This window comes from Oncorhynchus nerka, linkage group LG24 (genome assembly GCF_034236695.1).
Source record: "Oncorhynchus nerka isolate Pitt River linkage group LG24, Oner_Uvic_2.0, whole genome shotgun sequence".
In the NCBI taxonomy this organism is placed as follows: Eukaryota; Metazoa; Chordata; class Actinopteri; order Salmoniformes; family Salmonidae; genus Oncorhynchus; species Oncorhynchus nerka.
Window position 1 is genome coordinate 95,511,272 of NC_088419.1, and position 144,179 is coordinate 95,655,450.

The following is a 144,179-nucleotide window of genomic DNA, read 5'->3' on the forward strand; positions in this document are numbered from 1 at the left end:
CCAACTATACTATAACTATACTATAACTACACTATAACTACATTCCCAACTATAATATAACTATACTATAACTACACTATAACTACATCCCCAACTATACTATAACTATACTATAACTACATCCCCATCTATACTATAACTATACTATAACTACATCCCCATCTATAATATAACAATACTATAACTATACTATAACTACATCCCCAACTATAATATAACTATACTATAACTACACTATAACTACATCCCCAACTATACTATAACTATACTATAACTACACAATACCTGCACTATGACTATACTATAACTATACTATACCTGTACTATAACTACACTGTAACTATACTATACCTACACTATAACTGTACTATAACTACACTATAACTATACTATAACTACACTATAACTACACTATAACTACACAATACCTGCACTATAACTATACTATAACTATACTATACCTGTACTATATCTACACCTTAACTATACTATACCTGTACTATAACTGTACTGTAACTACACTATAGCTATACTATAACTACACTATAACTACACAATACCTGCACTATAACTATACTATAACTATACTATAGCTACACTATAACTATACTATAACTACACTATAACTATACTATAACTACACTAACTATACTATACCTGTACTATAACTATACTATAACTACACTATAACTATACTAATATAACTATACTGTAACTATACTGTAACTACACTATAACTACACTATAACTGTACTATACCTGCATCCCCAACTGTACTATAACTATACTGTAACTATACTATAGCTACACTATAACTATACTATAACTATACTATAACTACACAAACTACACTATAACTACACTATTACTACACTATAACTACACTATTACTACACTATAACTATACTATAACTATACTATAGCTATACTATAACTATACTATAACTACACTATTACTACACTAACTACACTATAACTACACTATTACTACGCTATAACTACACTATTACTACACTATAACTACACTATAACTATACTATAACTACACTGTAACTATACTATAGCTACACTATAACTATACTGTAACTACATCCCCCATACTATAACTATACTGTAACTATACTATAACTACATCCCCAGCTATACTATAACTATAATCTATACTATAACTACATCCCCCTAATCTATAACTATAATATAACTATACTATAACTATAATATAACTACATCCCCAACTATACTATAACTATACTATAACTACATCCCCATCTATACTATAACTATACTATAACTACATCCCCAACTATACTATAACTACACTATAACTACATCCCCAACTATAATATAACTATACTATAACTACATCCCCATCTATAATATAACTATACTATAACTACATCCCCAACTATACTATGACTATACTATAACTACATCCCCAACTATAATATAACTATACTATAACTACACTATAACTACATCCCCAACTATACTATAACTATACTATAACTACACTATAACTACATCCCCAACTATAATATAACTATACTATAACTACACTATAACTACATCCCCAACTATACTATAACTATACTATAACTACATCCCCATCTATACTATAACTATACTATAACTACATCCCCATCTATAATATAACAATACTATAACTACATCCCCAACTATACTATAACTACACTATAACTACATCCCCAACTATACTATAACTATAATATAACTACATCCCCAACTATACTATAACTATACTATAACTACACAATACCTGCACTATGACTATACTATAACTATACATGTACTATAACTACACTGTAACTATACTATACCTACACTATAACTGTACTATAACTATACTATAACTACACTATAACTACACTATAACTACACAATACCTGCACTATATCTACACTATAACTACACCTTAACTATACTATACCTGTACTATAACTGTACTATAACTACACTATAGCTATACTATAACTACACTATAACTACACTATAACTACACAATACCTGCACAATACCTGCACTATAACTATACTATAGCTACACTATAACTATACTATAACTATACTATAACTACACTATAACTATACTATAACTACACTAACTATACTATACCTGTACTATAACTATACTATAGCTACACTACAACTATACTATAACTACACTATAACTATACTACTATAACTATACTGTAACTACACTATAACTATACTGTAACTACACTATAACTATACTATAGCTGTACTATAACTATACTATAGCTACACTATAACTATACTATAACTATACTATAACTACACAAACTACACTATAACTACACTATTACTACACTATAACTACACTATTACTACACTATAACTACACTATTACTACGCTATAACTACACTATTACTACGCTATAACTACACTATTACTACACTATAACTACACTATTACTAAGCTATAACTACACTATTACTACGCTATAACTACACTATTACTATACTATAACTACACTGTAACTATACTATAGCTACACTATAACTATACTGTAACTACATCCCCAGCTATACTATAACTATACTGTAACTATACTGTAACTACATCCCCAGCTATACTATAACTATACTATAACTACACTATTACTACACTATAACTACACTATTACTAAGCTATAACTACACTATTACTACGCTATAACTACACTATTACTATACTATAACTACACTGTAACTATACTATAGCTACACTATAACTATACTGTAACTACATCCCCAGCTATACTATAACTATACTGTAACTATCCTATAACTACATCCCCAACTATACTATGACTATACTATAACTACATCCCCAACTATAATATAACTATACTATAACTACATCCCCAACTATACTATAACTATACTATAACTACATCCCCAGCTATACTATAACTATAATATAACTATACTATAACTATAATATAACTACATCCCCAACTATAATATAACTATACTATAACTATACTATAACTACATCCCCATCTATAATATAACTATACTATAACTACTATAACTACATCCCCAGCTATACTATAACTATAATATAACTATACTATAACTATAATATAACTACATCCCCAACTATAATATAACTATACTATAACTATAATATAACTACATCCCCAACTATACTATAACTATACTATAACTACTATAACTACATCCCCAACTATACTATAACTATACTATAACTACATCCCCATCTATATTATAACTATACTATAACTACATACCCAACTATACTATAACTACACTATAACTACATCACCAACTATAATATAACTATACTATAACTACATCCCCATCTATAATATAACAATACTATAACTATACTATAACTACATCCCCAACTATAATATAACTATACTATAACTACACTATAACTACATCCCCAACTATACTATAACTATAATATAACTACATCCCCAACTATACTATAACTATACTATAACTACACTATAACTACATCCCCAACTATAATATAACTATACTATAACTACACTATAACTACATCCCCAACTATACTATAACTATACTATAACTACATCCCCATCTATACTATAACTATACTATAACTACATCCCCATCTATAATATAACAATACTATAACTATACTATAACTACATCCCCAACTATAATATAACTATACTATAAGTACACTATAACTACATCCCCAACTATACTATAACTATAATATAACTACATCCCCAACTATACTATAACTATACTATAACTACACAATACCTGCACTATGACTATACTATAACTATACTATACCTGTACTATAACTACACTGTAACTATACTATACCTACACTATAACTGTACTATAACTACACTATAACTATACTATAACTACACTATAACTACACTATAACTACACAATACCTGCACTATAACTATACTATAACTATACTATACCTGTACTATATCTACACTATAACTACACCTTAACTATACTATACCTGTACTATAACTGTACTATAACTACACTATAGCTATACTATAACTACACTATAACTACACAATACCTGCACTATAACTATACTATAACTATACTATAGCTACACTATAACTATACTATAACTACACTATAACTACACTAACTATACTATACCTGTACTATAACTATACTATAACTACACTATAACTATACTACTATAACTATACTGTAACTACACTATAACTATACTGTAACTACACTATAACTACACTATAACTGTACTATACCTGCATCCCCAACTGTACTATAACTATACTGTAACTATACTATAGCTACACTATAACTATACTATAACTATACTATAACTACACAAACTACACTATAACTACACTATTACTACACTATAACTACACTATTACTACACTATAACTACACTATAACTATACTATAACTATACTATAGCTATACTATAACTATACTATAACTACACTATAACTACACTATAACTACACTAACTACACTATAACTACACTATTACTACGCTATAACTACACTATTACTACACTATAACTACACTATAACTATACTATAACTACACTGTAACTATACTATAGCTACACTATAACTATACTGTAACTACATCCCCAGCTATACTATAACTATACTGTAACTATACTGTAACTACATCCCCAGCTATACTATAACTATACTGTAACTATACTGTAACTACATCCCCAGCTATACTATAACTATACTGTATCTATACTGTAACTACATCCCCAGCTAATCTATAACTATAATATAACTATACTATAACTATAATATAACTACATCCCCAACTATACTATAACTATACTATAACTACATCCCCATCTATACTATAACTATACTATAACTACATCCCCAACTATACTATAACTATACTATAACTACATCCCCAACTATACTATAACTATACTATAACTACATCCCCATCTATAATATAACTATACTATAACTACATCCCCAACTATACTATAACTACTATAACTACATCCCCAACTATACTATAACTATACTATAACTACATCCCCATCTATAATATAACTATACTATAACTACATCCCCAACTATACTATAACTACACTATAACTACATCCCCAACTATAATATAACTATACTATAACTACATCCCCATCTATAATATAACTATACTATAACTACATCCCCAACTATACTATGACTATACTATAACTACATCCCCAACTATAATATAACTATACTATAACTACACTATAACTACATCCCCAACTATACTATAACTATACTATAACTACACTATAACTACATCCCCAACTATAATATAACTATACTATAACTACACTATAACTACATCCCCAACTATACTATAACTATACTATAACTACATCCCCATCTATACTATAACTATACTATAACTACATCCCCATCTATAATATAACAATACTATAACTACATCCCCAACTATACTATAACTACACTATAACTACATCCCCAACTATACTATAACTATAATATAACTACATCCCCAACTATACTATAACTATACTATAACTACACAATACCTGCACTATGACTATACTATAACTATACCTGTACTATAACTACACTGTAACTATACTATACCTACACTATAACTGTACTATAACTATACAATAACTACACTATAACTACACTATAACTACACAATACCTGCACTATATCTACACTATAACTACACCTTAACTATACTATACCTGTACTATAACTGTACTATAACTACACTATAGCTATACTATAACTACACTATAACTACACAATAACTACACAATACCTGCACAATACCTGCACTATAACTATAATATAGCTACACTATAACTATACTATAACTATACTATAACTACACTATAACTATACTATAACTACACTAACTATACTATACCTGTACTATAACTATACTATAGCTACACTATAACTATACTATAACTACACTATAACTATACTACTATAACTATACTGTAACTACACTATAACTATACTGTAACTACACTATAACTGTACTATACCTGCATCCCCAACTGTACTATAACTATACTGTAACTATACTATAACTATACTATAACTATACTATAGCTGTACTATAACTATACTATAGCTACACGATAACTATACTATAACTATACTATAACTACACAAACTACACTATAACTACACTATTACTACACTATAACTACACTATTACTACACTATAACTACACTATTACTACGCTATAACTACACTATTACTACGCTATAACTACACTATTACTACACTATAACTACACTATTACTAAGCTATAACTACACTATTACTACGCTATAACTACACTATTACTATACTATAACTACACTGTAACTATACTATAGCTACACTATAACTATACTGTAACTACATCCCCAGCTATACTATAACTATACTGTAACTATACTGTAACTACATCCCCAGCTATACTATAACTATACTATAACTACACTATTACTACACTATAACTACACTATTACTACGTTATAACGACACTATTACTACACTATAACTACACTATAACTATACTATAACTACACTGTAACTATACTATAGCTACACTATAACTATACTGTAACTACATCACCAGCTATACTATAACTATACTGTAACTATACTGTAACTACATCCCCAGCTATACTATAACTATACTTTAGCTATACTGTAACTACATCCCCAGCTATACTATAACTATACTGTAACTATACTGTAACTACATCCCCAGCTATACTATAACTATACTATAACTATACTGTAACTATACTGTAACTACATCCCCAGCTATACTATAACTATACTTTAACTATACTGTAACTACATCCCCAGCTATACTATAACTATACTGTAACTATACTGTAACTACATCCCCAGCTATACTATAACTATACTTTAACGATACTGTAACTACATCCCCAGCTATACTATAACTATACTTTAACTATACTGTAACTACATCCCCAGCTATACTATAACTATACTTTAACTATACTGTAACTACATCCCCAGCTATACTATAACTATACTGTAACTATACTGTAACTACATCCCCAGCTATACTATAACTATACTATAACTACATCCCCATCTATAATATAACTATACTATAACTATACTATAACTACATCCCCATCTATAATATAACTATACTATAACTATACTATAACTACATCTCCATCTATAATATAACTATACTATAACTATACTATAACTACATCCCCAGCTATACTATAACTATACTATAACTACATCCCCATCTATAATATAACTATACTATAACTATACTATAACTACATCCCCATCTATAATATAACTATACTATAACTATACTGTAACTACATTCCCAACTATACTATACATGCATCCCCAATGATACTATAACTACACCCCCAACTATACTATACATATACTATAACTATACTATGCCTACATCCCCAACTATACTGTAAATCTACTACAACTATACTATACCTTCATCCCCAGCTATGCTATACCTATTTCCCCAACTATGATATAACTATACTATACTATACCTACATCCCCAACTATGCTATAACTATGCTTTAACTATACTATAAATATACTACAACTATACTATAACTACTATACTTACATCCCCAACTATACTTGTCAGGCGGTGGAGAGCAGGAGAGCAGAAATGAGTGTACAAGGTATTTAATTCCACGACAGCACCAGTATACTCAAAGTGTGGAGAAATACCGGTCACTCAAAAATAACGGGCTTAAATACATAACCCGGCAAACATAACCAGCCGGCAAACATAACCAGCCGGCAAACATAACCAGCCGGCAAGTACCGCCATGAACAATCAATAAACACGCACACTAACATGTGGGAAACAGAGTGTTGAATAATGAACAGAAACCAGGTGTGTAGAAAACAAAGACAAAGCAAATGGAAAATGAAAAGTGGATCGCCCGAACAAGGAGAGGGACGGACTTCGGTGGAAGTCTTGACAACTATACTATAACCACACCATAACACACTATAACCACTATACTACAGCTATACTACAACTATAATATGACTATACTGTGACTATACTGTAACTATACTATACCTACACTGTAACTATACTAAGTCTTGACAACTATACTATAACTATCTAATCCCCAATTATACTATAACTACATCCACAGCTACATACTATGACCAGACTAACTATACTATAATGATACTATAACGATACTATAACTATACTCTAGCTATACTGTACCAATAATACAATAATACAACAATACTGTAACTATACTATAACTTTACAATAGCTATACTGTAACTATACTATAACTTTACAATAGCTATACTGTAACTATACTATAACTTTACAATAGCTATACCTTAACTTTACTATAACTATGACCATACTATAACTATACTATAACTACACTATACCTATATAACTATACTATAACTATACTATAACTATGCTGTAAATATACTATAACTATACTATAACTATACTATAACTATGCTGTAACCATACTATAACTATAATATAACTATACTGTAACTACATCCCCGGCAATACTATAACTATACTATAACTACACTATACCTATATAACTATACTATAACTATAACTATAACTATGCTGTAACTATACTATAACTATACTATAACTAACTACTATAACTGTACACTATAACTATACTATAACTATACTATAACTATACTATAACTACACTATAACTATACTATACTATACTATACCTTTACTATAACTATACTATATAACTATAATACACTATATAATAACTATACTAATAACTATACTAGGACTATACCATAACTATATTATAACTACACTATACCTATATAACTACACTATAACTATACCATAACTATACTAGGACTATACCATAACTATATTATAACTACACTATACCTATATAACTACACTATAACTATACCATAACTATACTAGGACTATACTAGGACTATACCATAACTATACTATAACTATACTATACCTATATAACTACACTATAACTATACCATAACTATACTAGGACTATACCATAACTATATTATAACTATAATATAACTACACTATAACTATACTATAACTATACTAGGACTATACCATAACTATATTATAACTATAATATAACTACACTATAACTATACTAGAACTATACTATAACTATATAACTATGCCATAACTATACCATAACTATACTAGGACTATACCATAACTATATTATAACTATAATATAACTACACTATAACTATACTAGGACTATACTATAACTATATTATAACTATAATATAACTACACTATAACTATACTATAACCACACCATAACCACACTATAACTACAACTATAATATGACTATACTATAACTATACTGTAACTATACTATACCTACACTATAACTATACTATAACTATACTATAGTTGAAGAGAGACAGCTGATAGTCGATTCACTCCAGCCAGAGTAAACCGTTTCACTAGGTGATGTTTATACCCCTCGGGGACAGACAGACCAACACAGACAGAGAAGATGAGACTGAACAAGATGAGATAAACCCCAATTAAAAGACTCAACAAAAAGGGTATAAATGTCAAAGCTTATCCATTGGCCCCCGACTAGACAGTACCATCATTCAGTTCAGGGCTTGCATCCCAAATGGCACCCTATTCCTTATATAGTGCACTACTTTTGACCAGAGTCCTATGGGCCCTGACCAAACGTAGTGCAGTAACAGTAGTGCACTAGATAGGACAGGGTGCCATTTGGGATATTAACATGTCGATGCACGAGGCCCAAAGAAGAGAGCGAGACAATATGCCTAACACACAGCTGGGATCTCAGTGTATGAAAGAAATACCCCCCCCCCCCCCCTCTTCCAAGTTTCTCCACATCTGTCTGGCTAATTATTTTTGGTTCTCCCCCCAAATGGAAGATGCCCCTGTTCTCCTCTTCCACCGCTCTCCCGCCCTCCTCTTGTTTTTCAACTCATCCCTCGCTCTTTCCAGGGAGCATAGGGGGCCCTCTCTCTGTCTCTCTCTGTCTCTCTTTCCCTTTCTTTCCTTCTCTCTCTCTCTCTCTCTCTCTCTCTCTCTCCCTCTCCCCTCCTCTCCCCCTCTCCCTCTCCCTCTCTCCCCCTCTCTCCCTCTCTCCCCTCTCTCTCTCCCTCTCCCCCTCCTCCCTCTCTCTCTCTCTCCCCCTCTCCCCTCCTCCCCCTCTCTCCCTCTCTCCTCTCTCCCCCTCTCTCCCTCTTCCCCTCTCCCTCTCTCCCCTCCTCCCCCTCTCTCCCTCTCTCCCCCTCCTCCCCTCTCTCCTTCTCTCCCCCTCTCCCCTCCTCCCCCTCTCTCCCTCTCTCCCCTCTCCTCTCTCCCTCTCCCCCTCCTCCCTCTCCCCTCCTCCCTCTCCTCTCTCTCTCTGTCTTTTAGAACTCCAGACAGAAGATCCCTACAAAGGATCATCTCTAAGACTTTAGTCATAAACTGCTCAATTAACAGTCCATCTTCTATCTATTGATAGGATGGGAGGAGGGGAGGGAGGGAGGGAGGGGAGGGAGGGAGGGAGGAGGGGAGGGAGGGAGGAGGGGAGGGAGGAGGGGAATGTGGAGTTCTTCATCCTAAAGACATTGGCTGCCTCCCAAATAGCACCCTATTTTCTATATAGTGCCTTCCTTTTGTGTCATTTGGGACCAGTGGTGTACACCAGTACTAGGCTTGGTTTAGCGGTTACCATGGTTCCCCACCCGGCCACTCATTGCAACCAAGGCACGCCATTCTTTTCTCTGTGCTGAACAGAGCCTGCCGATACTCCCCCTGACTCGGCCTATTGTTGGGCGTACAAGTGGCCCTCAGAGCAGAGGGGATGGGGAAGAAAGGGTGGGGTCAGGGTTCATATCAAAGCCTCCCCATTGGGACTCAGAATTTTTGTTATCACATTATGTTGAGACACAAAAAGAGCCACAGTCTCAGAGAGAGAGAGAGAGAGAGAGAGAGAGAGAGAAAGAGAGAGCATCCTGGAGAGAGAGATAGAAAAGAGGGTGATAAGGCAACATTCCTAACCTCCTGTCAGTGAGAGAGAGCAGCACAGAGGACAGCAGAGGAGCCTCCCAACCAACCCAGGTCCTCCACAGTCCCTCCTAGCCTTCACTTTGTTCCACATCCAGAAGAGGACCCGTTACACTGTGCTGTGCTACCTCTCCTGTGAATCCTACCCTACTGCTCGTTGCCATGCTCTCCTGTGAATCCTACCCGTACAGCTCTTTGCCGTGCTCTCCTGTGAATCCTACCCGTACTGCTCGTTGCCGTGCTCTCCTGTGAATCCTACCCGTACTGCTCGTTGCCGTGCTCTCCTGTGAATCCTACCCTACTGCTCGTTGCGGTGCTCTCCTGTGAATCCTACCCTACTGCTCGTTGCCGTGCTCTCCTGTGAATCCTACCCGTACTGCTCGTTGCCGTGCTCTCCTGTGAATCCTACCCGTACTGCTCGTTGCCGTGCTCTCCTGTGAATCCTACCCGTACTGCTCGTTGCAGTACCACTTCCTCCTCACTGCACTGGGCAGCCACACCACTTCCTCCTCACTGCACTGGGCAGCCACACCACTTCCTCCTCACTGCACTTCCCATCAAGCAGTACACGCTGTCTGAGAAGAACACTGGTGGGTAAGTCTGATCTCTCTCTGGTTTTATTGAAGAATTTACCATTTCTGTATTTGAGTTTAAGTTTTTTTTTTGCAGAAAATGTCGCATGACAATGTCAATATTGGGAATTTTGGCATTTACTACTTTTAGCCCAAAGAAACGTATGAAAAATTAGTAAAAAATAAAAAAAGCAATTAAAAAGGTTTCTGTCCTGTATCTAGGAGATATAAGAAAGCTCAGGAAATATGTATATCTTTACACATATTTAACCCCTTTTGGGGGTTGGCACAACACTACAATACTTTTATATTCATTCCAGAAATGGTTTAAATTGTTTTAAACGTTACTTGTTACCTCCAGACGAGTCCCGTGACCCTTGTGGGGGTCGTAGAGCAAAATCGAGAACACCATCGTGTTCGTGAGAGTCTCATCTTTCCGCATAGTTGTCATATTAGTTCAGACCGATTTTTTGGGATGCTTCCTGGTCTGACAAACACCGCTGTAGCTCTGCCACCTTCCACCGCCGATGCGGATGAGTTGGATTGAGACGCAGCACACACAAAAAAAACATATTTCTCTTAAACGGACAGATTTTAATGGGGGATTTAATTATATTGACTCATTATTAACTGAAGCATTTGAGATGTTTGTGGTGTTCTGATCTGTGACTACGCTAAGGATTTTTCTTTTTACCATGGTCTTATTTGTAGAGTTTTAGTTTGGGAGGATAAGACTTGTTCAAGTTCTCAAGGTCACCGGAGATAACAGGTCCATTGTAACTCAATAGATATCGTACCTATAGCTCCGTTCACAGAGCCAAATAAACCCAGCGAATTTATCAGCACACAGGTCTGGCTTCCTGCTGTGTGTTTTCAGTTGGAGTTAGATTTAACTTCCTGTTTTCAGACGGTGAGTCAGTGAATCCCATCAGGTAACTTCCTGTTTTCAGACGGTGGGTCAGTGAATCTCATCAGGTAACTTCCTGTTTTCAGACGGTGGGTCAGTGAATCCCATCAGGTAACATCCTGTTTTCAGACGGTGAGTCAGTGAATCTCATCAGGTAACTTCCTGTTTTCAGACGGTGAGTCAGTGAATCTCATCAGGTAACTTCCTGTTTTCAGACGGTGAGTCAGTGAATCTCATCAGGTAACTTCCTGTTTTCAGACGGTGAGTCAGTGAATCTCATCAGCTAACTTCCTGTTTTCAGACGGTGAGTCAGTGAATCCCATCAGGTAACTTCCTGTTTTCAGACGGTGAGTCAGTGAATCTCATCAGGTAACTTCCTGTTTTCAGACGGTGGGTCAGTGAATCTCATCAGGTAACTTCCTGTTTTCAGACGGTGAGTCAGTGAATCTCATCAGGTAACTTCCTGTTTTCAGACAGTGAGTCAGTGAATCTCATCAGGTAACTTCCTGTTTTCAGACGGTGGGTCAGTGAATCTCATCAGGTAACTTCTTTAACTCAGTAGAGATTTAGGGAAATTTGCCACTGTATTTTGTAGCCTTCAATTTGTGCTTTCAGGATTTTCTGTGGGGATCAACTCTTAACAGGGGTCACATTTGCTCATGTTAACCTCAGTGACAAGGTCATGTTAACCCATGGGACAGGCTCATGTTTACCCTAGTGACAGGCTCATGTTAACCCTAGTGACAGGTTCCTGTTAACCCCAGTGACAGGCTCATGTTAACCCCAGTGACAGGCTCATGTTAACCCTAGTGACAGGTTCCTGTTAACCCCAGTGACAGGTTCCTGTTAACCCTAGGGACAGGTTACTGTTAACCCCAGTGACAGGTTCCTGTTAACCCTAGGGACAGGTTCCTGTTAACCCCAGTGACAGGTTCCTGTTAACCCCAGTGACAGGTTCCTGTTAACCCTAGTGACAGGTTCCTGTTAACCCCAGTGACAGGTTCCTGTTAACCCCAGTGACAGGTTCCTGTTAACCCTAGTGACAGGTTCCTGTTAACCCCAGTGACAGGTTCCTGTTAACCCCAGTGACAGGTTCCTGTTAACCCCAGTGACAGGTTCCTGTTAACCCTAGTGACAGGTTCCTGTTAACCCCAGTGACAGGTTCCTGTTAACCCCAGTGACAGGTTCCTGTTAACCCTAGTGACAGGTTCCTGTTAACCCCAGTGACAGGTTCCTGTTAACCCCAGTGACAGGTTCCTGTTAACCCCAGTGACAGGTTCCTGTTAACCCCAGTGACAGGTTCCTGTTAACCCCAGTGACAGGTTCCTGTTAACCCCAGTGACAGGTTCCTGTTAACCCCAGTGACAGGTTCCTGTTAACCCCAGTGACAGGTTCCTGTTAACCCCAGTGACAGGTTCCTGTTAACCCCAGTGCCAGGTTCCTGTTAACCCCAGTGACAGGTTCCTGTTAACCCCAGTGACAGGTTCCTGTTAACCCCAGTGACAGGTTCCTGTTAACCCCAGTGACAGGTTCCTGTTAACCCCAGTGACAGGTTCCTGTTAACCCTAGTGACAGGTTCCTGTTAACCCCAGTGACAGGTTCATGTTAACCCCAGTGACAGGTTCCTGTTAACCCCAGTGACAGGTTCCTGTTAACCCCAGTGACAGGTTCCTGTTAACCCCAGTGACAGGCTCCTGTTAACCCTAGTGACAGGTTCCTGTTAACCCCAGTGACAGGTTCCTGTTAACCCCAGTGACAGGTTCCTGTTAACCCCAGTGACAGGTTCCTGTTAACCCCAGTGACAGGTTCCTGTTAACCCCAGTGACAGGTTCCTGTGGAATGTGTAATATGTCTAGAGAGAAGGCTGTGCTGTCCGCTGCAGAACCGACAGCGATCCCATTCCCCCTCACAAATGAAGGCTTTTCATGTGTCCCAAATGGCACCCTATTCCCTATATATTGTGCACTACTTTTGACTATCTTCCCTGGTCAAAAGCAGTGCACTTGAATAGAGATTAGGGTGCCCATTTGGGACACAGCCCTAGTCTGATCCAAAGAATCCCCCCTTTCCTCTCTTGACTGCTGGGCTGGTGCGAACACTCCCACACATTTACACCATCAGACCATTGTGATAGAGGCTTGTTCTGGGGGTTTATCTCCCTGTAGGGGGTTGTCACACACAGTAATAAATCAGTGGAGCGTGATTCCCCCCCACCCCCATAGGGCTCTGGTCTAAAGTAGTGCACTATATATAGGGAATATGGTTCCATAGGGCTCTGGTCTAAAGTAGTGCACTATATATAGGGAATATGGTTCCATAGGGCTCTGGTCTAAAGTAGTGCACTATATATAGGGAATAGGGTTCCATAGGGCTCTGGTCAAAACTAGGGCACCATGTATAAAAAATAATGCAATTTGGGACGCCCCTACACAATGTAGAGGCAGAAGTTTGCTTTGGAAATGCCGTCCCCTCGTAGTCCCACAGCTCCCCTGGACACTGTTTCACACCACGAGGATCAGACAGGGAAGAGATCTGTCCTGGACACTGTTTCACACCACGAGGATCAGCCAGGGAAGAGATCCGTCCTGAACACTGTCTCACACCACGAGGATCAGACAGGGAAGAGATCCGTCCTGAACACTGTCTCACACCACGAGGATCAGACAGGGAAGAGATCTGTCCTGGACACTGTCTCACACCACGAGGATCAGACAGGGAAGAGATCTGTCCTGAACACTGTCTCACACCACGAGGATCAGACAGGGAAGAGATCTGTCCTGCCAGTGGTACTATATCTAACTAAGTCCTTATGTGACCTCTGGCTCTCTGAGTCTGTGTCCCAAATGGTCATGTATTCCCTATATAGTGCACTACTGTTGACGAGGAACCGTAAGACTCTGGTGAAAAGTAGTGTACTTTCTGTAGATAGGGAATAGTGCGTTTCTCAGTTGGTAGAGCACGGTGCTTGTAACGGGTAGTTGGCTTTGATACCCAGGACCACCCATACATAAACTGTAAGTCGCTTTGGATAAAAGTGTCAGCTAAATGGCATATAGTACAGATGTAGGATCTTAATTTGAGCCAGATTGCTATTGAGGGAAAATAATCCTGCAGCAACAGGAAATGTGAGTTTTTTTTCCGTAGATGTTGGTACATATTACGTTAGGTCAAATCAAGTCTACAGTTTTGAATATAATACAAGGTTACATTTCCTGCCGTGCAGGAAAATGATCATCAACAAAAGAGTGATCAAATTAAGATGGTACATCTGTATAATAGGGAGCCATTTGGGAGTCACTCTGGCTCTCCGGTCAGCATGTATAGGAGAGACAGCTGCTGAGGTTGAAGTTTTGAAAACGAACAAAGGAGGGTGTTGAGCCTCCTCTCGCTAAGGAATGTCTTCACAGTTCCCAGGCAGTCCAGGACAAGCCTAGTTTTAGTGGGGAGTCTCACAACTACGTCATATGACTTTTCATCAATGAGTTATTCTGTATTTTGTGAGGGGTTTATGTGTGTGTATCCCACTGACACACTCCCCTCTGGTCCAACATCTGCGGGATAGTAAGAACTATCCGCGGTACACACCTCTTTTGTGCCTTTCACGGAGGCTCTGATAATATTGATGTTTGGCCTCATGGCTAACTGCTTACAGCTGTCCTGTTCGGCAGGCAGGGGAGTGGTGATTGGATAATTAAAAGTGATGTCGGAGGTCATGACAGAGAACGGTGAATGTTCTCATTTAGTAGGAGATTTAAACCACATTGAAGGACTTAAAAAATATATTTTTTTACAAAATTAAAAAGGGAAATAAAATAGATTGTGCATTTTAGATTCAATGGGTGTTCAATGTTTAAAAAAAAACCCATCTTCATCTCTTCTTCAGCCAATAGACAGTTACAGTTGCATCTGTTGGGACTGGAATATTTACAGAAGAAGTGCTATTAGACTGTCGGCTGAAAGTAACGACAGAAACATCACTTCTAAACCACCTCAAACGGTGAGGCCATTTCACCGGTGGAAGAGCCACTCGGTCATTACTTATAATGGGACAAATCAGACAACTGGGTCAGACCAGGGGGTAATGGGACAAATCAGACAACTGGGTCAGACCAGGGGGTAATGTGACAAATCAGACAACTGGGCCAGACCAAGGGGTAATGGGACAAATCAGACAACTGGTTCAGACCAGGGGGTAATGTGACAAATCAGACAACTGGGTCAGACCATGGGGTAATGGGACAAATTAGACAACTGGGCCAGACCAGGGGGTAATGTGACAAATCAGACAACTGGTTCAGACCAGGGGGTAATGTGACAAATCAGACAACTGGGTCAGACCATAGGGTAATGGGACAAATCAGACAACTGGGTCAGACCATAGGGTAATGGGACAAATCAGACAACTGGGCCAGACCAGGGGGTAATGGGACAAATCAGACAACTGGGCCAGACCAGGGGGTAATGGGACAAATCAGACAACTGGGCCAGACCAGGGGTAATGGGACAAATCAGACAACTGGGCCAGACCAGGGGGTAATGGGACAAATCAGACAACTGGGCCAGACCAGGGGGTAATGGGACAAATCAGACAACTGGGCCAGACCAGGGGGTAATGGGACAAATCAGACAACTGGGCCAGACCAGGGGGTAATGGGACAAATCAGACAACTGGGCCAGACCAGGGGGTAATGTGACAAATTAGACAACTGGGCCAGACCAGGGGGTAATGTGACAAATCAGACAACTGGGCCAGACCAGGGGGTAATGTGACAAATTAGACAACTGGGCCAGACCAGGGGGTAATGGGACAAATCAGACAACTGGGCCAGACCAGGGGTAATGGGACAAATCAGACAACTGGGCCAACTGGGACAAATCAGACAACTGGGCCAGACCAGGGGGTAATGGGACAAATCAGACAACTGGGCCAGACCAGGGGGTAATGGGACAAATCAGACAACTGGGCCAGACCAGGGGGTAATGTGACAAATCAGACAACTGGGCCAGACCAGGGGGTAATGGGACAAATCAGACAACTGGGCCAGACCAGGGGGTAATGGGACAAATCAGACAACTGGGCCAGACCAGGGGGTAATGTGACAAATCAGACAACTGGGCCAGACCAGGGGGTAATGTGACAAATCAGACAACTGGGTCAGACCAGGGGGTAATGTGACAAATCAGACAACTGGGCCAGACCAGGGGGTAATGGGACAAATCAGACAACTGGGTCAGACCAGGGGGTAATGGGACAAATCAGACAACTGGGCCAGACCAGGGGGTAATGTGACAAATCAGACAACTGGGCCAGACCAGGGGGTAATGGGACAAATCAGACAACTGGGCCAGACCAGGGGGTAATGTGACAAATCAGACAACTGGGCCAGACCAGGGGTAATGTGACAAATCAGACAACTGGGCCAGACCAGGGGTAATGTGACAAATCAGACAACTGGGTCAGACCAGGGGTAATGTGACAAATCAGACAACTGGGCCAGACCAGGGGTAATGGGACAAATCAGACAACTGGGTCAGACCAGGGGTAATGGGACAAATCAGACAACTGGGCCAGACCAGGGGTAATGTGACAAATCAGACAACTGGGCCAGACCAGGGGTAATGGGACAAATCAGACAACTGGGCCAGACCAGGGGTAATGGGACAAATCAGACAACTGGGCCAGACCAGGGGGTAATGGGACAAATCAGACAACTGGGTCAGACCAGGGGTAATGTGACAAATCAGACAACTAGTTCAGACCAGGGGTAATGTGACAAATCAGACAACTGGGCCAGACCAGGGGTAATGGGACAAATCAGACAACTGGGCCAGACCAGGGGGTAATGGGACAAATCAGACAACTGGGTCAGACCAGGGGTAATGGTACAAATCAGACAACTGGGCCAGACCAGGGGTAATGGGACAAATCAGACAACTGGGCCAGACCAGGGGTAATGGGACAAATCAGACAACTGGGCCAGACCAGGGGGTAATGTGACAAATCAGACAACTGGGCCAGACCAGGGGTAATGGGACAAATCAGACAACTGGGCCAGACCAGGGGGTAATGTGACAAATCAGACAACTGGGCCAGACCAGGGGGTAATGGGACAAATCAGACAACTGGGCCAGACCATAGGGTAATGGGACAAATCAGACAACTGGGTCAGACCAGGGGTAATGGGACAAATCAGACAACTGGGCCAGACCAGGGGGGGACAAATCAGACAACTGGGCCAGACCAGGGGTAATGGGACAAATCAGACAACTGGGCCAGACCAGGGGTAATGGGACAAATCAGACAACTGGGCCAGACCAGGGGGTAATGGGACAAATCAGACAACTGGGCCAGACCAGGGGGTAATGGGACAAATCAGACAACTGGGGACCAGGGGTAATGGGACAAATCAGACAACTGGGCCAGACCAGGGGTAATGGGACAAATCAGACAACTGGGCCAGACCAGGGGGTAATGGGACAAATCAGACAACTGGGCCAGACCAGGGGTAATGGGACAAATCAGACAACTGGGTCAGACCAGGGGTAATGGGACAAATCAGACAACTGGGCCAGACCAGGGGGTAATGGGACAAATCAGACAACTGGGTCAGACCAGGGGGTAATGGGACAAATCAGACAACTGGGTCAGACCAGGGGGTAATGGGACAAATCAGACAACTGGGCCAGACCAGGGGTAATGGGACAAATCAGACAACTGGGCCAGACCAGGGGTAATGGGACAAATCAGACAACTGGGCCAGACCAGGGGGTAATGTGACAAATCAGACAACTGGGCCAGACCAGGGGTAATGGGACAAATCAGACAACTGGGCCAGACCAGGGGTAATGGGACAAATCAGACAACTGGGCCAGACCAGGGGGTAATGTGACAAATCAGACAACTGGGCCAGACCAGGGGGTAATGTGACAAATCAGACAACTGGGTCAGACCAGGGGTAATGTGACAAATCAGACAACTGGGCCAGACCAGGGGTAATGGGACAAATCAGACAACTGGGTCAGACCAGGGGTAATGGGACAAATCAGACAACTGGGCCAGACCAGGGGTAATGTGACAAATCAGACAACTGGGCCAGACCAGGGGTAATGGGACAAATCAGACAACTGGGCCAGACCAGGGGTAATGGGACAAATCAGACAACTGGGTCAGACCAGGGGGGGTAATGGGACAAATCAGACAACTGGGCCAGACCAGGGGGTAATGGGACAAATCAGACAACTGGGTCAGACCAGGGGGTAATGGGACAAATCAGACAACTGGGCCAGACCAGGGGGTAATGGGACAAATCAGACAACTGGGCCAGACCAGGGGGTAATGGGACAAATCAGACAACTGGGTCAGACCAGGGGGTAATGGGACAAATCAGACAACTGGGTCAGACCAGGGGGTAATGTGACAAATCAGACAACTGGGCCAGACCAGGGGGTAATGGGACAAATCAGACAACTGGGCCAGACCAGGGGGTAATGGGACAAATCAGACAACTGGGCCAGACCAGGGGGTAATGTGACAAATCAGACAACTGGGCCAGACCAGGGGGTAATGGGACAAATCAGACAACTGGGTCAGACCAGGGGTAATGGGACAAATCAGACAACTGGGCCAGACCAGGGGTAATGTGACAAATCAGACAACTGGGCCAGACCAGGGGTAATGGGACAAATCAGACAACTGGGCCAGACCAGGGGGTAATGGGACAAATCAGACAACTGGGTCAGACCAGGGGGTAATGGGACAAATCAGACAACTGGGCCAGACCAGGGGGTAATGGGACAAATCAGACAACTGGGTCAGACCAGGGGGTAATGGGACAAATCAGACAACTGGGCCAGACCAGGGGGTAATGGGACAAATCAGACAACTGGGCCAGACCATGGGGTAATGGGACAAATCAGACAACTGGGTCAGACCAGGGGGTAATGGGACAAATCAGACAACTGGGTCAGACCAGGGGGTAATGTGACAAATCAGACAACTGGGCCAGACCAGGGGGTAATGGGACAAATCAGACAACTGGGCCAGACCAGGGGGTAATGGGACAAATCAGACAACTGGGTCAGACCAGGGGTAATGGGACAAATCAGACAACTGGGTCAGACCAGGGGTAATGGGACAAATCAGACAACTGGGTCAGACCAGGGGTAATGTGACAAATCAGACAACTGGGCCAGACCAGGGGGTAATGGGACAAATCAGACAACTGGGCCAGACCAGGGGGTAATGTGACAAATCAGACAACTGGGTCAGACCAGGGGGTAATGGGACAAATCAGACAACTGGGTCAGACCAGGGGGTAATGTGACAAATCAGACAACTGGGTCAGACCAGGGGGTAATGTGACAAATCAGACAACTGGGCCAGACCAGGGGGTAATGGGACAAATCAGACAACTGGGCCAGACCAGGGGGTAATGTGACAAATCAGACAACTGGGTCAGACCAGGGGGTAATGGGACAAATCAGACAACTGGGCCAGACCAGGGGGTAATGGGACAAATCAGACAACTGGGTCAGACCAGGGGGTAATGTGACAAATCAGACAACTGGGCCAGACCAGGGGGTAATGTGACAAATCAGACAACTGGGCCAGACCAGGGGGTAATGTGACAAATCAGACAACTGGGTCAGACCAGGGGGTAATGTGACATTATGTACAAAATAAGTTACAAACAAGGCGAAAAAACAAACAAAACAGCTCGGTTGGTTAAGAGCCCATAAAACTCCCCTCCAGTGCCATTATCATATATTTGATTTTGTAAATAAATAAATATAATATATTTTACAATCTTTTTATATATTTTGTTTCTATTTTCCTTTCTATTAGTTGCCTAAAATTCACAGGTTTTTAAAAATCTTTTATGCTTCTTTAAAGCCCAACCAAAATCGCAAAACGTACAGTCAAAATAAATTGTGAGATTGAAAGACAATCAGCAACGAAGTTGTCCTTACCATGTTCATGTCTGATTTCAAGGGGAAACTCCTGCAATATCCATAGTAACTTTCCTTTCGTGATTTTCCTCAGTGGAATTTTTTTGATTGGGACAGAGTCCACAACATCAACGTCATGCTCTAGTACAATTGTCTGAGTTGGCACATCTGAGAATAAACCCTGATATTCAAAAGCATTGCAACAATGTTGCCTTTTTCCTCCGGAGAGAAGTGTGCCAAAAAGTCATCAAAGCTTGCGTCAACCATCCAACCGGCACAGGGTGCATTGAACCTTCCTCGTGCTCTTGAGGAAGACTACAGTCAACGGTGACAGTAGTGGCCACAGGCAGAATGTCACTACCGGTTTCCACTGACTTCGCCACCCCATCGTAGCGGGTGAAGTACGGTTTCAACATGTTGTCATGACACAGTCAGTTTTTTCTTCCTGCTTTCCGGTGTGGCGATAATGTCATCCAGATGAACAATTCTTTTCACTATGGGGTAAGGGCCTGAAAAACAAGCTTGCAACGGTGACCCCAGAATGGCAACCAAACCAGGACTTGGTCACCCATATTGAAAGTGCGGTTTCGGGCCTTCCGATCTTACCAAATTTTAATTTGCGTCCCTCTCCAGAGTCTCACTTTCAAACTCACAGGTGTGGTGCAATCTGTATCAAAAAGAGCTAACGTTCTCCAACAGATGTTTTTCCTGCTTTTAAGGTGTCGCCCTGCAACAACTGCTCTATCAGCAAACTCAAAGGACCTCTGACATGATGTCCAAACAAGAGTTCATTCGGGTTAAAACAGAGAGATTCCTGAACAACCTACCGCGCTGCAAACAGCACAAGACCCCTTCATCCCAGTCTTCCTCAAACTCAAAGCAGTAAACTCTCAATATAGACTTCAAAGTCTGATGAAGTCTGTCAAGAGCACCTTGAGACTCTGGGTGGTCGGTACTAGACCTTGAGACTCTGAGTGGTCGGTACTAGACCTTGAGACTCTGGGTGGTCGGTGCTAGACCTTGAGACTCTGGGTGGTCGGTACTAGACCTTGAGACTCTGGGTGTTAGGTACTAGACCTTGAGACTCTGGGTGGTAGGTACTAGACCTTGAGACTGTAGGTGGTCGGTACTAGACCTTCAGACTCTGGGTGGTCGGTACTAGACCTTGAGACTCTGGGTGGTCGGTACTAGACCTTGAGACTCTGGGTGGTAGGTACTAGACCTTGAGACTCTGGGTGGTCGGTACTAGACCTTGAGACTCTGGGTGGTCGGTACTAGACCTTGAGACTCTGGGTGGTAGGCACTAGAGGGGTAATGGGTTACACCCAACTGTTGTAGCACTTGACATTAACTTGTAACCTTGGTCCGACTGCACTACCTGCGGAAGTCCAAACGTTGAAAAGAATTTCACCAGGGCCTTAACAATACTGGAAGCTGTGATTTTCCTCAGTGGAATGGCCTCAGGGAAACGAGTGGCAGCACACAATATGGTTAAGAGAAACTGTTTACCACTCTTGACGTTGGGCAAAGGACCAACACAACCCTGCTGAAAGGTCAGTCGAAAGCACGAATTGGCTGCAAAGGTGCAACCGGTCAAGTTTGTTTTGGTTTACTCATCCGCTGGTAAACGCCACAGGATTTGCAGTAAGATACAACATCGTCTTTCAGAACAGGCCAGAAGAAGTTACGCTTCTTCCCGACTGGCCGCCCCCAGGTGGTAAGGGTAGGTAACAACACATCCACCACACTGATCGTCAACACAGGGGCCCCTCAGGGGTGCGTGCTCAGCCCCCTCCTGTACTCTTTAATTACTTGTTACTTTTATCTCTTATTCTTATCCATATTTTCTTAAACTGCACTGTCGTTTAGGGGCTCGTAAGTAAGCTTTTCACTGTAAGGTCTACCTACACCTGTTGTATTCGGCGCATGTGACTAATACAATTTGATTTGATTTGATTTTGATTCACCCCCAAAGGTTGAAGATCACAAACCCTGACTGCAGTTTATATTTACGGATGTTGTCTTTCAAATGTTCCTTTAGGATGTGTTTTAATCTGTGAACCAATTTGTTATCATTGTGGGTGTTATCATGTGTTATAACTATAAAACTAAAACTAATAACAGTATTTCTATACTCATTAATAATAATAGTTAGGTTAAAAAAGTATTATTCTCTAAGCTTTATAGCCTATGCCTGCATTGATACTTCACCCATGATGCCATCTGTAGTTCATGTATGTTTCTAGTTCATTAGGCCTATCTTAGAGCAGATCAGTTGTACTTTACCCATGATGTCATCTGTAGTGCATGTTCCACATCAGTCACGGCTTCATCAATAAGTGTATCAATGACGTCGTCCCCACAGTGACCGTACGTACATACCTCAACCAGAAGCAATGGATTACAGGCAACATCCGCACTGAGCTAAAGGGTAGAGCTGACGCTATTAAGGAGTGGACGCTTATAAGAAATCCCGCTATGCCCTCCGAAGAACCATGAAACAGGCAAAGCATCAATACACGACTAAGATTGAATCCTACTACACCGGCTCTGACGCTAATCGGATGTGGCAGGGCTTGCAAACTATTAAGGACTACAAAGGGAAGGCAGGCAGCGAGCTGCCCAGTGACACGGGCCTACCAAACGAGCTAAATGACTTCTACTCGCACAACAATGAAGCATGCATGAGAACACCAGCTGTTCCAGGCGACTGTGTGTCAAGCACTCTGTAGCCGATGTGAGTAAGAGACGCAGGGCCAGACGGATTACCAGGAAGTGTACTCAGAGCATGCGCTGACCAACTGGCAAGTGTCTTCACTGACATTTTCAACCTCTCCCTGACAGAGTCTGTAAAACTTACATGTTTCAAGCAGACCACCAGAGTCCCTGTCCCCAAGAACACCAAGGTAACTTACCTAAATGACTACTAATCCATAGCAGTCGTGTCTGTAGCCATGAAGTTCTTTGAAAGGCTGGCCATGGCTCACATCAACACCATCATCCCAGAAACCAGAGACCCACTCCACTTTGCATACCGCCCCAACAGATCCACAGATGACGCAATCTCTATTGCACTCCTTTAAAGCTCATCACTAAGCCAACAGGTTTCTTAGCTGGCTCTGGTTGTTCTGTGCTGAGGACCCTGTTGCAGTCGCTGCTGCTGAGCTGTTCTTCTGTACTGCCTGTTGTGGCTGGCTAGATGATCTGCCAGGGATGACTGGAGGGGATTTGAGGACCAAGAGCTGCATGGGGACTGGGGCCAGTGGGGATGTTGGTTCTCTGTAGCTTGGGGCTCCTTGGATGTTGAGGAGGGGCCTGGGGACTAGTGCTTGTTAGTCTCTGGGCTTGGTGTGGGTATTGGACAGGGTCCGGTCCAGGGCAGTGTCTAAGTTATTTTTGAGGTGCACATGGCCATAGAAGTGATAGAAGTGAAGCATCAGGTGCATCAGGTGCACCTTAGTCAGAGGGGAAGAGGTCTGTGATACCTCTGTGTTGATGGTGTAGATGACTCACACGTCTTGTTTGAGAAAAAGAGTGGAGAGTGTGATTCTGGCTGATGTGAACTCTTTAGTAGCGTTGGTCAGCCACATGGCTCAGAGCTATGGCCACATCGGCATTGTGGCTGGGCTGGTATCTGATGACCTCTTCCTTCAGTTCCTGTATCTCTCTCTGTAGGTGGCTGTGGTCCAACAGTGGAGGTCAGCATCTCTCTCAGGTGACACACTTCCATTCTGAGGGCATGTTTCTCCTCCTCCAGTTCTCTTGTGGCTGACTGTAGCTCCCTGATCACACTGTGCTGCTGTTCCACCTGATTCACCAGGGTGGTCTCCTCCTCCAGTTCTCTTGTGGCTGACTGTAGCTCCCTGATCACACTGTGCTGCTGTTCCACCTGAATCACCAGGCTGGTCTCCTCCTCCAGTTCTCTTGTGGCTGACTGTAGCTCCCTGATCACACTGTGCTGCTGTTCCACCTGATTCACCAGGCTGGTCTCCTCCTCCAGTTCTCTTGTGGCTGACTGTAGCTCCCTGATCACACTGTGCTGCTGTTCCACCTGATTCACCAGGGTGGTCTCCTCCTCCAGTTCTCTTGTGGCTGACTGTAGCTCCCTGATCACACTGTGCTGCTGTTCCACCTGATTCACCAGGGTGGTCTCCTCCTCTGTCAGCTGTTGATTGCGGTCCTGCTCTTGCAGGTCAATGATTTCTCTCTAAACTCAGCAAAGTCTCTTTCTAGAAAAGATAGACTGTCTCTAAGAGATTTGACGTCGGAGGAGAGTCTTGGAGAGACGGGGCTTCGGTCAAGGCTTGGAGGGGGTTGTCTTCTCATGGATTTTGGTCTGTGGAGAGGCTTGGAGAGACGGCGCTTCGGTCAGGGCTTGGAAGGGGTTGTCTTCTCATGGATTTTGGTCTGTGGAGAGGCTTGGAGAGACGGGGCTTCGGTCAGGGCTTGGAGAGACGGGGCTTCGGTCAGGGCTTGGAGGCATCGTCTTCTCATGGATTTTGGCCTGTGGAGAGGATTGGAGAGACGGGGCTTTTCCAATACCAATCTTTCTATGTTTTGGTTATTTGGTGATTGGTTCTCAGAATGAAATAAGCTATGTATTGTTGTCTTCTTCCCCTCTAGTATTGCCACCAAGATCTTGGGTGGACTCTGTCCTTATTTTACTTTTAAAGTTGTTCTTTGCTTTGCAATAGTAGACATCTGTAGGCTACAGGATCTCCATTTTGATTTTTATCTTGGTAATTTATTCTCTTGCTCTTTTCCAAGATTTTCCAGCTTTTTCAGTTTTTGTTATTATTTTATATTATAGAGAGAACAGCTGGAAAAGCTGGAAAATCTTGGAAAAGAGCAAGAGAATAAATTACCAAGATAAAAATCAAAATGGAGATCCTGTAGCCTACAGATGTCTACTATTGCAAAGCAAAGAACAACTTTAAAAGTAAAATAAGGAGAGAGTCCTCCCAAAAAGCAGCTGCTCATTTTCATTTTCAAGTCAAAAGAAGAGCATTTACAAGCAGCCAAAATCAAGTTCTTCTCAGTTATTTGATCGCCTTTTCCTCTGTCTCTCTCTCTCTCTCTGTGTCTCCCTCTTTCTCTCTCTCCTCTCTCTTCTCAGAGATGAAGATACAGACCACTCCCACCATGGACATGGACGCCCTGACATCCATCCTGTCCAACGCGTCTTCAGAGAGTAGCTGTGCTCCTGTAGATAACACTGTGGAGAACATGGTGTTTGGAGGTTACTACATTCTGGTGTTTCTCCTGGCACTCAATGGTAATGTTATGTTATGTAATGTTATGTTATGTTATGTAATGTTATGTAATGTTATGTTACATACTGTTGTGTTGCGTTGCGTTGTGTTGCGGTGTGTTGTGTTATGTTTTGTTCCATTATGTTGTGCTGTGTTGCCTAGTGTGGTGTGTTGTTATGTTCGCTATATAGCCTACCTTGACAGTTATTCTTGAGATATCCTCTTCAGCCACCCTAGCTGAGATACCCTCTTCATCCACCCTAGTTGAGATACCCTCTTCATCCACCCTAGTTGAGATACCCTCTTCATCCACCCTAGTTGAGATACCCTCTTCATCCACCCTAGCTGAGATACCCTCTTCATCCACCATAGTTGAGATACCCTTTTCATCCACCCTAGTTGAGATACCCTCTTCATCCACCCTAGTTGAGATACCCTTTTCATCCACCCTAGCTGAGATACCCTCTTCATCCACCATAGTTGAGATACCCTCTTCATCCACCCTAGTTGAGATACCCTCTTCATCCACCCTAGTTGAGATACACTCTTCATCCACCCTAGCTGAGATACCCTCTTCATCCACCCTAGTTGAGATACCCTCTTCATCCACCCAAGCTGAGATACCCTCTTCATCCACCCTAGTTGAGATACCCTCTTCATCCACCCTAGCTGAGATACCCTCTTCATCCACCCTAGTTGAGATACCCTCTTCATCCACCCTAGCTGAGATACCGTCTTCATCCACCATAGTTGAGATACCCTCTTCATCCACCCTAGTTGAGATACCCTCTTCATCCACCCTAGTTGAGATACCCTCTTCATCCACCCTAGTTGAGATACCCTCTTCATCCACCCTAGTTGAGATACCCTAGTTGAGATAAGGATGGTTGAGTTCTAATAAATGAGATCAGTACAAGTCTCATTCTTTCACCACAACAGGTAACGCCTTGGCCCTCTGGATCTTCTCCCGGCAGCGTGGCACATCCTCTCCCGCTAACGTCTTCCTGCTGCACCTGGCTGTGGCAGACCTCTCCTACGTCATAATCCTGCCTCTCCGCGCCACATACCACCTCACGGGTGGCCACTGGCCGTTCGGCGAGGTTCCGTGTCGAGTCGCCGGCTTCCTGTTTTATGTCAACATGTACGCGAGTCTCTACTTCTTGGCGTGCGTGGCTGGGGATCGCTACCTGGCCGTGGTGCACGCCGTGAGGTCACTGAAGATCCGCCGTGCCCGCTACGCCCACACCATCAGTTTTTCTCTGTGGGTGCTGGTCACCGTCTCCATGGCGCCCCTGCTGGTCACCCGCCAGACTGCGGAGGTGGACGGGATGACGGTGTGTCTGCAGCTGTACAGGGAGAAAGCCTCCCGCAAGGCCCTCGTCTCTTTAGCCGTAGCCTTCACCCCTCCTTTCCTCTCCACACTGACCTGCTACCTACTCATCATCCACAGCCTGAGGAGAGGATCCCGACTGGAGCCCCAGCTGAAGCTTCGAGCCCTGAGGACCATCGGCCTGGTCATGCTGATCTATGTGGTGTGCTTCCTGCCGTACCACGCCTCCAGAGCCACGTTCATCCTGGGGTACGCCCACCCAGATGTCTCCTGCCAGACCAGGCGGGGTCTGTCCCTGGCCAACCGCGTCACCTCCTCCCTCACCTGTCTGAACGGGGGCCTGGATCCTCTAGTGTACCTGTTTGGGGCTGAGAAGTTCCGGGGAACGGTGAGGAGGCTGTTCTTTAGAGACAGGGCCGGGGGATCAGGGGCCACCAGTGCAGGAGAGCTGAAGGGAACACACGAGAGCTCTGTCAGCGCCAAGTCTGAGTTCTGAGAAGCTGGAGGTGGAACCATCTGAAATATCAACTTTATCTGACAGACTTATTTTTAAGTCAGTTTTTAAATACATTTTTCTACCTGTTTTCACTCAAGCCTCTCAATACTTATTTTTATACTGCCTCTCCTGTCCATATGAGACTGTATCTTTGTTCTCTACTGCCTCTCCTGTCCACATGAGACTGTATCTTTGTTCTCTACTGCATCTCCTGTCCATATGAGACTGTATCTTTGTTCTCTACTGCCTCTCCTGTCCATATGAGACTGTATCTTTGTTCTCTACTGCCTCTCCTGTCCATATGAGACTGTATCTTTGTTCTCTACTGCATCTCCTGTCCATATGAGACTGTATCTTTGTTCTCTACTGCCTCTCCTGTCCATATGAGACTGTATCTTTGTTCTCTACTGCATCTCCTGTCCATATGAGACTGTATCTTTGTTCTCTACTGCATCTCCTGTCCATATGAGACTGTATCTTTGTTCTCTACTGCCTCTCCTGTCCATATGAGACTGTATCTTTGACTTTAACTTTGTCTTTGAAATCAATTAGAGTTTGTTTCATTATCATGTCCCTTCAGTTGTAACTGTTTTCAACCCTGCCAAAGTGCTGGTAAAGACCAAATCAATGGATGCCATCCCAGCTGTATTTCTAGTTGTACAGTATTTTGCGTAAAACTGTTTTTTTTTAAAGGGGGGGAATGCATGCCTTTTCATCTTAGTAGGTCTTGATCTGTTAACTCTTTAAAATCGTGCTTAGTAATACCTAACATGCTTTTGGGCAAGGTTATTATTACGATAATACAATCTTATTCTCACTAATTAAAGTGTATCTTCAATGTTTCCCGCTAAGTTAATTCATGATACAATCAAAATGTATTTTTCTCATGTAATCTCCATTAAGGTTTATTTGTCGTCCTATTACCAAAAACACAAAACAAAAAAAATGTAGCCATTCATTTCAAAATTATATATTGGATAAATCTCTTCCCGACTTTCTAGCAAAACGTTATGTTTGACACTGACGTTAGTCATCAGTGTCTTCAAATGTATGTGTTTGGACATGAGTTTGCAAGCCTGTTTGTTTACAAACCACTGTTTCCTCAATGCATTGTAATTGCTATGCATCCTGACATAACATTTGATATATTGCAAAACGGGGTCTATAGAGCGTCATATGATATCAAAGAGCCCAGGCTGAGCAATGAGCACAGTCTGAGTGCAGAACGGGATCTATAGAGCGTCATATGATATCATAGAGCCCAGGCTGAGCAATGAGCCAACTGTTCTCACCTAAAATATCTCATGGCCTTTCTGTTATTTAAACATTTGACTGTATCTTCACTTTAGGACTGTAAATTAATAAATTGTTACATATATATATATATATATATAAATGGTGTCTTTTTTTCATTCTATGTGCTTATACACCGTACAGAGTAGACTGAGGTTATAGACTGTCTTAGTGGTTATAGACTGAGGTTATAGACTGTCTTAGTGGTTATTACCACTCTGTACAGAGTAGACTGAGGTTATAGACTGAGGTTATAGACTGTCTTAGTGGTTATTAAATACCACTCTGTACAGAGTAGACTGAGGTTATAGACTGTCTTAACTTTTTGCGCCGAGCCATGCCGGATCCGGTAGCGTAATCATAGCCTCAAGCTCAATACCATAACGCAACGTTAACTATTCATGAAAATCGCAAATGAAATGAAATCAATATGCTAGCTCTCATGCTTAGCCTTTTGTTAACAACACTGTCATCTCAGATTTTCAAAAATATGCTTCTCTACCATAGCAAACTAGCATTTAGCATTTAGCGTTAGCATTTAGCATTAGCATTTAGCGTTAGCATTTAGCGTTAGCATTTAGCGTTAGCATTTAGCGTTAGCATTTAGCGTTAGCATTAGCAGGCAACATTTTCACAAAAACCAGCAAAAACATTCAATAAATCATTTACCTTTGAAGAACTTCGGATGTTTTCAATGAGGAGACTCTCAGTTAGATAGCAAATGTTCAGTTTTCCTGAAAGATTATTTGTGCAGGAGAAATCGGTCCGTTTGGTGCGTCACGTTTGGCTACCAAAAACCCGAAAATTCAGTTATCCAAACGCCGAACTTTTTTCCAACTTAACTCCATAATATCGACTGAAACATGGCAAACGTTGTTTAGAACCAATCCTCAAGGTGTTTTTCACATATCTCTTCAATGATGTATGGTTCCTGGAAGTATCCTTCTCCTTCTGTATCGCAAGGTAAAATGAATGCCACTGGGAATTACGCACCAATTTAGACAAAGGCCACCGGACGGCCCCTTGGCAAATGTAGTCTCTTATGGCCAATCTTCCAATGATATGCCTACAAATACGCCACAATGCTGCAGACATCTTGGATGAACGGCAGACCGCATAAGCTCGTTCACAGCATATTCATAGCCATATAAGGAGACGTTAGTAAACACAGCGTCAAAAATCCTGTTCATTTCCTGTTTGAAGTTTCATCTTGGTTTCGCCTGTAGCATTAGTTCTGGGGCACTCACAGATAATATCTTTGCAGTTTTGGAAACGTCAGAGTTTTGTCTTTCCAAGGCTGTCAATTCCATGCATAGTCAAGCATCTTTTCGTGACAAAATATTGCGCTTAAAACAGGCACGTCTTTTTATCCAATAATGACATAGCGTCTCCATAGGTTGAAGAGGTTAATGGTTATAGACTGAGGTTATAGACTGTCTTAGTGGTTATAGACTGAGGTTATAGACTGTCTTAGTGGTTATTACCACTCCGTACAGAGTAGACTGAGGTTATAGACTGTCTTAGTGGTTATTACCACTCTGTACAGAGTAGACTGAGGTTATAGACTGTCTTAGTGGTTATAGACTGAGGTTATAGACTGTCTTAGTGGTTATAGACTGAGGTTATAGACTGTCTTAGTGGTTATAGACTGAGGTTATAGACTGTCTTAGTGGTTATAGACTGAGGTTATAGACTGTCTTAGTGCTTATTAAATAACGCTTTGTAAAGTGGTGTACACAGCTGGCTAGACTAACTACACTAACTAGGTTAACTTACCAATAACACTGAACTAACTGTTTTTTTTAGCTGACATGGGCTAACTGAACAGCTGCCAGTGACTGACAATACAAGGAGAAACAACTGCTGATGCAACAACCACATTCTAAAAAAAAACACATTTTGTGTGTGTGTGTGTGTGTGTGTGTGTGTGTGTGTGTGTGTGTGTGTGTGTTAATGTCTACTAAGTGTAGACTTAGTAACTAGTAGATTGGTCCTCAGACTTCACAGCCACCTGGACTGTATGATTTTCATTGGATTTCCTGAATCCTGGTAACCAGTGTGGCAGCGTAGACTAGTGGTTAGAGCGTTGGACCTGGTAACCGGAAGGTTGCAAGTTTGAATCCCTGAGCTGACAAGGTAAAAATCTGTCGTTCTTCCCCTTAACAAGGCAGTTAACCCACTGTTCTTAGGCCGTCAATGAATATAAGAATTTGTTCTTTAACTGACTTGCCTAGTTAAAGAAAGGGTTGAAAAAATCTATTCAAAGCAGCATGTCTTGCTCTACGTTAGGTGAAGCTACCGATGTGTAGAATAACTCTGGCCCTTCTCTCAAACAATTTAAGGGCTTTATTGGCATGGGAAACATGTTTACATTGACAAAATAAGTTCCAAAAATAATAAAGACGTTTCAAATGTCATATTACAACAGTGTTGTAACGATGTGCAAATAGTTCAAGTACAAAAGGGAAAATAAATATGGGTTGTATTTACAATGGTTTTTGTTCTTCACTGGTTGCCCTTTTCTTGTGGCAAGTCACAAATGTTGCTGCTGTGATGTCACACTGGTATTTCACCCAGTAGATATGGGAGTTGATCAAAATTGGGTTTGTTTTCGAATTCTTTGTGGGTCTGTGTAATCTGAGGGAAATACTGTATGTGTCTCTAATATGGTCATACATTTGGCAGGAGGTTAGGAAGTGCAGCTCAGTTTCCACCTCATTTTGTGGGCAGTGTGCACATAGCCTGTCTTCTCTTGAGAGCCATGTCTGCCCAAGGCGGCCTTTCTCAATAGCAAAGCTATGCTCACTGAGTCTGTACATAGTCAAAGCTTTCCTTAAGTTTGGGTCAGTCACAGTGGTCACATGTTCTGCCACTGTGTACTTTCTATTTAGGGACAAAATAGCATTCTAGTTTGCTCTGTTTTTATGTTAATTATTTTTAATGTGTCAAGTAATTATCTTTTCGTTATCTCATGATTTGATTGGGTCTAATTGTGTTGCTGTCATGGGGCTCTGTGGGGTGTGTTTGTGTTTGCGAACGGAGCCCCAGGACCAGCTTGCTTGGGGGACTCTTTTCCAGGTTCATCTAAGTGTAGGTGATGGTTTTGTTATGGAAGATTTGGGAATCGCTTCCTTTTAGGTGGTTGTAGAATTTAACGTCTATTTTCTGGATTTTGATCATTAGCGGGTATCGGCCTAATTCTGCTCTGCATGTATTATTTTGCTAGACCAAATCCCCCAACTGACAAGGCACAAATCTGTCGTTCTGCCCCTGAACAAGGCAGTTAACCCACTGTTCCTAGGCTGTCATTGTAAATAAGAATTTGTTCTTAATTAACTGACTTGCCTAGTTAAAAAGGTCAAATAAAATAAATAAAGTTAAAAAAAATAGTAATAATTGGTGTTTTACTTTGTACACAGGGGATATTTTTGCAGAATTATGCATGCAGTCTCAATTTGGTGTTTGTCCCATTGTTTGAATTATTGGTTGGTGAGCGGACCCCAGACCTCACAACCATGAAGAGAAATGGCTTCTAAAACTGATTCTAGTATTTTTAGCCAAATCCTAATTGGTATGTTGAAATTTATGTTCCTTTTGATGGCATAGAATGCCCTTATTGCCTTGTCTCTCAGATCGTTCACAGCTTTGTGGAAGTTACCTGTGGCGCTGATGTTAAGGCCGAGGTATGTATAGTTTTTTTGTGTGCTCTAGGGCAACAGTGTCTAGATGGAATTTGCATTTGTAATCCTGAAAACAGGACCTATTTTGGAACGCCATTATTTTTTGTCTTACTGAGATTTATTGTCAGGGCCCAGGTCTGACAGAATCTGTGCAGAAGATCTAGGTGCTGCTGTAGGCCCTCCTTGGTTGGTGACAGAAGCACCTGATCATCAGCAAACAGTAGATATTTGACTTCAGATTCGAGTAGGATGAGGCCGGGTGCTGCAGACTGTTCTTGTGCCATCGCTAATTAGTTGATATATATGTTGAAGAGGGTGGGGCTTAAGCTGCATCCCTGTCTCACCCCACGGCCATGTGGAAAGAATTGTGTGTTTTTTTCCATTTTAACCTTGTTGTCACTTGTTGTTTGTGATTTTATAAAGTTGTATTATTTTTCCACAACACCACTTTCCATCAGTTTGTACAGCAGACCCTCCTTCCAAATTGAGTCAAAAGTTTTGGGGAAATCAACAAAGCATGAGAATACTTTACGTTTGTTTTGGTTTGTTTCTTTGTCAATTAGTGCAGGGTGAATACGTGGTCTGTCATACGGTAATTTGACATTTGCTCAGTACATTGTTTTCACTGAGGAAATGTACGAGTCTGCTGTTAACAATGATAATGCAGACAACTTTTCGAAGGTTGCTGTTGATGCATATCCCACGGTAAAATTTGTCTCCCACTTTTGTGGATTGGGGTGATCAGTCCTTGGTTCCAAATATTGGGGAAGATGCCAGAGCTGAGGATGTTAAATGTTAAAGAGTTTAAGTATAGCCAATTTGAATTGTGGTCTGTATATTTTATCATTTCATCAAGGATACCATCAACACCACATGCCTTTTTGGGTTGGAGGGGTTTTATTTTGTCCTGTTGTTCATTCAATGTAGTTGAAGAATCCAGTGGGTTCTGGTTGTCTTTAATAGTTGATTCAAAGATTTGTATTTGATCATGTGTATGATTTTGCTGTTTGTTTTTTGTTATAGGGCCAAAAAGATCGGAGAAGTGGTTTATCCACACATCTCCGCTTTGGATAGATAACTCTTTGTGTTGTTGTTTGTTTAGTGTTTTCCAGTTTTCCCAGAAGTGGTTAAAGTCTATGGATTCATCAGTGACATTGAGCTGATTTCTCTCACTTTGGACCTCCTCTCTCTGGTCCTCCTCTTGCTCTCTCTCTCTCTGGTCCTCCTCTTGCTCTCTCTCTCTCTGGTCCTCCTCTTGCTCTCTCTCTCTGGTCCTCCTCTTGCTCTCTCTCTCTGGTCCCCCTCTTGCTCTCTCTCTCTGGTCCTCCTCTTGCTCTCTCTCTCTGGTCCTCCTCTTGCTCTCTCTCTCTCTGGTCCTCCTCTTGCTCTCTCTCTCTGGTCCTCCTCTTGCTCTCTCTCTCTGGTCCCCCTCTTGCTCTCTCTCTCTGGTCCTCCTCTTGCTCTCTCTCTCTCTGGTCCTCCTCTTGCTCTCTCTCTCTGGTCCTCCTCTTGCTCTCTCTCTCTCTCTCTCTGTCTCTCTCTCTCTGATCCTCTCTCTCTCTCTCTGATCCTCTTCTCTCCCTGATCCTCCTCTCTCCTGATCCTCCCTCTTCCTGATCCTCCCTCTCCCTGATCCTCCCTCTCCCTGATCCTCCCTCTCTCTGATCCTCCCTCTCTCTGATCCTCTCTCTCTCTCTCTGATCCTCCCTCTCTCTCTCTGATCCTCCCTCTCTCTCTCTCTGATCCTCCCCTCTCTCTCTCTGATTCTCCTCTCACTCTCTCGCTCTTTCTGGTCCTCCTCTCTCTCTGATCCTCCCTCTCTCTCTCTGATCCTCTCTCTCTCTCTCTGATCCTCCCTCTCTCTCTCTGATCCTCCCTCTCTCTCTCTCTGATCCTCCCCCTCTCTCTCTCTGATCCTCCCTCTCTCTCTCTCTGATCCTCCCCCTCTCTCTCTCTGATCCTCCCCTCTCTCTCTCTGATCCTCCCCCTCTCTCTCTCTGATCCTCCCCCTCTCTCTCTCTGATCCTCCCTCTCTCTCTCTCTGATCCTCCCTCTCTCTCTCTCTGATCCTCCCCCTCTCTCTCTCTGATCCTCCCCCTCCCTCTCTCTGATCCTCCCTCTCTCTCTCTCTGATCCTCCCCTCTCTCTCTGATCCTCCCCCTCTCTCTCTCTGATCCTCCCCCTCTCTCTCTCTGATCCTCCCCTCTCTCTCTCTCTGGCCCTCCTCTCGCTCTCTAACTTCTCAAATGAGGAAGTTCACAGCCGTGTTTGTAGCAGCTTCCCTTTTACAGCTTTCTCCCCACTAACAGGAAGAGAGAGAGAGAGAGAGAGAGAGAGAGAGAGACAGAGAGAGAGAGAGAGAGAGAGAGAGAGAGCGAGCGGAGGAGAAGAGAACATACACGAAACATGAAGAGTATGGTTACTAGCTACAGTTGAATCTTCCCTGATAAGTCCTTGTCTAGTGTGAGAGTCGATGCAGAAATCTGTATGTAGCTGAGTGTTTTCAGTAGAAGATCAGGATGTCTACGTCGTTCCAGCCATGGCACCATGGTAATATCACCCGATCTAAGGCTGAGGATCTGCTCTCCAAAGCAGCTAAGGATGGGAGCTTCCTCCTCCGGGACAGTGAGTCCATACAGGGTGCCTACGCCCTATGTGTTCTGTAAGTAAAACATACCATAAGATACATATATATGGATCAAATGGACGGTTTAACAGTCTAAAATGATGTTGGAAAGATCAAATTGGGGAAGGAAGATGTTTCATCCCTTATATCTCTTTGTATGCAAAGTAGTTGAAAGTAGCTTTGAGTAGGGAGAGGAAACTATGCCATATTGATTACTAACTGCAGTATAATTTCTGTTGCAAAGAAAAACTGACAAGGAAATCATTGACAGTTGAACATTTACCTGTCACCAACGATGTTGGAAAGATCTAATTGAGGACAGTCGGTCATCTGTTGAGAGTTCATCCCTGTATATCTCTTTGCGTGCAAGTAGCAGTTGAAAGTAGCTGTGAGTAGGGAGAGTAAACTATGCCATACTGAATACTGACTAGTCTGTTTCAGGAAAGAATTGACAGTTAAACATGTTTTATTTATTTTACTAGGCAAGTCAGTTAAAAACAAATTCTTATTTTCAATGACGGCCTAGGAACAGTGGGTTAACTGCCTGTTCAGGGGCAGAACGACAGATTTGTACCTTGTCAGCTTGGGGATTCGAACTTGCAACCTTTCGGTTACTAGTCCAACACTCTAACCACTAGGCTACCCTGCTGCCCCAAAGCTACAATGATGTTGGAAAGTTCAAATTGAGGAAGGAAGATCATCTGTTGAAGTCGTGTCCCTTTCAGTAAGAAGAGCTTATCAAAACTTTAAATCGTAAACGAAACAAGGATCGGCGCTAAATGCTTTTGTTATTAATGTTATTTCATCTGGAGGGTAAAATACCTACACGACCGTTCAAAGGTTTGGGGTCACTTAGAAATGTCCTTGTTTTTTTATTAAAAAAAAAATATATATATATATATATATAATTTTTTTGTCCATTAAAATAACATCAAATTGATCGGAAATACAGTGTAGACATTGTTAATGTTGTAAATGACTACTGTAGCTGGAAACGGCTGATTGTTTAATGGAATATCTACATAGGAGTACAGAGGCCCATTGTCAGCAACCATCACTCGTGTGTTCCAACGGCACGTTGTGTTAGCTAATCCAAGTTTATCATTTTAAAAAGGCTCATTGATCCTTTGAAACCCTTTCGTAAATATGTTAGCACAGCTTAAAACAGTTGTTCTGATTAAAGAAGCAATACGACTGGCCTTCATTAGACTAGTTGAGTATCTGGAGCATCAGCATTTATGGGTTTGATTACAGGCTCAAAATGGCCAGAAAGGGTTAGGGTTTCCTCTGAAACTCGTCAGTCTATTCTTGTTCTTGTTCTGAGAAATGAAGGCTATTCCATGCGAGAAATTACCAGGAAACTGAAGATCTCGTACAACTCTGTGTACTACTCCCTTCACATAACAGGGCAAACTGGCTCTAACCAGAATAGAAAGAGGAGTGGGAGTCCCCGGTGCACAACTGAGCAGGAGGACATGTACATTAGAGTGTCTAGTTTGAGAAACAGACACCTCACAAGTTCTCAACTGGCAGCTTCATTAAATAGTACCCACAAAACACCAGTCTCAACGTTAACAGTGAAGAGGCGACTCCGGGATGCTGGCCTTCTAGGCAGAGTTCCTCTGTCCAGTGTCTGTGTTCTTTTGCCCATCTTTACTTTTTTATTGGCCAGTCTGAGACATGGCTTTTTCTTTGCAACTCTGCCTAGAAGGCCAGCATCCCTGGAGTCGCCTCTTCACTGTTAACGTTGAGACTGGTGTTTTGTGGGTACTATTTAATGAAGCTGCCAGTTGAGAACTTGTGAGGCGTCTGTTTCTCAAACTAGACACTCTAATGTACATGTCCTCCTGCTCATCTAAGGCTTTTGAATGGAAGTGTACAGTACTTCAGATACAGGAACTGACAGCGCTTTGCATGTTTTTTGTTTTACATTTATTAAACCTTTATATAACTAGGCAAGTCAATTAGGAACAAATTCTTATTTACAATGACGGCCTGTCAAGAGGCCTCCTGCCGGGACAGAGGCTGAACAACACAGCATGGTAGCAACAACATGACAACAACACGGTAGCACCTATGATAATAACATGGTAGCAACATGACAAAAACATGGTAGCAACAACATGATAATATCATGGTAGCAACAACATGATAATAACACGGTAGCAACATGACAAAAACATGGTAGCAACACAATATGACAACAACACGGTAGCAACACAACATGACAAAAACATGGTAGCAACATGATAATATCATGGTGGCAACACAATATGACAACAACACGGTAGCAACACAACATGACAACAACACGGTAGCAACACAACATGACAACAACACGGTAGCAACACAACATGACAACAACACGGTAGCAACACAACATGACAACAACACGGTAGCAACACAACATGACAACAACACGGTAGCAACACAACATGACAACAACACGGTAGCAACACAACATGACAACAACACGGTAGCAACACAACATGACAACAACACGGTAGCAACACAACATGACAACAACACGGTAGCAACACAACATGACAACAACATGGTAGCAACACAACATGACAACAACACAACGGTAGCAACACAACATGATGACGGTAGCAACACAACATGACAACAACACGGTAGCAACACAACATGACAACAACACGGTAGCAACACAACATGACAACAACACGGTAGCAACACAACATGACAACAACACGGTAGCAACACAACATGACAACAACATGGTAGCAACACAACATGACAACAACACGGTAGCAACACAACATGACAACAACATGGTAGCAACACAAACATGGTACAAACATTGTTAGACACAGACCAAGCAAAACAACGTGATGTAGACGTTTCTTCATGACATAAATCAACATCTGTTGGAATTGAAAAAACGTTTTCCTCAAGACTTTGATCAACCAGAGAAACTGGCTAGAATACTGTTGTTGTTTCATGCAGTTTTAGATGTGACTAACTATATAGCAGGTATTTCTATGTAATGAAGACCTATTTTAAAGCGCACATGCTTATTACTGCAGCGTCCAAACGTATCTGCACACGCTGTCATGCTACAAAGCTGGGTAGACCCCACTGTACAACTCACTGTACAACTCACTGTACAACTCACTGTACAACTCACTGTGTCACCGTGGGCTCTCATTTGAATAACTGGTAAACAAATACAAAAATGGTCATGTAGTATTTTCCGTTGGACAGAAAGAGCAATGGAAGTGTGTAAGAGTGCATGCTGTCTGTTATTACTGCACCTGACACACTCTTCTGTGAAATGTCAGAAAGGGTAAACATTCAAGATGACATATCTGCTGTAATCTTTATGATACTATCCCATCTCTTCTATTTCCAGGTACCAGAACTGTGTGTATACCTACAGGATCCTACCCAATGAGGACAGGAAGCTCTCGGTCCAGGTGAGACAACTCTTTTGAGGGGCGGAAGCTCTCAGTCCAGGTGATACAACTCTTTTGAGGGGAGGTTCAGCTGAGATCTGCACTCCATTTTGAGTGTTGAACCCCCTACAAAGCATTTAACGTTACTATGTTGATCCACACAACACAGGTTCTGAGCCTTATACCACCAACTTGTCTGGCTGATATAGTCTCTTCCCAGGTGTTGGGTGTTAGGGGCTATTTTAAGAGCCACTTCTCAATTCCTCAATAATCAGACAACTTCTGCTCTGGTTTTCAATACCGTCAGAACTGAAGAAAGGCCATGTGTGGTGGTAGAGTTCTGGAATGTACCAGTGTATTGTGAATATTGTGCAACCTATTTTGGTTATACAGTACGTTGAACCAAGCCTTACTTGTGCGGAGAGAAGAAAAAAATGTGCTGAAGTGTGAGCGCTCCATAGAACTAGACACTAAATATAAACAGCCTTGCTTCCTGTGGCTGTGAATATGCGACACTGCTAATGTCCTCTTCTTTAATGAAGGACGAATACAGTATACCGGATGTCTCTTCATCTGTAGGCCCACTCTCTCTGCTCTCTCTCTCTCTCTGTCACACAAAGGCATCGTTGTGTTAGGCTGAGGTTGAGATGGAAACACTTCTGGTTAATGTGCCTGTATTAGTGTGGCAGTCAGAATATTCCGAACCTAGAGAGGACTCTACAGTAGTGATGAATTAGATCGATTTTCATTGATCTATTGTAGCTGAAAAAGCATTATAGTCATCTTGAGTTTTAGCCTGAGCTAAACACAGACGTGAAGGTTAAAACGATTTCCACAGGCCACTCTGCTAATGTTGAAGGGTACTACGGTTCCTACAGGCCACTCTGCTAATGTTGAAGGGTACTACGGTTCCTACAGGCCACTCTGCTAATGTTGAAGGGTACTACAGTTTCTACAGGCCACTCTGCTAATGTTGAAGGGTACTACGGTTCCTACAGGCCACTCTGCTAATGTTGAAGGGTACTACGGTTCCTACAGGCCACTCTGCTAATGTTGAAGGGTTCTACGGTTTCTACAGGCCACTCTGCTAATGTTGAAGGGTACTACGGTTCCTACAGGCCACTCTGCTAATGTTGAAGGGTACTACGGTTCCTACAGGCCACTCTGCTAATGTTGAAGGGTAGTCGCTCTGGATAAGAGCGTCTGCTAAATGACTTAAATGTAAATGTAATGTAAATGTACTACGGTTTCTACAGGCCACTGCCAATGTTGATCAAAACCGTCTTCCTCTTTCAGTAGCAGAAGGTTATAAATTATTCTGAGGCGTGGGCGTATGAAAAGCCACAAAGTTAATTTTGTGCGCAACAGAAAATAGCAGACCCTTCACACAAAAATATAGATTTTCACTGTATTTAAATTAATCAACATATCCACAGTGGCTGTGAAATGGGCTGAAGAAAACAGGTCACTAGGTAGTTAATACTCTAAAGAAAACAGGTCACTAGGTAGTTAATACTCTGAAGAAAACAGGTCACTAGGTAGTTAATACGCTAACGAAACCAGGTGACTAGGTAGTTAATACTCTGAAGAAAACAGGTCACTAGGTAGTTAATACTCTAAAGAAACCAGGTCACTAGGTAGTTAATACGCTAACGAAACCAGGTGACTAGGTAGTTAATACTCTAAAGAAAACAGGTCACTAGGTAGTTAATACTCTGAAGAAACCAGGTGACTAGGTAGTTAATACTCTGAAGAAACCAGGTGACTAGGTAGTTAATACTCTAAAGAAACTAGGTCACTAGGTAGTTAATACGCTAACGAAACCAGGTGACTAGGTAGTTAATATGCTAACGAAACCAGGTGACTAGGTAGTTAATACTCTGAAGAAACCAGGTGACTAGGTAGTTAATACTCTGAAGAAACCAGGTGACTAGGTACTTAATACTCTAAAGAAACTAGGTCACTAGGTAGTTAATACGCTAACGAAACCAGGTGACTAGGTAGTTAATACTCTAAAGAAACCAGGTGACTAGGTAGTTAATACTCTAAAGCCCTTGGAATTTAGCCAAACAGTGGAAAGAGTGTTTAAGCTGTATGATTGGTCTAGAAGGAAACCCTGTCATTCATACAACATCAAGTCTCTCTGGAAACATAAAGCCTTAGAAGACTCTCACGTTGCCACACTGAGAAGATCTATACTGGCACCAGAGAGGAAGCACCAAGTAGAGAGATGAGAAGAACAGGCTACTAGCCTGTCTTGCTGTTGGTGCTCTGTAATGCTCTTGTCTTGCTGTTGGTGCTCTGTAGTGTTCTTGTCTTGCTGTTGGTGCTCTGTAGTGTTCTTGTCTTGCTGTTGGTGCTCTGTAATGCTCTCGTCTTGCTGTTGGTGCTCTGTAGTGTTCTTGTCTTGCTGTTGGTGCTCTGTAATGCTCTTGTCTTGCTGTTGGTGCTCTGTAGTGTTATTGTCTTGTTGTTGGTGCTCTGTAGGGTTCTTGTCTTACTGTTGGTGCTCTGTAGTGTTATTGTCTTACTGTTGGTGCTCTGTAGGGTTCTTGTCTTACTGTTGGTGCTCTGTAGTGTTATTGTCTTACTGTTGGTGCTCTGTAGTGTTCTTGTCTTACTGTTGGTGCTCTGTAGTGTTCTTGTCTTGCTGTTGGTGCTCTGTAGTGTTCTTGTCTTGCTGTTGGTGCTCTGTAATGCTCTTGTCTTGCTGTTGGTGCTCTGTAGTGTTCTTGTCTTGTTGTTGGTGCTCTGTAGTGTTCTTGTCTTGTTGTTGGTGCTCTGTAGGGTTCTTGTCTTGCTGTTGGTGCTCTGTAGTGTTCTTGTCTTGCTGTTGGTGCTCTGTAGTGTTATTGTCTTGCTGTTGGTGCTCTGTAGTGTTCTTGTCTTGCTGTTGGTGCTCTGTAGTGTTCTTGTCTTGCTGTTGGTGCTCTGTAGGGTTCTTGTCTTACTGTTGGTGCTCTGTAGTGTTATTGTCTTACTGTTGGTGCTCTGTAGTGTTCTTGTCTTACTGTTGGGGCTCTATAGTGTTCTTGTCTTACTGTTGGTGCTCTATAGTGTTCTTGTCTTACTGTTGGCGCTCTGTAGTGTTCTTGTCTTACTGTTGGTGCTCTATAGTGTTCTTGTCTTACTGTTGGCGCTCTATAGTGTTCTTGTCTTACTGTTGGTGCTCTGAGGTGTTCTTGTCTTACCGTTGGTGCTCTGTAGTGCTCTTGTCTTGCTGTTGTAGTGCACTAAAGGGTACTAGGCTGTGATTACTGTTCTGTTCTGTAGTTCACTAACCTGTAAGTGTTGATGATTTGCATTAGACCCAGAGAAATCTACTAACCTGTAAGTGTTGATGATTGACATTAGACCCAGAGAAATCTACTAACCTGTAAGTGTTGATGATTGACATTAGACCCAGAGAAATCTACTAACCTGTAAGTGTTGATGATTGACATTAGACCCAGAGAAATCTACTAACCTGTAAGTGTTGATGATTGACATTAGACCCAGAGAAATCTACTAACCTGTAAGTGTTGATGATTGACATTAGACCCAGAGAAATCTACTAACCTGTGAAGCAACATGAACAAAGGCTAAGACACATGCATATAAACACACACAATAACATATGCCCTATATACACACATACACATGGATTTTGTATTGCAGATATGTGGTAGTGATGGAGTAGGGCCCTGAGGGCACACAGTGTGTTGTAGATATGTGGTAGTGATGGAGTAGGGCCCTGAGGGCACACAGTGTGTTGTAGATATGTGGTAGTGATGGAGTAGGGCCCTGAGGGCACACAGTGTGTTGTAGATATGTGGTAGTGATGGAGTAGGGCCCTGAGGGCACACAGTGTGTTGTAGATATGTGGTAGTGATGGAGTAGGGCCCTGAGGGCACACAGTGTGTTGTAGATATGTGGTAGTGATGGAGTAGGGCCCTGAGGGCACACAGTGTGTTGTAGATATGTGGTAGTGATGGAGTAGGGCCCTGAGGGCACACAGTGTGTTGTAGATATGTGGTAGTGATGGAGTAGGGGCCTGAGGGCACACAGTGTGTTGTAGATATGTGGTAGTGATGGAGTAGGGCCCTGAGGGCACACAGTGTGTTGTAGATATGTGGTAGTGATGGAGTAGGGCCCTGAGGGCACACAGTGTGTTGTAGATATGTGATAGTGATGGAGTAGGGGCCTGAGGGCACACAGTGTGTTTGTGATATCTGTGAATGTATTGTAATGTTTTTTTAATTGCTATAAACTGCCTTAATTTAGCTGGAACCCAGGAAGAGAAGCTGCTGCTATTGGCTCATGGGACTCCATAATAAATACATGTACTTTTGAGTGTCAGGGAAAATGTATGGAGTAAAAAGCACATTATTTTCCTTCGGAATGTAGTGAAGTAAAAGTAAACGTTGTCAAAAATATAAATAGTAAAGTAAAGTACAGATACCCCAAAAAAATAAACGCCCAGGGACTGCTGTTGAAAATTAGCCGGCTGGCTAAAACCGGCACTTTTACTGAAACGTTGATTAATGTGCACTTTGTCCCAGTAAAAATAAAATAAACTCAAACTAGTACTTTCAAGTAGATTTTTTTAAATGAAGTACTTTACACCACTGCTTTTGTGCCTGTCTCCAGGCCTCTGAGGGTGTGCCTATCCAATTATTCTCTGTGCTGTCTGACCTGGTGGAGACGTTCTACAGTCCCAACATGGGTCTGGCTACACACCTGCAGTTCCCTGTTCAGAAGGAGGAGGAGCCAGAGGAAGAAGCAGGTGGGTTAATAGCCGTTGGCATCTCAAATTGTACCCTTTTCCCCCTATATAGTGTACTGGGTTCCCATAAGGCTCTGGTCAAAAATAGTGTACTATGTAAGCAGTATGGTGCCATTCAGGATACAGGCATTCTCTCTTGTCTGTTTCTGCTACAGCTAAGCTAAGGCAGTCTGATCTTTAGACTTAACTCAAGGGGCCTGTCTCACACATCCGTAAAAGGTCCAATTCATTTTCGCTGTCACAGGACATAACGTTTTGTCTTAACAGTTACGACAGTTGTTGGATCAACAGAGCCAGTGAAATGCCCTCCTCAGCTGCCCCCTAGGAACAGTAAAGAAACCCAAGGAGGGGATCCCCGAGGCTCAGAGCTGGCTTGTAGTTCCCTGGGAGACACATACCTACAGAGACTACAACACCTCGATATGTCTAAGTATGTACTGAAGGCTCACATTCAACTAATCAATGTACTGATACTTCTCAAGTGTCTTCAGTATTGTGGGACAAATACTAACTTCCTCTCAGGTCGAGTTTTCACTTCAGCATGCATTAATGTCAGTAGGAGACGAAAATAACATTTGACTGTAAAAGAGGAAGTTAAGATTTGCCCTTGTGTTACTAAAGACATGTAGTATTGTGTTACCCAGCTGACCATGTTTAAGTTACTCTGGATAAGAGCTGCTAAATGACTTAAATGTAAATGTAAACAAACAACCAGATTACACTGACTAATGATGCATCTGTAAATTCAAGGACCACTTTGGAAACAAGCATTTTGTAAAAAAAAAAAAACATTATAAATACTTTCAAGTGATATCCTTCACATTGTACAGGTTGTTGTATGTCTGTTACCCAAAATAAATTCAATTCAATTCAATCATATCTTACAGCCTGCCAGAAGAGCACCAAAAATCCATTGAGGAATACTTCCACACCTCGGTCTCTCTCGATGCTGAGCATGTCCAGAATGGGAATCCATCCCTCCCCCATCTAAAGAAGCTCACCATGGGAATCTGTAAACAACTGAACAGGTACGCGGTACTGTAAACAACTGAACAGGTACACGGTACTGTAAACAACTGAACAGGTACGCAGTACTGTAAACAACTGAACAGGTACACAGTACTGTAAACAACTGAACAGGTACACAGTACTGTAAACAACTGAACAGGTACACAGTACTGTAAACAACTGAACAGGTACACAGTACTGTAAACAACTGAACAGGTACGCAGTACTGTAAACAACTGAACAGGTACACAGTACTGTAAACAACTGAACAGGTACGCAGTACTGTTTGCTACTTCCGGGTTGGAGCGAGCGGTCGCATCCGCACTTCGGTCCGCAGGTAGTATAACTTTTCATTACATTTCATTACATTTCATTATAGTACAACGGTTTGATTTGTCTAATCTTAGCAATTTCTGCTTAGCTAGCTACATAGCCGTCATTGTATCAAAGATAATTGCGTAATTATCGTATTTCGTCGTCCTAACGTAGTCTACACTGCTATCTGCCCAGCAGCTAGCCAGCTAGCAAACGTCCACCGTCTACCGAATAGCAGCACTGTAGAAACTATTACACTCAACTGAACGACTTGATTAGTGTAGTGTTAGCTAGCTACATAGTTGTCTTTGCTGTCTTCGTATCCAAGATAATTGTGTAGTTTAGAGTGTGTAGTTTTAGTGTGATTATCTTAATTTACCGAGGTTAGCTAGCCAGCTATTTGTCGTCCTTAACGTAGGAGACACTGCTAGCTAGCCAACAGCTAGCCAACGTCTACCGAATAGAACTTCCGCACTCAACAACCCGGTCGCATTCCGCTTCGCTCCACAGGTAGTATCACATTTTCATTTCATTTCATTACAGTACAACGGTTTGATTTGTTTGATCGTAGCTAGCTACATAGCTAGCTACATAGCCGTCTTTGTATCAAAGATAATTGTGTAGTCTAGAGCGATTTTCTAGGTTAGCTAGCCAGCTATTGTCGTTCTTTTAACGCAACGTAACGTAATCAACACTGCTAGCTAGCCCCCGAATAGCAGCACTGTAGAAATTATTACACTCAACGGAACGACTTGATTAGTGTAGTGTCAACAACGCAGCCACTGCCAGCTAGCCTACAAAGTCAACAACGCAGCCACTGCCAGCTAGCCTACTTCAGCAGTACTGTATCATTTTAATCATTTTAGTCAATAAGATTCTTGCTACGTAAGCTTAACTTTCTGAACATTCGAGACGTGTAGTCCACTTGTCATTCCAATCTCCTTTGCATTAGCGTAGCCTCTTCTGTAGCCTGTCAACTATGTGTCTGTCTATCCCTGTTCTCTCCTCTCTGCACAGACCATACAAACGCTCCTCACCGCGTGGCCGCGGCCACCCTAATCTGGTGGTCCCAGCGCGCACGACCCACGTGGAGTTCCAGGTCTCTGGTAGCCTCTGGAACTGCCGATCTGCGGCCAACAAGGCAGAGTTCATCTCAGCCTATGCCTCCCTCCAGTCCCTCGACTTCTTGGCACTGGCGGAAACATGGATCACCACAGACAACACTGCTACTCCTACTGCTCTCTCTTCGTCCGCCCACGTGTTCTCGCACACCCCGAGAGCTTCTGGTCAGCGGGGTGGTGGCACCGGGATCCTCATCTCTCCCAAGTGGTCATTCTCTCTTTCTCCCCTTACCCATCTGTCTATCGCCTCCTTTGAATTCCATGCTGTCACAGTTACCAGCCCTTTCAAGCTTAACATCCTTATCATTTATCGCCCTCCAGGTTCCCTCGGAGAGTTCATCAATGAGCTTGATGCCTTGATAAGCTCCTTTCCTGAGGACGGCTCACCTCTCACAGTTCTGGGCGACTTTAACCTCCCCACGTCTACCTTTGACTCATTCCTCTCTGCCTCCTTCTTTCCACTCCTTTCCTCTTTTGACCTCACCCTCTCACCTTCCCCCTACTCACAAGGCAGGCAATACGCTCGACCTCATCTTTACTAGATGCTGTTCTTCCACTAACCTCATTGCAACTCCCCTCCAAGTCTCCGACCACTACCTTGTATCCTTTTCCTCTCGCTCTCATCCAACACTTCCCACACTGCCCCTACTCGGATGGTATCGCGCCGTCCCAACCTTCGCTCTCTCTCCCCGCTACTCTCTCCTCTTCCATCCTATCATCTCTTCCCTCTGCTCAAACCTTCTCCAACCTATCTCCTGATTCTGCCTCCTCAACCCTCCTCTCCTCCCTTTCTGCATCCTTTGACTCTCTATGTCCCCTATCCTCCAGGCCGGCTCGGTCCTCCCCTCCCGCTCCGTGGCTCGACGACTCATTGCGAGCTCACAGAACAGGGCTCCGGGCAGCCGAGCGGAAATGGAGGAAAACTCGCCTCCCTGCGGACATGGCATCCTTTCACTCCCTCCTCTCTACATTTTCCTCTTCTGTCTCTGCTGCTAAAGCCACTTTCTACCACTCTAAATTCCAAGCATCTGCCTCTAACCCTAGGAAGCTCTTTGCCACCTTCTCCTCCCTCCTGAATCCTCCTCCCCCTCCCCCCTCCTCCCTCTCTGCAGATGACTTCGTCAACCATTTTTAAAAGAAGGTCGACGACATCCGATCCTCGTTTGCTAAGTCAAACGACACCGCTGGTTCTGCTCACACTGCCCTACCCTGTGCTCTGACCTCTTTCTCCCCTCTCTCTCCAGATGAAATCTCGCGTCTTGTGACGGCCGGCCGCCCAACAACCTGCCCGCTTGACCCTATCCCCTCCTCTCTTCTCCAGACCATTTCCGGAGACCTTCTCCCTTACCTCACCTCGCTCATCAACTCATCCCTGACCGCTGGCTACGTCCCTTCCGTCTTCAAGAGAGCGAGAGTTGCACCCCTTCTGAAAAAACCTACACTCGATCCCTTTGATGTCAACAACTACAGACCTGTATCCCTTCTTTCTTTTCTCTCCAAAACTCTTGAACGTGCCGTCCTTGGCCAGCTCTCCCGCTATCTCTCTCAGAATGACCTTCTTGATCCAAATCAGTCAGGTTTCAAGACTAGTCATTCAACTGAGACTGCTCTTCTCTGTATCACGGAGGCGCTCCGCACTGCTAAAGCCAACTCTCTCTCCTCTGCTCTCATCCTTCTAGACCTATCGGCTGCCTTCGATACTGTGAACCATCAGATCCTCCTCTCCACCCTCTCCGAGTTGGGCATCTCCGGCGCGGCCCACGCTTGGATTGCGTCCTACCTGACAGGTCGCTCCTACCAGGTGGCGTGGCGAGAATCTGTCTCCTCACCACGTGCTCTCACCACTGGTGTCCCCCAGGGCTCTGTTCTAGGCCCTCTCCTATTCTCGCTATTTTTTTATTTATTTTTTATTTCACCTTTATTTAACCAGGTAGGCTAGTTGAGAACAAGTTCTCATTTGCAACTGCGACCTGGCCAAGATAAAGCATAGCAGTGTGAACAGACAACACAGAGTTACACATGGAGTAAGCAATTAACAAGTCAATAACACAGTAGAAAAAAAATGGGCAGTCTATATACAATGTGTGCAAAAGGCATGAGGAGGTAGGCGAATAATACAATTTTGCAGATTAACACTGGGGTGATAAATGATCAGATGGTCATGTACAGGTAGAGATATTGGTGTGCAAAAGAGCAGAAAAGTAAATAAATAAATAAATAAAATAAAAAAACAGTATAAAAACAGTATGGGGATGAGGTAGGTGAAAATGGGTGGGCTATTTACCAATAGACTATGTACAGCTGCAGCGATCGGTTAGCTGCTCGGATAGCTGATGTTTGAAGTTGGTGAGGGAGATAAAAGTCTCCAACTTCAGCGATTTTTGCAGTTCATTCCAGTCACAGGCAGCAGAGTACTGGAACGAAAGGCGGCCAAATGAGGTGTTGGCTTTAGGGATGATCAGTGAGATACACCTGCTGGAGCGTGTGCTACGGATGGGTGTTGCCATCGTGACCAGTGAACTGAGATAAGGCGGAGCTTTACCTAGCATGGACTTGTAGATGACCTGGAGCCAGTGGGTCTGGCGACGAATATGTAGCGAGGGCCAGCCGACTAGAGCATACAAGTCGCAGTGGTGGGTGGTATAAGGTGCTTTGGTGACAAAACGGATGGCACTATGATAGACTGCATCCAGTTTGCTGAGTAGAGTGTTGGAAGCCATTTTGTAGATGACATCGCCGAAATCGAGGATCGGTAGGATAGTCAGTTTTACTAGGGTAAGCTTGGCGGCGTGAGTGAAGGAGGCTTTGTTGCGGAATAGAAAGCCGACTCTTGATTTGATTTTCGATTGGAGATGTTTGATGTGAGTCTGGAAGGAGAGTTTGCAGTCTAGCCAGACACCTAGGTACTTATAGATGTCCACATATTCAAGGTCGGAACCATCCAGGGTGGTGATGCTAGTCGGGCATGCGGGTGCAGGCAGCGATCGGTTGAAAAGCATGCATTTGGTTTTACTCGCGTTTAAGAGCAGTTGGAGGCCACGGAAGGAGTGCTGTATGGCATTGAAGCTCGTTTGGAGGTTAGATAGCACAGTGTCCAATGACGGGCCGAAAGTATATAGAATGGTGTCGTCTGCGTAGAGGTGGATCAGGGAATCGCCCGCAGCAAGAGCAACATCATTGATATATACAGAGAAAAGAGTCGGCCCGAGAATTGAACCCTGTGGCACCCCATAGAGACTGCCAGAGGACCGGACAGCATGCCCTCCGATTTGACACACTGAACTCTGTCTGCAAAGTAATTGGTGAACCAGGCAAGGCAGTCATCCGAGAAACCGAGGCTATTGAGTCTGCCGATAAGAATATGGTGATTGACAGAGTCGAAAGCCTTGGCGAGGTCGATGAAGACGGCTGCACAGTACTGTCTTTTATCGATAGCGGTTATGATATCGTTTAGTACCTTGAGCGTGGCTGAGGTGCACCCGTGACCGGCTCGGAAACCAGATTGCACAGCGGAGAAGGTACGGTGGGATTCGAGATGGTCAGTGACCTGTTTGTTGACTTGGCTTTCGAAGACCTTAGATAGGCAGGGCAGGATGGATATAGGTCTATAGCAGTTTGGGTCCAGGGTGTCTCCCCCTTTGAAGAGGGGGATGACTGCGGCAGCTTTCCAATCCTTGGGGATCTCAGACGATATGAAAGAGAGGTTGAACAGGCTGGTAATAGGGGTTGCGACAATGGCGGCAGATAGTTTCAGAAATAGAGGGTCCAGATTGTCAAGCCCAGCTGATTTGTACGGGTCTAGGTTTTGCAGCTCTTTCAGAACATCTGCTATCTGGATTTGGGTAAAGGAGAACCTGGAGAGGCTTGGGCGAGGAGCTGCGGGGGGCGGAGCTGTTGGCCGAGGTTGGAGTAGCCAGGCGGAAGGCATGGCCAGCCGTTGAGAAGTGCTTATTGAAGCTTTCGATAATCGTGGATTTATCGGTGGAGACCGTGTTACCTAGCCTCAGTGCAGTGGGCAGCTGGGAGGAGGTACTCTTGTTCTCCATGGACTTCACAGTGTCCCAGAACTTTTGGAGTTGGAGCTACAGGATGCAAACTTCTGCCTGAAGAAGCTGGCCTTAGCTTTCCTGACTGACTGCGTGTATTGGTTCCTGACTTCCCTGAACAGTTGCATATCACGGGGCTATTCGATGCTATTGCAGTCCGCCACAGGATGTTTTTGTGCTGGTCGAGGGCAGTCAGGTCTGGAGTGAACCAAGGGCTGTATCTGTTCTTGGTTCTGCATTTTTGAACGGAGCATGCTTATCTAAAATGGTGAGGAAGTTACTTTTAAAGAATGACCAGGCATCCTCAACTGACGGGATGAGGTCAATGTCCTTCCAGGATACCCGGGCCAGGTCGATTAGAAAGGCCTGCTCACAGAAGTGTTTTAGGGAGCGTTTGACAGTGATGAGGGGTGGTCGTTTGACTGCGGCTCCGTGGCGGATACAGGCAATGAGGCAGTGATCGCTGAGATCCTGGTTGAAGACAGCGGAGGTGTATTTGGAGGGCCAGTTGGTCAGGATGACGTCTATGAGGGTGCCCTTGTTTACAGAGTTAGGGTTGTACCTGGTGGGTTCCTTGATGATTTGAGTGAGATTGAGGGCATCTAGCTTACATTGTAGGACTGCCGGGGTGTTAAGCATATCCCAGTTTAGGTCACCTAACAGAACAAACTCTGAAGCTAGATGGGGGCGATCAATTCACAAATGGTGTCCAGGGCACAGCTGGGAGCTGAGGGTGGCCGGTAGCAGGCGGCAACAGTGAGAGACTTATTTCTGGAGAGGGTAATTTTCAAAATTAGTAGTTCGAACTGTTTGGGTATGGACCTGGAAAGTATGACGTTACTTTGCAGGCTATCTCTGCAGTAGACTGCAACTCCGCCCCCTTTGGTAGTTCTATCTTGACGGAAGATGTTATAGTTGGGTATGGAAATCTCTGAATTTTTGGTGGCCTTCCTGAGCCAGGATTCAGACACGGCAAGGACATCAGGGTTAGCAGAGTGTGCTAAAGCAGTGAGTAAAACAAACTTAGGGAGGAGGCTTCTGATGTTGACATGCATAAAACCAAGGCTTTTTCGATCACAGAAGTCAACAAATGAGGGTACCTGGGGACATGCAGGGCCTGGGTTTACCTCCACATCACCCGCGGAACAGAGAAGGAGTAGTATGAGGGTGCGGCTAAAGGCTATCAAAACTGGTCGCCTAGAGCGTTGGGGGCAGAGGATAAGAGGAGCAGGTTTCTGGGCATGGTAGAATATATTCAGGGCATAATGCACAGACAGGGGTATGGTGGGGTGCGGGTACAGCGGAGGTAAGCCCAGGCACTGGGTGATGATGAGACAGGTTGTATCTCTGGACATGCTGGTTGTAATGGGTGAGGTCACCGCATGTGTGGGAGGTGGGACAAAGGAGGTAACAGGGGTATGCAGAGTGGGTCTAGGGGCTCCATTGTGAACTAAAACAATTATAACTAACCTGCTATACACCAAGTCACTTGGCTCTGTCATAACCTCACATGGTCTCTCCTATCATTGCTATGCAGACGACACACAATTAATCTTCTCCTTTCCCCCTTCTGATGATCAGGTGGCGAATCGCATCTCTGCATGTCTGGCAGACATATCAGTGTGGATGACGGATCACCACCTCAAGCTGAACCTCGGCAAGACGGAGCTGCTCTTCCTCCCGGGGAAGGAGTGCCCGTTCCATGATCTCGCCATCACGGTTGACAACTCCATTGTGTCCTCCTCCCAGAGCGCTAAGAACCTTGGCGTGATCCTGGACAACACCCTGTCGTTCTCAGATAACATCAAGGCGGTGGCCCGTTCCTGTAGGTTCATGCTCTACAACATCCGCAGAGTACGACCCTGCCTCACACAGGAAGTGGCGCAGGTCCTAATCCAGGCACTTGTCATCTCCCGTCTGGATTACTGCAACTCGCTGTTGGCTGGGCTCCCTGCCTGTGCCATTAAACCCCTACAACTCATCCAGAACGCCGCAGCCCGTCTGGTGTTCAACCTTCCCAAGTTCTCTCACGTCACCCCGCTCCTCCGCTCTCTCCACTGGCTTCCAGTTGAAGCTCGCATCCGCTACAAGACCATGGTGCTTGCCTACGGAGCTGTGAGGGGAACGGCACCTCAGTACCTCCAGGCTCTGATCAGGCCCTACACCCAAACAAGGGCACTGCGTTCATCCACCTCTGGCCTGCTCGACTCCCTACCACTGAGGAAGTACAGTTCCCGCTCAGCCGAGTCAAAACTGTTCGCTGCTCTGGCCCCCCAATGGTGGAACAAACTCCCTCACGACGCCAGGACAGCGGAGTCAATCACCACCTTCCGGAGACACCTGAAACCCCACCTCTTTAAGGAATACCTAGGATAGGATAAAGTAATCCTTCTCACCCACCCCCCCTTAAAAGATTTAGATGCACTATTGTAAAGTAGCTGTTCCACTGGATGTCATAAGGTGAATGCACCAATTTGTAAGTCGCTCTGGATAAGAGCGTCTGCTAAATGACTTAAATGTAATGTAAATGTAAATGTAAACAACTGAACAGGTACACAGTACTGTAAACAACTGAACAGGTACGCAGTACTGTAAACAACTGAACAGGTACGCAGTACTGTAAACAACTGAACAGGTACGCAGTACTGTAAACAACTGAACAGGTACGCAGTACTGTAAACAACTGAACAGGTACGCAGTACTGTAAACAACTGAACAGGTACACAGTACTGTAAACAACTGAACAGGTACGCAGTACTGTAAACAACTGAACAGGTACACAGTACTGTAAACAACTGAACAGGTACGCAGTACTGTAAACAACTGAACAGGTACACAGTACTGTAAACAACTGAACAGGTACGCAGTACTGTAAACAACTGAACAGGTACGCAGTACTGTAAACAACTGAACAGGTACGCAGTACTGTAAACAACTGAACAGGTACGCAGTACTGTAAACAACTGAACAGATACGCAGTAGTGTAAACAACTGAACAGGTACACAGTACTGTAAACAACTGAACAGATACGCAGTAGTGTAAACAACTGAACAGGTACACAGTACTGTAAACAACTGAACAGGTACACAGTACTGTAAACAACTGAACAGGGACACAGTACTGTAAACAACTGAACAGGTACACAGTACTGTAAACAACTGAACAGGTACACAGTACTGTAAACAACTGAACAGGGACACAGTACTGTAAACAACTGAACAGGTACACAGTACTGTAAACAACTGAACAGGGACACAGTACTGTAAACAACTGAACAGGTACACAGTACTGTAACCAACTGAACAGGTACGCAGTACTGTAAACAACTGAACAGGTACACAGTACTGTAAACAACTGAACAGGTACACAGTACTGTAAACAACTGAACAGGTACGCAGTACTGTAAACAACTGAACAGGTACGCAGTACTGTAAACAACTGAACAGGTACGCAGTACTGACGGACAGTAGCTGCTTCTGCAACATGTACATTACTTGGCTTTCACTCTGAACAGTGTTTAATTGTCCCTTGTGAAATGAAAGAACATTTCTGTACTCCTATAAATGTGTCAGTGAGATCTCAGTCGGTTTCGGGGTCCATTTAATTCGTTCAGCCAATTAGGGATGGAAACTGAATTGAAATCGACCCCCATAAACCCTGGTAAACAGCATTAAAACAATTGCTATGCTCCTATGTTGTACCAGCGAGATCTCCCGTACCCTGCCCACTCTGGAGACCTTTCAGAGGCTTCTGGACCAGCAGCTGTCCCCAGGGATCGGACGTCTGAGGACTCAGGTAGGTGGACATTATTCATATTCACTTTTTTTTTTTAAATCAGACGTTGTTTGAACGTCAACATTCAGTAAAGAGACGGTTTGTAACTGCATTGGAGACGGAATCGGTTTACCGTTAACACTCAAGTAGGAAATGGGTCGGTGAGAGCTGTATTGGAGAGGATCTTGGTCTTTCTGTTAAAATGAGACGTAACGCTTCCTGGTTGTAGACGCGTGATTGCAGGTTGCTATTATGTTAAAGCTGAATGTTGCTGAAGGTTCTCTGATGTTTTAGTTTAACATTGAAGTGTACTGTAGTGTACTGTAGTCTACCTCTGTTCTATTCTACTATAGTGTAGTCTACCTCTGCTCTATTCTACTGTACTGTAGTCTACCTCTGCTCTATTCTACTATAGTGTAGTCTACCTCTGCTCTATTCTACTGTAGTGTACTGTAGTCTACCTCTGCTCTATTCTACTGTACTGTAGTCTACCTCTGCTCTATTCTACTATAGTGTAGTCTACCTCTGCTCTATTCTACTGTACTGTAGTCTACCTCTCCTCTATTCTACTATAGTGTAGTCTACCTCTCCTCTATTCTACTGTACTGTAGTCTACCTCTGCTCTATTCTACTGTACTGTAGTCTACCTCTGCTCTATTCTACTATACTGTAGTCTACCTCTGCTCTATTCTACTATAGTGTAGTCTATCTCTGCTCTATTCTACTGTAGTGTACTGTAGTCTACCTCTGCTCTATTCTACTGTACTGTAGTCTACCTCTGCTCTATTCTACTATAGTGTAGTCTACCTCTGCTCTATTCTACTGTAGTGTACTGTAGTCTACCTCTGCTCTATTCTACTGTACTGTAGTCTACCTCTGTTCTATTCTACTGTAGTGTAGTCTACCTCTGTTCTATTCTACTGTACTGTAGTCTACCTCTGCTCTATTCTACTATAGTGTAGTCTACCTCTGCTCCATTCTACTGTAGTGTACTGTAGTCTACCTCTGCTCTATTCTACTATAGTGTAGTCTACCTCTGCTCTATTCTACTATAGTGTAGTCTACCTCTGCTCTATTCTACTGTAGTGTACTGTAGTCTACCTCTGCTCTATTCTACTATAGTGTAGTCTACCTCTGCTCTATTCTACTGTAGTGTAATCTACCTCTGCTCTATTCTACTATAGTGTAGTCTACCTCTGCTCTATTCTACTGTAGTGTACTGTAGTCTACCTCTGCTCTATTCTACTATAGTGTAGTCTACCTCTGCTCTATTCTACTGTAGTGTACTGTAGACTACCTCTGCTCTATTCTACTATAGTGTAGTCTACCTCTGCTCTATTCTACTATAGTGTAGTCTACCAATGCTCTATTCTACTGTAGTGTAGTCTATCTCTGCTCTATTCTACTGTACTTTAGTCTACCTCTGCTCTATTCTACTGTACTGTAATCTACGTCTCCTCTATTCTACTGTAGTGTAGTCTACCTCTCCTCTATTCTACTGTAGTGTAGTCTACCTCCGCTCTATTCTACTATAGTGTAGTCTACCTCTGCTCTATTCTACTATAGTGTAGTCTACCTCTCCTCTATTCTACTGTACTGTAGTCTACCTCTGCTCTATTCTACTGTACTGTAGTCTACCTCTGCTCTATTCTACTGTACTGTAGTCTCCCTCTGCTCTATTCTACTGTACTGTAGTCTACCTCTGCTCTATTCTACTATAGTGTAATCTACCTCTGCTCTATTCTACTGTACTGTAGTCTACCTCTGCTCTATTCTACTATAGTGTAGTCTACCTTTGTTCTATTCTACTGTAGTGTACTGTAGTCTACCTCTGTTCTATTCTACTATACTGTAGTCTACCTCTGCTCTATTCTACTATAGTGTAGTCTACCTCTGCTCTATTCTACTGTACTGTAGTCTACCTCTCCTCTATTCTACTATAGTGTAGTCTACCTCTCCTCTATTCTACTGTACTGTAGTCTACCTCTGCTCTATTCTACTGTACTGTAGTCTACCTCTGCTCTATTCTACTATACTGTAGTCTACCTCTGCTCTATTCTACTATAGTGTAGTCTATCTCTGCTCTATTCTACTGTAGTGTACTGTAGTCTACCTCTGCTCTATTCTACTGTACTGTAGTCTACCTCTGCTCTATTCTACTATAGTGTAGTCTACCTCTGCTCTATTCTACTGTAGTGTACTGTAGTCTACCTCTGCTCTATTCTACTGTACTGTAGTCTACCTCTGTTCTATTCTACTGTAGTGTAGTCTACCTCTGTTCTATTCTACTGTACTGTAGTCTACCTCTGCTCTATTCTACTATAGTGTAGTCTACCTCTGCTCCATTCTACTGTAGTGTACTGTAGTCTACCTCTGCTCTATTCTACTATAGTGTAGTCTACCTCTGCTCTATTCTACTATAGTGTAGTCTACCTCTGCTCTATTCTACTGTAGTGTACTGTAGTCTACCTCTGCTCTATTCTACTATAGTGTAGTCTACCTCTGCTCTATTCTACTGTAGTGTAATCTACCTCTGCTCTATTCTACTATAGTGTAGTCTACCTCTGCTCTATTCTACTGTAGTGTACTGTAGTCTACCTCTGCTCTATTCTACTATAGTGTAGTCTACCTCTGCTCTATTCTACTGTAGTGTACTGTAGACTACCTCTGCTCTATTCTACTATAGTGTAGTCTACCTCTGCTCTATTCTACTATAGTGTAGTCTACCAATGCTCTATTCTACTGTAGTGTAGTCTACCTCTGCTCTATTCTACTGTACTTTAGTCTACCTCTGCTCTATTCTACTGTACTGTAATCTACGTCTCCTCTATTCTACTGTAGTGTAGTCTACCTCTCCTCTATTCTACTGTAGTGTAGTCTACCTCCGCTCTATTCTACTATAGTGTAGTCTACCTCTGCTCTATTCTACTATAGTGTAGTCTACCTCTCCTCTATTCTACTGTACTGTAGTCTACCTCTGCTCTATTCTACTGTACTGTAGTCTACCTCTGCTCTATTCTACTGTACTGTAGTCTCCCTCTGCTCTATTCTACTGTACTGTAGTCTACCTCTGCTCTATTCTACTATAGTGTAATCTACCTCTGCTCTATTCTACTGTACTGTAGTCTACCTCTGCTCTATTCTACTATAGTGTAGTCTACCTTTGTTCTATTCTACTGTAGTGTACTGTAGTCTACCTCTGTTCTATTCTACTATACTGTAGTCTACCTCTGGTCTATTCTACTATAGTGTAGTCTACCTCTGTTCTATTCTACTGTAGTGTAGTCTACCTCTGCTCTATTCTACTATAGTGTAGTCTACCTCTGCTATATTCTACTGTACTGTAGTCTACCTCTGCTCTATTCTACTATAGTGTAGTCTACCTCTGCTCTATTCTACTGTAGTGTAGTCTACCTCTGCTCTATTCTACTGTAGTGTAGTCTACCTTTGTTCTATTCTACTATAGTGTAGTCTACCTCTGCTCTATTCTACTGTACTGTAGTCTACCTCTGCTCTATTCTACTGTACTGTAGTCTACCTCTGCTCTATTCTACTGTACTGTAGTCTACCTCTGCTCTATTCTACTGTATTGTAGTCTACCTCTGCTCTATTCTACTGTAGTGTAGTCTACCTCTGCTCTATTCTACTATAGTGTAGTCTACCTCTCCTCTATTCTACTGTACTGTAGTCTACCTCTGCTCTATTCTACTGTACTGTAGTCTACCTCTGCTCTATTCTACTGTACTGTAGTCTACCTCTGCTCTATTCTACTGTACTGTAGTCTACCTCTCCTCTATTCTACTATAGTGTAGTCTACCTCTCCTCTATTCTACTGTACTGTAGTCTACCTCTGCTCTATTCTACTGTACTGTAGTCTACCTCTGCTCTATTCTACTGTACTGTAGTCTACCTCTCCTCTATTCTACTATAGTGTAGTCTACCTCTCCTCTATTCTACTGTACTGTAGTCTACCTCTGCTCTATTCTACTGTACTGTAGTCTACCTCTGCTCTATTATACTATACTGTAGTCTACCTCTGCTCTATTCTACTATAGTGTAGTCTATCTCTGCTCTATTCTACTGTAGTGTACTGTAGTCTACCTCTGCTCTATTCTACTGTACTGTAGTCTACCTCTGCTCTATTCTACTATAGTGTAGTCTACCTCTGCTCTATTCTACTGTAGTGTACTGTAGTCTACCTCTGCTCTATTCTACTGTACTGTAGTCTACCTCTGTTCTATTCTACTGTAGTGTAGTCTACCTCTGTTCTATTCTACTGTACTGTAGTCTACCTCTGCTCTATTCTACTATAGTGTAGTCTACCTCTGCTCCATTCTACTGTAGTGTACTGTAGTCTACCTCTGCTCTATTCTACTATAGTGTAGTCTACCTCTGCTCTATTCTACTATAGTGTAGTCTACCTCTGCTCTATTCTACTGTAGTGTACTGTAGTCTACCTCTGCTCTATTCTACTATAGTGTAGTCTACCTCTGCTCTATTCTACTGTAGTGTACTGTAGTCTACCTCTGCTCTATTCTACTATAGTGTAGTCTACCTCTGCTCTATTCTACTGTAGTGTACTGTAGACTACCTCTGCTCTATTCTACTATAGTGTAGTCTACCTCTGCTCTATTCTACTATAGTGTAGTCTACCTATGCTCTATTCTACTGTAGTGTAGTCTACCTCTGCTCTATTCTACTGTACTGTAGTCTACCTCTGCTCTATTCTACTGTACTGTAATCTACCTCTCCTCTATTCTACTGTAGTGTAGTCTACCTCTCCTCTATTCTACTGTAGTGTAGTCTACCTCCGCTCTATTCTACTATAGTGTAGTCTACCTCTGCTCTATTCTACTATAGTGTAGTCTACCTCTCCTCTATTCTACTGTACTGTAGTCTACCTCTGCTCTATTCTACTGTACTGTAGTCTACCTCTGCTCTATTCTACTGTACTGTAGTCTACCTCTGCACTATTCTACTGTAGTGTAGTCTACCTCTGCTCTATTCTACTGTAGTGTAGTCTACCTCTGCTCTATTCTACTGTAGTGTACTGTAGTCTACCTCTGCTCTATTCTACTGTAGTGTACTGTAGTCTACCTCTGCTCTATTCTACTGTAGTGTAGTCTACCTCTGCTCTATTCTACTATAGTGTAGTCTACCTCTGCTCTATTCTACTATAGTGTAGTCTACCTCTGCTCTATTCTACTATAGTGTAGTCTACCTCTGCTCTATTCTACTGTAGTGTACTGTAGTCTACCTCTGCTCTATTCTACTGTAGTGTAGTCTACCTCTGTTCTATTCTACTATAGTGTAGTCTACCTCTGCTCTATTCTACTGTAGTGTAGTCTACCTCTGCTCTATTCTACTGTAGTGTAGTCTACCTCTGCTCTATTCTACTGTAGTGTACTGTAGTCTACCTCTGCTCTATTCTACTGTAGTGTAGTCTACCTCTGCTCTATTCTACTGTAGTGTAGTCTACCTCTGCTCTGTTCTACTGTAGTGTAGTCTACCTCTGCTCTATTCTACTATAGTGTAGTCTACCTCTGCTCTATTCTACTATAGTGTAGCCTACCTCTGCCCTATTCTACTGTACTGTAGCCTACCTCTGCTCTATTCTACTATAGTGTAGCCTACCTCTGCTCTATTCTACTATAGTGTAGCCTACCTCTGCTCTATTCTACTATAGTGTAGCCTACCTCTGCTCTATTCTACTGTACTGTAGCCTACCTCTGCTCTATTCTACTATAGTGTAGCCTACCTCTGCTCTATTCTACTATAGTGTAGCCTACCTCTGCTCTATTCTACTGTACTGTAGCCTACCTCTGCTCTATTCTACTGTACTGTAGCCTACCTCTGCTCTATTCCACTGTACTGTAGCCTACCTCTGCTCTATTCTACTATAGTGTAGTCTACCTCTGCTCTATTCTACTATAGTGTAGTCTACCTCTGCTCTATTCTACTATAGTGTAGTCTACCTCTGCTCTATTCTACTGTACTGTAGCCTACCTCTGCTCTATTCTACTATAGTGTAGTCTACCTCTGCTCTATTCTACTATAGTGTAGTCTACCTCTGCTCTATTCTACTATAGTGTAGTCTACCTCTGCTCTATTCTACTATAGTGTAGTCTACCTCTGCTCTATTCTACTATAGTGTAGCCTACCTCTGCTCTATTCTACTGTACTGTAGTCTACCTCTGCTCTATTCTACTGTACTGTAGTCTACCTCTGGTCTATTCTACTATAGTGTAGTCTACCTCTGCTCTATTCTACTGTATTGTAGTCTACCTCTGCTCTATTCTACTGTAGTGTAGTCTACCTCTGCTCTATTCTACAATAGTGTAGTCTACCTCTCCTCTATTCTACTGTACTGTAGTCTACCTCTGCTCTATTCTACTGTACTGTAGTCTACCTCTGCTCTATTCTACTGTACTGTAGTCTACCTCTGCTCTATTCTACTGTACTGTAGTCTACCTCTGTTCTATTCTACTATAGTGTAGTCTACCTCTGTTCTATTCTACTATAGTGTAGTCTACCTCTGCTCTATTCTACTATAGTGTAGTCTACCTCTGCTCTATTCTACTATACTGTAGTCTACCTCTGTTCTATTCTACTATAGTGTAGTCTACCTCTGCTCTATTCTACTATAGTGTAGTCTACCTCTGCTCTATTCTACTATAGTTTAGTCTACCTCTGCTCTATTCTACTATAGTGTAGTCTACCTCTGCTCTATTCTACTGTAGTGTAGTCTACCTCTGCTCTATTCTACTGTAGTGTAGTCTACCTTTGTTCTATTCTACTATAGTGTAGTCTACCTCTGCTCTATTCTACTGTACTGTAGTCTACCTCTGCTCTATTCTACTGTACTGTAGTCTACCTCTGCTCTATTCTACTGTACTGTAGTCTACCTCTGCTCTATTCTACTATAGTGTAGTCTACCTCTGCTCTATTCTACTGTACTGTAGTCTACCTCTGCTCTATTCTACTGTATTGTAGTCTACCTCTGCTCTATTCTACTGTAGTGTAGTCTACCTCTGCTCTATTCTACTATAGTGTAGTCTACCTCTCCTCTATTCTACTGTACTGTAGTCTACCTCTGCTCTATTCTACTGTACTGTAGTCTACCTCTGCTCTATTCTACTGTACTGTAGTCTACCTCTGCACTATTCTACTGTACTATAGTCTACCTCTGCTCTATTCTACTGTAGTGTACTGTAGTCTACCTCTGCTCTATTCTACTGTACTGTAGTCTACCTCTGCTCTATTCTACTATAGTGTAATCTACGTCTCCTCTATTCTACTGTAGTGTAGTCTACCTCTCCTCTATTCTACTGTAGTGTAGTCTACCTCCGCTCTATTCTACTATAGTGTAGTCTACCTCTGCTCTATTCTACTATAGTGTAGTCTACCTCTCCTCTATTCTACTGTACTGTAGTCTACCTCTGCTCTATTCTACTGTACTGTAGTCTACCTCTGCTCTATTCTACTGTACTGTAGTCTCCCTCTGCTCTATTCTACTGTACTGTAGTCTACCTCTGCTCTATTCTACTATAGTGTAATCTACCTCTGCTCTATTCTACTGTACTGTAGTCTACCTCTGCTCTATTCTACTATAGTGTAGTCTACCTTTGTTCTATTCTACTGTAGTGTACTGTAGTCTACCTCTGTTCTATTCTACTATACTGTAGTCTACCTCTGGTCTATTCTACTATAGTGTAGTCTACCTCTGTTCTATTCTACTGTAGTGTAGTCTACCTCTGCTCTATTCTACTATAGTGTAGTCTACCTCTGCTATATTCTACTGTACTGTAGTCTACCTCTGCTCTATTCTACTATAGTGTAGTCTACCTCTGCTCTATTCTACTGTAGTGTAGTCTACCTCTGCTCTATTCTACTGCAGTGTAGTCTACCTTTGTTCTATTCTACTATAGTGTAGTCTACCTCTGCTCTATTCTACTGTACTGTAGTCTACCTCTGCTCTATTCTACTGTACTGTAGTCTACCTCTGCTCTATTCTACTGTACTGTAGTCTACCTCTGCTCTATTCTACTGTATTGTAGTCTACCTCTGCTCTATTCTACTGTAGTGTAGTCTACCTCTGCTCTATTCTACTATAGTGTAGTCTACCTCTCCTCTATTCTACTGTACTGTAGTCTACCTCTGCTCTATTCTACTGTACTGTAGTCTACCTCTGCTCTATTCTACTGTACTGTAGTCTACCTCTGCTCTATTCTACTGTACTGTAGTCTACCTCTCCTCTATTCTACTATAGTGTAGTCTACCTCTCCTCTATTCTACTGTACTGTAGTCTACCTCTGCTCTATTCTACTGTACTGTAGTCTACCTCTGCTCTATTCTACTGTACTGTAGTCTACCTCTCCTCTATTCTACTATAGTGTAGTCTACCTCTCCTCTATTCTACTGTACTGTAGTCTACCTCTGCTCTATTCTACTGTACTGTAGTCTACCTCTGCTCTATTATACTATACTGTAGTCTACCTCTGCTCTATTCTACTATAGTGTAGTCTATCTCTGCTCTATTCTACTGTAGTGTACTGTAGTCTACCTCTGCTCTATTCTACTGTACTGTAGTCTACCTCTGCTCTATTCTACTATAGTGTAGTCTACCTCTGCTCTATTCTACTGTAGTGTACTGTAGTCTACCTCTGCTCTATTCTACTGTACTGTAGTCTACCTCTGTTCTATTCTACTGTAGTGTAGTCTACCTCTGTTCTATTCTACTGTACTGTAGTCTACCTCTGCTCTATTCTACTATAGTGTAGTCTACCTCTGCTCCATTCTACTGTAGTGTACTGTAGTCTACCTCTGCTCTATTCTACTATAGTGTAGTCTACCTCTGCTCTATTCTACTATAGTGTAGTCTACCTCTGCTCTATTCTACTGTAGTGTACTGTAGTCTACCTCTGCTCTATTCTACTATAGTGTAGTCTACCTCTGCTCTATTCTACTGTAGTGTACTGTAGTCTACCTCTGCTCTATTCTACTATAGTGTAGTCTACCTCTGCTCTATTCTACTGTAGTGTACTGTAGACTACCTCTGCTCTATTCTACTATAGTGTAGTCTACCTCTGCTCTATTCTACTATAGTGTAGTCTACCTATGCTCTATTCTACTGTAGTGTAGTCTACCTCTGCTCTATTCTACTGTACTGTAGTCTACCTCTGCTCTATTCTACTGTACTGTAATCTACCTCTCCTCTATTCTACTGTAGTGTAGTCTACCTCTCCTCTATTCTACTGTAGTGTAGTCTACCTCCGCTCTATTCTACTATAGTGTAGTCTACCTCTGCTCTATTCTACTATAGTGTAGTCTACCTCTCCTCTATTCTACTGTACTGTAGTCTACCTCTGCTCTATTCTACTGTACTGTAGTCTACCTCTGCTCTATTCTACTGTACTGTAGTCTACCTCTGCACTATTCTACTGTAGTGTAGTCTACCTCTGCTCTATTCTACTGTAGTGTAGTCTACCTCTGCTCTATTCTACTGTAGTGTACTGTAGTCTACCTCTGCTCTATTCTACTGTAGTGTACTGTAGTCTACCTCTGCTCTATTCTACTGTAGTGTAGTCTACCTCTGCTCTATTCTACTATAGTGTAGTCTACCTCTGCTCTATTCTACTATAGTGTAGTCTACCTCTGCTCTATTCTACTATAGTGTAGTCTACCTCTGCTCTATTCTACTGTAGTGTACTGTAGTCTACCTCTGCTCTATTCTACTGTAGTGTAGTCTACCTCTGTTCTATTCTACTATAGTGTAGTCTACCTCTGCTCTATTCTACTGTAGTGTAGTCTACCTCTGCTCTATTCTACTGTAGTGTAGTCTACCTCTGCTCTATTCTACTGTAGTGTACTGTAGTCTACCTCTGCTCTATTCTACTGTAGTGTAGTCTACCTCTGCTCTATTCTACTGTAGTGTAGTCTACCTCTGCTCTGTTCTACTGTAGTGTAGTCTACCTCTGCTCTATTCTACTATAGTGTAGTCTACCTCTGCTCTATTCTACTATAGTGTAGCCTACCTCTGCCCTATTCTACTGTACTGTAGCCTACCTCTGCTCTATTCTACTATAGTGTAGCCTACCACTGCTCTATTCTACTATAGTGTAGCCTACCTCTGCTCTATTCTACTATAGTGTAGCCTACCTCTGCTCTATTCTACTGTACTGTAGCCTACCTCTGCTCTATTCTACTATAGTGTAGCCTACCTCTGCTCTATTCTACTATAGTGTAGCCTACCTCTGCTCTATTCTACTGTACTGTAGCCTACCTCTGCTCTATTCTACTGTACTGTAGCCTACCTCTGCTCTATTCTACTATAGTGTAGCCTACCTCTGCCCTATTCTACTGTACTGTAGCCTACCTCTGCTCTATTCTACTATAGTGTAGCCTACCACTGCTCTATTCTACTATAGTGTAGCCTACCTCTGCTCTATTCTACTATAGTGTAGCCTACCTCTGCTCTATTCTACTGTACTGTAGCCTACCTCTGCTCTATTCTACTATAGTGTAGCCTACCTCTGCTCTATTCTACTATAGTGTAGCCTACCTCTGCTCTATTCTACTGTACTGTAGCCTACCTCTGCTCTATTCTACTGTACTGTAGCCTACCTCTGCTCTATTCCACTGTACTGTAGCCTACCTCTGCTCTATTCTACTATAGTGTAGTCTACCTCTGCTCTATTCTACTGTAGTGTACTGTAGTCTACCTCTGCTCTATTCTACTATAGTGTAGTCTACCTCTGCTCTATTCTACTGTAGTGTACTGTAGTCTACCTCTGCTCTATTCTACTATAGTGTAGTCTACCTCTGCTCTATTCTACTGTAGTGTACTGTAGACTACCTCTGCTCTATTCTACTATAGTGTAGTCTACCTCTGCTCTATTCTACTATAGTGTAGTCTACCTATGCTCTATTCTACTGTAGTGTAGTCTACCTCTGCTCTATTCTACTGTACTGTAGTCTACCTCTGCTCTATTCTACTGTACTGTAATCTACCTCTCCTCTATTCTACTGTAGTGTAGTCTACCTCTCCTCTATTCTACTGTAGTGTAGTCTACCTCCGCTCTATTCTACTATAGTGTAGTCTACCTCTGCTCTATTCTACTATAGTGTAGTCTACCTCTCCTCTATTCTACTGTACTGTAGTCTACCTCTGCTCTATTCTACTGTACTGTAGTCTACCTCTGCTCTATTCTACTGTACTGTAGTCTACCTCTGCACTATTCTACTGTAGTGTAGTCTACCTCTGCTCTATTCTACTGTAGTGTAGTCTACCTCTGCTCTATTCTACTGTAGTGTACTGTAGTCTACCTCTGCTCTATTCTACTGTAGTGTACTGTAGTCTACCTCTGCTCTATTCTACTGTAGTGTAGTCTACCTCTGCTCTATTCTACTATAGTGTAGTCTACCTCTGCTCTATTCTACTATAGTGTAGTCTACCTCTGCTCTATTCTACTATAGTGTAGTCTACCTCTGCTCTATTCTACTGTAGTGTACTGTAGTCTACCTCTGCTCTATTCTACTGTAGTGTAGTCTACCTCTGTTCTATTCTACTATAGTGTAGTCTACCTCTGCTCTATTCTACTGTAGTGTAGTCTACCTCTGCTCTATTCTACTGTAGTGTAGTCTACCTCTGCTCTATTCTACTGTAGTGTACTGTAGTCTACCTCTGCTCTATTCTACTGTAGTGTAGTCTACCTCTGCTCTATTCTACTGTAGTGTAGTCTACCTCTGCTCTGTTCTACTGTAGTGTAGTCTACCTCTGCTCTATTCTACTATAGTGTAGTCTACCTCTGCTCTATTCTACTATAGTGTAGCCTACCTCTGCCCTATTCTACTGTACTGTAGCCTACCTCTGCTCTATTCTACTATAGTGTAGCCTACCACTGCTCTATTCTACTATAGTGTAGCCTACCTCTGCTCTATTCTACTATAGTGTAGCCTACCTCTGCTCTATTCTACTGTACTGTAGCCTACCTCTGCTCTATTCTACTATAGTGTAGCCTACCTCTGCTCTATTCTACTATAGTGTAGCCTACCTCTGCTCTATTCTACTGTACTGTAGCCTACCTCTGCTCTATTCTACTGTACTGTAGCCTACCTCTGCTCTATTCCACTGTACTGTAGCCTACCTCTGCTCTATTCTACTATAGTGTAGTCTACCTCTGCTCTATTCTACTATAGTGTAGTCTACCTCTGCTCTATTCTACTATAGTGTAGTCTACCTCTGCTCTATTCTACTGTACTGTAGCCTACCTCTGCTCTATTCTACTATAGTGTAGTCTACCTCTGCTCTATTCTACTATAGTGTAGTCTACCTCTGCTCTATTCTACTATAGTGTAGTCTACCTCTGCTCTATTCTACTATAGTGTAGTCTACCTCTGCTCTATTCTACTATAGTGTAGCCTACCTCTGCTCTATTCTACTGTACTGTAGTCTACCTCTGCTCTATTCTACTGTACTGTAGTCTACCTCTGGTCTATTCTACTATAGTGTAGTCTACCTCTGCTCTATTCTACTGTATTGTAGTCTACCTCTGCTCTATTCTACTGTAGTGTAGTCTACCTCTGCTCTATTCTACAATAGTGTAGTCTACCTCTCCTCTATTCTACTGTACTGTAGTCTACCTCTGCTCTATTCTACTGTACTGTAGTCTACCTCTGCTCTATTCTACTGTACTGTAGTCTACCTCTGCTCTATTCTACTGTACTGTAGTCTACCTCTGTTCTATTCTACTATAGTGTAGTCTACCTCTGTTCTATTCTACTATAGTGTAGTCTACCTCTGCTCTATTCTACTATAGTGTAGTCTACCTCTGCTCTATTCTACTATACTGTAGTCTACCTCTGTTCTATTCTACTATAGTGTAGTCTACCTCTGCTCTATTCTACTATAGTGTAGTCTACCTCTGCTCTATTCTACTATAGTTTAGTCTACCTCTGCTCTATTCTACTATAGTGTAGTCTACCTCTGCTCTATTCTACTGTAGTGTAGTCTACCTCTGCTCTATTCTACTGTAGTGTAGTCTACCTTTGTTCTATTCTACTATAGTGTAGTCTACCTCTGCTCTATTCTACTGTACTGTAGTCTACCTCTGCTCTATTCTACTGTACTGTAGTCTACCTCTGCTCTATTCTACTGTACTGTAGTCTACCTCTGCTCTATTCTACTATAGTGTAGTCTACCTCTGCTCTATTCTACTGTACTGTAGTCTACCTCTGCTCTATTCTACTGTATTGTAGTCTACCTCTGCTCTATTCTACTGTAGTGTAGTCTACCTCTGCTCTATTCTACTATAGTGTAGTCTACCTCTCCTCTATTCTACTGTACTGTAGTCTACCTCTGCTCTATTCTACTGTACTGTAGTCTACCTCTGCTCTATTCTACTGTACTGTAGTCTACCTCTGCACTATTCTACTGTACTATAGTCTACCTCTGCTCTATTCTACTGTAGTGTACTGTAGTCTACCTCTGCTCTATTCTACTGTACTGTAGTCTACCTCTGCTCTATTCTACTATAGTGTAATCTACCTCTGCTCTATTCTACTGTAGTGTAGTCTACCTCTGCTCTATTCTACTGTAGTGTAGTCTACCTTTGTTCTATTCTACTATAGTGTAGTCTACCTCTGCTCTATTCTACTGTACTGTAGTCTACCTCTGCTCTATTCTACTTTAGTGTAGTCTACCTCTGCTCTCTTCTACTATAGTGTAGCCTACCTCTGCTCTATTCTACTATAGTGTAGCCTACCTCTGCTCTATTCTACTATAGTGTAGCCTACCTCTGCTCTATTCTACTGTACTGTAGCCTACCTCTGCTCTATTCTACTATAGTGTAGCCTACCTCTGCTCTATTCTACTATAGTGTAGCCTACCTCTGCTCTATTCTACTGTACTGTAGCCTACCTCTGCTCTATTCTACTATAGTGTAGTCTACCTCTGCTCTATTCTACTATAGTGTAGTCTACCTCTGCTCTATTCTACTATAGTGTAGTCTACCTCTGCTCTATTCTACTGTACTGTAGCCTACCTCTGCTCTATTCTACTATAGTGTAGTCTACCTCTGCTCTATTCTACTATAGTGTAGTCTACCTCTGCTCTATTCTACTATAGTGTAGTCTACCTCTGCTCTATTCTACTATAGTGTAGCCTACCTCTGCTCTATTCTACTGTACTGTAGTCTACCTCTGCTCTATTCTACTATAGTGTAGTCTACCTCTGCTCTATTCTACTCTAGTGTAGCCTACCTCTGCCCATTTAATTTACATTTACATTTAAGTCATTTAGCAGACGCTCTTATCCAGAGCGACTTACAAATTGGTGCATTCAACTTATGACATCCAGTGGAACAGCCACTTTACAATAGTGCATCTAAATCTTTTAAGGGGGGGGGGGTGAGAGGGATTACTTTATCCTATCCTAGGTATTCCTTAAAGAGGTGGGGTTTCAGGTGTCTCCGGAAGGTGGTGATTGACTCCGCTGTCCTGGCGTCGTGAGGGAGTTTGTTCCACCATTGGGGGGCCAGGGCAGCGAACAGTTTTGACTGGGCTGAGCGGGAACTGTACTTCCTCAGTGGTAGGGAGGCGAGCAGGCCAGAGGTGGATGAACGCAGTGCCCTTGTTTGGGTGTAGGGCCTGATCAGAGCCTGGAGGTACCGTTCCCCTCACAGCTCCGTAGGCAAGCACCATGGTCTTGTAGCGGATGCGAGCTTCAACTGGAAGCCAGTGGAGAGAGCGGAGGAGCGGGGTGACGTGAGAGAACTTGGGAAGGTTGAACACCAGACGGGCTGCGGCGTTCTGGATGAGTTGTAGGGGTTTAATGGCACAGGCAGGGAGCCCAGCCAACAGCGAGTTGCAGTAATCCAGATGGGAGATGACAAGTGCCTGGATTAGGACCTGCGCCGCTTCCTGTGTGAGGCAGGGTCGTACTCTGCGGATGTTGTAGAGCATGAACCTACAGGAACGGGCCACCGCCTTGATGTTAGTTGAGAACGACAGGGTGTTGTCCAGGATCACGCCAAGGTTCTTAGCGCTCTGGGAGGAGGACACAGTGGAGTTGTCAACCGTGATGGCGAGATCATGGAACGGGCAGTCCTTCACCGGGAGGAAGAGCAGCTCCGTCTTGCCGAGGTTCAGCTTGAGGTGGTGATCCGTCATCCACACTGATATGTCTGCCAGACATGCAGAGATGCGATTCGCCACCTGGTCATCAGAAGGGGGAAAGGAGAAGATTAATTGTGTGTCGTCTGCATAGCAATGATAGGAGAGACCATGTGAGGTTATGACAGAGCCAAGTGACTTGGTGTATAGCGAGAATAGGAGAGGGCCTAGAACAGAGCCCTGGGGGACACCAGTGGTGAGAGCGCGTGGTGAGGAGACGGATTCTCGCCACGCCACCTGGTAGGAGCGACCTGTCAGGTAGGACGCAATCCAAGCGTGGGCCGCGCCGGAGATGCCCAACTCGGAGAGGGTGGAGAGGAGGATCTGATGGTTCACAGTATCGAAGGCATCCGATAGGTCTAGAAGGATGAGAGCAGAAGAGAGAGAGTTAGCTTTAGCAGTGCGGAGCGCCTCCGTGATACAGAGAAGAGCAGTCTCAGTTGAATGACTAGTCTTGAAACCTGACTGATTTGGATCAAGAAGGTCATTCTGAGAGAGATAGCGGGAGAGCTGGCCAAGGACGGCACGTTCAAGGGTTTTGGAGAGAAAAGAGAGAAGGGATACTGGTCTGTAGTTGTTGACATCGGAGGGATCGAGTGTAGGTTTTTTCAGAAGGGGTGCAACTCTCGCTCTCTTGAAGACGGAAGGGCGGTCAACGTAGCCAGCGGTCAGGGATGAGTTGATGAGCGAGGTGAGGTAAGGGAGAAGGTCTCCGGAAATGGTCTGGAGAAGAGAGGAGGGGATAGGGTCAAGCGGGCAGGTTGTTGGGCGGCCGGCCGTCACAAGACGCGAGATTTCATCTGGAGAGAGAGGGGAGAAAGAGGTCAGAGCACAGGGTAGGGCAGTGTGAGCAGAACCAGCGGTGTCGTTTGACTTAGCAAACGAGGATCGGATGTCGTCAACCTTCTTTTCAAAATGGTTGACGAAGTCATCTGCAGAGAGGGAGGATGGGGGGAGGGGGAGGGGGATTCAGGAGGGAGGAGAAGGTGGCAAAGAGCTTCCTAGGGTTAGAGGCAGATGCTTGGAATGTAGAGTGGTAGAAAGTGGCTTTAGCAGCAGCGACAGAAGAGGAAAATGTAGAGAGGAGGGAGTGAAAGGATGCCAGGTCCGCAGGGAGGCGAGTTTTCCTCCATTTCCGCTCGGCTGCCCGGAGCCCTGTTCTGTGAGCTCGCAATGAGTCGTCGAGCCTCGGAGCGGGAGGGGAGGACCGAGCCGGCCTGGAGGATAGGGGACATAGAGAGTCAAAGGATGCAGAAAGGGAGGAGAGGAGGGTTGAGGAGGCAGAATCAGGAGATAGGTTGGAGAAGGTTTGAGCAGAGGGAAGAGATGATAGGATGGAAGAGGAGAGAGTAGCGGATGCCCCTACCATCCGAGTAGGGGCAGTGTGGGAAGTGTTGGATGAGAGCGAGAGGGAAAAGGATACAAGGTAGTGGTCGGAGACTTGGAGGGGAGTTGCAATGAGGTTAGTGGAAGAACAGCATCTAGTAAAGATGAGGTCGAGCGTATTGCCTGCCTTGTGAGTAGGGGGGGAAGGTGAGAGGGAGAGGTCAAAAGAGGAGAGGAGTGGAAAGAAGGAGGCAGAGAGGAATGAGTCAAAGGTAGACGTGGGGAGGTTAAAGTCGCCCAGAACTGTGAGAGGTGAGCCGTCCTCAGGAAAGGAGCTTATCAAGGCATCAAGCTCATTGATGAACTCTCCGAGGGAACCTGGAGGGCGATAAATGATAAGGATGTTAAGCTTGAAAGGGCTGGTAACTGTGACAGCATGGAATTCAAAGGAGGCGATAGACAGATGGGTAAGGGGAGAAAGAGAGAATGACCACTTGGGAGAGATGAGGATCCCGGTGTCACCACCCCGCTGACCAGAAGCTCTCGGGGTGTGCGAGAACACGTGGGCGGACGAAGAGAGAGCAGTAGGAGTAGCAGTGTTATCTGTGGTGATCCATGTTTCCGTCAGTGCCAAGAAGTCGAGGGACTGGAGGGAGGCATAGGCTGAGATGAACTCTGCCTTGTTGGCCGCAGATCGGCAGTTCCAGAGGCTACCGGAGACCTGGAACTCCACGTGGGTCGTGCGCGCTGGGACCACCAGATTAGGGTGGCCGCGGCCACGCGGTGTGGAGCGTTTGTATGGTCTGTGCAGAGAGGAGAGAACAGGGATAGACAGACACATAGTTGACAGGCTACAGAAGAGGCTACGCTAATGCAAAGGAGATTGGAATGACAAGTAGACTACACGTCTCGAATGTTCAGAAAGTTGAGCTTACGTAGCAAGAATCTTATTGACTAAAATGATTAAAATTGATACAGTACTGCTGAAGTAGGCTAGGTGGCAGTGGCTGCGTTGTTGACTTTGTAGGCTAGCTGGCAGTGGCTGCGTTGTTGATTACGTTACGTTGCGTTAAAAGAACGACAATAGCTGGCTAGGTAACCTAGAAAATCGCTCTAGACTACACAATTATCTTTGATACAGAGACGGCTATGTAGCTAGCTATGTAGCTAGCTACGATCAAACAAATCAAACCGTTGTACTGTAATGAAATGAAATGAAAATGTGATACTACCTGTGGAGCGAGGCGGAATTTCTTTGGTTATTCTGCAGAAATAGACACTCTGCCTATCAATAGAATATCATTTTTCCAGTAATTGGTTTCAAATGAATTCTGTTGTCTTTTTAAATGTCTAATTCACATCACGTTTCTATTTTCATTTCTAGGTGTCAGCAGATTCCGACCAGTCTGTGTCCTTCAGGCTGGAACAACTGACCAAGCTGCTCTACTCCATAGAAGAGAAGGTAATGTTTTAACATGATTCTAAACCCTAGGACCTGTCCCAAATGGCACCCTATTCCCTATATAGTGCACTACTATAGGGCCCATAGGGCTCTGGCCAAAAGTAACCCACTATATATAAGGGAATAGGGTTTCATTTGGGAAGAAAATCATATTAGAAAATTAAAACGTTAATCAAATTTTTTTTGCACCAAGCTCATCCATTTTCTATATCTATCAATCTCTAAGTAACCCTGGTGACCTCTGAGATGCTGAAACATCTTTCCTGTGTCATGTTGACTTACCCAGACCAGAGTAAAAAACAGAGTCATGAGGAAGTAGTGTTCCACCTTCAAATACTGTAGTTCCCTTTTTTCAGGCCAAAACAGCCGTGTTTGAGTGGGCTGGATACGACGGAGGCCACAGACGGTCTCTAATACCACCTATTACATTTGAAGTAAGTGAGCTATAAAAAAATAATAAAAGATACAAGGGGTTGTTCACTATCTAATCATGGGGTTGTTCACTATCTAATCATGGGGTTGTTCACTATCTAATCATGGCATGGGGTTGTTCACTATCTAATCATGGCATGGGGTTGTTCACTATCTAATCATGGCATGGGGTTGTTCACTATCTAATCATGGGGTTGTTCACTATCTAATCATGGGGTTGTTCACTATCTAATCATGGGGTTCTAATTGGGGTTGTTCACTATCTAATCATGGGGTTGTTCACTATCTAATCATGGGGTTGTTCACTATCTAATCATGGGGTTGTTCACTATCTAATCATGGGGTTGTTCACTATCTAATCATGGGGTTGTTCACTATCTAATCATGGGGTTGTTCACTATCTAATCATGGGGTTGTTCACTATCTAATCATGGGGTTGTTCACTATCTAATCATGGCATGGGGTTGTTCACTATCTAATCATGGGGTTGTTCACTATCTAATCATGGGGTTGTTCACTATCTAATCATGGGGTTGTTTACTATCTAATCATGGGGTTGTTCACTATCTAATCATGGGGTTGTTCACTATCTAATCATGGCATGGGGTTGTTCACTATCTAATCATGGGGTTGTTCACTATCTAATCATGGGGTTGTTCACTATCTAATCATGGGGTTGTTCACTATCTAATCATGGGGTTGTTCACTATCTAATCATGGGGTTGTTCACTATCGAATCATGGGGTTGTTTACTATCTAATCATGGGGTTGTTCACTATCTAATCATGGGGTTGTTCACTATCTAATCATGGGGTTGTTCACTATCTAATCATGGCATGGGGTTGTTCACTATCTAATCATGGGGTTGTTTACTATCTAATCATGGGGTTGTTCACTATCTAATCATGGGGTTGTTCACTATCTAATCATGGGGTTGTTCACTATCTAATCATGGGGTTGTTCACTATCTAATCATGGGGTTGTTCACTATCTAATCATGGGGTTGTTCACTATCTAATCATGGGGTTGTTCACTATCTAATCATGGGGTTGTTCACTATCTAATCATGGCATGGGGTTGTTCACTATCTAATCATGGCATGGGGTTGTTCACTATCTAATCATGGCATGGGGTTGTTCACTATCCAATCATGGTATGGGGTTGTTCACTATCTAATCATGGGGTTGTTCACTATCTAATCATGGGGTTGTTCACTATCTAATCATGGGGTTGTTCACTATCTAATCATGGGGTTGTTCACTATCTAATCATGGCATGGGGTTGTTCACTATCTAATCATGGCATGGGGTTGTTCACTATCTAATCATGGGGTTGTTCACTATCTAATCGTGGGGTTGTTCACTATCCAATCATGGTATGGGGTTGTTCACTATCTAATCATGGGGTTGTTCACTATCTAATCATGGGGTTGTTCACTATCTAATCGTGGGGTTGTTCACTATCTAATCATGGGGTTGTTCACTATCTAATCATGGGGTTGTTCACTATCTAATCATGGGGTTGTTCACTATCTAATCATGGGGTTGTTTACTATCTAATCATGGGGTTGTTCACTATCTAATCGTGGGGTTGTTCACTATCTAATCATGGGGTTGTTCACTATCTAATCGTGGGGTTGTTCACTATCTAATCATGGGGTTGTTTACTATCTAATCATGGCATGGGGTTGTTCACTATCTAATCATGGGGTTGTTCACTATCTAATCATGGGGTTGTTCACTATCTAATCATGGCATGGGGTTGTTCACTATCTAATCATGGGGTTGTTCACTATCTAATCATGGGGTTGTTCACTATCTAATCATGGGGTTGTTCACTATCTAATCATGGGGTTGTTCACTATCTAATCATGGGGTTGTTCACTATCTAATCATGGTATGGGGTTGTTCACTATCTAATCATGGGGTTGTTCACTATCTAATCATGGGGTTGTTCACTATCTAATCATGGGGTTGTTCACTATCTAATCATGGGGTTGTTCACTATCTAATCATGGGGTTGTTTACTATCTAATCATGGGGTTGTTCACTATCTAATCATGGGGTTGTTCACTATCTAATCATGGGGTTGTTCACTATCTAATCATGGGGTTGTTTACTATCTAATCATGGGGTTGTTCACTATCTAATCATGGGGTTGTTCACTATCTAATCATGGGGTTGTTCACTATCTAATCATGGCATGGGGTTGTTCACTATCTAATCATGGCATGGGGGTTGTTCACTATCTAATCATGGGGTTGTTCACTATCTAATCATGGGGTTGTTCACTATCTAATCATGGGGTTGTTCACTATCTAATCATGGCATGGGGTTGTTCACTATCTAATCATGGCATGGGGTTGTTCACTATCTAATCATGGCATGGGGTTGTTCACTATCCAATCATGGTATGGGGTTGTTCACTATCTAATCATGGGGTTGTTCACTATCTAATCATGGGGTTGTTCACTATCTAATCATGGGGTTGTTCACTATCTAATCATGGGGTTGTTCACTATCTAATCATGGCATGGGGTTGTTCACTATCTAATCATGGCATGGGGTTGTTCACTATCTAATCATGGCATGGGGTTGTTCACTATCTAATCATGGGGTTGTTCACTATCTAATCGTGGGGTTGTTCACTATCCAATCATGGTATGGGGTTGTTCACTATCTAATCATGGGGTTGTTCACTATCTAATCATGGGGTTGTTCACTATCTAATCGTGGGGTTGTTCACTATCTAATCATGGGGTTGTTCACTATCTAATCATGGGGTTGTTCACTATCTAATCATGGGGTTGTTCACTATCTAATCATGGGGTTGTTTACGATCTAATCATGGGGTTGTTCACTATCTAATCGTGGGGTTGTTCACTATCTAATCATGGGGTTGTTCACTATCTAATCGTGGGGTTGTTCACTATCTAATCATGGGGTTGTTTACTATCTAATCATGGCATGGGGTTGTTCACTATCTAATCATGGGGTTGTTCACTATCTAATCATGGGGTTGTTCACTATCTAATCATGGCATGGGGTTGTTCACTATCTAATCATGGGGTTGTTCACTATCTAATCATGGGGTTGTTCACTATCTAATCATGGGGTTGTTCACTATCTAATCATGGGGTTGTTCACTATCTAATCATGGGGTTGTTCACTATCTAATCATGGGGTTGTTCACTATCTAATCATGGGGTTGTTCACTATCTAATCATGGGGTTGTTCACTATCTAATCATGGTATGGGGTTGTTCACTATCTAATCATGGTATGGTGTTGTTCACTATCTAATCATGGCATGGGGTTGTTCACTATCTAATCATGGTATGGGGTTGTGCACTATCTAATCATGGGGTTTCACTATCTAATCATGGGGTTGTTCACTATCTAATCATGGGGTTGTTCACTATCTAATCATGGGGTTGTTTACTATCTAATCATGGAATGGGGTTGTTCACTATCTAATCATGGGGTTGTTTACTATCTAATCATGGGGTTGTTTACTATCTAATCATGGAATGGGGTTGTTTACTATCTAATCATGGGGTTGTTCACTATCTAATCATGGGGTTGTTCACTATCTAATCATGGGGGTTGTTCACTATCTAATCATGGCATGGGGTTGTTCACTATCTAATCATGGGGTTGTTCACTATCTAATCATGGGGTTGTTCACTATCTAATCATGGCATGGGGTTGTTCACTATCTAATCATGGGGTTGTTCACTATCTAATCATGGGGTTGTTCACTATCTAATCATGGCATGGGGTTGTTCACTATCTAATCATGGGGTTGTTCACTATCTAATCATGGCATGGGGTTGTTCACTATCTAATCATGGGGTTGTTCACTATCTAATCATGGCATGGGGTTGTTCACTATCTAATCATGGGGTTGTTCACTATCTAATCATGGGGTTGTTCACTATCTAATCATGGGGTTGTTCACTATCTAATCATGGGGTTCTTCACTATCTAATCATGGTATGGGGTTGTTCACTATCTAATCATGGCATGGGGTTGTTCACTATCTAATCATGGGGTTGTTCACTATCTAATCATGGGGTTGTTCACTATCTAATCATGGGGTTGTTCACTATCTAATCATGGCATGGGGTTATTCACTATCTAATCATGGGGTTGTTCACTATCTAATCATGGGGTTGTTCACTATCTAATCATGGCATGGGGTTGTTCACTATCTAATCATGGGGTTGTTCACTATCTAATCATGGGGTTGTTCACTATCGAATCATGGGGTTGTTCACTATCTAATCATGGGGTTGTTCACTATCTAATCATGGCATGGGGTTGTTCACTATCTAATCATGGGGTTGTTCACTATCTAATCATGGGGTTGTTCACTATCTAATCATGGCATGGGGTTGTTCACTATCTAATCATGGGGTTGTTCACTATCTAATCATGGCGTTGTTCACTATCTAATCATGGGGTTGTTCACTATCTAATCATGGCATGGGGTTGTTTACTATCTAATCATGGCATGGGGTTGTTCACTATCTAATCATGGGGTTGTTCACTATCTAATCATGGGGTTGTTCACTATCTAATCATGGCATGGGGTTGTTCACTATCTAATCATGGGGTTGTTCACTATCTAATCATGGGGTTGTTCACTATCTAATCATGGGGTTGTTCACTATCTAATCATGGGGTTGTTCACTATCTAATCATGGGGTTGTTCACTATCTAATCATGGTATGGGGTTGTTCACTATCTAATCATGGGGTTGTTCACTATCTAATCATGGGGTTGTTCACTATCTAATCATGGGGTTGTTCACTATCTAATCATGGGGTTGTTCACTATCTAATCATGGGGTTGTTTACTATCTAATCATGGGGTTGTTCACTATCTAATCATGGGGTTGTTCACTATCTAATCATGGGGTTGTTCACTATCTAATCATGGGGTTGTTTACTATCTAATCATGGGGTTGTTCACTATCTAATCATGGGGTTGTTCACTATCTAATCATGGGGTTGTTCACTATCTAATCATGGCATGGGGTTGTTCACTATCTAATCATGGAATGGGGTTGTTCACTATCTAATCATGGGGTTGTTCACTATCTAATCATGGGGTTGTTCACTATCTAATCATGGGGTTGTTCACTATCTAATCATGGCATGGGGTTGTTCACTATCTAATCATCATGGGGTTGTTCACTATCTAATCATGGCATGGGGTTGTTCACTATCCAATCATGGTATGGGGTTGTTCACTATCTAATCATGGGGTTGTTCACTATCTAATCATGGGGTTGTTCACTATCTAATCATGGGGTTGTTCACTATCTAATCATGGGGTTGTTCACTATCTAATCATGGCATGGGGTTGTTCACTATCTAATCACGGCATGGGGTTGTTCACTATCTAATCATGGCATGGGGTTGTTCACCATCTAATCATGGGGTTGTTCACTATCTAATCATGGGGTTGTTCACTATCCAATCATGGTATGGGGTTGTTCACTATCTAATCATGGGGTTGTTCACTATCTAATCATGGGGTTGTTCACTATCTAATCGGGGTTGTTCACTATCTAATCATGGGGTTGTTCACTATCTAATCATGGGGTTGTTCACTATCTAATCATGGGGTTGTTCACTATCTAATCATGGGGTTGTTTACGATCTAATCATGGGGTTGTTCACTATCTAATCGTGGGGTTGTTCACTATCTAATCATGGGGTTGTTCACTATCTAATCGTGGGGTTGTTCACTATCTAATCATGGGGTTGTTTACTATCTAATCATGGCATGGGGTTGTTCACTATCTAATCATGGGGTTGTTCACTATCTAATCATGGGGTTGTTCACTATCTAATCATGGCATGGGGTTGTTCACTATCTAATCATGGGGTTGTTCACTATCTAATCATGGGGTTGTTCACTATCTAATCATGGGGTTGTTCACTATCTAATCATGGGGTTGTTCACTATCTAATCATGGGGTTGTTCACTATCTAATCATGGGGTTGTTCACTATCTAATCATGGGGTTGTTCACTATCTAATCATGGGGTTGTTCACTATCTAATCATGGTATGGGGTTGTTCACTATCTAATCATGGTATGGTGTTGTTCACTATCTAATCATGGCATGGGGTTGTTCACTATCTAATCATGGTATGGGGTTGTGCACTATCTAATCATGGGGTTGTACACTATCTAATCATGGGGTTGTTCACTATCTAATCATGGGGTTGTTCACTATCTAATCATGGGGTTGTTTACTATCTAATCGTGGGGTTGTTCACTATCTAATCATGGGGTTGTTTACTATCTAATCATGGGGTTGTTTACTATCTAATCATGGCATGGGGTTGTTCACTATCTAATCATGGGGTTGTTCACTATCTAATCATGGGGTTGTTCACTATCTAATCATGGGGTTGTTCACTATCTAATCATGGCATGGGGTTGTTCACTATCTAATCATGGGGTTGTTCACTATCTAATCATGGGGTTGTTCACTATCTAATCATGGCATGGGGTTGTTCACTATCTAATCATGGGGTTGTTCACTATCTAATCATGGGGTTGTTCACTATCTAATCATGGAATGGGGTTGTTCACTATCTAATCATGGGGTTGTTCACTATCTAATCATGGAATGGGGTTGTTCACTATCTAATCATGGGGTTGTTCACTATCTAATCATGGAATGGGGTTGTTCACTATCTAATCATGGGGTTGTTCACTATCTAATCATGGGGTTGTTCACTATCTAATCATGGGGTTGTTCACTATCTAATCATGGGGTTCTTCACTATCTAATCATGGTATGGGGTTGTTCACTATCTAATCATGGCATGGGGTTGTTCACTATCTAATCATGGGGTTGTTCACTATCTAATCATGGGGTTGTTCACTATCTAATCATGGGGTTGTTCACTATCTAATCATGGCATGGGGTTATTCACTATCTAATCATGGGGTTGTTCACTATCTAATCATGGGGTTGTTCACTATCTAATCATGGCATGGGGTTGTTCACTATCTAATCATGGGGTTGTTCACTATCTAATCATGGGGTTGTTCACTATCGAATCATGGGGTTGTTCACTATCTAATCATGGGGTTGTTCACTATCTAATCATGGCATGGGGTTGTTCACTATCTAATCATGGGGTTGTTCACTATCTAATCATGGGGTTGTTCACTATCTAATCATGGCATGGGGTTGTTCACTATCTAATCATGGGGTTGTTCACTATCTAATCATGGCGTTGTTCACTATCTAATCATGGGGTTGTTCACTATCTAATCATGGCATGGGGTTGTTCACTATCTAATCATGGGGTTGTTCACTATCTAATCATGGCATGGGGTTGTTCACTATCTAATCATGGCATGGGGTTGTTCACTATCTAATCATGGCATGGGGTTGTTCACTATCTAATCATGGGGTTGTTCACTATCTAATCATGGCATGGGGTTGTTCACTATCTAATCATGGGGTTGTTCACTATCTAATCATGGCATGGGGTTGTTCACTATCTAATCATGGCATGGGGTTGTTCACTATCTAATCATGGCATGGGGTTGTTCACTATCTAATCATGGCATGGGGGTTGTTCAATGACAGACATGTATTTGTTTAAAATAGAATCACTTGATGGTTTAATTTCAGAGAGACAAATAATCATGTTTTACTGCTAAATGCTAAATATCCGCCTCACTCTCAGAGGAATAAGTAGTACTGCTAGGTTTTACACAGTCATGTGACAATTTTTTATTTATTTAAAGAACTGTACAAATGATTTGTTACATCAGTGTATATATATATATATATATATATATATATATATATGTAAATATTTTACATACATACTCATATTACTGTATTGATTAATTTTAGAAAAACAATATATATTTATATATATTTATATATATACACTGATGTAACAAATCATTTGTACAGTTCTCTCTCTCTATATATATATAAATATATATCGTTTTTCTAAAATTAATCAATACAGTAATATGAGATCTGTATGTAAAATATTTACATTTAACATTTGAGTATTTTCAGCAGATTCTCTTATCCAGAGCGACTTACAGTTCATTCATCTGAAGATAGCTAGACCACACAACCATATCACAGGATACGAACAACCAACCCCATTTTAATACACATTAAACAACCATATCACAGGATACGAACAACCAACCCCATTTTAATACACATTAAACAACCATATCACAGGATACGAACAACCAACCCCATTTTAATACACATTAAACAACCATATCACAGGATACGAACAACCAACCCCATTTTAATACACAATAAACAACCATATCACAGGATACGAACAACCAACCCCATTTTAATACACATTAAACAACCATATCACAGGATACGAACAACCAACCCCATTTTAATACACATTAAACAACCATATCACAGGATACGAACAACCAACCCCATTTTAATACACAATAAACAACCATATCACAGGATACGAACAACCAACCCCATTTTAATACACATTTTTAAACAACCATATCACAGGATACGAACAACCAACCCCATTTTAATACACATTAAACAACCATATCACAGGATACGAACAACCAACCCCATTTTAATACACAATAAACAACCATATCACAGGATACAAACAACCAACCCCATTTTAATACACATTAAACAACCATATCACAGGATACGAACAACCAAACCCATTTTAATACACATTAAACAACCATATCACAGGATACGAACAACCAACCCCATTTTAACACACATTAAACAACCATATCACAGGATACGAACAACCAACCCCATTTTAATACACAATAAACAACCATATCACAGGATACGAACAACCAACCCCATTTTAATACACATTAAACAACCATATCACAGGATACGAACAACCAACCCCATTTTAATACACATTAAACAACCATATCACAGGATACGAACAACCAACCCCATTTTAATACACATTAAACAACCATATCACAGGATACGAACAACCAACCCCATTTTAATACACAATAAACAACCATATCACAGGATACGAACAACCAACCCCATTTTAATACACATTAAACAACCATATCACAGGATACGAACAACCAACCCCATTTTAATACACAATAAACAACCATATCACAGGATACGAACAACCAACCCCATTTTAATACACATTAAACAACCATATCACAGGATACGAACAACCAACCCCATTTTAATACACAATAAACAACCATATCACAGGATACGAACAACCAACCCCATTTTAATACACATTAAACAACCATATCACAGGATACGAACATCCAACCCCATTTTAATACACAATAAACAACCATATCACAGGATACGAACAACCAACCCCATTTTAATACACATTAAACAACCATATCACAGGATACGAACAACCAACCCCATTTTAATACACAATAAACAACCATATCACAGGATACGAACAACCAACCCCATTTTAATACACATTAAACAACCATATCACAGGATACGAACAACCAACCCCATTTTAATACACATTAAACAACCATATCACAGGATACGAACAACCAACCCCATTTTAATACACAATAAACAACCATATCACAGGATACGAACAACCAACCCCATTTTAATACACATTAAACAACCATATCACAGGATACGAACAACCAACCCCATTTTAATACACAATAAACAACCATATCACAGGATACGAACAACCAACCCCATTTTAATACACAATAAACAACCATATCACAGGATACGAACAACCAACCCCATTTTAATACACAATAAACAACCATATCACAGGATACGAACAACCAACCCCATTTTAATACACATTAAACAACCATATCACAGGATACGAACAACCAACCCCATTTTAATACACAATAAACAACCATATCACAGGATACAGGAACAACCAACCCCATTTTAATACACAATAAACAACCATATCACAGGATACGAACAACCAACCCCATTTTAATACACATTAAACAACCATATCACAGGATACGAACAACCAACCCCATTTTAATACACATTAAACAACCATATCACAGGATACGAACAACCAACCCCATTTTAATACACATTAAACAACCATATCACAGGATACGAACAACCAACCCCATTTTAATACACATTAAACAACCATATCACAGGATACGAACAACCAACCCCATTTTAATACACATTAAACAACCATATCACAGGATACGAACAACCAACCCCATTTTAATACACAATAAACAACCATATCACAGGATACGAACAACCAACCCCATTTTAATACACATTAAACAACCATATCACAGGATACGAACAACCAACCCCATTTTAATACACATTAAACATATAAATAAAACATATGGGAACAGTCATATTTTACACACGAAGGTACCCGTAGGAATTATTTCAGATTTTTGTAAAAATTAAAACAAAATGTGCAAAAATTTGTGGATGTAACGTTTTGGAACGAATCTCTTCAAATTATCTTTGCACGGTTTAATTGCACAAGGACAGGTTCCTTTTGTGAACTTGTGAGGTCGTGGTCTTCTTTGCAGGTCAAATCAGAGTTGCTTGGTCTCACAACCAAGATGTTCCTCAAGGTGGATGTGGAAACTGGGAAGATCTACTTCAAGAAATCTAAAGACGGGCCAGAAGACAAATACTTTGTTCACAATAAAAGTAAGTACTCTATTCATGATCAAATCCAAGAGAATTGTAATTATATTTTACATTCTGTATTGTATCTAAATCTTTGTCCCAAATGGCACCTAATTCCCTATATAGTATTCTACTTAGTAGTATCATTTGGGAGACAATCAAAGACACCAGTTGATGTAGGTCTAATCTATGTCATGTCAAGTCTTACAGCTGGTGAAATCCCAGAAGGTTGCCAAGCTGGTGATCATGGTGGAAACAGAGAAGGAGAAAACTCTGAGGAAAGAGTTTGTCTTCGACGACACCAAGGTAAAGACCTCCAAAGTTATTTGGTGCTACGTTTTCATGTTACCTGTATGGTGTCCCTCTGACGTCTGTCTGTGTGTCACCAGAAAAGAGAGGGGTTCTGTCAACTCCTTCAGCAGATGAAGAACAAACACTCAGACAAGCCTGAGCCAGATATGATCACTGTATTCGTTGGCACCTGGAATATGGGTAAAATGGCTGCCTTCAATGTCTACCTTTACCTAGAATAGATAGAACATTTTACATAGTGTTATAGTTGGTTTCTAATAAATACTCTATTGGGGTGATTCTGATTCCACACCAGCGTGGCCCGAAAATGTTTTTGAGAGGGAAGATATTTAATATGCTTTTTTACATTTGTATCACAAACCATTTTTGGGGGGAAAATCATGATGAAACTGGTCATTTGAAGCTACATGCTTCCTGTAAGTCCCTATAGAATGTTAAGGTGCTTCCTGTAAGTCCCTATAGAATGGTAAGGTGCTTCCTGTAAGACCCTATAGAATGGTAAGGTGCTTCCTGTAAGACCCTATAGAATGGTAAGGTGCTTCCTGTAAGACCCTATAGAATGGTAAGGTGCTTCCTGTAAGACCCTATAGAATGGTAAGGTGCTTCCTGTAAGACCCTATAGAATGGTAAGGTGCTTCCTGTAAGACCCTATAGAATGGTAAGGTGCTTCCTGTAAGACCCTATAGAATGGTAAGGTGCTTCCTGTAAGACCCTATAGAATGGTAAGGTGCTTCCTGTAAGACCCTATAGAATGGTAAGGTGCTTCCTGTAAGTCCCTATAGAATGGTAAGGTGCTTCCTGTAAGTCCCTATAGAATGGTAAGGTGCTTCCTGTAAGACCCTATAGAATGGTAAGGAGGGAAGTGACTTCACCCTTCATTTTCTATTTTCAGGGTTCACTTCAAACATCATTTGAAGATTTGTTTTACAGCTGATCTCGGGATTGTACTTTATATCGATTCATTGTCCTTAAATAGAAATCATCTGATGTATTCGTTTCAGTCTCTGAATTGGTAAATCAAACTTTTTGCCACCAACTCCTGAAGTCGGGCATAAAAACGACATTATGTCTCCTACATGGGCGCACAACCACGAGGCCCGAGCTCGTTTCCCCCGGTTTCCCTTGGCTAAACTAGCTGGCTAGCTGAACTATGCTAGTTTTCCTCCTCATTGCCAAACTTCCTCATTACTGCACTCTCAATTTCAATACTCCTTTGCTAGTTATACAATCATGTAACTAAGAAATTTGCTGTAAAGAAACTTGAAAATGATTGATTGTTTTGTTGAATCGTCATGACGGGTTCGAGATATCTGTCGAAAAGACGACGGTGGCGAAGGATATCATTGCTAGTTAACGCTGATCCAGGTTCAGTTTTGAGATCCAGCCACGTCATTGATGTAGGATTAGCCAGACACTTAGGGCTGGTCTTGGAACTGTGACAACGGGCATCCTCTCTCCGCTAGGCTCTATGGGATAGAGAACACCATAAGGAGTATAATGACTCTTAAGATATTGTCTGTATCAATTACGTTTTTTTTTTGTGAAACAAATGTTTTAAAAAATGATGTCAAACATCCTTCCTCACAATTATGTTTCTATGTGAGAATTGCCAGAACAATCACGGATACCCAAAATATTTTTGGGGCCCACGCTGAGATGGAATCACCCATTGATCAATATCGATATTGCTGTTTTTTTTTTAACTCAGTGGATAATTGTTTTGCTGAATGACTCAACAAACTAGCTACACATTTCCTACTTGAAATAAAAAATATATTGATTGATTGACTGATTTATCATTGTCTCTCCCAAGGGAACGCCAGCCCCCCACACAACATAGCATCATGGTTCCAGTGTAAGGGTCAGGGCAAGACCAGGGACGACACGGCCGATCACATTCCTCATGACATCTATGTGTTCGGGACTCAGGAAGATCCCCTGGGGGAGAAGGAGTGGATAGACACACTGAAAAGTGCCTTGAGAGGAACCACCAACATCAGCTTCAAACAAGTCAGTTACTATCTCAATTAGTATTTTCATGATTCCTTGCACCAATTGGAGAAGAAGGCCTGAGGGGAGGGACCTTGGATGTTCTCCTCCAGTACAGTTGAGGAGGCAAGAGATAGGATTTGAGGAATTGAGGGAAGAGGATTTGAGATAGGGCCAGTGTCTCAACACTCAGAGCCAGTGTCTCAGTCTCAACACTCAGAGCCAGTGTCTCAGTCTCAACACTCAGAGCCAGTGTCTCAGTCTCAACACTCAGAGCCAGTGTCTCAGTCTCAACACTCAGAGCCAGTATCTCAGTCTCCCAGACATACAATAAATGAAGCCTGGACCTGAACTAAAGAGCACTTTCAATAGAGATTCTCCATGTAGCAAGCTCTTCAGTGTAGGACAAGGCTTTAATCTGAGTCCAGTAAACCCACCCTTAAAGGATCTCCTTATTCCTACACTGGTTTGAGTTTGGGTTACATTACAAATGACAGTGGCCTGTTTAAATATAGTTTGTCAGATTGTAATAGAGTCGACCATAAGGAATGGCCAAGGTATCATTATTATGTGTTTTAATTTTGTTCAGATAGCCACCCAGACCCTATGGAACATCCGAATCGTTGTGCTAGCCAAGCCTGAGCACGAGAACAGAATCTCACACATCTTCTCAGACAGCGTCAAGACAGGGATCGCCAACGCTTTGGGTAAGTCCGATCAACTCACTGCAGTCCCATCAGCTCACTGCAGTCCCATCAACACACTGCAGTCCCATCAGCTCACTGCAGTCCCATCAACACACTGCAGTCCCATCAACACACTGCAGTCCCATCAACTCACTGCAGCCCCATCAACTCACTGCAGTCCCATCAACTCACTGCAGTCCCATCAGCTCACTGCAGTCCCATCAACACACTGCAGTCCCATCAACTCACTGCAGTCCCATCAACACACTGCAGTCCCATCAACACACTGCAGTCCCATCAACTCACTGCAGTCCCATCAACACACTGCAGTCCCATCAACACACTGCAGTCCCATCAACTCACTGCAGTCCCATCAACTCACTGCAGTCCCATCAACTCACTGCAGTCCCATCAACTCACTGCAGTCCCATCAACTCACTGCAGTCCCATCAACTCACTGCAGTCCCATCAACTCACTGCAGTCCCATCAACACACTGCAGTCCCATCAACTCACTGCAGTCCCATCAACTCACTGCAGTCCCATCAACACACTGCAGTCCCATCAACACACTGCAGTCCCATCAACTCACTGCAGTCCCATCAACTCACTGCAGTCCCATCAACTCACTGCAGTCCCATCAACTCACTGCAGTCCCATCAACTCACTGCAGTCCCATCACACACTGCAGTCCCATCAACTCACTGCAGTCCCATCAGCTCACTGCAGTCCCATCAACACACTGCAGTCCCATCAACTCACTGCAGTCCCATCAACACACTGCAGTCCCATCAACACACTGCAGTCCCATCAACTCACTGCAGTCCCATCAACACACTGCAGTCCCATCAACTCACTGCAGTCCCATCAACTCACTGCAGTCCCATCAACACACTGCAGTCCCATCAACACACTGCAGTCCCATCAACTCACTGCAGTCCCATCAACACACTGCAGTCCCATCAACTCACTGCAGTCCCATCAGCTCACTGCAGTCCCATCAACTCACTGCAGTCCCATCAGCTCACTGCAGTCCCATCAGCTCACTGCAGGCCCATCAGCTCACTGCAGTCCGATCAACACACTGCAGTCCCATCAGCTCACTGCAGTCCCATCAACTCACTGCAGTCCCATCAGCTCACTGCAGTCCCATCAACTCACTGCAGTCCCATCAACTCACTGCAGTCCCATCAGCTCACTGCAGTCCCATCAACTCACTGCAGTCCCATCAGCTCACTGCAGTCCCATCAGCTCACTGCAGTCCCATCAACTCACTGCAGTCCCATCAGCTCACTGCAGTCCCATCAACACACTGCAGTCCCATCAACTCACTGTCTCCCAGACATAGATTATAGCTAGTCCTTGATTCAAAAGCTTGCTCAATGCAGAATACTCTTTGAAATAGCTTTTTAGTCCAGGACTAACCTTAATCTGTGTCCGGGAAACGGGCCCTTTGATCAAAGATACATCCGTCCATTTTATTTTTGTTTTTCCAGGAAATAAGGGTGCAGTGGGTGTATCCTTCATGTTCAACGGTACTTCCTTTGGCTTCGTCAACAGTCACCTGACCTCAGGCAGTGAGAAGAAGATCAGGTGAGCTGCAGGGACCAAAACAAAATAGTTGAAAAATAATTTTCAGAATATAAAAATCCTAAAGCATACCGAATAGCTGTGTCAAATGTAGACAATTTCCATGTTTTCCCAGAACCCCCTAGGAACCAGAAAAGCTAAATGGTGTTAAATTAAAAAGTGTATTAACTTTCACAGACCTAAATCTCAGTAGGTACAGTGAGTTTTGGGATTTAAAAATGACCAAATAAAAACAGACCATTTAAACGTGGCATATGTCTGACCAGAACTCCTCTCAATTGTCTTGCATTGAGTAATACATGAAAAGATTTAATAAAAAATAAGAAAGTATTCCACTGGCACAATATCAGTACATTTAATTAACATCTCCTCAAAATGTATCTAAACTCTTAGGAGTTTTCTTCTGTTTACACTCCAGTATTGTTTAGAATGTTATTTGTGGTCTGTCTGCTGAGTAGGTTTTAAAACCCCCGAGAGTCTATTGACGCATCGGTGGGTCAATCTAAATCCGTCAGTTAAAACAATAGAGATACCTGTTTGTCAGACCAGTAGAGATACTTGTTTGTCAAACCAGTAGAGATACCTGTTTGTCAAACCAGTAGAGATACCTGTTTGTCAGACCAGTAGAGATACCAGACCAGTAGAGATACCTGTTTGTCAAACCAGCAGAGATACCTGTTTGTCAGACCAGTAGAGATACCTGTTTGTCAGACCAGTAGAAATACCTGTTTGTCAGACCAGTAGAGATACCTGTTTGTCAGACCAGTAGAGATACCTGTTTGTCAGACCAGTAGAGATACCAGACCAGTAGAGATACCTGTTTGTCAGACCAGTAGAGATACCAGACCAGTAGAGATACCTGTTTGTCAGACCAGTAGAGATATCTGTTTGTCAGACCAGTAGAGATACCTGTTTGTCAAACCAGTAGAGATACCTGTTTGTCAGACCAGTAGAGATACCTGTTTGTCAGACCAGTAGAGATACCAGACCAGGATAGATACCTGTTTGTCAGACCAGTAGAGATACCTGTTTGTCAGACCAGTAGAGATACCAGACCAGTAGAGATACCTGTTTGTCAGACCAGTAGAGATACCTGTTTGTCAGACCAGTAGAGATACCAGACCCGTAGAGATACCAGACCAGTAGAGATACCAGACCAGTAGAGATACCTGTTTGTCAGACCAGTAGAGATACCTGTTTGTCAGACCAGTAGAGATACCTGTTTGTCAGACCAGTAGAGATACCTGTTTGTTTACATGGGACGGGTCTCAATCCACTGCATCCTCCGATGTCGTCCCTTCCACATCTGCGGTGGAAAGTGGCAGCGCTGCGGCGCTGTTTGTCAGACCAGTAGAGATACCCGTTTGTCAGACCAGTAGACATCCCGAAAATAGATATTCTCACGAAAACTTCTGCAGCACCTGAACTAATCTGACCCCTCTATAGACAGGGGAGACTCTCGTGAACACGATGGTGTTCTACGTTTTGCTCTTTGACCCCCCGCCCTACCCCCCCCAACCCTAACCCTAAACCCCCTAACCCCCCTAACCCCAACCCTAACACCCCCGCCCACAAGCCCCACGAGACTTGTCTGAAGTCGATAATTCTGATATGCCCATGTTTGTCTGTTGCATCTGAACCGTTTGGGTAACAAACTACTATGACCCCACTGTAGAGAGGATAGACCCTCACGAACAAGATGCTGCTCTCCGTTTTTGCTCTACGACCCCCCTTTGTCTAAATCTAACCCATACAAATGAATGGAATTATTTTCTGTTTGATGAATAGAGAAGCATAAAGATGTGAGTCTGCATATTGCAACAAAAAAATAGCTAAACGTGAGGAAAGAAAACACCATTTCTCATCTTGAAACAAGACATTTAATTCCTCAACATTTGTTCTCTTGCCAGACGCAACCAGAATTACGTCAGCATCCTACGCTTTCTTAATCTTGGAGATAAGAAACTGAATCCTTTTGACATCACACATCGATTCACTCATCTGTTCTGGTTTGGGGATCTGAATTATCGAATCGAACTGCCATCCACAGTAAGTTATACTTAGTTAAGCAGTTAGTTACCATTGGATGGGGAGATTGTATTGTAGCTAATTCTGGGGGGTGGGGGGGTAGCCCAACCGGGACTCAAACCAGGGTCCAGCGGCCGCCAACCCAAACATCTTAACCGTTACTCCAGGAGATCCAAACCTTTTGACAAGTTAGTGTTGGGTTAAGGTTGCTTACAGTATCAACAACACTCAACTTAGTCTTCTCTTACTGAGATCATGGCAGTATTGCAAAAAGTGGATATAATATTGAGAGGAATTAATGTCAGTAGCTAGGTTTCCATCCAATTAGTGACAGATTTTCTTACAAATATTCTAAAATCAGCATAAAAACAATAATTATCCGTATTTTTCCCAACATAGATGTGTTTCCATCCAATTGACTTGTTGCAGATAGAGGACTATGGTGGTGACATAGTGCACATAAAAACAACCTTTTTACGGTTAACTTCCCATGTACCCAATATATATTTACATTACCCGCATGAAAAGGTTGGATGGAAACCTGCCTTGTGTAATAGTGTCAGTGTAACCAACTAATGATTTCTGTCAACGTGCTTCTTGAATGTGTTAAGAAACAGAGAACAAGTTGTTACTTGGCCACTGGTTAGCAGAACGTGGAGGACAGACCGCCTGGTGCATGAAACAGTGGCCGTATCCTAAATGGCGCCCTTATCTGGTGCACTACTTTTGACATATGCATCCAAAATGGCGGCCTTATCTGGTGCACTACTTTTGACCAATGCATCCAAAATGGCGCCCTTATTTGGTGCACTACTTTCGACTTGCATCATAATTGGTGCCCTTATTTGGTGCACTACTTTTGACTAATGCATCCTAATTGGCACCTTTATCTGGTGCACTACTTTTGACCCGTGCCCTGGTGCCATTTGGGACACACAGCCAGCATGCAGTTCCTATTCCCTATTTAAAAAGAGACAGTGGTGTGCTGATGACGTCACCGAGCAGGAAAAAGAGAACAGCTGCTTTGCATTGTGTTCCCTTAACAGGAAGCCGAGAGCATTGTGACCAAGATCAAACAGCAGCAGTACCAGGAACTGCTGTGTAGAGACCAGCTCACCATTGAGAAAGGAGAAGAGAAGGTGTTCCTACACTATGGTAAGACACGGCCACTAGCAACATCATACATTTTCATACAAAATCAACCGTGATAGAGTTAGCACACATCTACAGTATGTTGGTATTGCAGGCTTAACAGCCATTACACTATCAAGTGTCAACATTTTAAAGGGGCAGTACAGTCAAAAACTAGATTTTACCTATGTTTTATATCCACTATGAGATTGGGGAAAAAATGATGTGAAAATTATGATAATGCACTTTTAGTGTCAGAGCTTTTTGAAAAGACAGGGGGTTGTTAATACACTAATAACAAAGATAGTTTCTCTGCCAAGAACAGCTGGTTTTCAGGTTACTGTCACGCCCTGATCCTTTTTATTCTCTATGTTTGGTTAGGTCAGGGTGTGACTTGGGTGGGAAAGTCTATGTTTTCTATTTCTTTGTTTTTGGCCTTGTGTGGTTCCCAATCAGAGGCACCTGTCTATCGTTGTCTCTGATTGGGTATCACATAAGTTGTCATTTTCCTTTAGCGTTTTGTGGGATCTTGTTTTCTGTTTCGTGTTTTTCGCCTGACAGAACTGTGTGCGCGCTTTCGTTTTTGATTTTGTTGTTTTTCGTTGTCATCAATAAAATTACGATGTGGGGCGACACTCCTCCCGGGTGGCGCAGTGGTTAAGGGCTCTGTACTGCGGGCCTCCCTCCTCCCGGGTGGCGCAGTGGTTAAGGGTACTGCAGCGCCAGCTGTGCCATCAGAGACTCTGGGTTCGTGCCCGGGCTCTGTCGTAACCGGCCGCGACCGGGAGGTCCGTGGGGTGACGTACAATTGGCCTAGCGTCGTCCGGGTTAGGGAGGGTTTGGCAGGTAGGGATGTCCTTGTCTCATCGTGCACCAGTGACTCCTGTGGCGGGCCGGGCGCAGTGCGCGCTAACCAAGGTTGCCAGGTGCAGTCCTCATGCCTCCTTGCAGCATGCCTAAGGCACGTTCACGCAGATCAGCAGGGACCCTGTGCATCTTTCTTTTGGTCTTTTCCAGAGTCAGTAGAAGGCCTCTTTAGTGTCCTAAGTTGTCATAAATGCGACCTTAATTGCCTACCGTCTGTAAGCTGTTTGTGTCTTAACTACTGTTCCACAGGTGCATGTTCATTAATTGTTTATGGTTCATTGAACAAGCATGAGAAACTGTTTAAATCCTTTTGCAATGAAGATCTGTGAAGTTATTTGGATTTTTACTAATTATCTTTGAAAGACTGGGAACTGAAAAAGGGCCGTTTCATTTTTGGCTTGAGTTTATAAACTCCCAGCTATTTAATGGGTATTTACCAGCGTTTCATCATCACTTCCTCATTAAAAATGTGCAAAATGAAGCGTTTGAGAACCTGTCTTGACCTTTGATACCTCTGTTGTTTAATTTCATCTCCAGATGAGGAGGAGATCACATTCGCGCCCACGTATCGTTTCGAGAGAGACACACGAGAGAGATATGCCTACACCAAGGCCAAAGCCACAGGGGTAGGTTTACGGTGTTTTCTCAGATCCCATTGGGCACCATTTTAACGTGGAAATGTGGGTAGTATTTAAACTATTTATTCATCCATTGAAAAAAGACTGCTAGAAGTTTGTTGAAATGTGTCACAATGCTTTCAACCATCTACAAGCAGAGTCAAATTCCAATGGAAAAACAATGTCTGATTTTGGGGTTTAGTTATCATCTAAATGTATTGTCACTGTGCTTTCAAACATTTAAAAGAAAAGTTCAAATGGTGTTATTTTTTTAAATGTATTTTATTTATTTAACCAGGTAGGCCAGTTAAGAACACCTTTATTTAACCAGGTAGGCCAGTTGAGAACACCTTTATTTAACCAGGTAGGCTAGTTGAGAACACCTTTATTTAACCAGGTAGGCTAGTTGAGAACACCTTTATTTAACCAGGTAGGCCAGTTGAGAACACCTTTATTTAACCAGGTAGGCTAGTTGAGAACACCTTTATTTAACCAGGTAGGCCAGTTAAGAACACCTTTATTTAACCAGGTAGGCCAGTTAAGAACACCTTTATTTAACCAGGTAGGCTAGTTAAGAACACCTTTATTTAACCAGGTAGGCTAGTTGAGAACACCTTTATTTAACCAGGTAGGCTAGTTGAGAACACCTTTATTTAACCAGGTAGGCTAGTTGAGAACACCTTTATTTAACCAGGTAGGCCAGTTGAGAACACCTTTATTTAACCAGGTAGGCCAGTTAAGAACACCTTTATTTAACCAGGTAGGCCAGTTGAGAACACCTTTATTTAACCAGGTAGGCTAGTTAAGAACACCTTTATTTAACCAGGTAGGCTAGTTGAGAACACCTTTATTTAACCAGGTAGGCTAGTTGAGAACACCTTTATTTAACCAGGTAGGCTAGTTAAGTTGAGAACACCTTTATTTAACCAGGTAGGCCAGTTGAGAACACCTTTATTTAACCAGGTAGGCCAGTTGAGAACACCTTTATTTAACCAGGTAGGCCAGTTGAGAACACCTTTATTTAACCAGGTAGGCTAGTTGAGAACACCTTTATTTAACCAGGTAGGCTAGTTGAGAACACCTTTATTTAACCAGGTAGGCTAGTTGAGAACACCTTTATTTAACCAGGTAGGCTAGTTGTGAACACCTTTATTTAACCAGGTTGGCCAGTTAAGAACACCTTTATTTAACCAGGTAGGCCAGTTGAGAACACCTTTATTTAACCAGGTAGGCTAGTTGAGAACACCTTTATTTAACCAGGTAGGCTAGTTGAGAACACCTTTATTTAACCAGGTTGGCCAGTTAAGAACACCTTTATTTAACCAGGTAGGCCAGTTAAGAACACCTTTATTTAACCAGGTAGGCCAGTTAAGAACACCTTTATTTAACCAGGTAGGCTAGTTGAGAACACCTTTATTTAACCAGGTAGGCCAGTTAAGAACACCTTTATTTAACCAGGTAGGCTAGTTGAGAACACCTTTATTTAACCAGGTAGGCTAGTTGAGAACACCTTTATTTAACCAGGTAGGCTAGTTGAGAACACCTTTATTTAACCAGGTAGGCTAGTTGAGAACACCTTTATTTAACCAGGTAGGCTAGTTAAGAACACCTTTATTTAACCAGGTAGGCTAGTTGAGAACACCTTTATTTAACCAGGTAGGCTAGTTGAGAACACCTTTATTTAACCAGGTAGGCCAGTTAAGAACAAGTTCTCATTTACAACTGTGACCTGGACCAAGATAAAGCAAAGCAGTGTGACACAAACAACAACACAGAGTTACACATAAACAAACGTACAGTCAATAACACAATAGAACATCTGTATACAGTGTGTACAAATGTAGTAAGGAGGTAAGGCAATAAATAGGCCATAGTGGCGAAATAATTACAATTTAGCCATTAACACTGGAGTGATAGATGTGTAGATGATGATGTGCAAGTAGAGATACTGGGGTGCAAAAGAGCAAGAGGATAAGTAACAATATGGGGATGAGGTAGTTGGGTGTGCTATTTACAGATGGGCTATTTACAGGTGGTCTTCATCTCATAGCAGAACCAAATGACCTGGATTGCAGTTAAGATTACATTAAAAGTGCAAAAGTGATCAATGATGTTGGAGATTCTGTAAAGACTATTACAGCAATTGTGAAGATCTCCACAGACCTGCGACCTTTGCATGCTATCTTGAACATACACACTTATTATCACTTTCTAGGATTACATAAGACATTTATACAGCAACCTTAAAATGTGGCCATGCATGTGCTACTCAGGTTGAAAAAACTTTTACGTTAGTTTGTAGGATTATATGTAATATTACAAAAGTAATATTGAATTGTGTTTGGTTGGCAATGCAACCAAATATCAACATTTAAAGTTAGATGTATCTAATGGATGTTTGCATTTTAGCACACTGGTTTAATCCTACATATAACTTGTCAACAAGTTAATAGGCTATATACTGTATTGTAAAAGTGATTTGATTGTCAACACAACCAAATATCAACATTTGAAGATTTAATGTTTGTGCCATTGACATAGTCTGGCTTTAATACCAGTTTGTCTACAAATTAATAATTGATATGTTAGATTCACGTCTCCATCTCAACCAAAAAGTCTAAGTTAAAGAATATGACTAAATCAAATTGAGTTATTAAGGGATCTCTCAGTAATATATCTCATGATAGCATATTGGTAGTAGTCAGGGATAACTATCAAAGCTAAGCAGGGCTGGTCTTAGTTACAACCCTGGATGGGAGACTAAAGGGATAGTAGATAGATCCACTCTCCAGTAGGAGGTGCTGTAGATAGATCCACTCTCCAGTAGGAGGTGCTGTAGATAGATCCACTCTCCAGTAGGAGGTGCTGTAGATAGATCCACTCTCCAGTAGGAGGTGCTGTAGATAGATCCACTCTCCAGTAGGAGGTGCTGTAGATAGATCCACTCTCCAGTAGGAGGTGCTGTAGATAGTAGGAGGTGCTGTAGATAGATCCACTCTCCAGTAGGAGGTGCTGTAGATAGATCCACTCTCCAGTAGGAGGTGCTGTAGATAGATCCACTCTCCAGTAGGAGGTGCTGTAGATAGATCCACTCTCCAGTAGGAGGTGCTGTAGATAGATCCACTCTCCAGTAGGAGGTGCTGTAGATAGATCCACTCCAGTAGGAGGTGCAGTAGGAGGTGCTGTATATAGATCCACTCTCCAGTAGGAGGTGCTGTATATAGATCCACTCTCCAGTAGGAGGTGCTGTAGAGAGATCGACTCTCCAGTAGGAGGTGCTGTAGAGAGATCGACTCTCCAGTAGGAGGTGCTGTAGAGAGATCGACTCTCCAGTAGGAGGTGCTGTAGAGAGATCGACTCTCCAGTAGGAGGTGCTGTAGAGATCGACTCTCCAGTAGGAGGTGCTGTAGATAGATCGACTCTCCAGTAGGAGGTGCTGCCCAACCTATTATTTTGGTTTTTAGAGTGGATATAACGATGATCTGACATTGTTTCAAAGGTACAAATTCAACATATTTCACATAAGTTTTGTCCATGTTGGAAAATGGTTACAATGATGACCTAATCCTGTGGTTGAATGTTCAGCCTCTAAACAGCAGTTCCATATCTCATCGTAGCTGGGGACTCCAGTCTTTTTTTTGTTTAACTAGGCAAGTCAGTTAAGAACAAATCCTTATTTAAAATGACGGCCTAAGAACAGTGGGTCAGCTCTGGGATTTGATCTTGCAACCTTTCGGTTATTAGTCCAACGCTCTGACCACTAGGCTACCCTGCCGCACCAGCGTGTGCTCACAGCCACCACAACAGGGTCTCTGAAACCCCGATTTGAAGATACTAGATACTGAATTTCTGAAAGACTGATATTAAAAGTTCACTATTTACATTTTTCTCCCTCACAGACTAAATACAATCTACCATCATGGTGTGATCGTGTTCTACGGAGGTCCTACCCCTTGGTGCATGTGTTCTGTCAGTCATACGGTGAGACTACTGCCATGATAATTGATTCATTGATTCATTGCAATAACCAATTAAAATATATGTTTCAATTTAGCTAATGTTATTACCAATTATATCATTAGGCAAACCTCTTTTGCAGGGTGTACCAATGACATCATGACCAGTGACCACTCTCCAGTTTTCTCCACATTTGAAGTTGGAGTGGCATCGCAGTTTGTCTCCAAGCACGGTACAGTTTCTAACTTCACTAGACAGCTACACCATGCCGACTGTGTGACTAATGACTGTGATCACACAGTCAGACCAATTTATTTTTTATTTTTTACAAATCCAATCAGCTCAGAAAAAAGATCTGATGAGATTTGTCAAAAATACCAATTAGTGGGGGAAAAAAATATCAGAATTGGGCTGCATGTTTAAACACAGCCCATTACATCTGATGTTAGAAATTATCTGACTCCTAAGAAGTTCTTTCTACTGTTTTCCTAGTCAAACATTATGGACAAGACAACTGCCTTTCAAATGGTCTTTTTTAAAATCTTTCTTTCCAGATCCCAGCAGGGTGTCTCAGGGTGGGATCAAGTTCATGAACTGCGTTGCCACCCTCATGACAAAGTCCAAGACCAAGTTCTTCCTGGAATACCACTCCAGCTGCTTAGAGAGTAAGACTCAACCTTATTCCATCTGAACACAGTGGTTTATTTTATTTTTGTATTTAACTAAGCAAGTCGGTGTCAAATTCTTATTTTATGATGATGGCCAAACCCTGCCCCGGCCAAACCCTACCCTACCCCGGCCAAACCCTACCCTACCCCGGCCAAACCGTACCCCGGCCAAACCCTGCCCTACCCCGGCCAAACCCTACCCCGGCCAAACCCTACCCTACCCCGGCCAAACCGTACCCCGGCCAAACCCTACCCCACCCCGGCCAAACCCTACCCCGGCCAAACCCTACCCCGGCCAAACCCTACCCTACCCCGGCCAAAACCTACCCTACCCCGGCCAAACCCTACCCCGGCCAAACCCTACCCCGGCCAAACCCTACCCTAACGACGCTGGGCAAAATTGTGCGCCACCCTATGGGACTCCCGATTTACGGCCGGTTGTGATACAGCCCGGGAACGAATCCAGGGTCTGTAGTGATGCCTCTAGTGCTGAGATGCGGTGCCTTAGACAGCTGCATCACTCTTGAGTCCCAATAGTGGATAGCGCTAAAATCAAACTTATTTGTATTTGCTATGGATCCCCATTAGCTGCTACCAAGGCCTTCCAGGATACCAAGGCCTTCCAGGATACCAAGGCCTTCCAGGATACCAAGGCCTTCCAGGATACCAAGGCCTTCCAGGATACCCATTAGCTGCTACCAAGGCCTTCCAGGATACCAAGGCCTTCCAGGATACCAAGGCCTTCCAGGATCCCCATTAGCTGCTACCAAGGCCTTCCAGGATCCCCATTAGCTGCTACCAAGGCTACTCTTCCTGGGGATCCGTTAAAATTAAGGCAGTAATACCCCATTAGCTGCTACCAAGGCTACTCTTCCTGGGGATCCGTTAAAATTAAGGCAGTAATACCCCATTAGCTGCTACCAAGGCTACTCTTCCTGGGGATCCGTTAAAATTAAGGCAGTAATACCCCATTAGCTGCTACCAAGGCTACTCTTCCTGGGGTTCCGTTAAAATTAAGGCAGTAATATAAATTGTAAACATTAAAATACATTTTAAAACAGATTTCACAATACATTAAGTATGTGTCCTCAGACCACTACTCTACTACTACATATTATCCAGGTGTAAGTGTGTGTATTATATCTGTGTATGTTATATGTGTGTTGGTATGCATGTGTATGTCTCTTCACAGTCCCTGCAGGTGTATTTTTTAACCTGTTGTTGTTTAAATATTTTTCTACTTGCATCAGTTACCTGATGTGGAATAGAGTTCAATGGAACCATGGCTCTATGTAGTACTGTGTGCCTCCCATTGTTTGTTCTGGAATTGAGGACTGTGAAGAGACCTCTGGTGGCATGTATTGTGGGGTATGCATGGCTGTCTGAGCCGTGTGCCAGTAGTTTAAACAGAATTCAACATGTCAATACTTCTTACAAAAACAAGTAATGATGAAGTCAATCTCACCTCCACTTTGAGCCATGAGGGATTGACATGAATTTGATTCATGTTAGCTCTATGTGTACGTTAATGTATTGATCACACCTACTAATGCTGCAGAAATCTGATGTAAAGCAGTATCCAAATCCATCAGCTGTAGTGATCACAATATAGTTAGTAGCCATATGTTGGAAAACCACCGTTTCAAATGCTGTACCTAATATTGTGTATAAGAGGTCATACAAGAGGATTTGTAGTGATTCTTATGTTGACGATGTAAAGAATAGTTGTTGGTCCGTGGTGTGTAATGAGGAGCAACCAGACGCTGCACTTGACACTTATGAAATTGCTTATTTCAGTTACTAATAAGCCCCCATTAAGAAAATTACTGTAAAAACTGTTATATCCCCTTGAATTGATGAGAAATTGAAAAATGTTATGGTTGAGAGGGATGAGGCAAAAGGAATGGAAAATAAGTCTGGCTGCACAACCGATTGGCACAAGTACTGCAAATCGAGAAATCATGTGACTAAACAGAACAAAAAGAAAAAGAAACTACACTATGAAACAAAGATCAATTATATAAAGAATGATCGTAAAATTCAATTTTGAGCAAAAAGGCAAACTCAGCTCCATCATTCATTGAATCATATGGCTCATTCATCACAAAACCCACTGATATTGCCAACTACTTTTATAATTGGCAAAATTAGCAACAAACACTGAACCTACACATCTGAGTATATAACTGACCAAATTATGAAAGACAAGCAGTGTAATTTTGAATTCGGTAAAGTAACTGTGTGATAGAGGTGAAAAACGTATTGTTGTCTATCAACAATGACAAGCCACCTGGGTATCACAACTTGGATGGAAAATTACTGATGATATTTCCACTCCTATTTGCCATCCCTAAGCTTACAAACATGTGTGTGCCCTCAGGCCTGGAGGGAAGCTAAAGTCATTGTGCTACCCAAGAATAGTAAAGCCCCCTTTACTGGCTCAAATAGCCGACCAATCAGCCTGTTACCAACCCTTAGTAATCTTTTGGATAAAAAAATTGTGTTTGACCAGGTACAATGCTATTTTACAGTAAATAAATGAACAATAGACTTTCAGCATGCTTATAGGGAAGGGCATTCAACATGCACGACACTCACCCAAATTATGGATGATTGGCAGAGAGAAATTGATAATAAAAAGATTGTGGGAACAGTTTTGTTAGACTCAGTGCAGCTTTTGACATTATCAATCATAGTATGCTGCTGGAAAAACGTTATGGCTTTACACCCCCTGCTATATATGCCTCTCCAACATAATCTAGGTAGAATCAGGCATTCCCCAGGGCAGCTGTCTAGGCCCCACACTTTTTTTTAAATGTACACTAGTGACCTGCCACTGGCTCGGAGTAAAGACTCAACAAATGAACTGCAGTCATTTTCAGAATGGGTGGCAAGGAATAAATTAGTCCTAGATATTTCAAAGCATTGTATTTGAGGCAAATCATTCACTAAACCCTAAATCTTAACTAAATATTGTAATAAATCATGTGGAAATTGAGCAAATTGAGGAGACTAAATTCCTTGGAGTAAACCCTGGATTTGGTCAAAACCAATTTTTTATTTCACCTTTATTTAACCAGGTAGGCCAGTTGAGAACAAGTTCTCATTTACAACTGCGACCTGGCCAAGACAAAGCAAAGCAGTGCGACAAAAACAGCAACACAGAGTTACACATAAGCAAATGTAAAGTCAATAACACAATAGAAAAAAAATATATGTACAGTGTGTGGAAATGTAGAAGATTAGGGAGGTAAGGAAATAAATAGGCCATAGAGGCGAAATAATTACAATTTAGCATTAACATTGGAGTGATAGATGCGCAGATGATGATGTGCAAGTAGCGATGCTGGGGTGAAAAGAGCAAAAATATAAATAACAATATGGGGATGAGGTAGTTGGGTGTGCTATTTACAGATTGGCTGTGTACAGGCAGAGTAAGCTGCTCTGACAGCTGATGCTTAAATCCAGCTTCAGTGATTTTTGCAATTCGTTCCAGTCATTGACAGCAGAGAACTGGAAGGAAAGGGATCCAAAGGAGGTGTTGGCTTTGGGGATGACCAGTGAAATTTAACTGCTGGAGCGCATGCTATGGGTGGGTGTTGCTATGGTGACCAGTGAGCTGAGATAAGGCGGGGCTTTACCTAGCGAAGACTTATAGATGACCTGGAGCCAGTGGGTTTGGCGATGAATATGTAGCGAGGACCAGCCAACGAAGAGCATACAGGTCGCAGTGATGGGTAGTATATGGGGCTTTGGTGACAAAGCGGATGGCACTGTGATAGACTACATCCAATTTGTTGAGTAGGGTGTTGGAGGCTATTTTATAGATGACATCACCGAAGTCAAGGATAGGTAGGATAGTCAGTCTTATGAGGGTATGTTTGGCAGCATGAGTGAAGGAGGCTTTGTTGTGAAATAGGAAGCCAATTCTAGATTTAATTTTGGATTGGAGATGCTTAATGTGAGTCTGGAAGGAGAGTTTACAGTCTAAGCAGACACCTAGTTGTCTGTAGTTGTCCACATAATCTAAGTCAGAACGGTCCAGAGTAGTGAATCTAGTCGGGCTGGCGGGTGCGGGCAGTGATCGGTTGAAGAGCATGCATTTAGTTTTACTAGAATTTAAAAGCAGTTGAAGGCCACGGAAGGAGTGTTGAATGGCATTGAAGCTCGGTTGGAGGTTTGTTAACACAGTGTCCAAAGAAGGGCCAGATGTATACAGAATGGTGTCATCTGCGTAGAGGTGGATCAGAGAATCACCAGCAGCAAGAGCAACATGATTGATATATACAGAGAAGAGAGTCGGCCTGAGAATTTAACCCTGTGGCACCCCCATAGAGACTGCCAGAGGTCCGGACAACAGGCCCTCTGATTTGACACACTGAACTCTATCTGAGAAGTAGTTGGTGAACCAGGTGAGGCAGTCATTTGAGAAACCAAGGATAATGAGTCTGCTGATAAGAATGCGGTAATTGAGTCAAAAGCCTTGGCCAGGTCGATGAAGACAGCTGCACAGTATTGTATCTTATCAATTATGATATTGTTTAGGACCTTGAACGTGGCAGAGGTGCACCCATGACCAGCTCGGAAACCAGATTGCATAGTGGAGAAGGTACGGTGGGATTCGAAATGGTCGGTGATCTGTTTGTTAACTTGGTTTTCAAAGATTTTAGAAAGGCAGGGCAGGATGGATATAGGTCTATAATAGTTGCTGCAGCTTTTCAATCTTTGGGGATCTCAGACGATACGAAAGAAAGGTTGAACAGGCTAGTAATAAGGGTTGCAACAATTTCAGGAGACAATTTTAGAAAGAGAGGGTCCAGATTGTCTAGCCCGGCTGATTTGTAGGGATCCAGATTTTGTAGCACTTTCGCTGTCTGGATTTGGGTGAAGGAGATGTGCGAGGGGGGGGGGGGGCTTGGGAAAGTTGCTGCAGGGGGTGCAGAGCTGTTGCCCGAGATAGGGATAGCCAGGAGGAAAGCATGGCCAGCTGTAGAAAAGTGCTTATTGATCTTGATCTTAGATTTATTGGTGGTGACAGTGTTTCCTAGCCTAAGTGCAGTGGGCAGCTGGGAGGAGGTGCACTTATTATTCATGGCCTTTACAGTGTCCCAAACCTTTTTGGAATTAGTGCTACAGGATGCAAATTTCTGTTTGAAAAAGCTAGCCTTAGCTTTCCTAACTGACTGTATATTGGTTACTAACTTCCCTGAAAAGTTGCATATTGCGGGGTCTATTTAATGCTAATGCAGAATGCCACAGGATGTTTTTGTGCTGGTCAAGGGCAGTCAGTCAATCAGGTTTTGAGGTGAACCAAGGGCTATATCTGTTCTTAGTTCTACATTTTATGAACGGCATTTTTATGAATTCTTATTTAAGATGGTGAGGAAAGCACTTTTAAAGAGTAACCATCGTCCACTGACGGGATGAGGTCAATATCCTTCCAGGATACCCGGGCCAGGTTGATTAGAAAGGTGTTTTAGGGAGCGTTTGACAGTGATGAGGGGTGGTCGTTTGACCGCGGACCCATTACGGACACAGGCAATGAGGCAGTGATTGCTGAGCTCCTGGTTGAAGACAGCAGAGGTGTATTTAGAGGGCAAGTTGGTCAGTATGATATCTAAGAGGGTTACGGATTTAGGGTCGTACCTGGTAAATTCCTTGATAATTTGTGTGAGATTGAGGGCATCTAGCTTAGATTGTAGGACGGCCAGGGTTTTAAGCATATCCCAGTTTAGGTCACCTAGCAGTGTGAACTCTGAAGCTAGATGGGAGGCAATCAATTCACATATGGTGTCCAGGGCACAGCTGGGAGCAGAGAGGGGTCTATAACAAGTGGCAACGGTGAGAGACTTGTTTCTGGAAAGGTGGCTTGTTTCTGGAAAGGTGGCTTTTAAAAGTAGAAGCTCAAATTGTTTGGGCACAGACCTGCATAGTATGACAGATCTCTGCAGTAGATTGCAACTCCTCCCCTTTGGCAGTTCTATATCGTTGGAAAATGTGATAGTTGGGGATGGAAATTTCAGAATGTTTGGTGGCCTTCCTAAGCCAGGATTCAGACACGGCTAGGTGATGCAAGAGTATTTTTATTTTATTTAACTAGGCAAGTCAGTTAAGAACAAGTTGTTATTTACAATGACGGCCCACCAAAAGGCCTCCTGTGGGGATGAGGCCTTGGATTAAAAATACAAATAAATTAAATAAAAAATATAGGACAAAACACACATCTCGACAAGTGAGACAACAAAGCACTACATAAAGAGAGACCTAAAGACAACAACATAGCATGGCAGCAACATTAGCTAAGATGGGGAGAGGTCTGTCCACAATAAAGCACTGTTCTACCTTCTTAACAACAATATCAACAAGGCAGGTCCTACAGGCCCTAGTTTTGTTGCACCTGGACTACTGCCCAGTCATGTGGATAGGTGCCACAAAGAGGGACTTTGGAAAATTACAACTGGCCCAGAACAGGGCAGCACGTCTGGCCCTTAAATGTGGATTTCATTCCTGTTCTGCTTGTGGTAGGTTGACTTATAACCTGAACCAGGTTGCATACACTGGTTACCGTTTGAAGTAATCTTGAGTGGGCAGCTTGATGAAAGCCAGTCAATATTTAGGTCACCCAGAAAATATACCTCTCTGTTGATATCACATACATTATCAAGCATTTCACACATATTTTCCAGATACTGACTGTTAGCACTTGGTGGTCTATAGCAGCTTCCCACCAGAATGGGCTTTAGGTGAGGCAGATGAACCTGTAGCCATATTACTACAACAGTATTTAACATTATCCAGATACTGACTGGTCTATAGCAGCTTCCCACCAGAATGGGCTTTAGGTGAGGCAGATGAACCTGTAGCCATATTACTACAACAGTATTTAACATGAGATCCTCTCTAAGCTTCACAGGGATGTGGTTCTGAATATAGACCACAACACCGCCTCTGTTGGCATTTCTGTCTTTTCGGTAGATGTTATAACCATGTATTGCTACCACTGTATCATCAAAGGTATTATCTAAGTGGGTTTCAGAGATAGAGTCAGGATATGAATCAGCAAGTTATTTATATAATGAAACTGGTTTCTTAAGCTACATAAGTTAATTATTTTGGGATGCTTGATTGTTTTCATAGCTTTACTGGGAAGCTTAGCAAAAGTAGACATCCTCATGTTATTTATGTTTGAGCTGATAGTGCAGGGTGAACTGCACACAGTGGACTTCCTGTTCGAACACATCGCAAGTTATGGATTTCGGGGCGGCAGGGTAGCCTAGTGGTTAGAGCGTTGGACTAGTAACCAGAAGGTTGCAAGGTTGCACTCGGTCCGCAGGTAGTATTACATTTCATTATAGTACAACGGTTTGATTTGTCTAATCTTAGCAATTTTTCTTCTTAGCTAGCTACATAGCCGTCTTTGTATCATAGATAATTGCGTAATTATCGTATTTCGTCGTCCTAACGCAGTCTACACCGCCCAGCAGCTAGCTAGCTAGCTAGCTAACGTCTACCGTTAGCTAGTCCACCGTCTACCGATTAGCAGCACAACTTACACTCAACTGAACGACTTGATTAGTGTAGTGTTAGCTAGCTACATAGTTGTCTTTGCTGTCTTCGTATCCAAGATAATTGTGTAGTTTAGAGTGTGTAGTTTTAGAGTGATTATCTTAATTTACCGAGGTTAGCTAGCCAGCTATTCGTCGTCCTTAACGTAACAGAACTTCCGCACTCAACAATCCGGTCGCATTTCGCTTCGCTCCACAGGTAGTATCACATTTTTCATTTCATTACAGTACAACGGCTTGATTTGTTTGATCGTAGCTAGCTACATAGCTAGCTACATAGCCGTCTTTGTATCAAAGATAATTGTGTAGTCTTGAGCGATTTCCTAGGTTAGCTAGCCAGCTATTGTCGTTCTTTTAACGCAACGTAACGTAAATCAACACTGCTAGCTAGCCAGCTAGCCCCGAATAGTAGCACAGTAGAAACCATTACACTCAACGGAACGACTTGATTAGCAGACACTGCCAGCTAGCCTACATAGTCAACAACGCAGCCTCTGCCAGCTAGCCTACTTCAGCAGTACTGTATCATTTTAATCATTTTAGTCAATAAGATTCTTGCTACGTAAGCTTAACTTTCTGAACACTCGAGACGTGTAGTCCACTTGTCATTCCAATCTCCTTTGCATTAGCGTAGCCTCTTGTGTAGCCTGTCAACTATGTGTCTGTCTATCCCTGTTCTCTCCTCTCTGCACAGACCATACAAACGCTCCACACCGCGTGGCGCGGCCACCTAATCTGGTGGTCCCAGCGCGCACGACCCACGTGGAGTTCCAGGTCTCCGGTAGCCTCTGGAACTGCCGATCTGCGGCCAACAAGGCAGAGTTCATCTCAGCCTATGCCTCCCTCCAGTCCTCGACTTCTTGGCACTGACGGAAACATGGATCACCACAGACAACACTGCTACTCCTACTGCTCTCTCTTCGTCCGCCCACGTGTTCTCGCACACCCCGAGAGCTTCTGGTCAGCGGGGTGGTGGCACCGGGATCCTCATCTCTCCCAAGTGGTCATTCTCTCTTTCTCCCCTTACCCATCTGTCTATCGCCTCCTTTGAATTCCATGCTGTCACAGTTACCAGCCCTTTCAAGCTTAACATCCTTATCATTTATCGCCCTCCAGGTTCCCTCGGAGAGTTCATCAATGAGCTTGATGCCTTGATAAGCTCCTTTCCTGAGGACGGCTCACCTCTCACAGTTCTGGGCGACTTTAACCTCCCCACGTCTACCTTTGACTCATTCCTCTCTGCCTCCTTCTTTCCACTCTCTCTCCTCTTTTGACCTCACCCTCTCACCTTCCCCCTACTCACAAGGCAGGAAATACGCTCGACCTCATCTTTACTAGATGCTGTTCTTCCACTAACCTCATTGCAACTCCCCTCCAAGTCTCCGACCACTACCTTGTATCCTTCTCCTCTCGCTCTCATCCAACACTTCCCACACTGCCCCTACTCGGATGGTATCGCGCCGTCCCAACCTTCGCTCTCTCTCCCCCGCTACTCTCTCCTCTTCCATCCTATCATCTCTTCCCTCTGCTCAAACCTTCTCCAACCTATCTCCTGATTCTGCCTCTCCTCAACCCTCCTCTCCTCCCTTTCTGCATCCTTTGACTCTCTATGTCCCCTATCCTCCAGGCCGGCTCGGTCCTCCCCTCCCGCTCCGTGGCTCAACGACTCATTGCGAGCTCACAGAACAGGGCTCCGGGCAGCCGGCGGAAATGGAGGAAAACTCGCCTCCCTGCGGACCTGACATCCTTTCACTCCCTCCTCTCTACATTTTCCTCTTCTCTCTCTGCTGCTAAAGCCACTTTCTACCACTCTAAATTCCAAGCATCTGCCTCTAACCCTAGGAAGCTCTTTGCAACCTTCTCCTCCCTCCTGAATCCTCCTCCCCTCCCCCTCCTCCCTCTCTGCAGATGACTTCGTCAACCATTTTGAAAAGAAGGTCGACGACATCCGATCCTCGTTGCTAAGTCAAACGACACCGCTGGTTCTGCTCACACTGCCCTACCCTGTGCTCTGACCTCTTTCTCCCCCTCTCTCCAGATGAAATCTCGCGTCTTGTGACGGCGGCCGCCCAACAACCTGCCCGCTTGACCCTATCCCCTCCTCTCTTCTCCAGACCATTTCCGGAGACCTTCTCCCTTACCTCACCTCGCTCATCAACTCATCCCTGACCGCTGGCTACGTCCCTTCCGTCTTCAAGAGAGCGAGAGTTGCACCCCTTCTGAAAAAACCTACACTCGATCCCTCCGATGTCAACAACTACAGACCAGTATCCCTTCTTTCTTTTCTCTCCAAAACTCTTGAACGTGCCGTCCTTGGCCAGCTCTCCCGCTATCTCTCTCAGAATGACCTTCTTGATCCAAATCAGTCAGGTTTCAAGACTAGTCATTCAACTGAGACTGCTCTTCTCTGTATCACGGAGGTGCTCTGCACTGCTAAAGCTAACTCTCTCTCCTCTACTCTCATCCTTCTAGACCTATCGGCTGCCTTCGATACTGTGAACCATCAGATCCTCCTCTCCACCCTCTCCGAGTTGGGCATCTCCGGCGCGGCCCACGCTTGGATTGCGTCCTACCTGACAGGTCGCTCCTACCAGGTGGCGTGGCGAGAATCCGTCTCCACACCACGTGCTCTCACCACTGGTGTCCCCCAGGGCTCTGTTCTAGGCCCTCTCCTATTCTCGCTATACACCAAGTCACTTGGCTCTGTCATAACCTCACATGGTCTCTCCTATCATTGCTATGGAGACGACACACAATTAATCTTCTCCTTTCCCCCTTCTGACCAGGTGGCGAATCGCATCTCTGCATGTCTGGCAGACATATCAGTGTGGATGACGGATCACCACCTCAAGCTGAACCTCGGCAAGACGGAGCTGCTCTTCCTCCCGGGAAGGACTGCCCGTTCCATGATCTCGCCATCACAGTTGACAACTCCATTGTGTCCTCCTCCCAGAGCGCTAAGAACCTTGGCGTGATCCTGGACAACACCCTGTCGTTCTCAACTAACATCAAGGCGGTGGCCCGTTCCTGTAGGTTCATGCTCTACAACATCCGCAGAGTACGACCCTGCCTCACACAGGAAGCGGCGCAGGTCCTAATCCAGGCACTCGTCATCTCCCGTCTGGATTACTGCAACTCGCAGTTGGCTGGGCTCCCTGCCTGTGCCATTAAACCCCTACAACTCATCCAGAACGCCGCAGCCCGTCTGGTGTTCAACCTTCCCAAGTTCTCTCACGTCACCCCGCTCCTCCGCTCTCTCCACTGGCTTCCAGTTGAAGCTCGCATCCGCTACAAGACCATGGTGCTTGCCTACGGAGCTGTGAGGGGAACGGCACCTCAGTACCTCCAGGCTCTGATCAGGCCCTACACCCAAACAAGGGCACTGCGTTCATCCACCTCTGGCCTGCTCGCCTCCCTACCACTGAGGAAGTACAGTTCCCGCTCAGCCCAGTCAAAACTGTTCGCTGCTCTGGCCCCCCAATGGTGGAACAAACTCCCTCACGACGCCAGGACAGCGGAGTCAATCACCACCTTCCGGAGACACCTGAAACCCCACCTCTTTAAGGAATACCTAGGATAGGATAAAGTAATCCCTCTCACCCCCTTAAAAGATTTAGATGCACTACTGTTCCACTGGATGTCATAAGGTGAATGCACCAATTTGTAAGTCGCTCTGGATAAGAGGGTCTGCTAAATGACTTAAATGTAAATGTAAATGTAAGTTCAAACCCCTGTGCTGACAAGGTACAAATCTGTCTTTCTGCCCCTGAACAGGCAGTTAACCCACTGTTCCTAGGCTGTCATTGAAAATAAGAATTTGTTCTTAACTGACTTGCCTGGTTAAATAAAGGTAAATAAATCAATATTGTGAGATTTTTTTTTTCATTTTTCTGGGATTCTTGATTGTTTCAAAACAATGTATATCAATAGCTTCAACTGAAATGTAGTCTAACTCACAGTGACTGCATGCTAGTTTGGTCCCAGATCTGTTGATCTTTACGACTCCTATTGTTCAGTCTCATACCAAACTTGAATTGGTTATATAGCACAAACAGATCTGGGACCAGCACAACTGCATATATTCTGTCCACAGAATTCGTCAAGAGCTCGGAAGGAGAGAACCAAGATCACTCAGATGGGTCCATCAAAGTTCGGTTTGGAAACCAAGTTGAGGTTTGTTGACGATTAAGTTTTTTTTTTTTTTACACTAGGCTAGTTGAGTTTACAATATGGCGTATTTGATGTAACAGAGCTCCTCTTGTGTCTTTTTAAAGCTCGTCCCTATCATCTCAGACCCGGAGTATCTGTTGGATCAACACATTCTCCTGTGTGTCAAGTCCACAGACTGTGATGAATCCTATGGTGAGAAAGAAGGTTAACTGTGGTCTGTTTGGAGAGACTCGTTCTGAGAATGACACAGACCACATTTGGGCTTGAGTCAATACTAGTCTAAGTCGATGAATCACGATCATCTAGCTCTGTCTTCATCTAGCTCTGTCTTCATCTAGCTCGGTCTTCATCTAGCTCTGCCTTCATCTAGCTCTGCCTTCATCTAGCTCTGCCTTCATCTAGCTCTGTCTTCATCTAGCTCGGTCTTCATCTAGCTCGGTCTTCATCTAGCTCGGTCTTCATCTAGCTCGGTCTTCATCCAGCTCTGCCTTCATCCAGCTCTGCCTTCATCCAGCTCTGCCTTCATCCAGCTCTGCCTTCATCCAGCTCTGCCTTCATCCAGCTCTGTCTTCATCCAGCTCTGTCTTCATCCAGCTCTGTCAGAGTAAAAGAGTATTTTCTAATCCTCCTCCTCCCTGACATGGTGTCATCCTTACAGGAGAGGGCTGTGTAGCTCTGCGAGCGGCGGAGTCCTCCTACACAGAGTTCCACATCACATTGACTCATCACGGCGAGCGGACGGGCACCCTGACGGGAGGTGTACAGTTACGAACCTCAGAAGGCAAACAGACTGAGAAGTTATACGGTGAGGCTGACAGCCAATGACATACTGCACCTGTAAAAGGTTTATATTTTTGTTGCTGAGCTCAACTCTTCTTCTTTTTTTTGTCTACAGATTTCATCAAAGTGGAAAGGGATGATTCTGGTGCCTCTAAAGGAAAAGGACTTGATCTTATCAACAAGTGAGAACCTCCTTCACTCATGGCTACTTTGTAGCATTCAAGCATAGCTGACATGTGATCCCAGTTCTTTTAAAACTAATGAAAACTGACTTTGCTGGTTTACCAAGTAAAAAAAAAAAAAACTCTATATATATATATATATGTTGGTAAACTTATAAGTGTGTATGAGCCTTTACTCTTTCCATTCTCTTTACCTGTTAGTTGTGAGACGAACATTTGGTTATGTGTCCTGTTCAATAGGTTTGCTCTTCCCAGTGATATCACCAACCCCAGTTACATGGGGGTGGGCTTCAAGTCTGGAGGTGTGACAGACAGGGGCTGGAGCTACAGCATGTCCCCGAAATCAGGCTCCGGAGGTGGGGGTGGTGGTGTCGGTGGGTTCGGGGGTAGGGACCAGACCCATGGAAACACCTCTCCCAAAAAGACTGTCAACGACCGCAGCGCTGTGCGAAGCCCTACAGGAAAAGCATCCGATAACGTGTACGTTTGTCTTGGACTAGTTTAGATCTAAGAGAAAATATCTATGAGATAATAGTTTTCAAAACTCCTGGTTTTCCCAGACAGTGACTCGTCTCCATTGAAATGGTTAAAGTGTAAAGGGAATTTTGTTGAGGTGGCGTTGACCTCTAGTATGGAGAGTTCCATGATTTAGGCCCACTTGAAGTGGAAAAGAAATGGGACTGAACGATACTGCTGCAGTTTTCTCACAGAGCAGGCAATGTACTGAGAGTGAATAGATTGATACCCCAATGTGAGTCTGAAGCTGTACTCTGAATGACCTGTCTGCCTGTCTGTCTGTCTGCTTTTGTATGCTGTCTTCTAGTAGTGAGGGGGGGAAGCCAGCGGAGATGTATGACAACCCTCTGTACGGCTCCATGGGGAAGGGAGGAGTTCCACGAGGAGCTAAAGACCAACCAGACCCTCAACGCTCCAAGGATCACCTGACCCCTCCAGACCCCATCTTCTCCTTCACCAAACCCTCTGACCAGGACCCTGACCGGCCCCCAGTCCCCACCCCTCGTAACCGCTCTTACACCTGTTCTGAGACCAAGCCCCCGTCCTCCGTCACCACTGCCTCGGCCTCGGCCCCACTCCACCCCCAGACCTACACCAAGAACCCTGTGAAGCCCTCCCGCTCCGAGGGGGGCATGGTACAAACCACCAATCGACCACATCTGCCCATGAAGTCCCGCCCAGGCCAGGCGGATGTCACGCCCACTAAGCCTAAAGACTACAGAGACAGCTCGGAGCTGCTCAGCAAACTGCGTCCACCTACAAGGCCCATCCAGCCCCTCCCCAAAGAAGGTAAATCTACAGTTATTTTCCCTCATGAAACCATCTATATCACGCAAGTAGTCTCAGTTCACATATCATGCAAGCAAGTTGCTTATAGCTTCTGTTGTCATGGTTTTAAACTTAGAATACCGCAGATGAAGCGGTTCTGTACATTAAACTATGCACATAGTCAACACAACAGGCTGATGAAAGCAACAGGTCTGTCATATCTTCTCCTTTTTCCCCCCAGCTCATCATGAGGCAACTCAACCACCGAAGATGGGCCGTTCATTGAAATGACTTTGTGTGCTTTTTTTTGGCTGAAAACCCTCCTCCTCTTGTCCTATATGTTAAAATGAGATGTTGAATGGTGGCTAGTGTCAGTCACTGCAATGCTGGTCTTCCTGCCTCTCCAAACAAGTTCCTGTACGAACTCATCTTTGCATTAGGCTGTATTCATGGCACCACTCTGGGGAGTCTGAGTCCTCTGAAATAAGTATCATCATTGTTCTTTTTTTTTTGTTGCACAAATGCTGACAACTAGAAAAGCTCTTTAGATTATAGGAATCCTTTTTAAAAGACTTGTACAACAATCTCAATTAAACTAAATGGAATTGTACTCACCTGCCTCTCCTATTCATGTTTCACATGCCCAGTGGCCAGGTATCCTTTATATATGGTAATGCTACCACCTGCTGGTTTGGAGATGGTATTGCATGCATGTGATTTTTATAGATTTTTTTTTTACCCTTTATTTAACTAGACAAGTCAGTTAAGAACAAAGTAGTTTTATTACAATGATGGCCTACTCCAGCCACAACCACACTGGGCCAAATGTGCACCTCCCTATGGAATTCCCAATCACAACCGGATGTGATACAGCCCGGATTCAAACCAGGTACTATAGTGATGCCCTTTGCACTGAGTTGTAGTGCCTTAGACCACTGCACCACTCAGATGCCCCAAAATACATTTACAATTATGTGGCCAACATAATTGGATTGACAAAGTTATTGTTTTTTTACCAACTGCATAGAAGATATACAAAGTGTATTTGTCTATTTAATATATTCGGTCTATGAATTAAAATCGTAATGAAAAAATTAAATAAATAGAATAATGAATTTGAATTAAAGCTGCATTCTGTAACTTTTTGTGCGACCCGACCAAATTCGCATAGAAATGTGAGTTATGGGCCTCCCGAGTGGCTCAGTGGTCTAAGGCACTGCAACATAGTTCCACTAGACATTCTGGGTTTGAGTCCAGGCTCTGTCGCAGCTGGCTGTGACCGGGAGACCCATGGGGCGGCGCACAATTGGCCCAGCGTCGTCCGGGTTAGGGGAGGGTTTGGCCGGCAGGAATATCCTTGTCGCTCTAGCGACTCCTGTGACGGGCCGAGCACAGTGCATTCTGACACGGTCGCCAGATGTACGGTGTTTCCTCCGACACATTGGTGCGGCCGGCATCCGGGTTTAGTGTGCATTGTGTCAAGAAGCATTGTGTTTGGGTTGTGTTTCAGAGGATGCACAGCTCTCGACCTTCGCCTCTCCCGAGTCCATACGAGAGTTGCAGCGATGAGACAAGACTATAACTACCAATTGAATACTAGGAAAAAGGGGGAAAAATAAGAAATGTGAGTTATAGGATGAAATGTAACTGTCTTACACACACAGTACTACTGTACACAAACTAAAACACCGTACAAGACATAAACACATTAAATATATTACCCTTATCATCATACACTTCTCATAGAGCCATAGATCTGTCATTCCCATTGATAAGCCAGTCTAAGAAACGGAAGATCTGTTCTATGTGTTATAGATCTGCCATTCCCATTGATAAGCCAGTCTAAGAAACGGTAGATCTGTTCTATGTGTTATAGATCTGTCATTCCCATTGATAAGCCAGTCTAAGAAACGGTAGATCTGTTCTATGTGTTATAGATCTGCCATTCCCATTGATAAGCCAGTCTAAGAAGCTGAAGATCTGTTCTATGTGTTATAGATCTGCCATTCCCATTGAAGATCTGTTCTATGTGTTATAGATCTGCCATTCCCATTGATAAGCCAGTCTACGATACGGTAGATCTGTTCTATGTGTTATAGATCTGCCATTCCCATTGATAAGCCAGTCTAAGAAACGGTAGATCTGTTCTATGTGTTATAGATCTGCCATTCCCATTGATAAGCCAGTCTACGATACGGTAGATCTGTTCTATGTGTTATAGATCTGCCATTCCCATTGATAAGCCAGTCTAAGAAACGGTAGATCTGTTCTATGTGTTATAGATCTGTCATTCCCATTGATAAGCCAGTCTAAGAAACGGAAGATCTGTTCTATGTGTGTTATTCTATGCTTCCCGTTCTTAATTTTTGACAATGGAAAAATATATTTTGCAGTTGTTTAGATGGTACAAGAATAAGAGATCGCTGTATTGAATGGAAGCCATTTTGTTGACGCCATTTTGCGAGCTCCGACCCAGCTTTGCTATTTAGTGATTCTTTTGTTGTTTTGTTATTACTTTATTTTCTCTACATGTATGTCTTACATCTGTCTTTTGAACATCAGATCGGATTACAGAACCTTCAAAAATTATTCATACGGTTGATTTATTCCAGTCTTAATTCAAAATGGATTAAATAAATACAAAGTCTGACCCATCTACACACAATACCTCATAATAACAAAGTGAAAACATGTTTATTTCGATTTTCTTTGTGCACATTTATTGAAAATTAAATACAGAAATACTCAGAAAGGAGATCCAAGGCACTCTTCATATAATTAATTAAAATGCCTTTATTAGTATGGCATGTTCAATAGAAACACTTTTTTTTAAACAACGCGTTTCGGCTGCATGGCCTTCGTCAGGGAGTACAAAAAAATAACACAATGTCCTCTTTTGAACAGCTTTTCCAATTAGCCCTAATTAGAAGAGGGAGTGGTTACACAATTGATTGGACACACCTAGTAAGCAATACTATACACATTAAAAAAGTGTAGCTATGTTATCATAAAAATACAACTCCAAGATAGAAGTATCAGAACACTTAGAAAGGTAGTTCTAACCTTAAATATGACTGGGAGAAGTGTCAAGAATCAGAAAGCAATATATTCCATAGTACACTAGAACACAGCAAAACGTGAACAACAACAGTTTAAACATATGTTGTGTCTTTGACTATGCTGGATCAAGTGATATGACATGCTATTCTATAAAATCCTTTCTCTGTAATTAATATTACCTGATTGAGCTAATCATGTAAATGTAATTAACTAGAGAGTCGGGGCACCACAAAATAATATTTATAGAGCTGTTATCTTCCGAATAAACACTTAAAGACCTAGTAATATTTTACATCAATAGCAGTCAATATTAATCGTCACCTTATTTCAGTCTCATCTGAAAGTTGTAAATTCTTGGTTATCTTCACAAACCCTGGCTAACAAGTTGAATCAGCAATACAAAATTGGGTTTAATTATTTATTTACTAAATACCTAACTAATTACACAGAATTACATATACACAGAATGAATCATACCTGGATTACAAATTATGTCATAAAGGTAAACATCCCTAGCGGGCGGAACAGATATGACAGCTGGTTACACAAAGAAAAGTGGGTTGGGTTTGAGTGAAAGAGCGGGAAGACTGAAGAACAAAGGAAGAAGCGATGTCTCTATTGGGCCGTAGGCAGCTACTCTATCGTAAATACAGAATCTTATGCATTCTAAATTACCACCCGTTTGGAAAAGGAAAATGCAATAAATATCTACTCTGAGCTGCGCTTCGGTAGGTTGGTCGTAGATGCTGGTCATGTTGGCCAACAGAGATTGTTCTGTCCTCGGAAGAATGTCTCTGGTGGTAAATTGGATACGTTGCAGTAACGTCATTGTGTGGTAGACGTGATACTCTGTCTGTTCTTTCCTAGCCCACGTTTGCAGCTTCTGTTGCTAACTGAACGGCTAGGAGGTATCACTTCTGTAACGAATAAGAGTTCAAAGTTCATACCATTCGCAACGAAAGTTCACACTGAGGTTGGCTTTGTTCTATAGTTATTATCTAAGCCCAAGTCCACATTTTGTCACATCATCCAGAATGCCACACTAAATACATTTGCTAAGAAAGTGAATTTTGATGTGGAGAATCTGTTTAAGGATAAAATTGACTCCAACCAAACACGACGTAATCTTTCTAAGACAGAGCAGGATGCAATTGAATCATTGTCCAAAAATGAACAGATTGTGGTTAAAAAAGCAGACAAAGGTGGTGCTACAGTAGTGTGGAGTAAAGACAAATATGTGACAGAAGCCTACCGTCAATTAGAAAATGATGAATTCTACCAATCTCTTACCTTCAACCCTACAGAGGACCTAAAAACTGCATTGAAAGGGATCCTCACAGAAGGAGAATGGCTACATTTCAGACAAGGAGTTCAAATATCTTTTCAATGACAGTCTGGTTTCTCTTTATCTTCTTCCAAAGGTCCACAAACATCCTGAAAATCCCCCAGACAGACCAGTCATTAGTGGTAATGAAAGTCTGGCAGAACCCATCTCTAAGTACATTGATTACTTTATTAAGCCTGTTCTGACATCTCTCCCAGCCTATCTTCAAGATACCACAGATGTGTTGAACAAAATGAAGGAATTGAACAATATAGGTACAGCTTCCGTTTTTAGTCACCATGGATGTGGAGTCTCTATACACCACCATTGAACATGAACAAGGTTTGGCAGCTATGCACCATTTCTTGAGAACCCGACCTGAAACTGAGATGCCTCCTACAGAATTCATTGTCTCACTGACTGAATGGACTCTTCATAGTAACATCTTTATCTTTCAGGACCGTATTAAACAGGTCAAAGGGTGTGCCATGGGAGCTACAGCCCTTCCTACGCTGGTTTGTACTTGGGTAAATTACTTCATTTTGGATCCTTCTAATAACCATTTCTTTGACCGGATTATATGGTGGGGACACTATATTGATGATGTTTGCCTGTTTTGGTCCGGCTCAGAAGATGAACTTATTTCCTTCCACTAATACCTTAAAAACGCTAACGGGATCGAATATGACAACAGCCAGTGAAAGTGCAGGGCGCCAAATTCAAAACAACAGATATTCCATAATTAAAATTCCTCAAACATAGAAGTATTTTACACCATTTTAAATATAAACTTGTTGTTAATCCCACCACTGTGTCTGATTTCAAAAAGGCTTTACGACAAAAGCACACCAAACGATTATGTTAGCTCAGTACCTAGTTACAGAAAAACACAGCCATTTTTCCAGCCAAAGAGAGGAGTCACAAAAAGCAGATATAGAGAGAAAATGAATCACTAACCTTTGATGATCTTCATCAGATGACACTCATTTGACTTCATGTTATACAATACATGTATGTTTTGTTCAATAAAGTTCATATTTATATCAAGAAATCTGAGTTTACATTGGCCCGTTATGTTTAGTAGTTCCAAAACATCCGGTGATTTTGCAGAGAGCCACATCAATTTACAGAAATACTCATAATAAACATTGATAAAAGATACAACTATTATGCATGGAATTATAGATACACTTCTCCTTAATGCAACCACTGTGTCAGATTTCAAAAAAGCTTTACGGAAAAAGCACATCATGCAATAATCTGAGTACAGCGCTCAGACAACAAAACAAGCCATACAGATATCCGCCATGTTGTGGAGTCAACAGAAGTCAGAAATAACATTATAAATATTCACTTACCTTTGATGATCTTCATCAGAATGCACTCCCAGGAATCCTAGTTCCACAATAAATGTTTGATTTGTTCGGTGAAGTCCATAATTTATGTCCAAATACCTCCTTTTTGTTCGCAAGTTTAGCCCAGTAATCCAAATGCTTAATGTGCGATCACTTAGTTCAGATGAAAAGTCAAAAAAGTTATATTACAGTTCATAGAAACATGTATAGAATCAATCTTTAGGATGTTTTTAAAATAAATATTCAATAATGTTCCAACCGGAGGATTCCTTTGTCTACAGAGATGCAATGGAACTCAAGCTAACTCTCACGTAAACGTGCGTGGTCAGCTCATGACTCTCTGGCAGACCTCTGACTCAATCCCCTCATTCTCCCCTCCTTCACAGTAGAAGCATCAAACAAGGTTCTAAAGACTGTTGACATCTAGTGGAAGCCTCAAGAAGTGCAATATGACCCCATAGACACTGTATATTCGATTGGCAAAGAGTTGAAAAACTCACAGACATGCAAAAACTGTTTTAGAAACTTCAGAGTGTTTTCTATTCAAATATACTAATACTGTGCATATATTAGCAACTGGGCCTGAGTAGCAGGCAGTATACTCTGGGCACCTTATTCATCCAAGCTACTCAATACTGCTCCCAGCCATAACAAGTTAACAGCATTAACCCTAACATCAACCTAACTATGGAGTACAGCAAGGATAACATTCATTTTTGGGACCTCGTCATTAGTAAAAAATGACAAAGGTTGTTTGCACACATCAATCTTTAGGAAGCCTACAGATGGGAATACCATTCTGAGGGCAGACAGCTTCCACCACAAAAGGCTAAAAGAAAACATTGCATATGGCCAATTCCAAAGAAGGAAACAGACTACAGTGTCAAATCTGCTGAATTGGAGAATCGCTTCTTGAATGGAGGCTACAGCGTTCAGGTCCTGAAAGATACAGGTATAAGGGCTGGATTACTTGACAGAGAGAACTTGTTGCAAAGGGGAGAGCCTTGTGATGTATCAGAGAGAGTGTATTTTCTTACAAGATACACCACTGAAGCAGAGAACATTAAAATAATAATTAAAAAAATAATTGGGGAATCATCCAAAGTGATACACTACTACGCCAAGTCTTTCCTGAGCCACCAGTCATAAGCTTTAAGAGATGTCCTACCCTTTAAGAGATGTCCGACCCTTTAAGAGATGTCCTACCCTTTAAGAGATGTCCTACCCTTTAAGAGATGTCCGACCCTAAATGACAAATTAGTCCACAGTTATCTTCCGGGTGACTCTCAAAAAAACTTGTCTTGACCAGAAACCCAAGGGATCTTTTAAATGTAACCAATGAAACCATTGCAGTAATGTTGCACAGAAGAAGTATTTTGTTGACACAGCTTCCTAAATGGAATATTACGTCAAGCATTTCATTAACTGTAAAACCACTCATGTCATGTATAGATTGGAATGTCCACAGTGAAAGGTGTTCTACATTGGACGGACAACGAGACGCCTTCAAGACCGCTTAGCGGAACACAAGTACACCATACTTAGGTAATGAAGACTACCCCATGGCAAGGCACTACAAGTCCTTACCCCATGGCAAGGCACTACAAGTCCCTACACCATGGCAACCCTGCCTCCCTACAAGCTATGGGTATTGATCATATTCCGGCCTCTATTAGAAAACCAAAGGGAAAGTTTTGGGATTTACAAACTACAGGCCACTAAGTACCCTGGTTTAAATGAAGATATGGATGTACAAACTACAGGACACTAAGTACCCTGGTTTAAATGAAGATATGGATGTACAAACTACAGGCCACTAAATACCCTGGTTTAAAGATATGGATTTACAATCTACAGGCCACTAAATACCCTGGTTTAAAGATATGGATTTACAATCTACAGGCCACTAAATACCCTGGTTTAAATGAAGATATGGATGTACAAACTACAGGCCACTAAATACCCTGGTTTAAATGAAGATATGGATATACAAACTACAGGCCACTAAATACCCTGGTTTAAATGAAGATATGGATATACAAACTACAGGCCACTAAGTACCCTGGTTTAAATGAAGATATGGATATACAATCTACAGGCCACTAAGTACCCTGGTTTAAATGAAGATATGGATGTACAAACTACAGGCCACTAAATACCCTGGTTTAAATTAAGATATGGATGTACAAACTACAAGCCACTAAGTACCCTGGTTTAAATGAAGATATGGATTTACAAACTACAGGCCACTAAATACCCTGGTTTAAATGAAGATATGGATATACAAACTACAGGCCACTAAATACCCTGGTTTAAATGAAGATATGGATTTACAAACTACAGGCCACTAAGTACCCTGGTTTAAAGATATGGATATACAAACTACAGGCCACTAAATACCCTGGTTTAAATGAAGATATGGATTTACAAACTACAGGCCACTAAGTACCCTGGTTTTAAGATATGGATATACAAACTACAGGCCACTAAGTTCCCTGGTTTAAATGAAGATATGGATTTACAAACTACAGGCCACTAAATACCCTGGTTTAAATGAGGATATGGATTTACAAACTACAGGCCACTAAGTACCCTGGTTTAAATGCCACTAAATACCCTGGTTTAAATGAAGATATGGATTCACAAACTACAGGCCACTAAATACCCTGGTTTAAAGATATGGATTATCAAACTACAGGCCACTAAGTACCCTGGTTTAAATGAAGATATGGATTTACAAACTACAGGCCACTAAGTACCCTGGTTTAAATGAAGATATGGATTTACAGACTACAGGCCACTAAGTACCCTGGTTTAAATGCCACTAAGTACCCTGGTTTAAATGCCACTAAATACCCTGGTTTAAATGAGTATATGGATTTACAGACTACAGCCCACTAAATACCCTGGTTTAAATGAAGATATGGATTTACAAACTACAGCCCACTAAGTACCCTGGTTTAAATTAATATATGGATTTACAATCTACAGGCCACTAAATACCCTGGTTTAAATGAAGATATGGATTTACAATCTACAGGCCACTAAGTACCCTGGTTTAAATAAAGATATGGATTTACAAACTACAGGCCACTAAGTACCCTGGTTTAAATGAAGATATGGATGTACAAACTACAGGCCACTAAATACCCTGGTTTAAATGAAGATATGGATATACAAACTACAGGCCACTAAGTACCCTGGTTTAAATGAAGATATGGATATACAATCTACATGCCACTAAGTACCCTGGTTTAAATGAAGATATGGATTTACAAACTACAGGCCACTAAATACCCTGGTTTAAATGAAGATATGGATATACAAACTACAGGCCACTAAGTACCCTGGTTTAAATGAAGATATGGATTTACAATCTACAGGCCACTAAATACCCTGGTTGAAATGAAGATATGGATATACAAACTACAGGCCACTAAATACCCTGGTTTAAATGAAGATATGGATTTACAAACTACAGGCCACTAAGTACCCTGGTTTAAAGATATGGATATACAAACTACAGGCCACTAAATACCCTGGTTTAAATGAAGATATGGATTTACAAACTACAGGCCACTAAGTACCCTGGTTTTAAGATATGGATATACAAACTACAGGCCACTAAGTTCCCTGGTTTAAATGAAGATATGGATTTACAAACTACAGGCCACTAAATACCCTGGTTTAAATGAGGATATGGATTTACAAACTACAGGCCATTAAGTACCCTGGTTTAAATGAGGATATGGATTTACAAACTACAGGCCACTAAGTACCCTGGTTTAAATGCCACTAAATACCCTGGTTTAAAGGAAGATATGGATTCACAAACTACAGGCCACTAAATACCCTGGTTTAAAGATATGGATTATCAAACTACAGGCCACTAAGTACCCTGGTTTAAATGAAGATATGGATTTACAAACTACAGGCCACTAAGTACCCTGGTTTAAATGAAGATATGGATTTACAAACTACAGGCCACTAAGTACCCTGGTTTAAATGCCACTAAGTACCCTGGTTTAAATGCCACTAAGTACCCCTGGTTTAAATGAAGATATGGATTTACAATCTACAGGCCACTAAGTACCCTGGTTTAAATGCCACTAAGTACCCTGGTTTAAATGAAGATATGGATTTACAAACTACAGGCCACTAAGTACCCTGGTTTAAATGCCACTAAGTACCCTGGTTTCAATGCCACTAAGTACCCTGGTTTAAATGCCACTAATTACCCTGGTTTAAATGAAGATATGGATTTACAAACTACAGGACACTAAGTACCCTGGTTTAAATGAAGATATGGATTTACAGAACAACAGGCCACTAAGTACCCTGGTTTAAATGAAGATATAGATTTACAAACTACAGGCCACTAAGTACCCTGGTTTAAATGCCACTAAGTACCCTGGTTTAAATGCCACTAAGTACCCTGGTTTAAATGAAGATATGGATTTACAAACTACAGGCCACTAAGTACCCTGGTTTAAATGCCACTAAGTACCCTGGTTTAAATGCCACTAAGTACCCTGGTTTAAATGCCACTAAATACCCTGGTTTAAATGAAGATATGGATTTACAAACTACAGGCCACTAAGTACCCTGGTTTAAATGCCACTAAGTACCCTGGTTTAAATGCCACTAAGTACCCTGGTTTAAATGAAGATATGGATTTACAAACTACAGGCCACTAAATACCCTGGTTTAAATGAAGATATGGATTTACAATGTACAGGCCACTAAGTACCCTGGTTTAAAGATATGGATTTACAATCTACAGGCCACTAAATACCCTGGTTTAAAGATATGGATTTACAAACTACAGGCCACTAAGTACCCTGGTTTAAATGAAGATATGGATATACAAACTACAGGACACTAAATACCCTGGTTTAAATGCCACTAAGTACCCTGGTTTAAATGAAGATATGGATTTACAAACTACAGGCCACTAAGTACCCTGGTTTAAATGAAGATATGGATATACAAACTACAGGCCACTAAGTACCCTGGTTTAAATGAAGATATGGATTTACAATCTACAGGCCACTAAGTACCCTGGTTTAAATGCCACTAAGTACCCTGGTTTAAATGAAGATATGGATTTACAAACTACAGGCCACTAAGTACCCTGGTTTAAATGCCACTAAGTACCCTGGTTTAAATGCCACTAAGTACCCTGGTTTAAATGCCACTAAGTACCCTGGTTTAAATGAAGATATGGATTTACAAACTACAGGACACTAAGTACCCTGGTTTAAATGAAGATATGGATTTACAGAACAACAGGCCACTAAGTACCCTGGTTTAAATGAAGATATGGATTTACAAACTACAGGCCACTAAGTACCCTGGTTTAAATGCCACTAAGTACCCTGGTTTAAATGCCACTAAGTACCCTGGTTTAAATGAAGATATGGATTTACAAACTACAGGCCACTAAGTACCCTGGTTTAAATGCCACTAAGTACCCTGGTTTAAATGCCACTAAGTACCCTGGTTTAAATGCCACTAAATACCCTGGTTTAAATGAAGATATGGATTTACAAACTACAGGCCACTAAGTACCCTGGTTTAAATGCCACTAAGTACCCTGGTTTAAATGCCACTAAGTACCCTGGTTTAAATGAAGATATGGATTTACAAACTACAGGCCACTAAATACCCTGGTTTAAATTAAGATATGGATTTACAATCTACAGGCCACTAAGTACCCTGGTTTAAAGATATGGATTTACAATCTACAGGCCACTAAATACCCTGGTTTAAAGATATGGATTTACAAACTACAGGCCACTAAGTACCCTGGTTTAAATGAGGATATGGATGTACAAACTACAGGCCACTAAGTACCCTGGTTTAAATGAAGATATGGATATACAAACTACAGTACACTAAATACCCTGGTTTAAATGAAGATATGGATTTACAAAAGGCCACTAAGTACCCTGGTTTAAATGCCACTAAGTACCCTGGTTTAAATGAAGATATGGATTTACAAACTACAGGCCACTAAGTACCCTGGTTTAAATGCCACTAAGTACCCTGGTTTAAATGCCACTAAGTACCCTGGTTTAAATGCCACTAAGTACCCTGGTTTAAATGAAGATATGGATTTACAAACTACAGGACACTAAGTACCCTGGTTTAAATGAAGATATGGATTTACAGAACAACAGGCCACTAAGTACCCTGGTTTAAATGAAGATATGGATTTACAAACTACAGGCCACTAAGTACCCTGGTTTAAATGCCACTAAGTACCCTGGTTTAAATGCCACTAAGTACCCTGGTTTAAATGAAGATATGGATTTACAAACTACAGGCCACTAAGTACCCTGGTTTAAATGCCACTAAGTACCCTGGTTTAAATGCCACTAAGTACCCTGGTTTAAATGCCACTAAATACCCTGGTTTAAATGAAGATATGGATTTACAAACTACAGGCCACTAAGTACCCTGGTTTAAATGCCACTAAGTACCCTGGTTTAAATGAAGATATGGATTTACAAACTACAGGCCACTAAATACCCTGGTTTAAATTAAGATATGGATTTACAATCTACAGGCCACTAAGTACCCTGGTTTAAAGATATGGATTTACAATCTACAGGCCACTAAATACCCTGGTTTAAAGATATGGATTTACAAACTACAGGCCACTAAGTACCCTGGTTTAAATGAGGATATGAATGTACAAACTACAGGCCACTAAGTACCCTGGTTTAAATGAAGATATGGATATACAAACTACAGGACACTAAATACCCTGGTTTAAATGCCACTAAGTACCCTGGTTTAAATGAAGATATGGATTTACAAACTACAGGCCACTAAGTACCCTGGTTTAAATGAAGATATGGATATACAAACTACAGGCCACTAAGTACCCTGGTTTAAATGAAGATATGGATTTACAAACTACAGGCCACTAAGTACCCTGGTTTAAATGCCACTAAGTACCCTGGTTTAAATGCCACTAAGTACCCTGGTTTAAATGAAGATATGGATTTACAAACTACAGGCCACTAAGTACCCTGGTTTAAATGCCACTAAGTACCCTGGTTTAAATGCCACTAAGTACCCTGGTTTAAATGCCACTAAATACCCTGGTTTAAATGAAGATATGGATTTACAAACTACAGGCCACTAAGTACCCTGGTTTAAATGCCACTAAGTACCCTGGTTTAAATGAAGATATGGATTTACAAACTACAGGCCACTAAATACCCTGGTTTAAATTAAGATATGGATTTACAATCTACAGGCCACTAAGTACCCTGGTTTAAAGATATGGATTTACAATCTACAGGCCACTAAATACCCTGGTTTAAAGATATGGATTTACAAACTACAGGCCACTAAGTACCCTGGTTTAAATGAGGATATGAATGTATAAACTACAGGCCACTAAGTACCCTGGTTTAAATGAAGATATGGATATACAAACTACAGGACACTAAATACCCTGGTTTAAATGCCACTAAGTACCCTGGTTTAAATGAAGATATGGATTTACAAACTACAGGCCACTAAGTACCCTGGTTTAAATGAAGATATGGATATACAAACTACAGGCCACTAAGTACCCTGGTTTAAATGAAGATATGGATTTACAAACTACAGGCCACTAAGTACCCTTGTTTAAATGAAGATATGGATTTACAAACTACAGGCCACTAAGTACCCTGGTTTAAATGCCACTAAGTACCCTGGTTTAAATGAAGATGTGGATTTACAAACTACAGGCCACTAAGTACCCTGGTTTAAATGCCACTAAGTACCCTGGTTTAAATGCCACTAAGTACCCTGGTTTAAATGCCACTAAGTACCCTGGTTTAAATGAAGATATGGATTTACAAACTACAGGCCACTAAGTACCCTGGTTTAAATGCCACTAAGTACCCTGGTTTAAATGCCACTAAGTACCCTGGTTTAAATGAGGATATGAATGTACAAACTACAGGCCACTAAGTACCCTTGTTTAAATGAAGATATGGATTTACAAACTACAGGCCACTAAGTACCCTGGTTTAAATGCCACTAAGTACCCTGGTTTAAATGAAGATATGGATTTACAAACTACAGGCCACTAAGTACCCTGGTTTAAATGCCACTAAGTACCCTGGTTTAAATGCCACTAAGTACCCTGGTTTAAATGCCACTAAGTACCCTGGTTTAAATGAAGATATGGATTTACAAACTACAGGCCACTAAGTACCCTGGTTTAAATGCCACTAAGTACCCTGGTTTAAATGCCACTAAGTACCCCTGGTTTAAATGAAGATATGGATTTACAATCTACAGGCCACTAAGTACCCTGGTTTAAATGCCACTAAGTACCCTGGTTTAAATGAAGATATGGATTTACAAACCACAGGCCACTAAGTACCCTGGTTTAAATGAGGATATGGATTTACAAACTACAGGCCACTAAGTACCCTGGTTTAAATGCCACTAAGTACCCTGGTTTAAATGAAGATATGGATTTACAAACTACAGGCCACTAAGTACCCTGGTTTAAAGATATGGATATACAAACTACAGGCCACTAAATACCCTGGTTTAAATGAAGATATGGATTTACAAACTACAGGCCACTAAGTACCCTGGTTTTAAGATATGGATATACAAACTACAGGCCACTAAGTTCCCTGGTTTAAATGAAGATATGGATTTACAAACTACAGGCCACTAAATACCCTGGTTTAAATGAGGATATGGATTTACAAACTACAGGCCACTAAGTACCCTGGTTTAAATGAGGATTTGGATTTACAAACTACAGGCCACTAAGTACCCTGGTTTAAATGCCACTAAATACCCTGGTTTAAATGAAGATATGGATTCACAAACTACAGGCCACTAAATACCCTGGTTTAAAGATATGGATTATCAAACTACAGGCCACTAAGTACCCTGGTTTAAATGAGGATATGGATGTACAAACTACAGGCCACTAAGTACCCTGGTTTAAATGAAGATATGGATATACAAACTACAGTACACTAAATACCCTGGTTTAAATGAAGATATGGATTTACAATCTACAGGCCACTAAGTACCCTGGTTTAAATGCCACTAAGTACCCTGGTTTAAATGAAGATATGGATTTACAAACTACAGGCCACTAAGTACCCTGGTTTAAATGCCACTAAGTACCCTGGTTTAAATGCCACTAAGTACCCTGGTTCAAATGCCACTAAGTACCCTGGTTTAAATGAAGATATGGATTTACAAACTACAGGACACTAAGTACCCTGGTTTAAATGAAGATATGGATTTACAGAACAACAGGCCACTAAGTACCCTGGTTTAAATGAAGATATGGATTTACAAACTACAGGCCACTAAGTACCCTGGTTTAAATGCCACTAAGTACCCTGGTTTAAATGAAGATATGGATTTACAAACTACAGGCCACTAAGTACCCTGGTTTAAATGCCACTAAGTACCCTGGTTTAAATGCCACTAAGTACCCTGGTTTAAATGCCACTAAATACCCTGGTTTAAATGAAGATATGGATTTACAAACTACAGGCCACTAAGTACCCTGGTTTAAAATGTACCCTGGTTTAAATGAAGATATGGATTTACAAACTACAGGCCACTAAATACCCTGGTTTAAATTAAGATATGGATTTACAATCTACAGGCCACTAAGTACCCTGGATTTACAATCTACAGGCCACTAAATACCCTGGTTTAAAGATATGGATTTACAAACTACAGGCCACTAAGTACCCTGGTTTAAATGAGGATATGAATGTACAAACTACAGGCCACTAAGTACCCTGGTTTAAATGAAGATATGGATATACAAACTACAGGACACTAAATACCCTGGTTTAAATGCCACTAAGTACCCTGGTTTAAATGAAGATATGGATTTACAAACTACAGGCCACTAAGTACCCTGGTTTAAATGAAGATATGGATATACAAACTACAGGCCACTAAGTACCCTGGTTTAAATGAAGATATGGATTTACAAACTACAGGCCACTAAGTACCCTGGTTTAAATGCCACTAAGTACCCTGGTTTAAATGCCACTAAGTACCCTGGTTTAAATGAAGATATGGATTTACAAACTACAGGCCACTAAGTACCCTGGTTTAAATGCCACTAAGTACCCTGGTTTAAATGCCACTAAGTACCCTGGTTTAAATGCCACTAAATACCCTGGTTTAAATGAAGATATGGATTTACAAACTACAGGCCACTAAGTACCCTGGTTTAAATGCCACTAAGTACCCTGGTTTAAATGAAGATATGGATTTACAAACTACAGGCCACTAAATACCCTGGTTTAAATTAAGATATGGATTTACAATCTACAGGCCACTAAGTACCCTGGTTTAAAGATATGGATTTACAATCTACAGGCCACTAAATACCCTGGTTTAAAGATATGGATTTACAAACTACAGGCCACTAAGTACCCTGGTTTAAATGAGGATATGAATGTACAAACTACAGGCCACTAAGTACCCTGGTTTAAATGAAGATATGGATATACAAACTACAGGACACTAAATACCCTGGTTTAAATGCCACTAAGTACCCTGGTTTAAATGAAGATATGGATTTACAAACTACAGGCCACTAAGTACCCTGGTTTAAATGAAGATATGGATATACAAACTACAGGCCACTAAGTACCCTGGTTTAAATGAAGATATGGATTTACAATCTACAGGCCACTAAATACCCTGGTTTAAATGAAGATATGGATTTACAAACTACAGGCCACTAAGTACCCTTGTTTAAATGAAGATATGGATTTACAAACTACAGGCCACTAAGTACCCTGGTTTAAATGCAACTAAGTACCCTGGTTTAAATGAAGATATGGATTTACAAACTACAGGCCACTAAGTACCCTGGTTTAAATGCCACTAAGTACCCTGGTTTAAATGCCACTAAGTACCCTGGTTTAAATGCCACTAAGTACCCTGGTTTAAATGAAGATATGGATTTACAAACTACAGGCCACTAAGTACCCTGGTTTAAATGCCACTAAGTACCCTGGTTTAAATTCCACTAAGTACCCCTGGTTTAAATGAAGATATGGATTTACAATCTACAGGCCACTAAGTACCCTGGTTTAAATGCCACTAAGTACCCTGGTTTAAATGCCACTAAGTACCCTGGTTTAAATGAAGATATGGATTTACAAACTACAGGCCACTAAGTACCCTGGTTTAAATGCCACTAAGTACCCTGGTTTAAATGCCACTAAGTACCCTGGTTTAAATGCCACTAAATACCCTGGTTTAAATGAAGATATGGATTTACAAACTACAGGCCACTAAGTACCCTGGTTTAAATGCCACTAAGTACCCTGGTTTAAATGAAGATATGGATTTACAAACTACAGGCCACTAAATACCCTGGTTTAAATTAAGATATGGATTTACAATCTACAGGCCACTAAGTACCCTGGTTTAAAGATATGGATTTACAATCTACAGGCCACTAAATACCCTGGTTTAAAGATATGGATTTACAAACTACAGGCCACTAAGTACCCTGGTTTAAATGAGGATATGAATGTACAAACTACAGGCCACTAAGTACCCTGGTTTAAATGAAGATATGGATATACAAACTACAGGACACTAAATACCCTGGTTTAAATGCCACTAAGTACCCTGGTTTAAATGAAGATATGGATTTACAAACTACAGGCCACTAAGTACCCTGGTTTAAATGAAGATATGGATATACAAACTACAGGCCACTAAGTACCCTGGTTTAAATGAAGATATGGATTTACAAACTACAGGCCACTAAGTACCCTGGTTTAAATGCCACTAAGTACCCTGGTTTAAATGCCACTAAGTACCCTGGTTTAAATGAAGATATGGATTTACAAACTACAGGCCACTAAGTACCCTGGTTTTAAATGCCACTAAGTACCCTGGTTTAAATGCCACTAAGTACCCTGGTTTAAATGCCACTAAATACCCTGGTTTAAATGAAGATATGGATTTACAAACTACAGGCCACTAAGTACCCTGGTTTAAATGCCACTAAGTACCCTGGTTTAAATGAAGATATGGATTTACAAACTACAGGCCACTAAATACCCTGGTTTAAATTAAGATATGGATTTACAATCTACAGGCCACTAAGTACCCTGGTTTAAAGATATGGATTTACAATCTACAGGCCACTAAATACCCTGGTTTAAAGATATGGATTTACAAACTACAGGCCACTAAGTACCCTGGTTTAAATGAGGATATGAATGTACAAACTACAGGCCACTAAGTACCCTGGTTTAAATGAAGATATGGATATACAAACTACAGGACACTAAATACCCTGGTTTACATGCCACTAAGTACCCTGGTTTAAATGAAGATATGGATTTACAAACTACAGGCCACTAAGTACCCTGGTTTAAATGAAGATATGGATATACAAACTACAGGCCACTAAGTACCCTGGTTTAAATGAAGATATGGATTTACAATCTACAGGCCACTAAATACCCTGGTTTAAATGAAGATATGGATTTACAAACTACAGGCCACTAAGTACCCTTGTTTAAATGAAGATATGGATTTACAAACTACAGGCCACTAAGTACCCTGGTTTAAATGCAACTAAGTACCCTGGTTTAAATGAAGATATGGATTTACAAACTACAGGCCACTAAGTACCCTGGTTTAAATGCCACTAAGTACCCTGGTTTAAATGCCACTAAGTACCCTGGTTTAAATGCCACTAAGTACCCTGGTTTAAATGAAGATATGGATTTACAAACTACAGGCCACTAAGTACCCTGGTTTAAATGCCACTAAGTACCCTGGTTTAAATTCCTAAGTACCCTGGTTTAAATGAAGATATGGATTTACAATCTACAGGCCACTAAGTACCCTGGTTTAAATGCCACTAAGTACCCTGGTTTAAATGGAGATATGGATTTACAAACTACAGGCCACTAAGTACCCTGGTTTAAATGAAGATATGGATTTACAAACTACAGGCCACTAAGTACCCTGGTTTAAAGATATGGATATACAAACTACAGGCCACTAAATACCCTGGTTTAAATGAAGATATGGATTTACAAACTACAGGCCACTAAGTACCCTGGTTTTAAGATATGGATATACAAACTACAGGCCACTAAGTTCCCTGGTTTAAATGAAGATATGGATTTACAAACTACAGGCCACTAAATACCCTGGTTTAAATGAGGATATGGATTTACAAACTACAACTACCCTGGTTTAAATGAGGATTTGGATTTACAAACTACAGGCCACTAAGTACCCTGGTTTAAATGCCACTAAATACCCTGGTTTAAATGAAGATATGGATTCACAAACTACAGGCCACTAAATACCCTGGTTTAAAGATATGGATTATCAAACTACAGGCCACTAAGTACCCTGGTTTAAATGAAGATATGGATTTACAAACTACAGGCCACTAAGTACCCTGGTTTAAATGAAGATATGGATTTACAGACTACAGGCCACTAAGTACCCTGGTTTAAATGCCACTAAGTACCCTGGTTTAAATGCCACTAAATACCCTGGTTTAAATGAGTATATGGATTTACAGACTGCCACTAAATACCCTGGTTTAAATGAAGATATGGATTTACAAACTACAGCCCACTAAGTACCCTGGTTTAAATTAATATATGGATTTACAATCTACAGGCCACTAAATACCCTGGTTTAAATGAAGATATGGATTTACAATCTACAGGCCACTAAGTACCCTGGTTTAAATAAAGATATGGATTTACAAACTACAGGCCACTAAGTACCCTGGTTTAAATGAAGATATGGATGTACAAACTACAGGCCACTAAATACCCTGGTTTAAATGAAGATATGGATATACAAACTACAGGCCACTAAGTACCCTGGTTTAAATGCCACTAAGTACCCTGGTTTAAATTCCACTAAGTACCCCTGGTTTAAATGAAGATATGGATTTACAATCTACAGGCCACTAAGTACCCTGGTTTAAATGCCACTAAGTACCCTGGTTTAAATGGAGATATGGATTTACAAACTACAGGCCACTAAGTACCCTGGTTTAAATGAAGATATGGATTTACAAACTACAGGCCACTAAGTACCCTGGTTTAAAGATATGGATATACAAACTACAGGCCACTAAATACCCTGGTTTAAATGAAGATATGGATTTACAAACTACAGGCCACTAAGTACCCTGGTTTTAAGATATGGATATACAAACTACAGGCCACTAAGTTCCCTGGTTTAAATGAAGATATGGATTTACAAACTACAGGCCACTAAATACCCTGGTTTAAATGAGGATATGGATTTACAAACTACAGGCCACTAAGTACCCTGGTTTAAATGAGGATTTGGATTTACAAACTACAGGCCACTAAGTACCCTGGTTTAAATGCCACTAAATACCCTGGTTTAAATGAAGATATGGATTCACAAACTACAGGCCACTAAATACCCTGGTTTAAAGATATGGATTATCAAACTACAGGCCACTAAGTACCCTGGTTTAAATGAAGATATGGATTTACAAACTACAGGCCACTAAGTACCCTGGTTTAAATGAAGATATGGATTTACAGACTACAGGCCACTAAGTACCCTGGTTTAAATGCCACTAAGTACCCTGGTTTAAATGCCACTAAATACCCTGGTTTAAATGAGTATATGGATTTACAGACTACAGCCCACTAAATACCCTGGTTTAAATGAAGATATGGATTTACAAACTACAGCCCACTAAGTACCCTGGTTTAAATTAATATATGGATTTACAATCTACAGGCCACTAAATACCCTGGTTTAAATGAAGATATGGATTTACAATCTACAGGCCACTAAGTACCCTGGTTTAAATAAAGATATGGATTTACAAACTACAGGCCACTAAGTACCCTGGTTTAAATGAAGATATGGATGTACAAACTACAGGCCACTAAATACCCTGGTTTAAATGAAGATATGGATATACAAACTACAGGCCACTAAGTACCCTGGTTTAAATGAAGATATGGATATACAATCTACATGCCACTAAGTACCCTGGTTTAAATGAAGATATGGATTTACAAACTACAGGCCACTAAATACCCTGGTTTAAATGAAGATATGGATATACAAACTACAGGCCACTAAATACCCTGGTTTAAATGAAGATATGGATTTACAAACTACAGGCCACTAAGTACCCTGGTTTAAAGATATGGATATACAAACTACAGGCCACTAAATACCCTGGTTTAAATGAAGATATGGATTTACAAACTACAGGCCACTAAGTACCCTGGTTTTAAGATATGGATATACAAACTACAGGCCACTAAGTTCCCTGGTTTAAATGAAGATATGGATTTACAAACTACAGGCCACTAAATACCCTGGTTTAAATGAGGATATGGATTTACAAACTACAGGCCACTAAGTACCCTGGTTTAAATGAGGATATGGATTTACAAACTACAGGCCACTAAGTACCCTGGTTTAAATGCCACTAAATACCCTGGTTTAAAGGAAGATATGGATTCACAAACTACAGGCCACTAAATACCCTGGTTTAAAGATATGGATTATTACAGGCCACTAAGTACCCTGGTTTAAATGAAGATATGGATTTACAAACTACAGGCCACTAAGTACCCTGGTTTAAATGAAGATATGGATTTACAAACTACAGGCCACTAAGTACCCTGGTTTAAATGCCAGTACCCTGGTTTAAATGCCACTAAGTACCCTGGTTTAAATGAAGATATGGATTTACAATCTACAGGCCACTAAGTACCCTGGTTTAAATGCCACTAAGTACCCTGGTTTAAATGAAGATATGGATTTACAAACTACAGGCCACTAAGTACCCTGGTTTAAATGCCACTAAGTACCCCTGGTTTCAATGCCACTAAGTACCCTGGTTTAAATGCCACTAATTACCCTGGTTTAAATGAAGATATGGATTTACAAACTACAGGACACTAAGTACCCTGGTTTAAATGAAGATATGGATTTACAGAACAACAGGCCACTAAGTACCCTGGTTTAAATGAAGATATAGATTTACAAACTACAGGCCACTAAGTACCCTGGTTTAAATGCCACTAAGTACCCTGGTTTAAATGCCACTAAGTACCCTGGTTTAAATGAAGATATGGATTTACAAACTACAGGCCACTAAGTACCCTGGTTTAAATGCCACTAAGTACCCTGGTTTAAATGCCACTAAGTACCCTGGTTTAAATGCCACTAAATACCCTGGTTTAAATGAAGATATGGATTTACAAAAGGCCACTAAGTACCCTGGTTTAAATGCCACTAAGTACCCTGGTTTAAATGCCACTAAGTACCCTGGTTTAAATGAAGATATGGATTTACAAACTACAGGCCACTAAATACCCTGGTTTAAATGAAGATATGGATTTACAATGTACAGGCCACTAAGTACCCTGGTTTAAAGATATGGATTTACAATCTACAGGCCACTAAATACCCTGGTTTAAAGATATGGATTTACAAACTACAGGCCACTAAGTACCCTGGTTTAAATGAAGATATGGATATACAAACTACAGGACACTAAATACCCTGGTTTAAATGCCACTAAGTACCCTGGTTTAAATGAAGATATGGATTTACAAACTACAGGCCACTAAGTACCCTGGTTTAAATGAAGATATGGATATACAAACTACAGGCCACTAAGTACCCTGGTTTAAATGAAGATATGGATTTACAATCTACAGGCCACTAAGTACCCTGGTTTAAATGCCACTAAGTACCCTGGTTTAAATGCCACTAAGTACCCTGGTTTAAATGCCACTAAGTACCCTGGTTTAAATGAAGATATGGATTTACAAACTACAGGACACTAAGTACCCTGGTTTAAATGAAGATATGGATTTACAGAACAACAGGCCACTAAGTACCCTGGTTTAAATGAAGATATGGATTTACAAACTACAGGCCACTAAGTACCCTGGTTTAAATGCCACTAAGTACCCTGGTTTAAATGCCACTAAGTACCCTGGTTTAAATGAAGATATGGATTTACAAACTACAGGCCACTAAGTACCCTGGTTTAAATGCCACTAAGTACCCTGGTTTAAATGCCACTAAGTACCCTGGTTTAAATGCCACTAAATACCCTGGTTTAAATGAAGATATGGATTTACAAACTACAGGCCACTAAGTACCCTGGTTTAAATGCCACTAAGTACCCTGGTTTAAATGCCACTAAGTACCCTGGTTTAAATGAAGATATGGATTTACAAACTACAGGCCACTAAATACCTGGTTTAAATTAAGATATGGATTTACAATCTACAGGCCACTAAGTACCCTGGTTTAAAGATATGGATTTACAATCTACAGGCCACTAAATACCCTGGTTTAAAGATATGGATTTACAAACTACAGGCCACTAAGTACCCTGGTTTAAATGAGGATATGGATGTACAAACTACAGGCCACTAAGTACCCTGGTTTAAATGAAGATATGGATATACAAACTACAGTACACTAAATACCCTGGTTTAAATGAAGATATGGATTTACAATCTACAGGCCACTAAGTACCCTGGTTTAAATGCCACTAAGTACCCTGGTTTAAATGAAGATATGGATTTACAAACTACAGGCCACTAAGTACCCTGGTTTAAATGCCACTAAGTACCCTGGTTTAAATGCCACTAAGTACCCTGGTTTAAATGAAGATATGGATTTACAAACTACAGGACACTAAGTACCCTGGTTTAAATGAAGATATGGATTTACAGAACAACAGGCCACTAAGTACCCTGGTTTAAATGAAGATATGGATTTACAAACTACAGGCCACTAAGTACCCTGGTTTAAATGCCACTAAGTACCCTGGTTTAAATGCCACTAAGTACCCTGGTTTAAATGAAGATATGGATTTACAAACTACAGGCCACTAAGTACCCTGGTTTAAATGCCACTAAGTACCCTGGTTTAAATGCCACTAAGTACCCTGGTTTAAATGCCACTAAATACCCTGGTTTAAATGAAGATATGGATTTACAAACTACAGGCCACTAAGTACCCTGGTTTAAATGCCACTAAGTACCCTGGTTTAAATGAAGATATGGATTTACAAACTACAGGCCACTAAATACCCTGGTTTAAATTAAGATATGGATTTACAATCTACAGGCCACTAAGTACCCTGGTTTAAAGATATGGATTTACAATCTACAGGCCACTAAATACCCTGGTTTAAAGATATGGATTTACAAACTACAGGCCACTAAGTACCCTGGTTTAAATGAGGATATGAATGTACAAACTACAGGCCACTAAGTACCCTGGTTTAAATGAAGATATGGATATACAAACTACAGGACACTAAATACCCTGGTTTAAATGCCACTAAGTACCCTGGTTTAAATGAAGATATGGATTTACAAACTACAGGCCACTAAGTACCCTGGTTTAAATGAAGATATGGATATACAAACTACAGGCCACTAAGTACCCTGGTTTAAATGAAGATATGGATTTACAAACTACAGGCCACTAAGTACCCTGGTTTAAATGCCACTAAGTACCCTGGTTTAAATGCCACTAAGTACCCTGGTTTAAATGAAGATATGGATTTACAAACTACAGGCCACTAAGTACCCTGGTTTAAATGCCACTAAGTACCCTGGTTTAAATGCCACTAAGTACCCTGGTTTAAATGCCACTAAATACCCTGGTTTAAATGAAGATATGGATTTACAAACTACAGGCCACTAAGTACCCTGGTTTAAATGCCACTAAGTACCCTGGTTTAAATGAAGATATGGATTTACAAACTACAGGCCACTAAATACCCTGGTTTAAATTAAGATATGGATTTACAATCTACAGGCCACTAAGTACCCTGGTTTAAAGATATGGATTTACAATCTACAGGCCACTAAATACCCTGGTTTAAAGATATGGATTTACAAACTACAGGCCACTAAGTACCCTGGTTTAAATGAGGATATGAATGTATAAACTACAGGCCACTAAGTACCCTGGTTTAAATGAAGATATGGATATACAAACTACAGGACACTAAATACCCTGGTTTAAATGCCACTAAGTACCCTGGTTTAAATGAAGATATGGATTTACAAACTACAGGCCACTAAGTACCCTGGTTTAAATGAAGATATGGATATACAAACTACAGGCCACTAAGTACCCTGGTTTAAATGAAGATATGGATTTACAAACTACAGGCCACTAAGTACCCTTGTTTAAATGAAGATATGGATTTACAAACTACAGGCCACTAAGTACCCTGGTTTAAATGCCACTAAGTACCCTGGTTTAAATGAAGATATGGATTTACAAACTACAGGCCACTAAGTACCCTGGTTTAAATGCCACTAAGTACCCTGGTTTAAATGCCACTAAGTACCCTGGTTTAAATGAAGATATGGATTTACAAACTACAGGCCACTAAGTACCCTGGTTTAAATGTCACTAAGTACCCTGGTTTAAATGCCACTAAGTACCCTGGTTTAAATGCCACTAAATACCCTGGTTTAAATGAAGATATGGATTTACAAACTACAGGCCACTAAGTACCCTGGTTTAAATGCCACTAAGTACCCTGGTTTAAATGAAGAATGGATTTACAAACTACAGGCCACTAAATACCCTGGTTTAAATTAAGATATGGATTTACAATCTACAGGCCACTAAGTACCCTGGTTTAAAGAATGATTTACAATCTACAGGCCACTAAATACCCTGGTTTAAAGATATGGATTTACAAACTACAGGCCACTAAGTACCCTGGTTTAAATGAGGATATGGATTACAAACTACAGGCCACTAGGCTGGTTTAAATGAAGATATGGATATACAAACTACAGTACACTAAATACCCTGGTTTAAATGAAGATATGGATTTACAATCTACAGGCCACTAAGTACCCTGGTTTAAATGCCACTAAGTACCCTGGTTTAAATGAAGATATGGATTTACAAACTACAGGCCACTAAGTACCCTGGTTTAAATGCCACTAAGTACCCTGGTTTAAATGCCACTAAGTACCCTGGTTTAAATGAAGATATGGATTTACAAACTACAGGACACTAAGTACCCTGGTTTAAATGAAGATATGGATTTACAGAACAACAGGCCACTAAGTACCCTGGTTTAAATGAAGATATGGATTTACAAACTACAGGCCACTAAGTACCCTGGTTTAAATGCCACTAAGTACCCTGGTTTAAATGCCACTAAGTACCCTGGTTTAAATGAAGATATGGATTTACAAACTACAGGCCACTAAGTAGTTTAAATGCCACTAAGTACCCTGGTTTAAATGCCACTAAGTACCCTGGTTTAAATGCCACTAAATACCCTGGTTTAAATGAAGATATGGATTTACAAACTACAGGCCACTAAGTACCCTGGTTTAAATGCCACTAAGTACCCTGGTTTAAATGAAGATATGGATTTACAAACTACAGGCCACTAAATACCCTGGTTTAAATTAAGATATGGATTTACAATCTACAGGCCACTAAGTACCCTGGTTTAAAGATATGGATTTACAATCTACAGGCCACTAAATACCCTGGTTTAAAGATATGGATTTACAAACTACAGGCCACTAAGTACCCTGGTTTAAATGCCACTAAATACCCTGGTTTAAATGAAGATATGGATTTACAAACTACAGGCCACTAAGTACCCTGGTTTAAATGCCACTAAGTACCCTGGTTTAAATGAAGATATGGATTTACAAACTACAGGCCACTAAATACCCTGGTTTAAATTAAGATATGGATTTACAATCTACAGGCCACTAAGTACCCTGGTTTAAAGATATGGATTTACAATCTACAGGCCACTAAATACCCTGGTTTAAAGATATGGATTTACAAACTACAGGCCACTAAGTACCCTGGTTTAAATGAGGATATGGATGTACAAACTACAGGCCACTAAGTACCCTGGTTTAAATGAAGATATGGATATACAAACTACAGTACACTAAATACCCTGGTTTAAATGAAGATATGGATTTACAATCTACAGGCCACTAAGTACCCTGGTTTAAATGCCACTAAGTACCCTGGTTTAAATGAAGATATGGATTTACAAACTACAGGCCACTAAGTACCCTGGTTTAAATGCCACTAAGTACCCTGGTTTAAATGCCACTAAGTACCCTGGTTTAAATGAAGATATGGATTTACAAACTACAGGACACTAAGTACCCTGGTTTAAATGAAGATATGGATTTACAGAACAACAGGCCACTAAGTACCCTGGTTTAAATGAAGATATGGATTTACAAACTACAGGCCACTAAGTACCCTGGTTTAAATGCCACTAAGTACCCTGGTTTAAATGCCACTAAGTACCCTGGTTTAAATGAAGATATGGATTTACAAACTACAGGCCACTAAGTACCCTGGTTTAAATGCCACTAAGTACCCTGGTTTAAATGCCACTAAGTACCCTGGTTTAAATGCCACTAAATACCCTGGTTTAAATGAAGATATGGATTTACAAACTACAGGCCACTAAGTACCCTGGTTTAAATGCCACTAAGTACCCTGGTTTAAATGAAGATATGGATTTACAAACTACAGGCCACTAAATACCCTGGTTTAAATTAAGATATGGATTTACAATCTACAGGCCACTAAGTACCCTGGTTTAAAGATATGGATTTACAATCTACAGGCCACTAAATACCCTGGTTTAAAGATATGGATTTACAAACTACAGGCCACTAAGTACCCTGGTTTAAATGAGGATATGAATGTACAAACTACAGGCCACTAAGTACCCTGGTTTAAATGAAGATATGGATATACAAACTACAGGACACTAAATACCCTGGTTTAAATGCCACTAAGTACCCTGGTTTAAATGAAGATATGGATTTACAAACTACAGGCCACTAAGTACCCTGGTTTAAATGAAGATATGGATATACAAACTACAGGCCACTAAGTACCCTGGTTTAAATGAAGATATGGATTTACAAACTACAGGCCACTAAGTACCCTGGTTTAAATGCCTAAGTACCCTGCCACTAAGTACCCTGGTTTAAATGAAGATATGGATTTACAAACTACAGGCCACTAAGTACTGGTTTAAATGCCACTAAGTACCCTGGTTTAAATGCCACTAAGTACCCTGGTTTAAATGCCACTAAATACCCTGGTTTAAATGAAGATATGGATTTACAAACTACAGGCCACTAAGTACCCTGGTTTAAATGCCACTAAGTACCCTGGTTTAAATGAAGATATGGATTTACAAACTACAGGCCACTAAATACCCTGGTTTAAATTAAGATATGGATTTACAATCTACAGGCCACTAAGTACCCTGGTTTAAAGATATGGATTTACAATCTACAGGCCACTAAATACCTGGTTTAAAGATATGGATTTACAAACTACAGGCCACTAAGTACCCTGGTTTAAATGAGGATATGAATGTACAAACTACAGGCCACTAAGTACCCTGGTTTAAATGAAGATATGGATATACAAACTACAGGACACTAAATACCCTGGTTTAAATGCCACTAAGTACCCTGGTTTAAATGAAGATATGGATTTACAAACTACAGGCCACTAAGTACCCTGGTTTAAATGAAGATATGGATATACAAACTACAGGCCACTAAGTACCCTGGTTTAAATGAAGATATGGATTTACAAACTACAGGCCACTAAGTACCCTTGTTTAAATGAAGATATGGATTTACAAACTACAGGCCACTAAGTACCCTGGTTTAAATGCCACTAAAGTACCCTGGTTTAAATGAAGATATGGATTTACAAACTACAGGCCACTAAGTACCCTGGTTTAAATGTACCCTGGTTTAAATGCCACTAAGTACCCTGGTTTAAATGAAGATATGGATTTACAAACTACAGGCCACTAAGTACCCTGGTTTAAATGTCACTAAGTACCCTGGTTTAAATGCCACTAAGTACCCTGGTTTAAATGCCACTAAATACCCTGGTTTAAATGAAGATATGGATTTACAAACTACAGGCCACTAAGTACCCTGGTTTAAATGCCACTAAGTACCCTGGTTTAAATGAAGATATGGATTTACAAACTACAGGCCACTAAATACCCTGGTTTAAATGAAGATATGGATTTACAATCTACAGGCCACTAAGTACCCTGGTTTAAAAAGATATGGATTTACAATCTACAGGCCACTAAATACCCTGGTTTAAAGATATGGATTTACAAACTACAGGCCACTAAGTACCCTGGTTTAAATGAGGATATGGATGTATAAACTACAGGCCACTAAGTACCCTGGTTTAAATGAAGATATGGATATACAAATACAGGACACTAAATACTGGTTTAAATGCCAAAGTACCCTGGTTTAAATGAAGATATGGATTTACAAACTACAGGCCACTAATACCCTGGTTTAAATGAAGATATGGATTACAAACTACAGGCCACTAAGTACCCTGGTTTAAATGAAGATATGGATTTACAAACTACAGGCCACTAAGTACCCTGGTTTAAATGAAGATATGGATTTACAAACTACAGGCCACTAAGTACCCTGGTTTAAATGCCACTAAGTACCCTGGTTTAAATGAAGATATGGATTTACAAACTACAGGCCACTAAGTACCCTGGTTTAAATGCCACTAAGTACCCTGGTTTAAATGCCACTAAGTACCCTGGTTTAAATGAAGATATGGATTTACAAACTACAGGCCACTAAGTACCCTGGTTTAAATGCCACTAAGTACCCTGGTTTAAATGCCACTAAGTACCCTGGTTTAAATGCCACTAAATACCCTGGTTTAAATGAAGATATGGATTTACAAACTACAGGCCACTAAGTACCCTGGTTTAAATGCCACTAAGTACCCTGGTTTAAATGAAGATATGGATTTACAAACTACAGGCCACTAAATACCCTGGTTTAAATTAAGATATGGATTTACAATCTACAGGCCACTAAGTACCCTGGTTTAAAGATATGGATTTACAATCTAAGCCACTAAATACCCTGGTTTAAAGATATGGATTTACAAACTACAGGCCACTAAGTACCCTGGTTTAAATGAGGATATGAATGTACAAACTACAGGCCACTAAGTACCCTGGTTTAAATGAAGATATGGATTACAAACTACAGGACACTAAATACCCTGGTTTAAATGCCACTAAGTACCCTGGTTTAAATGAAGATATGGATTTACAAACTACAGGCCACTAAGTACCCTGGTTTAAATGAAGATATGGATTACAAACTACAGGCCACTAAGTACCCTGGTTTAAATGAAGATATGGATTTACAAACTACAGGCCACTAAGTACCCTGGTTTAAATGCCACTAAGTACCCTGGTTTAAATGCCACTAAGTACCCTGGTTTAAATGAAGATATGGATTTACAAACTACAGGCCACTAAGTACCCTGGTTTAAATGCCACTAAGTACCCTGGTTTAAATGCCACTAAGTACCCTGGTTTAAATGCCACTAAATACCCTGGTTTAAATGAAGATATGGATTTACAAACTACAGGCCACTAAGTACCCTGGTTTAAATGCCACTAAGTACCCTGGTTTAAATGAAGATATGGATTTACAAACTACAGGCCACTAAATACCCTGGTTTAAATTAAGATATGGATTTACAATCTACAGGCCACTAAGTACCCTGGTTTAAAGATATGGATTTACAATCTACAGGCCACTAAATACCCTGGTTTAAAGATATGGATTTACAAACTACAGGCCACTAAGTACCCTGGTTTAAATGAGGATATGAATTTATAAACTACAGGCCACTAAGTACCCTGGTTTAAATGAAGATATGGATATACAAACTACAGGACACTAAATACCCTGGTTTAAATGCCACTAAGTACCCTGGTTTAAATGAAGATATGGATTTACAAACTACAGGCCACTAAGTACCCTGGTTTAAATGAAGATATGGATATACAAACTACAGGCCACTAAGTACCCTGGTTTAAATGAAGATATGGATTTACAAACTACAGGCCACTAAGTACCCTTGTTTAAATGAAGATATGGATTTACAAACTACAGGCCACTAAGTACCCTGGTTTAAATGCCACTAAGTACCCTGGTTTAAATGAAGATATGGATTTACAAACTACAGGCCACTAAGTACCCTGGTTTAAATGCCACTAAGTACCCTGGTTTAAATGCCACTAAGTACCCTGGTTTAAATGCCACTAAGTACCCTGGTTTAAATGAAGATATGGATTTACAAACTACAGGCCACTAAGTACCCTGGTTTAAATGCCACTAAGTACCCTGGTTTAAATGCCACTAAGTACCCCTGGTTTAAATGAAGATATGGATTTACAATCTACAGGCCACTAAGTACCCTGGTTTAAATGCCACTAAGTACCCTGGTTTAAATGAAGATATGGATTTACAAACCACAGGCCACTAAGTACCCTGGTTTAAATGAGGATATGGATTTACAAACTACAGGCCACTAAGTACCCTGGTTTAAATGCCACTAAGTACCCTGGTTTAAATGAAGATATGGATTTACAAACTACAGGCCACTAAGTACCCTGGTTTAAAGATATTTACAAACTACAGGCCACTAAATACCCTGGTTTAAATGAAGATATGGATTTACAAACTACAGGCCACTAAGTACCCTGGTTTTAAGATATGGATATACAAACTACAGGCCACTAAGTTCCCTGGATTAAATGAAGATATGGATTTACAAACTACAGGCCACTAAATACCCTGGTTTAAAGATATGGATTTACAAACTACAGGCCACTAAGTACCCTGGTTTAAATGAGGATATGAATGTATAAACTACAGGCCACTAAGTACCCTGGTTTAAATGAAGATATGGATATACAAACTACAGGACACTAAATACCCTGGTTTAAATGCCACTAAGTACCCTGGTTTAAATGAAGATATGGATTTACAAACTACAGGCCACTAAGTACCCTGGTTTAAATGAAGATATGGATATACAAACTACAGGCCACTAAGTACCCTGGTTTAAATGAAGATATGGATTTACAAACTACAGGCCACTAAGTACCCTTGTTTAAATGAAGATATGGATTTACAAACTACAGGCCACTAAGTACCCTGGTTTAAATGCCACTAAGTACCCTGGTTTAAATGAAGATATGGATTTACAAACTACAGGCCACTAAGTACCCTGGTTTAAATGCCACTAAGTACCCTGGTTTAAATGCCACTACAGTACCCTGGTTTAAATGCCACTAAGTACCCTGGTTTAAATGAAGATATGGATTTTACAGGCCACTAAACCCTGGTTTAAATGCCACACCCTGGTTTAAATGCCACTAAGTACCCTGGTTTAAATGAAGATATGGATTTACAATCTACAGGCCACTAAGTACCCTGGTTTAAATGCCACTAAGTACCCTGGTTTAAATGAAGATATGGATTTACAAACCACAGGCCACTAAGTACCCTGGTTTAAATGAGGATATGGATTTACAAACTACAGGCCACTAAGTACCCTGGTTTAAATGCCACTAAGTACCCTGGTTTAAATGAAGATATGGATTTACAAACTACAGGCCACTAAGTACCCTGGTTTAAAGATATGGATATACAAACTACAGGCCACTAAATACCCTGGTTTAAATGAAGATATGGATTTACAAACTACAGGCCACTAAGTACCCTGGTTTTAAGATATGGATATACAAACTACAGGCCACTAAGTTCCCTGGTTTAAATGAAGATATGGATTTACAAACTACAGGCCACTAAATACCCTGGTTTAAATGAGGATATGGATTTACAAACTACAGGCCACTAAGTACCCTGGTTTAAATGAGGATTTGGATTTACAAACTACAGGCCACTAAGTA

General features: G+C 41.8%; 2 protein-coding genes across 4 annotated transcripts; both read left to right on the forward strand.

Annotated features, from left to right (window-relative positions):
- The first annotated feature begins 11,027 nt into the window (after nucleotides 1-11,027).
- gpr17 (G protein-coupled receptor 17) lies at nucleotides 11,028-29,980 on the forward strand. Of its 2 annotated transcripts, none has more exons than XM_029655221.2 (3): nucleotides 11,028-11,690; nucleotides 26,641-26,799; nucleotides 27,716-29,980. In XM_029655221.2, exons 2-3 carry the CDS (start codon nucleotides 26,643-26,645, stop codon nucleotides 28,600-28,602), a joined length of 1,044 nt encoding a protein of 347 aa, XP_029511081.1. In that variant the 5' UTR covers nucleotides 11,028-11,690; nucleotides 26,641-26,642; the 3' UTR covers nucleotides 28,603-29,980. The 2 variants fall into 2 exon arrangements, with proteins under 2 accessions (XP_029511081.1, XP_029511082.1); XM_029655222.2 differs by having other exon boundaries at nucleotides 11,028-11,686.
- Nucleotides 29,981-35,949: 5,969 nt separating this feature from the next.
- On the forward strand, nucleotides 35,950-112,169 carry LOC115125771 (phosphatidylinositol 3,4,5-trisphosphate 5-phosphatase 1-like). 2 transcript variants are annotated; one of them, XM_065009357.1, is made up of 27 exons: nucleotides 35,950-36,237; nucleotides 39,578-39,641; nucleotides 44,250-44,385; nucleotides 44,653-44,815; nucleotides 45,273-45,413; nucleotides 54,581-54,671; nucleotides 72,532-72,609; nucleotides 72,966-73,043; nucleotides 83,632-83,755; nucleotides 83,937-84,040; nucleotides 84,124-84,226; nucleotides 85,860-86,056; nucleotides 86,625-86,742; nucleotides 88,217-88,313; nucleotides 90,221-90,359; nucleotides 91,385-91,493; nucleotides 92,874-92,962; nucleotides 96,853-96,934; nucleotides 97,053-97,142; nucleotides 97,465-97,575; nucleotides 109,237-109,316; nucleotides 109,418-109,505; nucleotides 109,972-110,118; nucleotides 110,209-110,275; nucleotides 110,516-110,755; nucleotides 111,099-111,580; nucleotides 111,801-112,169. In XM_065009357.1, the coding sequence occupies exons 1-27, from the start codon at nucleotides 36,095-36,097 to the stop codon at nucleotides 111,848-111,850; spliced, it is 3,411 nt and encodes a 1,136-aa protein (XP_064865429.1). In that variant the 5' UTR covers nucleotides 35,950-36,094; the 3' UTR covers nucleotides 111,851-112,169. The 2 variants fall into 2 exon arrangements, with proteins under 2 accessions (XP_064865429.1, XP_064865430.1); XM_065009358.1 differs by having other exon boundaries at nucleotides 111,102-111,580.
- The last annotated feature ends 32,010 nt before the right edge of the window (nucleotides 112,170-144,179 follow it).

Excerpts from the sequence above, each read along its gene's own strand:
- gpr17 (XM_029655221.2), top strand. The coding sequence starts at position 26,643 with ATGAAGATACAGACCACTCCCACCATGGACATGGACGCCCTGACATCC. Across the intron at positions 26,800-27,715 it reads GTTTCTCCTGGCACTCAATG|GTAACGCCTTGGCCCTCTGG; the intron begins GTAATGTTATGT and ends TCACCACAACAG.
- LOC115125771 (XM_065009357.1), top strand. The coding sequence starts at position 36,095 with ATGTCTACGTCGTTCCAGCCATGGCACCATGGTAATATCACCCGATCT. Across the intron at positions 97,143-97,464 it reads GCAGTTTGTCTCCAAGCACG|ATCCCAGCAGGGTGTCTCAG; the intron begins GTACAGTTTCTA and ends CTTTCTTTCCAG. Across the intron at positions 110,276-110,515 it reads GGACTTGATCTTATCAACAA|GTTTGCTCTTCCCAGTGATA; the intron begins GTGAGAACCTCC and ends CCTGTTCAATAG.